Source organism: Tachyglossus aculeatus, chromosome 5 (assembly GCF_015852505.1).
Source record: "Tachyglossus aculeatus isolate mTacAcu1 chromosome 5, mTacAcu1.pri, whole genome shotgun sequence".
In the NCBI taxonomy this organism is placed as follows: domain Eukaryota; kingdom Metazoa; phylum Chordata; class Mammalia; order Monotremata; family Tachyglossidae; genus Tachyglossus; species Tachyglossus aculeatus.
In genome coordinates this window covers 1,980,758-2,124,936 of record NC_052070.1, presented here as the reverse complement: position 1 = coordinate 2,124,936, position 144,179 = coordinate 1,980,758, and the positions used below count along the sequence as shown (strand labels likewise).

Below are 144,179 nucleotides of genomic sequence, written 5' to 3'. Positions count from 1 at the left end.
CCCCTGACTCCAAAGCCCGTGCTCCTTCCACTGAGCCACGCTGCTTCTCTACCACTACAACTATTACTAATACTACTATTACTACTAGAGAAGCAGTGTGGCTCAGTGGAAAGAGCACTGGCTTTGGTGTCAGAGGTCATGGGTTCATAGCCGAGCTTCAACACTTAGCTGCGTGACTTTGGGAAAGTTACTTAACTTCTCTGTGCCTCAGTTACCTCATATGTAAAATGGGGATTAAGACTGTGAGCCCACCGTGGGACAACCTGATCACCTTGTAACCTCCCCAGAGCTTAGAACGGTGCTTTGCACATGGTAAGTGCTTAATAAATGTCATTATTATTATTATTGCTAAGCCCCCATTTTCCTCTGCTCCTCCTCCCCTCCCCATCTCCCTGACTCACTCCCTTTGCTCTACCCTCCTCCCCGCCCCACAGCACTGGTGTATATGTACATATTTATAATAATAATTATCTTTATTTTTATTAATGATGTGCATATATCTATAATTCTATTTATATATAATGATGCTACTGATGCCTGTTTACCTGCTTTGATGTCTGTCTCCCCCTCTTCTAGACTTTTAGCCGTTGTGGGCAGGGATTGCCTCACCTGTCCCACCGTCGACCCGGCCAAGGTCCTTCCTCTGAAAAAGACCTACTGAAAGCTCATCTCTTCCAGGAGGCCTTCCCAGACTGAGCCCGCCTTTGCTTCTGCTCCTCCTCCCCATAAATTTCATTTATTTTTATTGATGCTACTGATGTCTGTCTACTTGTTTTGCTTTGTTTTCGTGTCTGTCTCCCCTCTTCTAGACTGTGAGCCCATTGTTGGGTAGAGATTGTCTCTATTCATTGCCAAATTGTACTTTCCAAGCACTTAATACAGTGCTCTGCACACAGTAAGCACTCAATAAATACAATTGAATGAATGAATACTACTACCACTACCAAGACTATGACTCCTGCTACTACTACTATGACTACTACTACTGATTATCATATTACTACTACTACTACTACTACTACTATTGATTATAATATTACTACTACCACCACTACAAAGAATATGACTGTGGCTACTATTACTACTACTGTTTACTGTTTACTACTATTATTACTACTATTACTACTACTACTATCGGTACTATTCATGCAGTATATTACTGCATGTTTACTGTTTACTACTACTATTACTACTACTACTATCAGTACTATTCAATCAATCAATTGTATTTATTCAATGCTTACTGCATGCAGAGCACTATACTAAGTGCTTGGGAAATTACAATATGAGAGTTGGTAGACAAGTTCCCTCCCATAACAAGCTTACAGTCTAGAGGGGAACTGTTCTACATATCCTACTGCTACTACTGTTATTACTAATAATAATGATGGCATTTGTTAAGCACTTAATCTGTGCCAAACACTGTTCTAAGCACTGGAGTAGATACAAGGTATTCAGGTTGTCCCACATGGGGTTCACAGTCTTAATCCCCATTTTACAGATGAGGTAACAGGCACAGAGAAGTTAACTGGCTTGCCCAAGGTCACACAGCAGACAAGTAGTGGAGCAGGGATTCGAACCCACAACTTCTGACTCCCAAGCCCGGACTCTTTCCGCTAAGCCCTGCTGCTACTATTAATACTACTACTGTTACTACTGCTACTACTACTACTACTATTTCTTCTGCTACTACTACACCAGCATGGCTTAGTGGAAAGAGCATGGGTTCAGGAGTCAGAGGATGTATGCTCTAATCCCGGCTCCACCACTTACCTGCTGAGTGACCTTGGGCAAGCCACTTAACTTCTCCATGCCTCAGTTATCTCATCTGTAAAATAGGGATTAAAACTGTGAGCCCCACATGGGACGAGCTGATTACCTTGTACTGACTCCAGTGCTTAGAACAGTGCTTGGCACATAGTAAGTGCTTAACAAAAATTATATTAATAAAAACAATACATCTGCTAGTACTACTACTACTACTGCTACTACTCCTACTGCTACTGCTACAACTATTAATAAATAAATAATAATAATGATGGTGTTTGTTACTGCTATTACTGCTACTACCACTATTATAACTACTATTATTAATGCTACTACTATTCCTTCTGCTACTACATCTATTACAAGCCTAACATTCCCAGAAATGAGCCAACCCACCTTGGTCAAGGAGGATATTTCCATTCCATCAGCAGCTGATCAGACCAGGTGCAGTTGCTGCAGCAATTGTCCTCTCTGTCTGACACAGCCCTAAGGGGAACAGAGAATTTCAGGGGAAGAGAGAGAGTTTATTTGAGGGGGAGACTTTTGGCGTCCTAGGTTCACAGGGTGATTTAGTTGTATGGAATTATAAGAGAGAAAGGGATGCAGGAATATAGATAAGGAATAGCCTCTGCCCTCAGGGAACATACTGAATAAACAAGAGAAGTTAGAAAGTCAGCCTGGAAAGAAGGGAGAGTGTCAACACATGAAGTAATTCACTGAGCCTCCATCTGTTACTCATCAAATGGAAGTCACACAGCAAATGCACCAACATGGCTATCCCAAACAACCAATCAATCCATCAGTCAGTGGTATTTATCAGGTGTGTACTAGATGCAGCACACTGGACTTTTAGTGGTTGGGAGAATCCAGTACGCTCCAGCCCATGCTCGAAATGACCAATACAAAATGTCAAAGCTGCAGGGCAAACGGCTCTTCCTCTGGAGCCTGGAATCATGGGGAACGCCCAGCATTCTCATTCATCACCATTCCAATAAGTCAAATCCGATTCCTGCAGCTGTATCCTCTGGTCCAGAACTGGTGAAGGCCCTCTGATGCCTCGGCAGGAGCGAGGAAAGCTGCCTCCATTACCCTCTGCCATCATTTCTTCTGGAAGCAGGAGAGCTCCCACTTGAGCTGGGAGCACAAATAATAATAATAATAATAATAATAATAATAACAGTGGTATTTGTTAAACACTTACTATGTGCCAAGCACTGTTTTAAGTGCTGGGGTAGATACAAGGTAATCAGGTGTCCAACCTGGCGCTCACAGTCTTAATCCCCATTTTACAGATTCATTCATTCATTTGTTCAATTCAATCGTATTTCTTGAGCGTTTACTGTGTGCAGAGCACTGTACTAAGCGCTTGGGAAGTACAAGTACAGACACAACCTGGCCAAGTAATAGAGCCCAGGCTTGGGAGTCAGAAGGACCTGGGTTCTAATTTCAGCTCTGCCACGTGTCTGCTGTGTGATCTTGGGCAATAAATACAATTGAATGAATGAATAGATGGGTGAAGTCACTTCACTTCTCTGTGCCTCAGTTACCTTAACCATAAAACGGGGATGAAGACTGTGAGCCCCATGTGGGACAGGAACTCTATCCTACCCCATTTGCTTGTAATAATAATAATAATAATAATAGAGGTATTTATTAAGCACTTGCTATGTGCCAAACACTTTTCTAAGCACTGGGGTAAATATAAGGTAATCAGGGTGTCCCACGTGGGGCTCACAGTCTTCATCCCCATTATCCAGATAAGGTAACTGAGGCACAGAGAAGTCAAGTGACTTGCCCAAGGTCACACAGCTAAGTGGCGGAGCAAGGATTCGAACCCACCCCAGTATCCACCCCAGTGTTTAAAGCAGTGTCTGGCCATTCACCAGTAGTACAATCATTATTATTATTATTATTATTATTACTATTATTATCTTTTGGGCATGGGCCACTTGCTCTGTGGCCAACTCCGCCCTCTGCCCCAGGCCTCTGCCCGGCCCTTTACAAGATGGTGGGAAAGCAAGAAGGGCCCCATTGGGCCCTGTTGGCCTCCAAATCCCTGAAAGCTCCTGGACATCGCTCTGCCCAGAGTCAGCTGTGGCTCCAACAACACTATGACTTGTTGGGAAACAGTGCAGCCTTCTGGAAAGAGCCCAGGCCTGGGAGTAACAGGACTTCTATTCTAATCCTGACTTCACCATAATAATAATAATTATTATTATTTATTCTAATCCTGACTTCACCATAATAATAATTATTATTATTATTGTGGTACTTGTTAAGTGCTTGCTACGTGCCAGGCACTGAACTAAGAGCTGAGGCAGATACAAGCTAATCAGGTTGGACACAGTCCCTGTCCTTCATGGAGCTCACAATCTTAACTGCCATTTTACAGTTGAGGTAACTGAGGCCAGAGAAGTCAAGTGACTTGCCCAAGGTCACACAGCTGACAAGTGTCAGAGCTGGGATTCGAACCCACCCCATTATCCACCCCAGTGCTTAAAGAAGCAGCATGGCTTAGTGGAAAGAGCCCGGGCTTAGGAGTCAGAGGTCATGGGTTCGAATCCCAACTCTGCCACTTGTCTGCTGCGTGACCTTGGGCAAGTCACTTGACTTCTCTGTGACTCAGTTGCCTCATCTGTAAAATGGGGATGAAGACTGTGAGCCCTACATGGGACAACCTGATTACTTGTATCTACCCCAGCGCTTAGGACAGTGCTTGGAACATAGTAAGCACTTAAATACCAACATTATTAAAGCGACTTGTCCAAGGTCACACTACAGACAGGTGGTGGAGCTGGGATTAGAGTCCGTATCCTTTTGATTGCCAGGCTCCTACTCTATCCACTAGGCCACACTGCTTCTTTATGTCCCAACTGTGCCACATGCCGACTGTGTGACCTTGGGCAAGTCACTTAACTTCTTTGTACCTCAGTTACCTCAAATGTACAATGGGGATACGATACCTGTTCTCCATGCCACTCACACTGTGAGGCCCATATGGGACAGGGACTATACCCAAACTGATTATCCTGTATATATCCCAGCACTTAATAGAGTGCTTAGTATGAAGTGAGTACTTCACACACACCACCATTATCATTATCCAACAGGGATGCTATGGGTTCTAATCTCATCTGCCACTTGTCTGCTGTGTAGCATTGAGCAAGTCATTTTGCTTCTCTGTGCCTTAGTAACTTCATCTGCAAAATGGGGATTTAGACTGTGAGCCCCATATGGAACAGGGACTGTGTTCGACCCGATTTGCTTGTATCCACCTCAGCGCTTAGGAAAATGCCTGAAACACAGAAAGTGCTTAGCAATACCACAAGTATTAGTCAAAGCTTCTTCTCCAGTGAAAAACTGGCTTCAAGGCTCTCCATCACCTACCTCACGTCCCTTCTCTCTTTCTACAGCCCAGCCCGCATCCTATGTTCCTCTGCTGCTAACCTCCTCACTGTACCTTGTTTTCTCCTGTCCGGCCATCAACCCTTGGCCCATCAACCCTGGCCTGAAATGTCCTCCCTCCACACCTATTTATTTTATTTTGTTAGTATGTTTGGTTTTGTTATCTGTCTCCCCATTTTAGACTGTGAGCCCACTGTTGGGTAGGGACTGTCTCTATATGTTGCCAACTTGTACTTCCCAAGTGCTTAGTACAGTGCTCTGCACACAGTAAGTGCTCAATAAATACGATTGATTGTTGATTTATTGATTGATCTGCCAAGCTAGCGCTGTTCCTCCCTTCAAAGCCCTACTGAGAGCTCACCTCCTCCAAGAGGCCTTCCCAGACTGAGCCCCCTTTTTCCTCTCCTCCTCCCCATCCCCCCCCCACCTCCTTCCCCTCCCCACAGCACCTATATATATGTTTGTACAGATTTATTACTCTATTTATTTTACTTGTACATATTTACTATTCTATTTATTTTATTAATGATGTGTATATAGCTATAATTATATTTATTCTGATGGAATTGACACCTACTTGTTTTTGTTTTGTTGTTTGTCTCCCTCTTCTACACTGTGAGCCCGTTGTTGCCTACTTTATGACTTTGGGTAAGTTAACTCACTTCTCTGTGCTTCAGTTACATCATCCATAAAATAAGAATTATGTCTGTGAGCCCCATGGGGGCTAGGACTGTGTCCAACCTGATTATTAATAATAATAATAATAATAACAATTGTGGTATTTATTAAGCACTTACTACGTGCCAAGCACTGTTCTAAGTGCCGGGGTAGATTCAAGGTAATCAGGTACTCCCACGTGGGGCTCACAGTCTTAATCCCCATTTTACAGACTTCTAGACTTCTAGACTTCACAGTCTTCTAGACTGTGAGCCCACTGTTGGGTAGGGACCGTCTCTATATGTTGCCAACTTGTACTTCCCAAGCACCTAGTACAGTGCCCTGTATACAGTAAGCATTCAATAAATACAATTGAATGAATGAATGAATGAATGAAATACAGTGGGACGATAGACACCTGCTCTCCCTCCAGCTGTCTCCCCTTCACTGGGAGAAGAATGAGTCCCATTAAAAATAATGATGGCATCTATTCTGAGGACTTAACTATGTCCAAGCCCCTACCACTGGGATAGGTAGACACAAGTCAAGCAGTTTTTACACAGTCCCTGCCCCAGCTGCAGCTCACAATCTAAGAGGGAAGGAGAGAAGGGAGATCTTATCCCCATTTTCCAGATGGGGAAACTAGAGCCCAGAGAGGTGAAGTGACTTGCCCAAGGCCACACGATCTGCCAGTGGCAGAGCCGGGACATAAATCCTGATATCCAGGCCCCGATATACAGGCCGCACTGCTGTAACTTAATCGTGCTTTTGGCAGCCAGCAAGAACAGATTATTATGGCATAGTGATTTGCTGGATTTCTGAGATGTTTTCTATCCTTTGGCATCTATTGAGTCACTTTGGTAATTTACGCTGTGGCTTGCATATCACTTTGCTTGCAATGATGCAGACACTTAAATAATTAAATGAATGCCCATAAAATAATGGACAATGCCTATTAACCAGCCACATTTTTAATTTGTAACTTCCCACTGCTGAAGACTCAATTCACATTTTACTAGAATTCTCTCTGCCTTGCTCTTTGAAAGTCTGGGGTTATTTGCAATGCTCTCTCAGAAGAAGCAAAAAAAAAAAAAGCTCATTTCATTTGCCCATCTAACAAGATGGGAACGGTGAAACGGGAACTCCATCGGACCAGAAAAAGAAGCACATTAATGAGCAGGAAGAGCGGTCTTGTTTTGATGGTTGAGTCCACTGGGATTGGGTTTCAACAAGAATGAAGGATGCATTTAGAGATTCCCCAAGCATTCCACCCTGTCTCATGGAATGAAGTGAACTGACATTCTCCACACGAACAAACAAGCTCCAGCTACCTTAACGACAAAAGGCCATGATTTCCAGCTGCTGGGTTTGATATTCCAGACTAGAGTTTACAGTTGGGCTGGCCAGTTCCAGGCCTAGTGACAAGAGCATGGGCTTTGGAGTCAGAGGACATGCGTTCTAATTCCGGCTCTGCCACTTGTCAGCTTGTGACCTTGGGCAAGACACTTTAACTTCTCCAAGCCTCAGGTACCTCGTCTGTAAAATAGGGTTTAAGACTTGTGAGCCCCATGTGGGACAAGGGCTGTGTCCAACCTGATTAACTTGTATCTAATTTGAAGGGCTTATTATCAAAAGTCAAGGAACAGAGCAAAAAGATGGGCCTATATTTGAATGTCAAGAAAACAAAGATCATGACAACTGGAAGTTTTAACACATCTGTAGTGGATGGAGAAAAGATTGAAATTGCTGACAATTTTTCTCTCCTGGGATCGATAATCAATAATAAAGGAACTAATAGCTAAGAAATGCGCTGAAGATTAATGTTAGGAAGACTTGCTATGAAGTGCCTGGAAAAAGTCATTAAATGTGCTGATGTAACAATTGCCAAAAAAATACAAATTGTCAACTCTGTGGTGTTACCAGTGACAATGTGTGGTTCCGAAAGCTAGACAGTGAAAAAACAGGATAGGAAGAACATAGATTCTTTTGAAATATGGTGCTGGAGAAGACTTTTATGAATACCATGGACTGCCTGAAAAACAAACAAATGGATTTTGGAGCAAATTAAACCAAGTGGTCTTTGGAAGGCCAAATGACTCAGCTTACCATATTTTGGACACATAATCAGGAGGACTAATCCTCTGGAGAAGACACTAGTGCTAGAAAAAGTCAAGGGAAAACAAGGAAGAGGAAGACTAGCAGCTAGAGGGGCATAGACCATAACAATGAAACGAAAGAACCATTAGAAAGGTTGTGGGTTATGGCAGAGGACAGGACGTTCAGGAGAAAGTATATCCATGGAGTTGCTATGAATCAGAAATGACTTGACGGCATTTAATAATAATAATAACCACAGCACTTAGAACAGTGCTTGGCACTTGAAAGCACTTAACAGGTACCATAATTATTATTACTTTGTGGTGGTATTACTTGCTACATAATAATTGCGGTATTCATTAAGCAGTGACTATATGCCAAACACTGTACTAAGCACTGAAGTAGATTAAGGATAATCAGATCCCGTCTGGCTCTCAGTCTATGTAAGAGGGAGAACAGGTGTTGAATCCCCATTTTGCAGATGAGGGAACGGAGATACAGAGAGGTTAAGTGACTTGCCCAAGGTCACACAGCAAATAAGAGAAGAGCAGGGATTAGAACCTAGGTCCTTTGGTTCCAGGTCCAGGTTTGTTCCACTATGCCACGCTGCTTCTACCTTCCAAGCAGTATGTATTAGTACGAGCAGGAAAAATGGCTATTTATCTGGTCCAATGATTCTGTATCCACCGTTATGGGTAGGGAATAAAATAATAATAATAATAATAATAATAGTGGCATTTGTTAAGTGCTTACTATGTGCCAAGTACTTTTCTAAGCACTGGGGTAGATACAAAGTAATCAGGTTTCTCCACATGGGGCTCACAGTAGTAATCTCCATTTTACAGATGAGGTAACTGAGGCACAGAGAAGTTAAGTGACTTACCCAAGGTCACACAGCAGACAAGTGGTGGAGCTAGAATTAGAACCCATGACCTCTGACTCCCAAGCCCTGGCTCTTTCCACTGTCATGTTGCTTCTGTTTATTGCCTGCTTATTGTTATATTGTACTCTCCGAAGTGCTTAGTACAGTGCTTTGCACACAGTAAGTACACAATAAATGTGATTGAATGAATGAATGAATGACCCCAGAGCTTAGCACTGAGCTTGACAGATGGTAAAAACTTAAAAAGTACCATCACTTTAATTATTATTATCATTACTATTATCGAGTGTCTACCAGGTGCAACACACTGTATTAAGTGCTTGGGAGACTACAATGGAAGTCAAAACCATGTTCCTTTCAACTAGGAGCTTCTACCCTAAGATTGGAGACAGACAGAAGCAAATTTATAGACGTGGGGGTTGTAGGACTAGGAAGTAGAATGGAAGCAGCATGGACTGGTGGAAAGAGCCCGGGCTTGGGAGTCAGAGGACGTGCGTTCTAATCCAGCCTCTGCCACGTGTCTGCTTTGTGACCTTGGGCAAGGCACTTAACTTCTCTGTGCCTCAGTTACCTCATCTGTAAAATGGGAATAAAGAAGGTGAGCCCAATGTGGGACAACGTAATTACCTTGTGTCTACCTGAGTGCTTAGAACAGTGCTTGGCAAATAGTAAGCGCTTAACAAATACTACCAGAATTATTATTATTATCAGAATAAATCCGAATGAGGCACTGGATTTACCCCTAACTAGATGATCTAAATGTCAGTAGAGGCAGAGGTACAGTAGAGGTGGCTGTACCTCAGTCCAGTACCTACTGTACCGTACCTACCTACAGCACTCTACTGTACCTCAGTAGAGGTACAGAAAATGTCATGAGGTGGGCAGTTGAATCGATATAATAATAATAATAATAATAATAATAACAATAATAATAATAATAGCATTTATTAAGCACTTACTTTGTGCAAAGCACTGTTCTAAGTGCTGGGGAGGTTGCAAGGTGGTCAAGTTGTTCCACGGGGGGCTCACGGTCAATCCCCATTTGACAGATGAGGTAACTGAGGCCCAGAGAAGTGAAGTGACTTGCCCAAAGTCACACAGCTGACAATTGGCAGAGCCGGGATTTGAACCCATGACCACTGACTCCAAAGCCTGGGTTCTTTCTACTGAGCCACACTGCTAGGTGTTAGGAAGCAATCAGGGAAGGCTCACTGGAAGAGGAGGGAATTTTAGGAGGGCTTTGAAGATAAAGTGAGTTGTGGTTAGACTGATATGGGGATGCAGGGAGGAATTTCAAGCCGGAGGAGGAATCAGCGTGAATGAAAGGACAGAGAAGCAGCATAACCTAGTGGAGAGGGTATGGGCTTCGGAGTCAGAAGAACTTGGGTTGTAATCTTGACTCCATCATTTGCCTACTTTGTGACTTTGGGTAAGTTAACTCACTTCTCTGTGCTTCAGTTACATCATCCATAAAATTAGGATTAAGTCTGTGAGCCCCATGGGGGCAAGGACTGTGTATAATAATAATAATAACAATTGTGGTATTTATTATGCACTTACTATGTGCCAAGCACTGTTCTAAGCGCCGGGGTAGATTCAAGGTAATCAGGTACTCCCACGTGGGGCTCACAGTCTTAATCCCCATTTTACAGGTGAGGGAACTGAGGTAAAGTTACAACACTGATTAGCTTATACCTACCCCAGGGCTTAGTACAGTGCCTGGCATATAGTAAGCAATTAGCAAATACCATAACAAAAAAGGTGGACCCAGAGCTAGGCATAGTTAGAAAGTGGGCTTGGGAAGAGAGAGAGCTGGGGTGGAATAGGTGAAGAGAGCTGATGTGTACCTCCTTCCCTTCCCTTCCCCACAGCACCTGTATATATGTTTGAACGTATTTATTACGCTATTTATTTATTTATTTTACTTGTACATATGTATTCTATTTATTTTATTTTGTTAATATGTTTTGTTTTGTTCTCTGTCTCCCCCTTCTAGACTGTGAGCCCACTGTTGGGTAGGGACTGTCTCTATATGTTGCCAACTTGTACTTCCTAAGTGCTTAGTACAGTGCTCTGCACACAGTAAGCGCTCAGTAAATACGAATGAATGAATGAATGAGAGGGCTAATGGAGGGTCTTGAAGTCAATGAAACGGAAGAGCATGGCCTAGTGGAAAAAGCACAGGCCTGGGGGTTCTAATTCTGTTCTAATTCTGGGTTCTAATTCTGGCTCTTCCACTTGGCTGCTGTGTGACATTGAGCAAGTCACTTAATTTCTCATTGCCTCAGTTTCCTCATCTCTCAAATGGGATTAAACCCCACTCCCTCTTACGTAGAACAGGGGACTCAGGTGTGACAGCAACTATGTCCAACCTGATTATCTTGCATTTATCCCAGGGCTTAGTACAGTGTTGGGCACATGGTAGGCACTTATCAAGTACTACTAGAAATATAATTATCTATAAAACATAACTATTATAAATCAGAAATTATTTATTTATACTAAAATCTCTCTCACCCTCTAGAACTGCAAATTTGCTGTGGACAGGGAAAGTATCTGTCAACTCTGTTGTATTGTACTCACCCTAGCATTAAGTACAGTCCTCCCAGACTGAGCCCCCTCCTTCCTCTCCCCCTCCTCCCCCTCCCTATCCCCACCCACCTTACCTCCTTCCCCTCCCCACAGCACCTGTATATATGTATATATGTATATATGTTTGTACATATTTATAAATAAATAAATAAATAAATATTTATTTATTTTATTTGTACATATTTATTCTATTCATTTTATTTTGTTAGTATGTTTTGTTTTGTTCTCTGTCTCCCCCTTCTAGTCTGTGAGCCCGCTGTTGGGTAGGGACCATCTCTATATGTTGCCAACTTGTACTTCCCAAGCGCTTAGTACAGTGCTCTGCACACAGTAAGCACTCAATAAATATGATTGAATGAATGAGTGAATGAATGCTCTGCACGTAGTAAATGCTCAAAAAATACCAAAAAAGAAAGAAAAGAAAATTATCAAAATTAGTAGTAATATTTATTTAGCTCCTATTGTGTGCAAAGTGCTGTACTAGGTACTGGGAATGGCTACATGGATGAAGATTATTAATAACAATAATTGTGGTGTTTGTTAAGCACTTACTATGTGCAAGGCACTGTACTAAACGCCGGGGTGGACACAAGCAAATGGGATTGGACAAGGTCACTGTCCCACATGGGGCTCTCAGTCTCACTCCCCATTTTCCAGATGAGGTAACTGAGGCCAAGAGAAGTGAAGTGACTTTCCCAAGCTCACACAGCAGACAAGTGTCTGAGCCAGGATTAGAACCCATGACCTTCTGACTCCAGGGATCAGGCTCTATCTAATGCACCGTGCTGCTTGGACAGGATCTGTGGCCCTCACAGGGCTCCCAAACTGACAAGGAGGAGAGAAGGGGACGGGCAACAGAGAAAATAAAGCAATAAAAACATAAAATGAAGATGAACGACAAAGGCAATGGGGTACCTACAAAATAAAATAAAAACTGTCGAGTGCTGTGACTTGAAGAACAGAGTTTCAGGATCCTCGCACCTCAGAGTCTAACAACCCCAGCCACAGCGAGCCGCCCCAGCTAGGTTCTAATCTTCTCGATTGTGATCTGATTCAAATTCACAGGATCCCAATTCTGAATGGATCTGAGAGAATTCTAGTCACGTAAATTCTCATGAGTCTTTCCGTTTCTTTGAGTAAATCTCAAGTCCTCTGTAGCAGTATCCTTGTAAGTTCACCAAGGTCGGGGGCCCTATCTTTTACTTCCGTTATATGATCCCTAGCATCCAATACAACTCAGTACTTTACAAGAGGTAGAAACCTTGCACCTGTTAGGCAATTAGTACAGTGCTCTGCATTTAGTAAGGGCCTGGTAAGTGCTCAGCAACCAGTAGGCACTCAATAAATGTTGATGAATTTGCACTTATGTCCATGAGTAATTAAAGGCTGAATTCCTCTTACTCATAACCTCCATACTGCCTGGAATACCCTCCCCCTTCATATCTGAAACACTACTGCTCCCTCCATTTTCAAAGCCCTACTAAAATCACATCTCCTCCGGGGAGTCTTCCCTGATTTCCCCATCCCTATTCCCTCCTCTGTTGCTATTTCAACATTTCCTAATTAGCTACGCTATTGAGTCCTCACATCCCAAGAACATAAGGTATTCACTCACCCACCCACCCCTACCTGTAATTCAGTTTAATACTTGTCTCCCCAGCTACATTGAAAACTACTTGGCAGAGATCTTCCTTACTGACACTATTGTACACTCTCGGGTTCTGCACAAAAGGAAGTGCTCAATAAACACTCGATTGATTGATTGGTTCTTCACTATGTCAGGCCAGGCTTGTACACGTGAGGCGATATGATGAACTGAGGTAATCCTATGGTGAATGAAGAATCACTCAATCAATTATCAGTATTTATTGAATGCTTACTGTGAGCAGAACTTGGAAAAACTAAGTGCTTGGGAGGATAGTCAGTCAATCGTATTCATAGAGTGCTTTCTGTGTGCAAAGCACTGTACTAAGGGCTTGGGAGAGTTCAATATAACAAACATATTCCCTGCCCACAGTGAGCTTACAGTCTAAATGAAATTACAGATATGTACATAAATGTACACTCCCCACAGCACTTGTATATATTTGTACAGATTTATTACTCTATTTATTTTACTTGTACATATTTACTATTCTATTTATTTTGTCAATGATGTGCACATAGCTATAATTCTATTTGTTCTGACGATTTTGACACCTGTCTACATGTTTTGTTTTGTTGTCTGTCTCCCCCTTCTAGACTGTGAGCCCGTTGTTGGGTAGGGACCATCTCTATATGTTTCCGACTTGTACTTCCCAAGCGCTTAGTACAGTGCTGTGCACACAGGAAGCACTCAATAAATATAATTAAATGAATGAATGATGAGAAGCAGCGTGACTTAGTGGAAAGAGCACAGGCTTGGGAGTCTGGGGATGTGGGTTCTAATCCTGGCTCTTCCACTTGACTTCTATGTGACCTTGGGCAAGCCACTTCACTTCTCTGGTCCTCAGTTACCTCATCTTTTAAAATGGCAATTAAAACTGTGAGCCACACTTGAGAAAACTTGATTACCCAGTACCTACCCCAGCACTTCGAACAATGCTTGGCACATAGTAAGCACTTAACAAATACCATTATAATAATATAATAACAAAAACAGGTGTAATAATAAATGCTGTGTAGCTGGGTGGGGATGAGTAAAGGGATCAAGTCAAGGTGATGCAAAAGGGAATAGAAGAAAATGAGAGGAGGGCTAAGTCACGGAAGACCTCTTGGAGGAGATGGGCTTTCAACTGAGCCCCCTCCTTCCTCTCCCCCTCCCCATCCCCCCCGCCCTACCTTCTTCCCCTCCCCAAAGCACTTGTATATATGTTTGTACAGATTTATTACTCTATTTATTTTACTTGTACATATTTACTATTCTATTTATTTTATTTTGTTAATATGTTTTGTTTTGTTGTCTGTCTCCCCATTCTAGACTGTGAGCCCGCTGTTGGGTAGGGACCGTCTCTCTATGTTGCCGACTTGTACTTCCCAAGTGCTTAGTACAGTGCTCTGCACAAAGTAAGCACTCAATAAATACAATTGAATGAATGAACGAAAGAATAAGGCTTTGAAAGTGGGAAAGGTAATTGTCTTTTGGTTATGAAGAAGGAGGGAGTTCCAGATCAGAAGTAGGATGTAGGCGAGAGGTCAGCAGCGAGATATATGAGCTCGAGGTCCAGTGAGAAGGTTGGCATTAGAGAAGCGAAGAGTACGGACTGGGATGGAGTAGAAGAATAGTGAGGTGACGTAGGAGGGGACAAGGAGATTGAGTGCTTTAATAGAGTTGGTAGACACAATCCCTTCAATCAAGGCACTTACAATCTAGTGAAGGAGACACACTAAACTAAATTACAGATAGGGAAACAGCAGGGAGTACATGGATACAGAAATGTCTATTGAGAAGTTTGGCTCAGGAGGAGCAAAGATGGTGAGTTCATTCATTCATTCAATTGTATTAATTGAGGGCTTACTGTGTGCAGAGTATTGTACTAAGTGCTTGGGAAAGTACAATACAACAATAAGCAGTGACATCCCCTTCACACCATGAGCTTACAGTCTAGAGTAGGGGAGACAGACATCAGTACAAATAAATAAAATTACAGATATGTACATAGGTGCTTTGGGGCTGGGACGGGGGAAAAGAAAAGGGATAAATAAAATTACAAATATAGACATATGTGCGGTAAGGTTGGGAGAGGGGGACAGAGCAAAGGGAGCAAATCAGGGCAATGCAGAAGGGAGTGAGAGATGAGGAGAAGTGGGGATTCATCTGGGAAGGCCTCTTGGAGGAGATATGCCTTCAAAAAGGCTTTGAAGCAGGGGAGAGTGGATGTCAGTTTAGAGGTGGGAGGGCATTCCATGCCAGAGGCCGGACGTGGGCCAGGGGTCGGCAGTGAGGCAGGCAAGATCAAGGCCCAGTGAGAAGGTCAGCAACACCAGAGGAACGAAGTGTGTGGGCCGGGTTGTAGAAGGAGAGAAGCGAGGTGATGTAGGAAAGGGCAAGGTGATGGAGGGCTTTAAGGCCAAAGGAGAGGAGTTTTTGTTTGATATGGAGGAGGATGGGCAACCACTGGAGTTGGGGAAGAGAGCAGATAGGTGAGGTGGACAATGCCAGGTGCCAGCCTGAAAGCGTTCCTGGGCCCTCACGGCTCAGGGCACACTGTCACAGCCAACCCAGTGGGAGTATGTCTGGCCCTAAAAACCCGACTTGCTCCACAAGGCACAGGGGCTGAAGAACATTTTCTCCTGGAAATTTCAGTTGCGAACTTCCAGCAGGTACAGGATATAGGTGCAAATGGCCTCATCGGATTGGATTATGGACATCCCTGGCTGTCCCTGGCTAATCTTCCTTCACTCAGGTGAAGGAGTTCATTTATGGCCCGGTTATGATCCATGTCCTCTGACTGGTTACTTCCTCAAACCCAGCCCTGTTGCCATGGCTGCGGGAGGGGTGGGAGCTGGATGGAGCTGCCCAGTCCTCAAGGAGTAGGGTCATGGAGGGAGACAGAGTGGAGTCGGGGGGCTCACCTTGAGCACACCTTGTCCCCACCTACTCACCTGGCTACTCTCCTACGACAACCCCAGCCCACACACTTCAATCCTTTATTGCCAACCTTCTCACTGTACCTCCATCCCATCTATCTCACCGTCAATGCCTTGCCATGACCTGCCTCTGGCCGGGAATGCCCTCCCTTCTCAAATCCAACACACAATGACTCTCCCCCACTTCAAAGTCTTATTGAAGGCACATAATAATAATGACATTTATTAAGCACTTACTATGTGCAAAGCACTGTTCTAAGCGCTGGGGAGGATACAAGGTGATCAGGTTGTCCCACGGGGGGCTCACAGTCTTAATCCCCATTTTACAGATGAGGTAACAGAGGCACAGAGAAGTGAAGTGACTTGGCCAAAGTCACATAGCTGACAATTGGCAGAGCCGGGATTAGAACCCATGACCTCTGACTCACAAGCCCGGGCTCTTTCCACTGAGCCACGCTGCTTCTTAGATTAGAGGCACATCTTCTTAGATGTTTCTTGTGCTTCTTAGAGGCACACCTCCTCCAAGAGGCCTTGCCTGACTAAGCCCTCCTTTCCTCTTCTCCAGCTCTCTTCTGCATTACTTTTCTTGCTCTATTCATTCACCATCCCCCAGCCCCGCAGCATTTATGTCCACATCTGTCATTTATTTATTTATATTAATGTCTGTCTCCCCCTCTAGACTGTAAGCTCATTGTGGGCAAGGAATGTGTTTGTTTATCATTGTAGTGTACTCCCCCAAGTGCTTAGTACTGCTCTGCGCACAGTAAGCACTCAGTAAATACAATTGACTGACTGACTGTCATCCACTCCCTCTGCCTAAAACAGTCCTCCTGACTGTTGTGAGCAAGGAAAGTGTCTACCAACTCTGTTACAGTGTACTCTTTCAAGCACTTAGTACAGCAGCCTACACACAGTATGCGCTCAATATATGCCATCAATTGATTGGTCGATTGATTAGCATCATAGTTCGAATTATGAGGTCAACCCGATCTTCCGGCCAGGCTGGGGAAGAGGTAGGTAGGGCTTTCTTTCCAGGTCCAGAGGAAGGGACCCAAGCTGACCACTGGTGTGTGGACCAGGTCCTCTCCATATCTGGAACGAGCTTTGCGGGTGAGGGGTGGACTGTCCATTGGGAAAACATATGCATTTAGAAGTAAATAATACTACTACTACTAATAATGATGATGGCATTTATTAAGCGCTTACTATGTGCAAAGCACTGTTCTAAGCGCTGGGGAGGTTACAAGGTGATGAGGTTGCCCCACGGGGGGCTCACAGTCTTAATCCCCATTTTACAGATGAGGGAACTGAGGCCCGAACTGAGGCCCAGAGAAGTTAAATGACTTGCCCAAAGTCAGACAGCTGACAATTGGTGGAGCTGGGATTTGAACCCATGACCTCTGACTCCAAAGCCCGTGCTCTTTCCACTGAGCCATGCTGTAAATGAAAAATAAATCCAGCTGCACTGGTGAGCCTGGCTTGTATTCATTCATTCATTCATTCAATTGTATTTATTGAGTACTTACTGAGTGCAGAGCACTGTACTAAGTACTTAGGAGAGTGCAATATAACCATAAAGAAGCAGCATGGTGTAGTGGCTAGAGAATGGGCCTTGGAGTCAGAAGGTCAGGGGTTCTAATCCCAGCTCTGCCGCTTGTCTGCTGTGTGACCTTGGGCAAGTCACTTCACTTCTCTGGGCTTCAGTTCCCTCATCTGTAAAATGGGGATTGAGACTGTGAGCCCCACACGGTACAGGGACTGTGTCCAACCCTATTTGCTTGTATCAACCCCAGTGCCTAGTACAGTGCCTGGCACATAGTTAAGTGCTTAACAAATACCATCATCATCATCATCATCATCATCTATTAAATGGGGATTGAGTCTCTGAGCCCCTGTGGGACAGGGACTATGTCCAACCAAATTTGCTTGTATCCACCCCAAGCGCTTAGTACAGTGCCTTGCACATAGTGCTTAACAAACACCATCATCATCATTAACAAACACCATCAACATAAACAGACACAACATTCAGGAGCTACTATAAACCACTAATTTACTGTACCATTTTGAAGGTTTTCATCTGATTCACATGTTGAAGCCTAACACACACCAATTCATCATGGAACTTGCCAAACCTCACCCAATGAGCCTGCAGAAAATTTAGGCTACCTTCAGAAGTCCTGAAAATAGTCACAGACTTTCATCAGTGCTTAGTGTAGTGCTCTGCACAGAGCAAGCGCTCAGTAAGCACTTTGGTTTGATTGAGTTGAAACACAGAAATGAATGCTGACAGTGACTTCTGTTATCTGGGCAGCATATGCTCCAACGAGGCCTGAATAGTCAGAAAAGTCCAAAAAGGAATCAAGAAAGTCATGGTGAAGCCTGATAAATCATTAGTGGGAGACGAATTATAGGAAGATACAAATAATTGAAAACTTAGTAATAGAAGCAGTTTCATTTCTCATTGATTAGTCAGATTTTCAAGAGTGCATTTAAATTAGCTCCCTAAACCATAGAAACTAATCCAGATAATGTTAATAAAATCCAATTTAATCTTGGACGAAAATGCCCTTGACAGGTATATTGAGTTATGTTTTAATAATGAAAATGTAAATCCCACCTCAGGGTTGAGAAAATGTGAACTCATATCTGGGTATGTAGCAATCCCTTTAAAGTGTATACCGTTTTAAACATCCTTCATTAAATGTTCCTCTCATTCAGCAAGATAAAAAGATCCTTGTCTCTCTCGAAAAATTGTCTGCTACAGGCAGTGGTGAATCCTGGCTCAAACCTTTGGTCTGGATGTTTCCAGCCCTTCCTCCTCCAACCCCTCTCCTTCTCTCTCCCTCTCTTCTCTCTCTCTCTCTCTCTCTTCTCTCTCTCTCTGTCTCTGTCTCTCTCTGTCTCCCTCCCTCCCTCTCTCTCTCCATAGCTGCCTCTATATATATCTTTCTCTCTCCGTCCGTTAATTTTTCCCCTTCTCTCTCCTCCATCTCCTTCTCTCTCTCCTCTTTGTTTCTCCCACTTCCTCTCCCCTTCTCTCTCCCCAGCTTCTCTCCTCCTCCTTATCCTTCTTCTCCTTCTCCTTCTTTTCCTCTTTCTCCTCCTTCTCTTTTTCCTTTCTCCTCCTCCTCCTCCTCCTCCTCCTCCTCTTTCTCCTCCTTCTCCTTCTCCTCCTTCTCCTCTTCCTCCTCCTTTTCTTCTTCTTCTTCTTCTTCTTCTTCTTCTTCTTCTTCTTCTTCTTCTTCTTCTTCTTCTTTCTTCTTCTCTGCCTCTCTCCCTCTCTCCTTCTCCCCCCCTTCTTCCCTCTCTCCTCCATTTCTCTTTCCTTGTCTCCTTCCCTCTTTCCCATCTCCAGATCACCACTATCCACTGAAGTCCAGGAGATCCTTATTAGGGGATCAGGCTCCAGCCCCAAGTTCTCGGTCTCCTAAATCATGCCCCCGCCCCCTGCCCCACTGTCCAGTGCCAAGTCCCAAACCTAACTTCTGTCTTTCAGACTCAAGTCCCCCCCCAACCCTCAAGTTCTAGAGCCTTTCCCCAGCCTCAGCCCCCAGCGCCCATTTCTCCCAACACCTTCCTTCTCTCCTTCACAACCCCCAGCCCCGCAGGGCAGCTTCTGGGTAAATGCAAGCATTTTCAGACAGTACTCCAGCCAGTATACACCAGTACTTCACCCAATAATTACAATTCTGGTATTTGTTAACTGCTTACTGCATGCCAGGCACTGTACTAAATGCTGGGGTGGATACAATTAATCAAGTCGGACACAGTTCCCGTCCCATATGGGGCTCATGGTCTTAATCCCAATTTTTACAGATGAGGAAACTGAAGCCCAAAGAAGGGAAGTGACTTGCCCAAGGTCACACAGCAGACAAGTGGCAGAGTCAGGATTAGAACCCACAACTTTATGATTCCCAGGCCCATGCTGTATCCACTGCACCATGTTGCTTCAGTGCTCTGTCCACTACATACCATTCATTCATTCAGTCATATTTATTGAGCACTTACTGTGTGCAGAGCACTGTACTAAGCGCTTGGGAAGTACAAGTTGGCTACCAGTGAATGAACTAATATCAATCAATGGTATTAATTGAGATCTCACTGTGTTCAGCATACTGAATTAAGTGCTTGAGAGAGTAGACACAATCCCTGCCCACAAGGAGCTTATAGACTAGCTGGGGAGGAAGGCACTAAAATACATTACAGATTGAAGGTGAGGATAGATACAAAATTATATGTACTTAAGTGCTACAGAGCCAGAGGTGTGCCCTCCAACTGCTTACTTAGGTGGTGTGGAAGGGCTGAATTGTCAGCGGGAGGGCAAAGAGGAAAGATTAATTAGGAAAAGCCTCCTAGAGGAGATGTGATTTCAGAGGAGCCTCGAGGATGGGGAAATCAATCAATCAATCAATCGTATTTATTGAGTGCTTACTGTGTGCAGAGCACTGTACTAAGCGCTTGGGAAGTACAAGTTGGCAACACATAGAGACGGTCCCTACCCAACAGTGGGCTCACAGTCTGGAAGGGGGAGACAGAGAACAAAACAAAATATATTAACAAAATAAAATAAATAGAATAGATATGTACAAGTAAAATAAATAAATAGAGTAATAAATACGTACAAACATGGGGAAAGATGTGATCTTGTGGCTACTAAGGGAAATGGAGTTACAGTAAGGGGAAGGACATGGGCAAGAGCTAGGCAGTGGGAAGTATGAGAACACCATGAATAAATAGGCTTGAGAGGAAAGCAGTGTGCAAACTGGGAGGAAGTGGAAAAAAAGAGTGGATAAATGGGAGGGAGAGAACTGATGTAGTGCTTTAAATCCAGTGATCAGAAGTTCCTTTTGGCTGTGCAGATGAATGAGCAACCATTAGAGGTTTTTGAGAAGAGGAACACATATACATTCATTCATTCATTCAATCGTATTTATTGAGCACTTACTGTGTGCAGAGCACTGTACTAAGCACTTGAGAAGTACAAGTTGCTAACATATAGAGACAGTCCCTACCCAACAGCGGGCTCACAGTCTAGAAGACGGTTTAGCAAAAATGATCAGGACAGCAAAGTGAAGCAGCATGACTCAGTGGAAAGAGCCCGGGCTTTGGAGTCAGAGGTCATGGCTTCAAATCCCGGCTCTGCCAATTGTCAGCTGTGTGACTTTGGGCAAGTCACTTAACTTCTCTGTGCCTCAGTTACCTCATCTGTAAAATGGGGATGAAAACTGTGAACCCTCCATGGGACAACCTGATCACCCTGTAACCTCCCCAGTGCTTAGAGCAGTGCTTTGCACCTAGTAAGCACTTAATAAATGCCATTATATAATAAAAAAGTATAGATGGGAGAGGGGAGAGGTAGGAGGCTGGGAGGTCAGGGAGGAGGATAATGCAATAGTCAAGGTGGGATGTGACAAGGGTCTGGAAAAGCCTGGAGGCTGTTTGGATGAAGAGGAAGGATGAACCCTGGAAATGCTGTGGAAGGAAAATAATAGGGTTTAAGAAAGAGGGAGGAATGAAAAATAATACCAAGCTTGTGGGTTCCAAGATGCAGAGTATAGTGGTGTTGTCCATTGTTATGGGAAAGCCAGGTAGAGGAAAGAATTTGGGAGACAAGATGAGGAGTTCAGTTTTGAACATATGAGCCAATCCAAATCATTCAGGCCTGGAAATTCAGGCTTTTCCCTCATTAGCAGGTTCTCGGTCCTAATAACAATAGTAACAATTCTTATTACTGTTTTTGTTGTTATTATTATTAATAATAATAATAATAATAATAGGATGCACAAAGTGTGTGGTCTGGTGGAAAGAGCACAGATCTGGGAGTAAGAGGACTTGGGTGATAATCCCAGCTTTGCCACTAGTCTGCTATGTGACCTTGGGCAAGTCACTTCACTCCTCTGTGCTTCAGTTACCTCATCTGTAAAATGGGGATTAAACGTGGCCACTAGGCCACGTTTCCACTTAGACTGTGGGCCCCATGTGGGACTGGGACTGTGTCCATTCTGATTGTCTTCTATCTACCCAAGTACTTACTTAGTAAGTGCTTAACAAGTACAATTTTAAAGAGGGAGAGCACTTATGTATTAAGCACCAGGGAAGATACAAAATAATCAGGTCAGACATGGTCCCCGTCCTACTTGGGGCTCCCAATCTGAGGGGGAGGAAGAACCCATGTTTAATCTGATTTTACAGATGAGGACACTGAGGTTTAGGGACGTTGTGTTCTGGACAAAGCCATGCAGCAAACAGTGACAGGGCGGGAACTAGAACCCAGGCCTCCTGACTCTCAGTCACGTGATCGTCCCATGAGACCCTAATTCATTACCGCATTAATTGCCTTAACTGTCCACCTCTCACTGTCAGTCTGGACACCATCTTCTGCCAAGCTTCTTGCCAGGAATGTGCTGTCCCAGGTTCCAGGAAGCTCCAAAAGGCCATTAGGAAGGTAAGCCCTGGACAGAGTCACTCTGCTGCTCCTCCAGGCTAGTGCTCGGACTCTAGTAGGGCTTCCACCACAGGACATTTGGAGGGAATCTAAGGCAGTGGCCCAGCCTGCCTTGCTTCCGCAAGCTCAACCTGTCTCTCTCTCTCTCTCTCTCTCTCTCTCTCTCTCTCTCTCTCTCTCTCTCTCTCTCTCTCTCTCTCTCTCTCTCTCTCTCTCTCCCTCTCTCTCTCCCTCTCTCTCTCTCTCTCTCTCTCCATAATTCCAAGCCTGGGGGGGAGTACTGGATGCTGCCTCCAATAATTGATAATTAATAATAATATAATAAATAATAATAAATAAATAATAGCTTTAATTCTATTTATTCTGACAACTTGACACCTGTCCACATGTTTTGTTTTGTTGTCTGTCTCCCCCTTCTAGACTGTGAGCGCGTTGTTGGGTAGGGACCGTCTCTATATGTCGCCAACTTGTACTTCCTAAGCGCTTAGTAGAGTGCTCTGCACACAGTAAGCGCTCAATAAATACAATTGAATGAATGAATGAATGAATGCCTCAACCGCTTCTCACCTACTGTAAATAGAGGATGTACGTCCTAAGAGAGTTGAATTCCACCCAAAGGTGTACTCAACATGGAAACCAATGACAATGGAACCCGTGAGGCCCTGCCCACCGTCTAGGCTATAAACTCCCCCACTAGGCTGTAGGTTCATTGTGGACAGGGAATGTGTCTTTCATATTGTTATAATGTACTCTCCCAAGCGCTTAGTACAGTGCTCTGCACATAGTAAGCACTCAATAAATACAATGGATTGACTGACTCTTAACCACTTTCTCTTTGCCAAGCATTGGGGTAGATGCAAAGTAATCATCTCAGACACAGTCTCTGTTCCACATGGCGTTTACAGTCTAAGAGAGAGGAAGAGCAGAAATCTCCTCATTTACAAATGATGAAATGGAGGCTCAGAGAGGTTAAGGGACTTGTCCAAGGTCACACAGCAAGGTAGGGGCAGAGCTGGGGTTAGAACCCAGGTCCACAGACATTGAGGAAGAAAAATCACATCTCTTCCAGGAGGTCTTCACTGATTAATCTATCATCTCATCTTATTTCACCACTAATTGACACATCAGCACTTCTATTTCTCCTGTGCACTTTCATTCATTCATTCATTCAATCGTATTTATTGAACGCTTACTGTGTGCAAAGCACTGTACTAAGCACTTGGGAAGTACAAGTTGGCAACATATAGAGACATTCCCCACCCAACAGCAGGCTCACAGTCTAGAAGGGGGAGACAGACAACAAAACAAAACATATTAACAAAATAGAATAAATAGAATAAATATGTACAAGTAAAATAAATAAATGGAGTAATAAATACGTACAAACATATATACATATATACAGGTGCTGTGGGGAGGGGAAGGAGGTAAAGCAGGGGGGAGGGGGAGGGGGAGGAGGGGGAGAGGAAAGAGGGGGCTCAGTCTGGGAAGGCCTCCTGGAGGAGGTGAGCTCTCAGTAGGACTCTGAAGGGAGGAAGAGAGCTAGCTTGGCAGATGTGCGGAGGGAGGACATTTCAGGCCAAGGGGAGGACGTGGGCCGGGGGTCGACAGCGGGACAGGCAAGAATGAGGCACAGTGAGGAGATTAGTGGCAGAGGAGTGGAGGGTGCAGGCTGGGCTGGAGAAGGAGAGAAAGGAGATGAGGTAGGAGGGAGCGAGGGGATGGACAGCCTTGAAGCTGAGGGTGAGGAGTTTTTGCCTGATGCATAGGTTGATTGGTAGCCACTGGAGATTTTTGAGGAGGGGAGTAACATGCCCTGAGGGTTTCTGCACAAAGATGATCCAGGCAGCGGTGTGGGTATTCACTCCCCTTGCCAGCCCCAAGGAGTACTGAAAGTTCATTTAACTTTACACCATGTCCTTTCCACCTACCTTGGCAAAGGACATGCTACAGGGAAACAGTGTGGTCTAGTGGAAAGAGTACTAGCCTGGGAGTCTGAGGACCTGGGTTCTAAACCCAGCTACACCTTTGGCCTGCTATGTGACCTTGGGCAAATCACTTAACTTTTATTTGCCTCAATTCCTTCATCTACAAAATGGGAATTCAATACCTGTTCTCCCTTCTACTTAAGACTGTGACCCCCGATGTGGGACCTGGTTATCTTGTACCTACCCCGGTGCTCAGTATAGTGCTTGGCACATAGTAAGTGCTTAACAAATAACACAATTGTTATTGTTACTTGCATTTTTAAAATGGTATTTGTTAAGCACTTGCTATGTGCCAGGCATTGTACTAAACACTGGGGCAGATACAAGATATTCAGGTTGGACACAGTCCCAGTTGGGATTCACAGTCTTAATCCCCATTTTACAATTTCATTTAGCGCTTGTTTCTCCCACCAAATGTAAACTCTCTGAGAACAGGGACCGTGTCTACTAGCCCTGTTGTACTCTCTCTAGTGCTTCGTACAGTATACTGCAGACAGTAGGCTCTCAGTAAATACTACTTCTAATAATAATGATGGTATTTGTTAGGTACTTACTATGCACCAAGCACTGTTCTAAGCCCTGGGGTGGATAACAGGTAATCAGGTTGTCCCACATGGGGCTCACAGTCTTAATCTCCATTTTACAGTTGAGGTAACTGAGGCACAGAGAATAATAATAATAATAACAATAATGGCATTTGTTAAGCGCTTACTATGTGCAAAGCACTGTTCTAAGCACTGGGGAGGTTACAAGGTGATCAGGTTGCCCCACGGGGGGCTCACAGTCTGAATCCCCATTTTACAGATGAGGTAACTGAGACACAGAGAAGTAAAGTGACATACCCAAGGTCACACAGCAGACAAGTGGCAGAACCAGGATTAGAACCCACGTCCTCTGACTCCTAAGCCCGTGCTGTTGCCACTAGGCCATGCTGCTTATCTTATTTACCTACTGAGTAGATACCGCCATGCTATATATAACTAATTTTATAATCACGATGTTCATTAAGTGCTCACTAAGTGCCAGGAATTGTACTAAAAGCTGTGGTAGAGACACAATAATCAGGGTAGACACAGTCCCTGCCCCAAATGCAGCTCATAAATCCAGGCACCTGCTCCAGTCTTTCCTAAGCCATCTGTGCTAAAAACCAGCGGGAACCCATTCCACCTAAGTCAATATGAGGAGAAGGGCTGGCATCGGCATGACACCCGTTAAATCTCCGATTGTTTATTAAGGAACAGTCCCTGCTCTGGGCTTCCAGGACTGATGTCCCAAGGCTTTTCCATCAATAGCCACGGTGGAATAATCCATCAGAAATCCAGTTTCTGTGCAGTTTCTGTGTTTATTCTATATCTGTCCTGAGAGTCTACTTTCTGTGTTTCTGCAGTTTTAGAGGGCATTCAGGTGAGCATTGATACTGCAAACAGGCCACTAGTCTGTAAGCTCATTGTGAGCGGGGAACGTGTCTACCAACTCTGTTTTATTGTGCTTTTCCAAGCGCTTAGTACAGGACTCTGCATACCATAAGTGCTCAATAAATACCACTGACTGGCTTGGAAAGCAAGGGATTCCAGGGTAGGAATCTCTACTTCATGCCCTCAACACCACCCTTTCTACTGAACTAAACTCACTTGCCCACCTGTCTCTTCACAGATCTTGTACCACTAACCCTTAGCCCTGGATTACCTCTGCAGGCCGCTTCCTCTGCTCCTGTGCTTGAGTCTCTAATCCATACTGATTTGCTTCAAACTCTAGACTTTCTTAGCCACCCCCAGTCATCCCTTTGGCCAAATCACTTAACTTCTCCGTGCCTCAGTTACCTAATCTGTAAAATGGGGATTAAGACTGTGAGCCCCATGTGGGACAACCTGATCACCTTGTATCCCCCCAGCACTTAGAACGGTGGTTTGCAAATAGTAAGCGCCTAACAAATGCCATTATTATTATTATTATTATTATGGCCCATTACTTTCTTCCAGAGGTTGCTAACTGCAAGGCAACAGCATAGCCTAGGGTCAAACTGTGGGGTTCTGGTGGAAAATGTCCAAGTCGAGTCAGAGGGCCCAGTCCAACTTCTGCCACTGACCAGGTGTGCGATCTTGAAAATTTGCTGAACCTCTCTGGATGTTGGGCTCTAGGTTTTTCACTAGCGCTCTCCACTTTAAATATGGCCTCTACTCCTCCACTGTTCCCCAGATCACACTCGCCACTCCCCACAAGCTCACCTTCTGAACGTACCTCACTCTCGTCTCTCCTGCTTCCGACCTTGTTCATGCTTTCCCTCATGGCTTGTAGTACCTGTCCCTTGAGTCTGCCTGACCTTCCTCACCTCTAAAACCTCCTAAAAAAACACCCCAGAGATGCAGAACAAATACAGAGAATGGCAACACGATGTCTACACAATTGTCATCATCATCATCGTCGTCGTCAAACGCCATCGAGTTGTTTCTGACTCACAGAGACTTTATGGATTTATCCATAGAGTTTTCTTGGTAAAAAATATGGAAGTGGTTTATCACTGCCTTCTTCCATGCAGTAAAAACTTGTCTCTTCCATTGTCTCTAATCAACATTTTGATCACTTGATCATCTGTCTTTGACTTCCCACAGCGCTGCTGCCCAACACAATTGTCATAAATCTTACAAAGGGGTTTGATACTATCAGTAGACTGCCAGATCCTCCAGTGCAGGGATAATAATAATAATAATAATAATAATAATAATAATAATAATAATAATAATAATAATAATGGCATTTATTGAGCTCTTACTATGTGCAAAGCACTGTTCTAAGCGCTGAGCACTGTTCTAAGTGCTGAGCACTGTTATAAGCACTGAGCACTGTTCTAAGCGCTGGGATCTCATCTACTAATTCCATCATCCTCTCCCAAGCACTCGGTAAAGTGCTCTGCACAAAGTACACATTCAGTAAATACCACTGAATGACTTGAATGATGGATCAGTAGATCTGGATTCTGGAAATTACTAGGCAAATTTGGCTGCTCTGACTTCATCAAGAGTCATCAAGATTCCTCAAGATGGAGGCTCTGCTGACCCAATGAGACCCGTGGATTCCCTGTCTGATCCGTTCTCCATCACTAGTGAAGTAATAATAATAATAATTGCGGTATTTGTTAAGTGCCTCCTATGTGCCAGACACTGTATTAAGCGCTGAGGTGGATACAAGCAAATTGTGTTGGACACAGTCCCTGTCCCACGTGGGGCTTATGGTCTCAATCCCCATTTCACAGATGAGGAAACAGAGACGCAGAGAAGTGAAGCGATTTGCCCAAGGTCACACAGCAGACAAGTGGTAGAGCTGGGATTAGAACCCATGACTTTCTGACTCCCAGTCCCGTGCTGTATCCACTATACAATGCTACTCTCTAAATCAGGGCCTGGTGGTATGGGCCCTGTCCTGTTCAACTTGCTCTATGCAGCCTCACTGGAGGATAAATCAATCGATCGTATTTATTGAGCACTTACTGTGTGCCAGGTACTGTACTAAGCACGTGGAAGAGTACAACAAAACAATATAACAGACACAGTCCCTGCCTGCAATGGGTTTAAGGTCTGGAGGTTGAACTTAAAGTCTAGAGGACGTAACAAGAGACCTGAATTGCTTCTGCACCTCTGGGAAACCCTTCCAATCAATCAATCAATCAATCAATCAATCGTATTTATTGAGCGCTTACTATGTGCAGAGCACTGTACTAAGCGCTTGGGAAGTACAAATTGGCAAAACATAGAGACAGTCCCTACCCAACAGTGGGCTCACAGTCTAAAAGGGGGAGACAGAGAACAGAACCAAACATACCAACAAATAAAATAAGTAGGATAGAAATGTACAAGTAAAATAAATAAATAAATAAATAGAGTAATAAATATGTACAACCATATATACATATATACAGGTGCTGTGGGGAAGGGAAGGAGGTAAGACGGGGGGATGGAGGGGGGACGAGGGGGAGAGGAAAGAAGTGGCTCAGTCTGGGAAGGCCTCCTGGAGGAGATGAGCTCTCAGCAGGGCCTTGAAGGGAGGAAGAGAGCTAGCTTGGCGGATGGGCAGAGGGAGGGCATTCCAGGCCCGGGGGATGACGTGGGCCGGGGGTTGATGGCGGGGCAGGCGAGAGCAAGGTACGGTGAGGAGATTAGTGGTGGAGGAGCGGAGGGTGCGGGCTGGGCTGGAGAAGGAGAGAAGGGAGGTGAGGTAGGAGGGGGCGAGGTGATGGAGAGCCTTGAAGCCCAGGGTGAGGAGTTTCTGCCTGATGCGCAGATTGATCGGTAGCCACTGGAGGTTTTTGAGGAGGGGAGTGATATGCCCAGAGAGTTTCTGGACAAAGATAATCCGGGCAGCAGCATGAAGTATGGATTGAAGTGGAGAGAGACACGAGGATGGGAGATCAGAGAGAAGGCTAGTGCAGTAGTCCAGACGGGATAGGATGAGAGCTTGAATTAGCAGGGTAGCGGTTTGGATGCAGTAGTCAGTTAATCGTATTTATTGATCACTTACTCTGTGCTGAGCACTGTACTGAGTGCTTTGGAGAGTACAATACAACAGACGCATTACCTGCCTAAAACGAACTTACAGGGTAGAGGGAGTGAATCATCCAAAGTCCTAGAAACCGTTATTCAAGAATCATTTTCTGCAGATGATTGTGAGCTAGAGGCCCACACCCAAATAGACAAGCACATGATTGTAAACCACTTCATGGAATCAGCGAGGCAATGAGGGCTGACGATAAATTTAAAGGAAACCAAATTGAAGCACCACCCTTTACCAGGGAAGCTATCGCCGCCACCCATAATCTATAATGGCAACAAAGACCCAAACGCTGGCCCAGAATCCCATTACCTGTTACTAAGAAGTGGGAAGGCTGACTAGAGACAGCACAAGACTAGCCAGTTGCATGACCTTGGAGAAGTCACTTAATTTCTGAGAAGCAGCGTGGCTCAGTGGAAGAAGCCCGGGCTTGGGAGTCAGAGGTCATGGGTTCTAATCCTGGCTCCACAACTTGTCAGCTGTGTGACTTTGGGCAAGTCACTTAACTTCTCTGTGCCTCAGTTCCCTCATCTGTAAAATGGGGATTAATATTGTGAGCCCCACATGGGAAACCTGATTACCTTGTATCCTCACCAGTGCTTAGAACAGTGCTTGGCACATAGTAAGTGCTTAACAAATATCATTATTATTTCTCTGTACCTCAGTTTCCTCATCTGCAGTGCTTGGCACATAGCAAGCACTTAACAAATACGATTATCATTATTATTATTTCTCTGTACCTCAGTTTCCTCATCTGCAAAATGGGAATTGAACAGTTCTACTTCTGTGAACCTCATGTGGGGCAGGGGTTTTTCCAATCTGATTAACTTTTATTTACCCACCAATTAGTACATTCTTTGTATGTAGTAAACACTTAATAAATCCCACAGTTTGTCATTATCAAGGAGTGCACTGACCTCATCTATCTCAACACCAACCTCTCACCCACATCCTGCCCCTGGCCTGAAACGCCCTCCCTCCTCATATCCGACAGGCAACGACTCTGCCCTCTTCAAAGCCTTATTGAAGACACATCTCCTCCAAGAGGCCTTCCCTGACTAAACCCTCATTTCTTTTTCTTCCACTCCTTTCTGTGTCTGTCATTCATTCAATCAATCATATTTATTGAGCACTTACTGTGTGCAGAGCACTGTACTAAGTGCTTGGAAAGTATAATACAGCAATAAAGAGAGACAATCCCTGCCCCCAACGGTGGGGCAGATGTCTGGTGGGGGAGACAGACATCGAAACAAGGCATTAATATAAATAAATAGAATTATAGATATATACATATATACATATGTATGTATATATATATATATATATATATATATATATATATATATATACACATATATACATAAGTGCTGTGGGGCAGGGAGGGGGGAAGAGCAAAAGGAGTGAGTAATAATATAATAATAATGGCATTTGTTAAGCGCTTACTATGTACAAAGCACTGTTCTAAGCGCTGGGGAGGATACAAGGTGATCAGATTGTCCCACGTGGAGCTCACAGTCTTCATCCCCATTTTACAGATGAGGTAACTGAGGCACAGAGAAGTGAAGTGACTTGCCCAAAGGCACACAGCTGACAGTTGGCAAAGCCGGGATTAGAACCCATGACCTCTGATTCCCAAGCCCATGCCCTTTCCATTGAGCCATGCTGCTTCTCTTAGCAGAGGTGACTTGGAAGGGAGGGGGAGCTGAGGAAAGGGGGCTTAGTCTTGGAAGGCCTCTTGGAGGAGGGGTGCCTTTGGTAGGGCTTTGAAGGGGGGAAGAGTTTGGTGGATTTGAGGAAGGAGGGTGTTCCAGGCCAGGGGTAGGATGTGGGTCAGGGGTCAGCCATGAGATAGATGAGATGGAAGCACAGTGAGAAAGTTAGAAGCACCAGAGGAGTGGAGTGTGCCGGCTGGGCTGTACAAGGAGAGAAGGGAGGTGAGGTAAGAAGGGGAAAGGTAATGGACAGCTTTAAAGCCAATAGTGAGGAGTTTTTGTTTGATATAGAAGTGGATAGGCAACCACTGGAGATTTTTGAGGAGGTGGTGACAAGCCCTGAACGTTTCTGCAGAAAGATAATCTGGGCAGTGGAGTGAAGTATGGACTGAAGTGAGGAGAGGCAGGAGGTTGGGAGTTCAGAAAGGAGGCTCATACTGTAATCTAGTCGGGATTGGATGAGTGACTGTACTAACGTGGTAGCAGTTTGGATGGAGAGGAAAGGGCGGATCTTGGAGTTGTTGTGAAGGTGAAAGTGACAAAATTAGGTGACGGATTGGATATGTAGCGTGAATGAGAGAGTGGACTCAAGGATGACACCAAAGTTGCAGGCTTGTGAAATGGGAAGGATGGCTTTGCCATCCAAAGGGGCAGGAAAGTTCGGGTGAGGACAGGGTTTGGGAGGGAAGATAAGGAACTCTGTCTTGGACATGATGAGTTTCAGGTGGTGGGATGACATCATAGTAGAGATGTCCTGAAGGCAGGAGGAGATGCGAGCCTGGAGGGAGGGAGAGAGAACAGGGAAGGAGATATAGATTTGGGCATCATCTGCATAGAGATGGCAGTTGAAGCCTTGGGAGCAAATGAGTTCTCCAAGGGAGTAGGTGTAAATGGAGAATAGAAGGGGACCAAGAACTGAAACTTGAGTGACCCCTACAGTTAGGGGATGGGTTGGGAGTGGGGGAGGAGCCCAAGAAGGAGACTGAGAATGAACAGCAAGAGAAATAAGAAGGGAATCAGGAGGGGACAGAGTCTGTGAAGCCAAAGCTGGATAATGTATTGAGGAGAAAGTGTTGGTCCAAAATGTCGAAGGCTGCTGAGAGGTCGAGAAGGATTAGGATCGAGTAGGAGCCATTAGATTTGGCAAGAAGGAGATCACTGGTGACCTTTGAGAGGGCCTTTTCAGTAGAATTAAGGGGATGGAATCCAGATTGGAGGGTGTTCAGGAGAGATTTGGAGGAGAGGAATTTGAGGCAGCGAGTGTAGACGACTCGCTCAAGCAGTTTGGAAAAGAAGGGTAGGAGGGAGATGGGGCGATAACTGGTGGGGGCTGTGGGGTCAAGGGAGGGTCTTTTTAGGTTGGGGGAGACATGGGCATATTTGAAAGCAGTGGGGAAGAGGTCATTAGAGAGTGAGCGGTTGAAGATGGCAGTCACCCTGACTTGTGCCCTTCATTCAGCCCCCATTCCAACCCCACATCACTTAGGTCCAGATCTGCAATTTATTTATCTATACTAATATCTATCTCCCCATCTAGGTTGCTTAGCTCATTTTGGGCAGGGAATTTGTTTTTTATATTGTTTTATTGTACTCTCCCAAGTGCTTAGTTCAGTGCTTATTGAAGGTACATTTCCTCCAAGAGGCCTTACCAGACTAAGCCCCTTCTGTCCTCTTCTCCCACTCCCCTCTACTTTGCCCTGCCTTGTTCCCTTGGTTCTTCCCCCCTCCCAGGCCCACAGCACTTATGTACATATCTGTAATTTACTTATTTGTATTGATGTCTGTCTCCCCCACTCTAGACTGTAAGCTCACTGTGTACAGGGAATGTGTCTGTTTATTGTTGTATTGTATGCGCCCATGCGCTTAGTACAGTGCTCTGCGTACAGTAAGTGGTCAATAAACATGATTGAATGAATGAATGAATGAATGAATGATTGTTAGAAGGAGACCCAAACAGCTGCTCTATGGAGGGCTTATGGGAGCGGCTCTTTTAGAGCAAAAATTTCAGAAATAACAAGAGAGAAGGATAGGGTAAAAACAGTGCCAGTCCCTGCGAACACCTCCGTAAGAAAATAAGAAGGGACCACCAGAGAGTGGGAAGGTCACTAGAGGTAGGCTGAGTGGAGGCTGAGCAGAGGCTCAGCACAGGCCCAGTGGGGACAAGTCCAGTAAAGCTAAAGAGAAGGAGGCAGGAAGTCCAAGGGGAAGGTCAGCCCTGGGTTAATCAAACAATCAGTCAATGGCATATATTAAGGGCTTACTGTGTGCAGAGCCCTCTACTAAACACTTGGGAGAGTACAGTAAAAGAGAATCAGTAGAAACACTCCCTGACTACATCAAGCTTACAGTCTAGAGGGTCAGCTTTTTCCAGTCAGCCTCTGACAATTGAATTAATTAATTCATTCATTCAATCGTATTTATTGAGTACTTACTGTGTGCAGAGCACTGTAATAATTATTATTATTATGGTATTTATTAAGCGCTTACTATATGCCAAGCACCGTTCAAAGCGCTGTGGTAGATACAAGGTAATCAGTTTGTCCCACGTGGGTCTCACAGTCTAAATCCCCATTTTACATGAGGTAACTGAGACATAGGGAAGTTAAGTGTCTTGCCCAAGGTCACAGAGCAGACAGGTGGTGGAGCCGGCATTAGAACCCATGTCCTCTGATTCCCAAGCCCATGCTTTTTCCACTAATCCATGCTATACTAAGCACTTGGGAGAAACAATATAACAACAAACAGACACATTCCTGCCCACAACAAGCTCACCGTCTAGAAGGGGAGACAGACATTAATATAAATAGATAGATGGGTGGATTGATGGATGGATAGATAGATAGATAGATAGATAGATAGATAGATAGATAGATGATAGATGAATAGATAGATAGATAGATGATAGATAGACAGACAGATAACCAATATACACAATTGGAAGGGGCTTGGGCCCCACATCCCTCTTTTTCGCAGATCTCCCTTAAACTAGCTTCCCACCCCCAGCCTTTAGCAGGAACCGCAATGACCCATTAGAAACTCAGGGGGAACACACAGGAGTCTCTTCTCCACCGACCCCTTTCTGGACCCTACTCAGGCTATGTCTGGGCCCTCCTGTTTGTTTTCTCAACTCTCTTTGAGCTGCTGGGGGTCAAGCCATTTGGTTGGATGGCTTCTTGTGGCTCAGTAGATGCACATTGAGTCAGGTAACTGACTGATTTATGGGAAGCTGCATGGAAAGAGCACGAGCTTAGGAGTCAGAGGACTGGGGTTCTAATGCTGGCTTTGCCACCTGCCTACTAGGTGACCTGAGGCAAGTTACTTAACTTCTCAGTGCCTCAGTTTCCTCATTGGTAAAATGGAGACTCAATACCTGTTCTCCCATCTCCTTAGACTATGAGCCCCATGTGGGACAGGGACTGAGTCTGACCTGATCATCTTATATCTACGCCAGCACTTGGTAGATGGCTTGGCTTCTAGACCATGAGCCCACTGTTGGGTAGGGACTGTCTCTATATGTTGCCAACTTGTACTTCCCAAGCGCTTAGTACAGTGCTCTGCACACAGTAAGCGCTCAATAAATGCGATTGATTGATTGATTGATTGATTGGCACAGAGTAAGCGATTATCAAATACTACAGTTATTATCTTTATCATTACTATCTGTAAGCTACCCTGACTAAATGCATGCATGACTACACTGCTGAGCTTTAATACTGACTTTCCTTTTGGATAATTGTCCCAACCAGACCCAATAGTGGGGATTAATTTGGTTCAGATTAAACCCCAAAAGATGGAATATGATGTTGATTATCATTATTATTATAATTATTATTACTCACTTGTTCAATGTCAACAGCAGACTGTGGGAAAATCCAAGGAAATTTTTGGTTTGCATCACAAATTCTTAGCTTGTTTCAAACTTTTCTTGGAAATCATTGTTTTGTTTATATGGGAAATTATCTGCGCTGCAAAGGAGCTGTGGTTTCTTAACTTTCCAAAGAGAAAGAAGGAAAACCACAAAAGTTATTCTTATGAATATGTTTTGAGAACTCCCTTCTCTTCATGCCAAGCATTCTGCTTTCCTATCATTGAATCAAATGAAGATCAGTCGCATTGCAGGCAGGAAATTCTTCCAATCATTTAATACAGTGTTCTGTGCATAGGTAAACCCTCAGGAAATAACCTCGATCGATAGATTAACTTGCACCAGTTCTCCACTTCATGATTCTCTGGAGAGTACCAATCCAAATCACCCTTTGAATTGTGGCACCCCTGTGTCCTCACTCACTGACTCTTGAACCTCAAACTGCAAAGGTAATAGTGCTTTGGAATTCCCCGAGCCTGTGAGTTGTCCTTTTTTGATCATTCATTCTTTCAATTGTATTTATTGAGGGCTTACTGTGGGCAGAGCACTGTATTAAGCACTTGGGAGAGTACAATTCAACAAAAAACAAACACATTCCCTGCCCACAATGAGCTTATAGTCTAGAGGAGGGGGAGACAGACATTAATATAAATAAATCAATTACAGATATGTACATAAGTGCTGTGGGGTGCAAAGAGCCTCCAAGAACAAGGTGAACCGCTAATAGGAGCTGGTCAGCCTGACTTTTGTTACTCTGTAGTCATATGGAGTTGGTTGCAACTTCCCTAACAGATTCTCAGTGGCTTTAAAGGAGAGGGACAATGAACTTGATTTAGTGGTGACAGGAAGTGAAAAGAAAACACTTTGGTAAAGCAGAAACTCTTTTTACTGCTGCTGACAGATGAGAAAGACAAGTCGATCAACTGACCCCCCAGGGCGTCACCAAACCCCCGGCACTGCACCTGCACAAAAGCTGACTGTCAAAAAAAGTGTGAGTGAGTGCAGAGGGCTTACAACACGGAGGATAGGGCCTGATGGCCTCCTTTCAAGAACACAAACCGGACTCAGAGGCAGAAGGGAAATTTTTTGGTATTTCTTAGACACTTATCACGTGCCAGCCACTGAACTAAGAACTGGGGTAAATACAAGATAATCGGGTTGGACGCAGTCCCTGTCCCACGCTGGGATCACTGTCTTAATCCCCATTTTACAGATGAGGTAAGTGAGGCACAGACAGGTGAATCAACTTGCCCAAGGTCACATAGCAGACAAATGACAGAGCAAGGATTAGGACCCAGGTCCATGTATTTACCCCAGCACTTGGTACAGTGCCTGACACAGAGTAAGCACTAAACAAATAGCACAATTATTATTAGTAGTAGTAGTAGCAGTAATAGTAGTGGTAATGGGGGTAGTAGTGGTGGTGGTAGTTACAGTGGTAGCACTGGTAGTAGTAGTAATTTCTGGGAAGCAGCGTGGCGTAGAGGATAGACCATGGGTCTGGAAATCAGAAGGTCAGACTGAGCTCCCTTTTTCCTCTCCTCCTCCCCATCCCCCCCACCCTACCTCCTCCCCCCCCCCCCCCAGCACCTGTATATATATTTGCACAGATTTATTACTCTATTTATTTTACGTGTACATATTTACTATTCTATTTATTTTGTTAATGATGTGCATTTAGCTTTAATTCTATTTGTTCTGATGACTTGACACCTGTCCACATGTTTTGTTTTGTTGTCTGTCTCCCCCTCCTAGACTGTGAGCCCGTTGTTGGGTAGGGACCGTTTCTATATGTTGCCGACTTGTACTTCCCAAGCGCTTAGTACGGTGCTGTGCACACAGTAAGCGCTCAATAAATACGATTGAATGAATGAATGAATGGGTTCTAATCTCAGCTCTGCCGCTTTGCTGTGAGACCTTGAGCAAGTCACTTCATTTCTCTGTGCCTCAGTTTCCTCATCAGTAAAATGGGGATTAAGACCATAACCCCCATGTGGGACAGGGACTGCATCCAACCCGATTTGCTTTTATCCACCCCAGCACTTAGTACAGTGCCTGGCACACAGTAAGCACTTAACAAATACCAGAATTATTATGAGTAGCATTTACTGAGCATCCATAAAGTGCAATTCCCTGTACAAAGTGCTTGGGAAAGTACAACAGAAGTAGAAGACATGTACCAATTCAGAAGTTCTTAAATCAGTTTTATCTTTATTTTTTACAGAGACGTGACCAGTGAACTCACCTGCCCCATGTTTGAAATCTCATCTCCCCTCCTTGGGAAATTGTCAAACAAGAACCTGGAAAGAGAGTCATGATTTAGAACTAGATGGGAAGCTCCTCGAGGACAGGGATCATATCCACCAGCTCCACATTACTCTCCGGAGCACTTAGCACATTGCACTTCATGCAGCAGGAGCTCCAAGGTAGACACAAGGAATTATTGGAATAGAGATGAGATAATCAGGTCAGACACAGTCCCTGTCACACATGGAGACTCACAGTCTAAGGGGAAGGGAGAACAAGTATTTAATCCCTATTTTACACAAGAGGAAACTGAGGTCCAGAGAAGTGAAGTGACTTGCCCAAGGTCACACACCAGGCAAGTGGCAGAGCCAGAATTAGAACCCAGGTCCCCTAGCCCCCGTTCCCCCCTGCCTCTGTGCTCTAGGGTCTTTGGCCCTTAAGAGAGTGAGTTAAAGGACCAGCCTTCTAGGTGGAGTTAGCATCAAATGCAATTCCCCATCGTTCAGAGCAGTCCACCCAACAACAAAAAATCTCTCATTAGTCTGGGTTTTGGGTGTTTTCTTTGTCTCCCAGCAGGCTGATTGACAGGTGGCATTTTTCCAAAGGCATGCTCTGGCAAGAGCTGTCTCTTTTCTTCCTCACAAAGGGCTTTCAACGAAAGTAATCCGGTAAGTAGTAATTGTCAGGTTATGGAGTGTGGGCCCTGCTGACGCCACGATCCTTATGGCTGAAACCAGTCACTTTCCCTCCTGTTCAATCAATCAATCATATTTATTGAGCGCTTACTGTGTGCAGAGCACTGTACTAAGCGCTTGGAAGTACAAGTTGGCAACATATAGAGACAGTCCCTACCCAACAGTGGGCTCACAGTCTCCTTCTGTGTCCTTGGGCTGGCTGAGTTCCCCTGTGTTTCTGTTAAGACTTGACTGTGGATTATCAGTGTTAGAATCCATCAGTGAAGCAAGAGTATTCACTGATCATCTACTGTGTGCTGAACGCTATACTCAGCCCTTGGGAGAGAACAGTACTGTTAGTAAACATAACACTTGCCCTCAAGGAGTTTACAGTTTATTGTATGCAGAGTGCTGTGAGCACAATAGCATTAATAGACATGGTTCCTGCTCTCAAGGAGCTTACAGTCTACTGTAGTAAGTACATAACAAATACCATATTTTTAAAAACTGAGTTCTGAGAGCTTAGGATAGCACAATAGAGTTAGTAGATGTGATCCCTGATCTGGAAGAGTTCACAATCTAGCAGAAGAGGCCGGCACTAAAATGAATTACTGATAGGCAGAAGGAGGCAAAGGGGATGTGAACCTGTGCTAAGCTCTTTAATAATATGGTTCAGGAGAAATGTACAAAAGTGGGAAGGGAGATTGAGGTACTGCAGCACTCAGGTAGCACCAAAGTGCCAAAGTGGCAGTTGGCCCGGGGGTGGGGTGGGGGGGGTGGCGGGGTTGAAATCAATCAGGGAAGGCCCCCTGGAGGAGGGGTAATTTCAGAAGAGCTTTGAAGATGGGGAGAGCTATGGTATGGTGGATTTGAAGGGCATAGTATTCATTCCTTCATTCAATCGTATTTATTGAGCACTTACTGTGTGCAGAGCACTATACTATAATATTCATTCATTCGTTCACTCAATCATATGTATTGAGTGCTTACTGTGTGCAGAGCATGAGAAGCAGCGTGGCTCATTGGAAAGAGCACGGGCTTTGGAGTCAGAGGTCATGGGTTCAAATTCCGACTCCACCACCTGTCAGATGTGTGACTTTGGGCAAGTCACTTAACTTCTCTGTGCCTCAGTTACCTCATCTATAAAATGAGGATTAAGACTGTGAGCCCCATGTGGGACAACCTGATCACTCTGTAACCTCCCCAGTGCTTAGAACAGTGCTTTGCACATAGTAAGCACTTAATAAATGCCATTATTATCATTATTATTATTTGTACTTATCTGTAATCTTATTTATTTGTATTTGTGTCTGACTCCCCACCCCTGGGCTGTAAGCTCATTGTGGGCAGGGAATTTGTCTGTTTATTGCTGTATTATACTCTCCCAAGTGCTTAGTACAGTGCTCTGTATACAGTAAGTGCTTAATAAATGGGATCAAATGAATGAATGAATGAATGAATTTAATATCATGCAGATCAATATTGTGGAAAGAGCATGGGCCTGGGGGCAAGAGAACCTGGCTTCTAACCCCAGGTTTGACCTTGCAGTGTAACCTTGGGCAAGTCACTTAACTTCTCTGTGCCTCAGTTACCTCATCTGTCAAATGGGGATTGATAATAATAATAATAATGGTAATTTTTAAACACTGTGTCAAGCACTGTTCTAAGCGCTTGGGTAGATACAAGGTAATCAAGTTGTCCCATGTGGCATTCACTGTCTTAATCCCCATAAATGCAGATGAGGTAACTGAAGCCCAGAGAAGTTAAGTGACTTGCCCAAAATCACACAGCTGACAAGTGGTGGAGCTGGGTTTAGAACCCATGACCTCTGACTCCCAATCTCATGCTCTTTCCACTAAGCTATGCTGCTTCAAGCAGCGTGATTAAAATTGGGGCCCCACATGGGAAATGGACTGTATTCAACCTGAATATCTTGTATCTACCACAGAATTTAATACCGTGCCTGGCACATAGTAAATGCTTAACAAATGCCATTAAAAAATAGATTATAACTTTTGGAGTACAGCTCCTTCCCTAGACTGTCAACTCACTGTGGGCAGGGAATGGGTTTGTTGCACTGTTCATCTCTCAAGCACTTAGTACAGTGCTCTCACACAGCAGGTGCTCAATAAATACAATTCATTGATTTTCCTTTCGTCTTGCCAGCAATCAGCATTTGTTTTCTAAAGCCTGTCCTAGGAGAGCACTTCTCAACATCCCTAAGGGCTTTAGAAATAGAAAGAAATCAGCAGTTTCCCATCCTCTGAACTTTCTAGTGGCACCAGTGCAGAGTTCTGAGAGTCTAGGCACAGAGTAGGGACTGGGTACTAAATCTGCAGAGGGAGGCGTGGGGCGGAAATCACCTATCTCCCTTTTGACCTCTGACAAATCCAACTGAGGGCTCAAATTTGGAAATGTGCCCTTCCGGGTTCTCGGGGGACAGAGCCATGAGGTCTGAACTTCATTGGCAGATTCCCTCAGTGGAGCTGATTGCCTTTTATCCAAAGAAAATAGGAGAGTTAGGGGAGAAGTGTGGGAAGCAGCGTGGACTAGTGGAAAGAGCATGGACCTTAGAGTCAGAGGACTTGGGTTCTAATCCTAGCTCTGCCATTTGTCTGATGTGTGATGTCAGGCAAGTCTTTTAGCTTCCTCTCTGTGTTTTAGTTGCCTCATCTGTAAAATGGGGATTAAGACTGTGAGCACCATGCAGGGCAGGGACTCTGTCCAACCCGATTATTTTACAGCCACCCCAGTACTTAGTGCCTGGCACATAGTAAGTGCTTAACAAATACCATAGTTTCGGGGGATTATTTTTTTTAAAGTGCTTCCTCTAGATTAAAACCATTTCTGAGAATTGACAGAATACACTGTCCTCTTAGAGAGTTGCAAATTCATACTCTTTTAGAGCTGGAGAGTTGCAAGAGAAGCCAAAGATGGAAATTAGTAGAACAGAAAGGGGCTAGTCAGCTATCTAAGCAGTGAGTTGATGAGGATTAAAGGGAGACAGATGAGTTGGCAACCATGCAGTAGTTGAAAAGAGAGCACTTTTTTGAAAAGAGAGAGGGACCCCAGAATAGAGAAAAACAAAATAGCTGTGAAATGTTTAAAAATTCAGTGGGCCTAGTAAACCTCCAAACCCATTTATTAAACTGCTGGCAGATGAATCTTATTAAATAAGGATTGAATGTGTCCATTTTATCTTCCTGGAAATACAATTTGGCTGTCATCATGTTTACTTATTTTATTGGATTCAATTCAATTTTATTGAATTTTACTTTTTTTAACGCTTGTTTGGAATTCCCCAAAATAATGAAGCAGTAGATGAATACAATATACTTCCCATTGATCCATTTCACTTTAATCTTTTCAAGATGTTAAAATTAGTCCACTCAATGTTTCTGTGCACTCACAACTCAGCCCTGAGGATGAAGAGGGACTTTGGATCAATATTTCAGGTCTTTTTCATCTATGCACACACACTCACACACACACACACACACATGCACACACTTATACACATCTATTTGTTTAAGGAAAGTGAAGCCTCTCCAATGCCCACCCCAATAGGAGTAGAAAGGAGGAAAGCCAGGACAACGTAGGCAGCTGTCCTGGGAGCCTGTGGGTCGGATCGGGGGAGCTGCCGGTGGCTGAGTAATAGGATAATGTGCCTCAGAGATTACAGTAGTGGCTGGCCTAAGCTGGGCAGGCCTGGGCCCTGCTCGATTTGATTCGTCTGGGCTCTGCTGGGTTCTGCCTGTTCCATCAGTGGCAGGGGGGCCCGGTGAAGTCACTCTCCAGGCCGGCAGGGACGTGGATGTCTCCGGGCTGGGAGTTATTGGGGTGGCTGTTTTTGTTGCTGTTCCCCAGAGAAGCAGACACTAAACCGGACACTTGGGTCCCCGGTGGATGGGTGGCTTACTGGTGGGAGGGCAAGGGAGATCTGGGGGTTAAACTAAGGGTCCCGTCCCTGACAGACTGGAGGAGGAGGATGAGAAGGAGGAAGAGGAGGAGAAGGAAGAGGAGGAGAAGGAGAAGGAGGAGAGGGTGGGGGAGAGAAGGAGAAAGAGTAGGAAGAAAAGGAAGAAGAAAAGCAAGAGGAGAAGGAAGAAGTAAAGGAAGAAGAGAAGGAAGAGGAGGAAAAGGGGAAGAGGAGGAGGAGGAGAAAGGGGAGGAGGAGGGAGAAAGGGAGGAAGAGGAGGAGGGAGAGAAGGAAGAGGAGGAGGAGGGGGAAGGAGGAAGAGGAGGAGGAGTAAGAGAAGAAGGAAGAGGAGGAGAGGGAGGAAGGACGGAGCTGGTTGATGTGCAGGAGGAGCGCTGCCTCCCAGTTGCGCTTCTGCTTTCTGGGCGATGCTAGTTGGAGGCCGGGCTCCAGGTGAATGCGGGGCTGCGGGGCTGCGGGACTGCGGGGCTGCGGGGCTGCGGGGCTGGGGGAGGGAGAGGGGCCGGCTTGTGAAGGACCAGTCCCTGTTTGATCCAGGAGCAATTCAGTCCCCATCTCCCTGTGTCCCGTCTTCCCCTGACCCTTCCCTCTCTGATTTTCTCTCTCTCTCCAGCCGCCAGGGTCTCCATCCTTGGGGGGGGAGGAGGGGGTCTCTGCCGCTGCCTCGTCCTCGCCCTCCGCCTCCTAGGGGTCTCTCCGACCCTCACTCTCCTTCTCCCCCACCCCCACCCCCGTGTCTCAGCCTCCCGCTGTCTCAGTCTCTCCCTCCCCTGCCTCTGTCCCTCTCCCCCTTCTTCTCTGTCTCTCCCTCCCGCTGTCTCTCCCTCTGGTCTCTCTCCCCCTTCTTCTCTATCATCTCTCCCACTCCTTCTCTATCTCTCCCTCCCGCTTTCTCTCTCCCCCTTCTCTGTCTCCCTCTCCCGCTGTCTCTCTTCCCCTCCTTCTCTGTCTCTCTCCCCCTTCTCTGTCTCTCCCTCCCACTACCTCTCCCTCTGTATCTCTCTCTCTCCCTCCTTCTCTGTCTCTCCCCATCTCTCTCTTCCCCTCCTGTCTCTCCCACTCCTTCTGTCTCTCCCTCTATCTCTCTCTCCCCCTCCTTCTTTGTCTCTACTACTCCTTCTCTGTCTCTCTCTTCCCTTCCTTCTCTGTCTTTCCCTCCCGCTGACTTTGTCTCTCTCCCCCTCCTTCTCTGTCTCCGCCTTTCTCTGTCTCTCCCTCCCCTGCCCCTGTCTCTCTCCCCCTTCTCTGTGACTCCCTCCCACGGTCTCTCCCTCTGTATCTCTCTCTCTCCCTTCTCTGTCTCCCCCTCTCTGTCTCCCCCTCCTTCTCTGCCTCTCCCTCTCCCCGTCCTCCTGTGTCCCTCCCGCCCCTGCCTCTGTCTCTCTCCCCCTTCTCTGTCTCCCCCCGACCCCCCGCCTTTCCTTGACTTTCCGTGAAGTTATTTCCTAGACAACAAGTGTTTTTTTTAACCCTATGGGATCCGGGAGACTTTTCCCCCTGGTCCCCCCGGTCGCCCCCGTCGCCCCCTCCCCCCCCCCTTTCTTTAGGAGGGGGCCGGACCAGCGGATGGGCCCGGGACAGTAAAAGCCCCCAGCTCCTGGCCCCCCGAGCCCGCCTCCCGTGCATGCCATCCCTGTGCATGCCCCGTGCTATGTTGTGACCGTAGCCCTCCAGGGCCCCTTGCCCACCTGGGCAAGTTGCGGGTGGGGCTCCGGCTCCGGCCCCCGGCTCCGGCCCCCGGCCCTGGGCCCCGGGCCCCGGGCACCTGAGCTCTGCAGTGCTCTGCACACAGTGCTCTGCACACAGTAAGCGCTCAATAAATACGATTGAATGAATTGAATGAATGAACGAATGCCCGCCGACCCAACACCCGAGGGCTCCGGGCCGAGGGGCCGAGGGGTCAGGGGTCAGGGGTCAGGGGCCACGAGCCCGAGGTTCGGGCCGGGCTGTGGGCTCTGGACTCTGAATCCGGGTTGGGGTTGGACTGTGGGCGCTGGACTCTGCCCTGGGTTGGGGTCTGCACTCTGGGCTCTGAATTGGTCTCTGCGCTCTGGGCTGGGGGCTGGAGGCTGGGCTATTCTATTTATTTTATTTTGTTAATATGTTTGGTTTTGTTCTCTGTCTCCCCGTTCTAGACTGTGAGCCCACTGTTGGGTAGGGACTGTCGCTATATGTTGCCAACTTGTACTTCCCAAGCGCTTAGTACAGTGCTCTGCACACAGTAAGCGCTCAATAAATACGATTGATTGATTGATTGATTGATTGATTGATCGATTGATCAGGACTCCTGGGGGCCGGGGGATCTGGACTCCCGGGGGCTGGGGGCTGGGGGCAGGGGGCTGAGGTCTCTGGGCTGGGGGCTGGGCTCTCCACGCTGGATTGTGCTGTGGGCTGGACTCTGGCATCCGATCTGGGCTCTAGAGTCTACGGTCTGGATCGGGCCCCGGCCTCTAGGCTGGCCCGAGGCTGGCCTGGGCTAGGCTGGGCCGGGCCAGGCCGGGCTGGGCTGAGCTGGCTGGGCTGGGCACGGCTGGGCTGGGCTGGGCTGACCAGGGCTGGGCACGGCTGGGCTGGGCTGATCAGGGCTGGGCCGGCCAGGGCTGGGCTGGGCTGGGCTGGGCACTACTGGGCTGGGCTGGGATGGGATGGGCTGGGCTGACCAGGGCTGGGCTTGGCAGAGCTGGGCTGTACATTTGGCTGCGGGTTAGGAAAAGGGACTCATGGGGCAGCACGGGGGAGGGGGACGGGAAGAGGAAGAGCCCGGGGGTCCTCTGTGGACGGGGGTGGTCCCCATAAAGCCCCCCGTTAGGTCGGTGGGTGACAAACTGTTCCCGAGATGATCTGGTGTTATAGCGCCTACCCGGGAAAACTGTGCACGGGGCAGGGCAGGGGCAGGGGCAGAGGCAGGGCAGGGGCAGGGGCAGAGCAGGGCAGGGGCAGGGGCAGGGGCAGAGCAGGGCAGGGGCAGGGGCAGAGCAGGGCAGGGGCAGGGGCAGGGGCAGAGGCAGGGCAGGGGCAGGGGCAGAGCAGGGCAGGGGCAGGGGCAGAGCAGGGCAGGGCAGGGCAGGGCAGGGGCAGGAGCTTTCTGTTAGAGGTGAGAGGATTATAAGAATGATGATAGCATTTATTAAGCGCTTTCTATGTGCATAGCACTGTTCTAAGCGCTAGGGAGGTTACAAGGTGATCAGGTTGTCCCACGGGGGGCTCACAGTCTTCATCCCCATTTTACAGATGAGGTGACCGAGGCCCAGAGAAGTGAAGTGACTTGCCCAAAGTCACACAGCTGACAGGTGGTGGAGCCGGGATTTGAACCCATGCCCTCTGACTCCAAAGGCCGGGCTCTTTCCACTGAGCCACGCTGATAATAATAATAATAATAATGATGGTATTTGTTAAGCGCTTACTATGTGCAGAGCACTGTTCTAAGCGCTGGGGAGGTTACAAGGTGATCAGGTTGTCCCCCGGGGGGCTCACGGGTTTAATCCCCATTTTACAGATGAGGGAACTGAGGCACGGAGAAGTGAAGTGACTTGCCCAAAGTCACACAGCTGACAGTTGGCGGAGCCGGGATTTGAACCCATGACTTCTGACTCCAAAGCCCGTGCTCTTTACACTGAGCCACGCTGCTTGATAAAGGAGCAGCAGCAGGGGGAGTGGGAACCCCTTCCTCCCGTCCCTCCTGTCCCTCCATCTCCTCCGCGGTCCTCCCCGAACTCCCGGGCCCCCCGGACCCCCCGCAGCCCTGACAGTCTGCTCCCGCGCCTTCTCTCCCGCAGCCCCCGCGCCCCGGACCGCACCGCACCGCACCGCACCGGACCCCGCCAGGACCCGCCGACGCCCCGGCGGACGCCCCCTGAGCTCCGACTCCAACCGACCCCAACTGACGCCCCCCGCGCCCACACCTTCTCTCCCTGACCCCCGGTCCTGCCCCCCGACCCTGCCACTGACCCCCGGTCCTTCCCCCCGTCCCTGCCACTGACCCCCGGTCCTGCCCCCGGTCCTTGCCACCCGGTCCTGCCCCCCGGGATGGAGCCACTGGCGGGGACACGCTTCGGAGGAGGATGCGGAGAGTCCGGCCTGACCCCAAGGACGATTCTTTCCTAGAGAGCCGGTCCCGCCCCCACACCCCCCGGGACCCCCCAGGACCCCGCCGCATGCCAGCCCCGGGGTCTCCCCTTGTGCCCGCCCGGGGCCCTGCCCGGCTTAGGCGTCGGCAGATGGCCCTCCCCTAAGGACCTCCGGGGGCCCGACCCGGGGGGAGCCGAAGGGGGAGGGGAGGGCAGACACAGAAACCCCCCCCCCCATCCCCAACCTGCTCACTGCCCCCATCTGTGGACCGGTGGGGGGGGGGCCTGCCCCCACCCCGCACACCCGGGGATGCCCCCTCTCTGACTTTCCTCCCCCCTCCCCCCTCTCCCGGGGCACTCCAGGGCACACTCCGGGAAGACCCGGCCTCCGACTCTCTCCCCCGTCCCCATCCCGGCCCCCCGACCCCGGGCCGCCCCGGGAAGGATGGAGCTGATGCTCAGGAACGCCTCCGAGTGCTCCAACTGCACCCACGCCCTGGGGGCCGCACCCTTGCCCCCCTTGAGCGTCCCGAAGGCCGTCCTCCTGGGCGTGATCCTGGGGGGCCTGATCCTCTTCGGGGTCCTGGGGAACATCCTGGTGATCCTGTCGGTGGCCTGCCACCGGCACCTGCAGAGCGTCACCCACTACTACATCGCCAACCTGGCCGTGGCAGACCTGCTTCTCACGTCCACTGTGCTGCCCTTCTCGGCCATCTTCGAGATCCTGGGCTACTGGGCCTTTGGGCGCGTCTTCTGCACCATCTGGGCGGCGGTAGATGTGCTCTGCTGCACCGCCTCCATCATGGGCCTGTGCGTCATCTCCGTGGACCGCTACATCGGGGTGAGCTACCCGCTGCGCTACCCGACCATCGTGACGGAGCGGCGGGGCCTGCTGGCGCTGCTCAGCGTCTGGGCCCTGGCCCTGGTCATCTCCATCTGCCCGCTGTTCGGCTGGAGGCAGCCGGCCCCCAAGGATGAGACCATCTGCCAGATCAACGAGGACCCGGGCTATGTGCTCTTCTCGGCCCTGGGCTCCTTCTACGTGCCGCTGGCCATCATCCTGGCCATGTACTGCCGTGTCTACGTGGTAGCCAGGAGGGAGAGCAGGGGCCTCCGTGCCGGCCTGAAGACGGACAAATCCGACTCGGAGCAGGTCACCCTCCGGATCCACCGCAGAAACGCGCCTGAGGCCCAGGGCCCCGGCTCCAAGGGCAAGGCCCACTTCTCCCTGCGCCTCCTCAAGTTCTCCCGTGAGAAGAAAGCGGCCAAGACCCTGGGCATAGTCGTGGGCTGCTTCGTCCTCTGCTGGCTCCCCTTCTTCTTGGTGATGCCCATCGGTGAGTGTGCCCTCTGCTATCGCCGATTCCCCCAGGGGGGATGGAAACAGAGGGAAGGGGTGTGCGCCTTCAGCTTAGGGCCTGGTTTGACCCACCCCCGATTGGGCTGGGAGGCCGGTCAGAGCCAAAGCTCTCTCCATCCATCTGCCCATCGAGAGTTGCAACCGGGTACCTGCAGACTGCGAGCTCCTTGAGGGCAGGGATCTTATCCACCGATCTATTGTGCTGTACTCTCCCGAGTGCTTAGGACAGTGCTCTATTCCCAGGAAGCACTCATTGATTGAACGGGTGAGTTAGGGAGAGGAGCACCGTACCCAGCGCTTGGGAGGGAGCGGGGCATAGAGGGTTGTGAGTGCTCTGCACACAGTTAGCGCTCAATAAATATGATTGAATGAATGAATGAATGCCCAAGAGCTTAGGTGGTGCCAAAGTGTTGAAGTGGTGGTCGGGGTGGGGTGGGGATAAAAAGTGGGCATAGGTGAGAGGGGGCAGAGAGCACTACTGCCCAGGCACCCCCTGGAGAAGGAGCCCAAAGACCTTCTGAGGTCGCATTTCATATGAATTTCCACTCCCTTCCATGGAAGCCTGGCCCTTAGGGGGGCTCCTAGCCCATCTTCCTGCCTGCCTGCCCATTAGACAAGGCAGAGACCCTCTGTAGCCTTAGCAGTGGTCTCCCTGTAACTCAGCCCTCCTCTTTCCTCTTCTCCCCTGGAAGGCTGAAGATCTTTGAGCCACACTTGAGATTTTTATCTGAATCGGTAAACGGCTGTTCGAATTGCCTAGAAAAATGCTTTTTATCTGGGCAGGTGGGTGTGTGGTATTATATGCTGATTACGGCCAACGAAGAAGTACAATCGGATTCTTCTCGCTTGTGCTCTTTCTGTTTACTGGAATCTGGGAGGGTATGGGAAGGATTGCAAACTCTTAGCAGGGAGAAGAATGATGAATCCAATCCTGCCCAAACTTTGAAAGACCCTTAGATTTAGACATTTCAGTAATGTTATGCTTACTCCTTTTCGATGACGATGTAAGAAGTGTGGAATTTGTTAAGCGCTTACTCGCTGCCAAGCACTGTAGTAATGTGTTAAGACTAACCCTGTCGGTGTCTTCACTAGTGTCCTGTCGACGTTCCTTATTTCTTTCTATCTGGGAGTAGCCGTTGGAATTGATAAATGCTCGAGGGTTGACAAGACCAATTTTTCCAGATGCTAAATGAGTTTCTGTCCAAACTAATCACGATCGTCAGAAAATGGGTTCATTTAGGGGAGTCCAGGCACATCCCAAAACCTGGAAAAAGATCCCAAAATAGTGGGTCTTCTGTCCTTTACTGACTCAAATCTATGGATGCTTGCTCCCCTGCCAGCAGCTGCAAGCGGTCTGGATGGGGAAGGGAGCCGTTGGAAGCCGATATTTCCAACATCTGGGGTCAGATTTTAGCTGCCTAATCGTGGGTTGTGTACAGCGTCTCCTTGGCCAGCTCTCAGAACTACTTGTACTGCCGGTATTATTGACAGAACTGCCAGAGATCTCGCCCTTGCCTCCTCATCCATCCATCAGTCAATAGGATTTTAATGAGTGCTTACTGTGTGCAGAGCATCGAACAAAGCACTTGGGAGAGTACCCTGCACACAGTAAAGGCTCAGTAAATATGACTGACTGATTAACTGATTGATCACAATATAGCAGAGTTGGTAGACAGATTCCCTGCCCACAACGAGCTTACTGTCCAGAGGATTTTCCCTCCAGGATCACTTACAATTTTGGGAAGGCTTCAACACAGCCTCAACTCTCTTGGCCACCATCTGCTTACCCGTCTCCACTCTTCCTCCCTGGAAGGAGGGCTAGGAAGTACCGGAATTCGGGGGACTCTTTAGAGAGGGAACTCTTGACTCTGGAACAAGCGACCAGCTACGAGGGCTCAGTTCCACTCTTCTCCCCTATAGAGCAGTGACTCTGGTGTAGGTATGGACTTAGGCTAAGGAAGGAAGGGTCCCCTACACTGAATGAGGTAATATGGTGTTTGTTAAGTGCTTACTATGTGCCAGGCACTGTTCAAAGCGCTGGGGTGGATACAAACTAATCAGGTTGGACACAATCCCTGTCCCACGTGGGGCTCACAGTCAGGGAAGCAGCTTTGCCTATTGGTTAGAGACCGGGCCTGGGAGTCAGAGGGACCAGGTTTCTGATTCCAGCTCCACCACTTGTTTGCTGTGTGACCTTGGGCAAGTCACTTCACTTCTCTGGGCCTCAGTTACCTCATCTTTAAAATGGGGATTAAGACTGTGAGCCCCACATGGGACAGGAACTTTGTCCAACCTGCTTAGCTTATATCTACCGCAGTGCTTCGAACAGTGTTTGACACATAATAAGCGCCTAACAAATACCATCATTATTATTATTATTATCCCTCCCCATTTTACAGATGAGGTAACTGAGACACAAAGAAGTGACTTGCCTATGGTCACACAGAAGCTATGTGGCAGAGCTGGAATTAGAACCCAGGTCTTTCTTACTCCCAAGCCCATGCTTTATCCACTAGGCCAAGGTGGGTACCTACCCAGGAGAGCACCCTCCCTATCTAAAAACCTCTCCTTTGGAAGACAGGGAGCCTAATGGGGACTTTCTGGATTCTGTCAAAAAAGTGCTGACCCATGGAAGGGGGAGGGAGCGTCTAGGGAAACGTAATGAGATTTGTCATTATCAGCCAATAGAATGTATTGAGTGTCTACTGTGTGCAGAGCACAGTGTCTTTATAACTGTTATCATTGAGATATTTCAGCTTTCTCCTCACCTCCCCCATCCGTCTTACTGCCCACGCCGCCTTGCCTGCCGTGCAGGACTGGCAGCTATGGATTTCCAAGTGTTTTGGAGGTGATGGCCTGGAGGTGAGGGAACAAGACGTGGATGCAGCAATTAGCAGCATGGCTTTGTGGATAGAGCCCAGGCCTAGAAGTCATAATAATAATGATAATGGCATTTATTAAGCACTTACTACATGCAAAGTACTGTTCTAAGTGCTGGGGAGGTTACAAAGTGATCAGGTTGTCCCACGGGGGGCTCACAGTCTTCATCCCCATTTTCCAGATGAGGTAACTGAGGCCCAGAGAAGTGAAGTGACTTGCCCAAAGTCACACAGCTGACAATTGGTAGAGCCAGGATTTGAACCCATGACCTCTGACTCCAAAGCCTGTGCTCTTTCCCCTGAGCCAAGCTGTTTCTCATAAGGAGGACTTGGGATCTAATCCTGGCTCCACCACTTGTCTGCCGTGTAACCTTGGGCAAGTCACTTCACTTCTCTCAGTTCTTTCATCTGGAAAATGGGGATTAAGAATGTGACACCCTTGTGGGACAGGGGCTGTGTCCTACCTGATTTGTTTGTTTTCACCCCAGTGCTTAGTACAGTGCCTGGCACATAGTAAGCATTTATTCTTATTGCTCTTATTGTTATTACAATTCATCCTTCATGGGGCTGCAGCTGGTCCCTCTCACCCCGCTGGGAAGTAATAATAATAATAATAATAATAATAATAATAGTAATAATAATGGTATTCGTTAAATGCTTACTGTGTGCCAGGCACTTTATTAAACACTGGGTTGGATACAAGAAAATCGGGTTGGACTCAGTCTCTGTCCCATGTTGGGCTCACGGTCTTGATCCCCATTTTACAGATAAGGTAACGGAGGCACAGAGAAGTGAAGTGACTTGCCCAAGATCACACAGTAGACAAGTGGCAGAGCTGGGATTAGAACCCCTGACCTTCCGACTCCCGTGCCCAAGCCCCATCCACTGGTTGCCCCACCTATTGTGGGAATATTTAGGCTTCTGAAGTTTGCCGGTCCTTCTTATACTAGGCAGGAGAGGGTGGTGGGACGGTGGGAAGGAAGAAGGGAGAGGAGAAGGATTTAGGGAGGGAGGGAGCGCTGTGGGGGTGGGAGGGAGGAGTGGAGAGATGACGGGGAGAGAGGGCTGTTGCAGGGTTCCCAGGCACATCTGTCTGCCCTCAGGAGGACACTGAGCCAGCCTGCTCCCTTGGCCCCTGGGGTGGAAGAGAGCTTAATAGAAAAAACAAATACAACGACAACGGGCAATGAAACGGTCCAGTCATGTACTCCTAATGTGCAGAACTGGCACATTCATAAATGTGAACATTTCTCTCAGGTCTTTGGTCTTCTGTACGTCTTCCTGACGTCACTCTGCTTGGTGCGGCCTCCCCATCAAGCCCAGGCCTTAAATCAAGTGGTGCGGTGGGGTGGAGGTGGGGGTGGGGGGTGGGGGAAGAGGAGAGGCGGAAACCCACTGACCAGGTCGCCCGGTGGTGGGCACGAAGCCGAGGGGTGCCAGTGATGTGGGCTTCTGGCCTCCGGCGGGCCCAGACGCTAAAGACCGTGGGCCAGGGATCCCCAAAGAGACGGGTTTGAATTTGAAAAGGGGAAAGGGGAAGGCTTCCCCTCAGCGTCTTGGCCGGAATGCTAAGTGAAAGAGATGTCAGCAGCCCATGCCCATAAAGGGTTTGGGACAGAACAGCGCACACATTTTTCTTGAGCTTCCCACATTTAGCCGATCGCCAGACCGCGCGGTGACCATTTAGAAACCTGCCCGTTTCGGAGCCGACCATGTGACGAAGATCCCTTTTAAGGGAAACTTTGTCCTCCAGCCGGCCCTGCCGATGTGGGGGCTAGCTTTACGTGGGACAGGGCTGCCCACTTCCCCCACCGAGGCCCCCCCAGGCCCTCGCTCTGTTTCCCAGAGAGACGATCGGAAGGCCATAACCTTCTGGAAAGCGATGGGGGTGAACCAGTGACCTATGCAGAATAGGTCTTCTGGCCACTCGCAGTGGGCACAGCATTGCCAACTTGGGAGGGTCCAAGGAGCGAAGTGCTGGTGTTCGGATCCTAAAAATTCATCCCTATGTCCCTCCCTGCCCAAAAGTGAGATGCCAAGTTTGAGCCCCAAGGCACCAACTCAACATATCCTAGAGCTGTAGGTGGGTGGCCTCGAAGGCAGGGATAGTGTCTACTTCACTCACCCTGGCACTCAGTCCACTGCTCTGTACACTCCTCGAGGGCAAGGATCATGTATATTAACTCTATTGGACTTACCCAAATGCTCAGCACAGTGCTCTGCACACCGTAGATTGTGAACTCCTCCAGGACAGGAATCGTACTACTAACTCTATTGTACTCTCCCAATCAGTCAGTCATTCAACCAATGATATTTATTGAGTATTTACTCTATGCAGAGCACTGTACTAAGTGCTTGGAAGAGTACAAAAGATTAAGTTGGTACAATGGCTACCCTCAAGAAGCTTCCAAGAGAAATAATGTGGCCTAATGGAAAAAGTGTGGGCCTGGGGAGTCAGAGAACCTCAGTTCTAATCCTGCCTCTGCTACTTGCCTGTTATAATACTTTGGGCAAGACACTTAATTTTTCTAAGCTTCAGTTCCCTCACTTGTAAAATAGAGACCTGTTCTCCCCCCTGCTTAGACTGTGAGCCCTATGTGGGACCTGAAGAGCTTTTATCGGTGCTAAGTATTCTGCTTGGTACATAGTAAGTTCCTAACAAATACTAAAACTAGTGTGATTATTATTCCAGTCTGGTGGGGAAGACAGGTGTTCTAGCACAGTGCTGGGCACACGTTAAGTGCTCAGTCATTCCCACTGTATTTTTTGGCTGATGGGGAAGCAGAAAACACAGAATCCACCAGCAACACTCTCCATCCCAGGCTTGCTGATCCCTTTGTGCCTCCCAGAATCCTCACCTCGGGGCTGGTGGGCTAATTGGCTCCCATGAGTAATGGTGGGAAGGCCGCTGCTCCCAAAGAGGAGAGAGAGGCTTTGTCCCGGCCTGGGCTTGTTTCCACAGGTTCATGAGGGCCCATTCTCCTCTGCCTGCTGGGAGCACACAGGCAGTCTCTGCTTGGGGGGGCCTGAGGTACCTGGTGGGGTCTATTGTGAGCCCCCAAAAGGGAGTGTCACCCTGGGGCTGCCAGGACTGGGCTGGGCGAGTTCTCCCATGGCTCGTTTCCGCTCTTGGCCACCAAGCCAATGAGCCACAGGAAATTCCTAGAAAGGGGAGAGACATTAGGTGGTGCCATCTGCTTCCCTCTATCTTCTCAGCGTTTAGCGCAGTGCGTGGTGCAAAGTGCCTAATGCATTTATCTGCCACTTATGGTGCAAAGTGCCTAATGCATATATCTGCCACTGGTCTGCTGTGAGATCTTGGGCCAAGTCACTTAAGTTCTCTGGGCTTCAGTTACCTCAGTGGTAAAATTGGGAATTGAGATTGGGAGCCCCATGTGGGACAGGGACTATGTCCAACCTAATTTGCTTGTATCCACCCCAGTGCTTAGAACAGTGCCTGGCACATAGGAAGCACTTAACAAATAGCATTATTATTATTATTGTCATTATTATAATACATGCCAAGCAATTGGCCTATCATGTATTCATCACTTGCTGTGTACAGAGTACTATACTAAGCACTGGGAAAGTACAACACCCCATAAGGGCTTTCACCTTAACTGAACAATCAATTAACAGACAGTATTTATTGAACACCTGCTGTGTGCAGGACATTGTACAAAGTTCTCAAGAGAGGGCAATAGAATTAATAAACATGGTCCCTACCCTTAAAGAGTTTACCCTCAACTATGTGCAGAGCACTGTACTGAGCAGCTGGGAGAGTACAGTAGAGTCAGTGGACATGATCCCTGCCCTCAAGGAGCTTACAGTATATTGGGTGCAGAGCATTATCATCAATCGTATTTATTGAGTGCTTACTATGTGCAGAGCACTGTACTAAGCGCTTGGGAGAGGACAATAGAACTAGTGCTCCCTGCCCTCCAGGAGCTGATGGTTTAGCAGGTTTGTAGCCATTAGGGCAGAGGCGGGGACAACATCCTAGGCAGCTTGAGAAGAAAAAGGCGAGGGGGCAGCTGGAAGGTTTCCCCCCTCACCACCCTGGGTAGGTGTCTAGTTGGTGACCACTTGAGGAAGGAAGTGAGATGCCAGCTCCATCATGCTTTCTTCAGCTCAAGCCCAACTGGTCCACGATCATGCCCAGGGTTTCCAGCCAGCCAGCAGCTTACCCCCCAACCCCAGTCCTCTCCCACCCCCAGTGACTGAGGTGATCTTGAGGGGGAAGCACATGGTTATAGTTAGTATGGTTCCAATTTCTTGGCTGATGGGACTGGATAGAGGGGAGCAGAAGCTAACTACGGTGCACCTGAGGTCTGAGAAGAAGGCAGTGTGTGGCTCTCATCAGCATAGTCATTTAACTTCTCTGTGCCTCAGTGCCCTCATCTGCAAAATGGGGATTCGATACCTGTCTTCCCACCTACTTAGACTGTAGGGATTAGCTTGTATCTACCCCAGCCCTTACTGCAGTGCTCAGCACATAGTAAGCATTTAACAAATACCACAATTATTATTATCATTGTTGTTATTATTATTATCAACAACATCGTCATTATCACGACCACAGTCACCAGGCCCCAGGGCAGGGATTTGTCTGGTGATATTGTTCCTCCTGTAATCTCTCCCAAGAGCTGTGTGTGGGGTGACAGAAGAATTTGGGGACCTGACTGGTCCGTGACAGAGCCCGCTGAGCTGGGCTCACCCCAAAACCCCCAACAACAAGACAGCAGGAGACAGTGTCCCCAGCAGTGCTGAAGGGACTCCTGGCTCTCCATGTTTTGAGAGCAAAAATATTATTCCAGCAACTCTGGATGGCGTAAACCTGCTTATTGTAATGTTCCTGTTTTATCTTGGCAAAAGGAAAGTGATTGAAATCATTATCTTCACAGCCAAACACCAGAGAAAGATTTGATTCTTTTCTACCATTATTGCTGAAGGAAACAGTATGACTCAGTGGAAAGAGCACAGGCTTTGGAGTCAGAGGTCATGGGTTCAAATCCTAACTCGGCCAATTGCCAGCTGTGTGACTTTGGGCAGGTCACTTAACTTCTCAGTGCCTCAGTTACCTCATTTGTAAAATGAGGATTAAGACTGTGAGCACCCCGTGGGACAACCTGATCACCTGGTAACCTCCCCAGAGCTTAGAACAGTGCTTTGTACGTATTAAGTGCTTAATAAATGCTATAATTATCATTATTATTATTATTAAGATTGCTGGGTGACTGGGAAGTCGGCCCTGCTGCCGATCCTACCCCTGGTACAACCCCGCTATGCCCCACTGTGGGACCGGAGTCCTGGGCTCTGAGCCATCAATTAATCAATTAATCAGTCAATCATATTTATTACACACTCACTGTGTACAGATCAGTCTTCTCCCACTCCTTTCTACATCGCTCTTACACTTGGATTTGCAACCATTTATCCACCCCACACAGCCCACAGCGCTTATATACATTTGTGTACTTTATTTATATTACTGACCACTCCCCCTCTAGACTTTAAGCTCCTTGAGGGCAGGGAACATGTCTACCAACTCTTTTATATTGTACATACCTGAGTGCTTAGTACAGTGGTCTGCACAACAGTAAGCACTCAATAAATACAACAGATTGATGGATCATACTAAGCGCTTGGGAGAGTACAGTATGGCAGGGTCTGTAGACACGTTCCCTGTCCACAGGGAGTTTAGAGCCTAGAGGGATGTCGTCCTGGTGATGAAAGGAACGATGGAGCCTGGACCTGGGAATCAGAAGAACCTGGGTTCTAATCCCAACTCCTTCATTTGTCGGCTATGTGACCTTGGGCAATATCCTTCACCTCTGTGTGCCTCAGTTCCCTCATCTGTAAAATGAGGATTAAGATTGTAAACCCCATATTGGACAGGGACTGTGACCGACCTGATTATTTGGTATCTACCCCAGCACTTAGAAGAGTGCCTGGAACATAGTAAGTGCTTAACGAATGCCATTAAAAAAAAAAAATTCCCATCCATCCCCCTTCCTCCCCTGCAAGCTCTCCCCCAGCCCCCAGGGCTAGCACGTATTGACATACAGGCTTCCTGGAGCATTTCTTCTCTTTCTTTCTTCAGCTTCTCACCTGCTGGTTCGACGACCTACCATATTGTATCGTACTCTTCCAAGCACTTAGTACAGTGCTTTGCACACAGTAAGCGCTCAATAAAGATGACTGAATGAATGAATCCCAAGATGGCTTGAATCAGCCCTGCCCTCTCTGGTTGTGCAGGTTCGGAGGTCTCTGATCCCGATCAGCCCCTGGGTCTGGGAGAAGCTACTTCCACGTTCCCCAAAACACCAGTGGAAAATTATTCCTGTTGTCGACTCAAAGCTCGGAGCAGGGAGTTATCCAGGGACTCCGAGGTCTAGTGACAAGAGGAGTCTGGACAGGTTGTATGTGGGGACCCCATGTGGTCTAAAAATGATAATTAATAACTGTGCTAATTTACTATGCACCAAGACCTACACTAATTGTTGGGAGACGCAATGCAAACAGCTCAGCTAGAGTCCCTGTCCGACAAGGGGCTCACGTTCTAAGACTGAGGGAGAACGGGGATTGAATACCCATTTTGCAGAGGAGAAAATCGGGTCCCAACAATGTGAAATGAATTGTCCAAGGCCACATGACAGGAAAAGGGCAGAGGCAGGATTAGAACTGAAGTCTCCTAACTGCCAGTCCTGCTTCTCACACTGATGCTGTAGTGGTCGGAAGAGTCTGGACAGAGGGTTAGGTCTCTGGACCATGAGATTAAGGGACCGGAAGAGTCTGGACTGAGGACTGTAGGTCTGGGAACTGAGGAGTCTAGTGGCTGGAGGAGTCTGGACTGAGAACTGTGGGCCTGGGTACTGTGGGGTCTATTGCCCAAAGGAGTCATCTTGCCTGCTCCCACCTTACCTCTCTACTCTCCTACTACAACCAGGCCACAGACTTCACTCCTCTAATGCCAACCTACTCACTGTACCTCGATCTCATCTATCTTGATGCCGACCTCTTGCCTCTGGCCTGGAACACCCTCCCTCCTTGAATCCTACAGACAATTACTCTTTCCTCCTTTAAATCCTTATTGAAATCGCATCTCCTCCAAGAGGTCTTCCCTGACTAAGCCCCCTTTCCTCTTCTCCCTCTCCCTTCTGTGTCACCCTGACTTAATCCCTATATTCATCCCCCATCCCAGCCCCACAGCAATAATGTACACATCTGTTATTTATTTATATTATCGTGTGACTCTCCCCTAGGCTGTAAGCTCATTGTAGGCAGGGAATGTGTCTGTTTATTGTAATATTCTGCTCTCCCAAGCACCTAGTACAGGGCTCTGCACCCAGTAAGTGCTCTATAATTGAATGAATAAATGAATGAATGAATGAGCCTGGATGGAGGGTCAGGCCTGGGAACCAAGGGGTCAAGACTGAGGATTGTGGCCTAGGGACCAGGGAGTCTAATGGCGGGAGGAATCTGGAATGAAGATATTGGGTCCGGGGACCATGAGGTCTAGTGGCCAGAGGAATCTGGACAGAGGTTCGGACCACTCTTCACACCCTCAAAGTCCTCCTAATCATCTCTCCTCCAAGAGGTCTTTCCTGACTAAGCCCACATTTCCCCTACTCCCTCTCCCTATTGTTTTGCCTATGCACTTGGATCCGTACCCCTTAAGTATTTGATAGTCATCCCACAGCACTTATGCACATTTCCTTACCCTCTGCCATTTCTCCCATTTCCAAATTATTTTAATAACTCTCTCCCCTGTAGACTGACAGCACCTTGTGTGTATCTAACAACTCTTCTGTGGTGCACATTTCCAAGCACGTAGTGTTTCAGGTAGCCTCTTCATGCTTGCTAGGTTGTCACCAACTAGCTAGTGCAGACGCTCAGATGCAGAGGACACTATAGTAAGTGCCTACAGTGTGCCAAGCACTATACTAAGAGCTAGGCTGGATGCAAGTAAATAGGGTGGGATGCAGTCCCTGTCCGACATGGGGCTCACAGTCTCAATCCCCATTTTACAAATGAGGGAACCGAGGCCCAGAGAAGGAAATAATGATAATATAATAATAATAATGAAGGCATTTGTTAAGCACTTACTATGTGCCAAGCACTGTTCTAAGCACTGGGGTAGATATGAGACAATCAGGTTGTCCCATATGGAGCGCACAGTCTTAATCCCCATTTTACAGATGAAGTAACTGAGGCACAGAGATGTTAAGTGATTTGCCCAAAATCACACCGCTGATAAGCCCATTTTTGAGTAGGGACCGTCTCTATATGTTGCCAATTTGTACTTCCCAAGTACTTCCCGATTTGTACTTCATTCAATTGTATTTAGTGAGCGCTTACTGTGTGCAGAGCACTGTACTAATACGATTGAATGAATGAATGAATGAATGAATGAATGAAGTGGCCAAGATGGGACCAGAACCCAGGTCCTCCTGTCTCCCAGGCCCCTGCTCTATCCGCTAGGCCCTGCTGCTTCTCAGTTATAAACAAGAAGAAAGCAGAGTCACTGTGTGTGTGTGTGTGTGTGTGTGTGTGTGTGTGTGTGTGTGTGCGTGTGTCCAGAGCAATGCTTGACAGACCAAGCCCAGCGTTCTGGCCCCGGCATGCAGCCCTCAGAGCTGGAGCTATGACCGATGTCAAAGCCATTGACCCAAAAGGGGAGATGCCAATGGCGTGACCCTGGGACTTCTTTCCAAAGCCAGGAGCTTCTGCGGGGGCCTCGGGTCCAGGAGTAGAACAGCTCCTTTTCCCTAACATAGAGCACCCAGGGACCGCCAGAACATGTCTGGACATGGCCGGGCAGACTACATCCTGTTCATGGCACCAGGAGTAGCCCAGGCCGTAGGAAAGGGAGACACAGGGCAAGACACCGCTTCTCTGAAGAACGCCGATGGGGGGTTAATTGTCCATCTGGGGACGATCCTCGGCAGCAAGTGAGTCACATGGGCACACGCCCATTAGCTGCGGTGCAAGCGCTGCACAGACAATGGGAAAATGAGCATTCAGAACGTGGAAACGCATGGAAAGAGATCAGCTGGGTTGCCCCGAAGACAGAAGACAGAGCCCCCTCCTTCCTCTCCCCTACTCCCCCTCCCCATCCCCCTGCCTTACCTCCTTCCCCACCCCATAGCACCTGTATATATGTATATATGTTTGTACATATTTATTACTCTATTTATTTATTTATTTTACTTGTACATATTTATTCTATTTATTTTATTTTGTTAATATGTTTTGTTTTGTTGTCTGTCTCCCCCTTCTAGATTGTAAGCCCGCTGTTGGGTAGGGACCGTCTCTATATATTGCCAACTTGTACTTCCCAAGCACTTAGTACAGTGCTCTGCACATAGTAAGCGCTCAATAAATAATGATTGAATGAATGAATGAATGAATGAATGAATGAATGAGAAGGCACTACACCCTAGACGCCAGGCCGGTTGGTCACCATTCCTTTGCCCTTTGTTGGTTTTCATCCAACTTCTTGAACCCTGAGATACAAGTCATAATTATGGGGTTTCTTAAGCATTTAATAAGTGCCAAGGACAGTACTAAGTGCTGACAGATGCTGCTCTCTTCCCCAGCTTCTCTAAGCTTGCTCCCTTTCCTTTTCATTTTTTTCTCTTTTTCATGGTTTTTGTAAGTGCTTACTTTGTGCCAGGCACTGTTCTAGGTGCTGGACTAATAATAACAATAATAATGATGATGGTATTTATTAAGCACTTACCATATGCCGAGCGTTGTTCTAGGTGCTGGGATAGATACAAGGTTATCATATTGTCCCACATGGGGCTTTTGGTCTTAATCCCCATTTTACAGATGAGGTAACTGAGGCCCAGATAAGTTAAGCGACGTGCCCAAGGTCACACAGCTGACAAATGGTGGAGCTGGGAACTCACAACCTCTGACCCCCAAGCCCGGGCTCTTTCCACTAAGCCATGCTGCTTGTCAAGGTAGATACAAGATAATCAGGTTGGGCACAGTCCTTGTCAGACATGGGGCTCACAGCTTTAATCCCCATTTTACAGACGAGGTAACTGAGGCACAGAGAAGTGAATTGCCCAATATCATACAAGTGGCAGAGCCAGGATTAGAACCAAGATCCTTATGCCTCCCAGGTCTGTTCTGTATCCTCTACGTCATGCTGGTTCCTTCAAGCCCCCACTGTGGGCTCAGGCCTTGCTCACTTGACTGAGAGCTCAGCATCCCACTATCATGACCCAAAAATAGCCTCCACAGGGCCCTTCCTCCCTTGCCTCCCAACCGGCGGCCAGAACCCATGGTCTGCCTGGGCCTCAGCGGGCCTCAGAGAGGAGCCGAAGAGTCTTGCCGATCAATAGTATCATGGGGCATATGCACAGGTTACAGTATTTGAGGCAGCCTAACAGTTTTTCCATTTCAGGTTTTACCATTTTCATGTCACATTGCATCCAAAGCCCCGGCCTGCAACTTACAGAGTCAAAGTGAGCACAAAGGGGCAGGAGGGCAAGGACAACGGCAAGCGGGAGGCCAATCTTTTAGACTGTGAGCCCACTGTTGGGTAGGGACTGTCTCTATATGTTGACAATTTGTACTTCCCAAGCACTTAGTACAATGCTCTGCACATAGTAAGCGCTCAATAAATACGATTGATGATGATTCCCGTGGGTTGGGACCGCACTGAAACAATCTGGAGACAGTAGGCCAAAAACCTTCCCTTTCCCCCATGGCAGAGTTCGGGGTCCTTCATATCACAGAATCCAAGGACCTGAAAGGTCAAAGGTCATGTTGTCTATTTCCCTGCTTTCAGGCAGGACTTATCTCAAACCATCCCTGGCGAGAGCCAAGATTTCTCCAGCTGTCCTCAGCTTCTCAGTCACTGGCCAGAAATCATTTCTCCATCCTGCCTCCCCTCCCTCTTTCCCTCTCTTTCCCTCTCTCCTTCCCTCAAGCTGCCGTTCAAGCTGATTTCCTCTTGTCAGGTCCCCTGGGTGAAGATGCTAACCAGCTGTTCAGAGGCCTCTGGTGTCAGCTCTTCCCATCCCTGCAGTGTTTTCTCCTGCAGGCTTTGACCTTCCCTCATGGGTCTTCTCCTTTTCTTCCTCCTCCTCATCCACCACTTCATCCTCCTTCCTCCTCCCCTACAATGTTGCTTTTTCACTGTGATTTACTGAGAGCCGACTGCATGCAGAGCCCTGGACCGATACTTGGTTCACACTTGATTTAGAAGACTCAATATGCCCACTATCTTTGTGGCTTTCCTCTGTGGTTGATGAGCTGGTGAAATATTTACTTTCTGTTTCTTGCAGTTTTGGCCCCACGGTGTGTGGGAGGGAACTGTGGCTCCTTGGCTGAATGAGCTCCAAAATTGGGCTTCATTGGCAGTGGTCCATGCATCTGAGAAGCTGGATTCTCCCTGCTGGTCGGGGCTAATGATGAGGGCTCATTTGTTCCGCCTTGGGGATGCTCTGGGCAAACAAGCAGGTAGTGGACTGCTGCTCTGGGCTGACTTGTCCAGCGATGGTGGCCCCCAAGGTCTGCTCTGGGCTGAAATGACCAGTGATGGAGGCCTCCAGGGCCTGCTCTGGGCAGACATGGCCAGCCATGGTGGCCCCCATAACCTACTGTGCTACAGTACTACTACTACTATAATTGCAATAGTAATCAATCAATCAATCAATCGTATTTATTGAGCGCTTACTATGTGCAGAGCACTGTACTAAGCGCTTGGGAAGTACAAATTGGCATCACATAGAGACAGTCCCTACCCAACAGTGGGCTCACAGTCTAAAAGGGGGAGACAGAGAACAGAACCAAACATACCAACAAAATAAAATAAGTAGGATAGAAATGTACAAGTAAAATAAATAAATAAATAGATAAATAGAGTAATAAATATGTACAACCATATATACAGGTGCTGTGGGGAAGGGAAGGAGGTAAGACGGGAGGATGGAGAGGGGGACGAGGGGGAGAGGAAAGAAGGGGCTCAGTCTGGGAAGGCCTCCTGGAGGAGGTGAGCTCTCAGCAGGGCCTTGAAGGGAGGAAGAGAGCTAGCTTGGCGGATGGGCAGAGGGAGGGCATTCCAGGCCCGGGGGATGACGTGGGCCGGGGGTCGATGGCGGGACAGGCGAGAGCGAGGTACAGTGAGGAGATTAGTGGTGGAGGAGCGGAGGGTGCGGGCTGGGCAGTAGAAGGAGAGAAGGGAGGTAAGGTAGGAGGGGGCGAGGTGATGGAGAGCCTTGAAGCCCAGGGTGAGGAGTTTCTGCTTGATGCGCAGATTGATCGGTAGCCATTGGAGGTTTTTGAGGAGGGGAGTAATATGTCCAGAGCGTTTCTGGACAAAGATAATCCGGGCAGCAGCATGAAGTATGGATTGAAGTGGAGAGAGACACGAGGATGGGAGATCAGAGAGAAGGCTAGTGCAGTAGTCCAGACGGGATAGGATGAGAGCTTGAATTAGCAGGGTAGCGGTTTGGATGGAGAGGAAAGGGCGGATCTTGGCAATGTTGCGGAGCTGAGACCGGCAGGTTTTGGTGACGGCTTGGATGTGAGGGGTGAACGAGAGAGCGGAGTTGAGGATGACACCAAGGTTGCGGGCTTGTGAGACGGGAAGGATGGTAGTAATGATAGTAGTAGTAGTAGTAATAGCAATGGAAGTAAGATTATTCATTCAATTCAATCAGAATTATTGAGTGCTTACTGTGAGCAGAACATTGTACTAAGCACTTGGGAGAGTACAATATAACAATAAACAGAAACATTCCCTACCCACGATGAGCTTAAAGTCTATACTGGAGGAGACAGACATTAATATAAATAAATAAATTGCAGATATGTCCATAATTGTAGTAGCAGTAATAATAAGAATAATGATGGTATTTGTTAAGCGCTTACTATCAATCAATCAATCAATCGTATTTATTGAGAGCTTACTGTGTGCAGAGCACTGTACTAAGCGCTTGGGAAGTACAAGCTGACAACACATAGAGACAGTCCCTACCCAACAGTGGGCAAGCATTGTTCTAAGCGCTGGGGGGATACAAGGTGAGCAGGTTGTCCCACGTGGGGATCACAGTCTTAATCCCCATTTTCCAGATGAGGGAACCGAGGCACAGAGAAGTAAAGTGACTTGCCCAAAGTCACACAGCTGACAATTGGCGGATCCAGGATTTGAACCCATGACCTCTGACACCAAAGCCTGTGCTCTTTCCACTGAGCCATGCTGCTTCTCCTAGTAGTAGTAGTAGCAGCAGTGGTAAAAGTGGTGTTTGCTGCCACCTCCCTAAGTAGTCCAACTCACTATGACCTCCTCCAGGAGGCCTTCCCAGACTGAGCCCCTTCCTTCCTCTCCCCCTCGTCCCCCTCTCCATCCCCCTCATCTTACCTCCTTCCCTTCCCCACAGCACCTGTATATGTGTATATATGTTTGTACATATTTATTACTCTATTTATTTATTTATTTATTTTACTTGTAAATATCTATCCTATTTATTTTATTTTGTTAGTATGTTTGGTTTTGTTCTCTGTCTCCCCCTTTTAGATTGTGAGCCCACTGTTGGGTAGGGACTGTCTCTATATGTTGCCAACTTGTACTTTCCAAGTGCTTAGTACAGTGCTCTGCACACAGTAAGCACTCAATAAATCCAATTGATTGATTGATTGATTGACCCCATGATGGCAGAGAAAGACTCGTTCTTGTCCAGCCTGTGGGTCTCAGGAGGTAATTTACACTTAGTAGTGACCCTCCTACCCCTCCCACCCACCTAAGCCCTAGCTCAACTGCATCCTGGCAGCCAGCCTGGGACTGCTTCCTAGAGGGAGGGGGTACCCAGCACCCTCCTAGTCTGGTACTGTCATCGGGCTGACCATTCCAAGCTGAAAGGGGGTCATCGGGAGGAGGGCTTCCTACCAGCTGCCTCCTCGGTCAGTCAGTCAATCACAATCAGTGATATTTACTCAGCCCTACAGTGTGCAGACTTTAGGTGGTAGAGTACTATCCAGTTTGTAGACACCATCCCTGCTCTCAAGAAACTTACAGTCTACTGCACACAGAGCACTATGCTAAGCACTCGGGACAGTGCGATAGCCCATAGGCATCATCCTTTGTCCTCTGGGAGCTTACAATCTACTGTGTGCACAGCACTGTACTAAGCACTTGGGAGAGTAAAATAAAGCCAACAGACACGATCCCTGCCCTCCAGGAGCTTGCAGTCTACTGTGTGCAGAACACTGTCCTCAGCACTTGAGAGAGTATAATAGAGTCAGTTGTCACAATCCCTGCCCTCCAGACTCTTACAGTCTACTGTGTGCAGAGTGCTGTCCTAAGAGCTTGGGAGAGTACAATAAAGTCAAATAGCCACGACCCCTGCCCTCAAAGGGCTTTCAGTCTATTGTGTGCAGAGCACTTGGGAAAGCATAATGAGGGAGTGAGTAGCCCTGATTCCTGCCCTCCAGAAGCTTCCAGCTGACCTCCACACCCCCGCTGCCAGTCCCCAGGGTTGCTGGGGAAAGGCCGTTATTGAGTAGGGACCATCCCTATATGTTGCCAACTTGTACTTCCCAAGCGCTTAGTACAGTGCTCTGCACACAGTAAGCCTTCAATAAATATGATTGAATGGATGAATGAATGAAAGGCAGGAGAGGTTCTCCATCAGCCTGAGCGCATTTGTTTCTGAGGCCATCAACTCTCAAACAATCAATTGATCTGATGTATTGATCACTGACTGTGTACAGGACACTGTCCTAAGTGCTTGGGAGAGTCCAACATAACCATACAACAGACACATCTCCAACAGACACAACGAGTTTACAGTCTAGTCTCAACCCTCCCCCAGCCCTAAAGGATCCGGCCCGATAAGCTCGGATGACCACACCAACCGCAAGTGTTCCATTCTGTCGGAGAGCACCCATCCCTGTCCCTATCCCGGTCCTTCCCTGGGCCAGGGCCCACAGCTACCCCACCGTAAATCCCATGCATCAGTTGATGGTACGATGCTTTGGCCAGGCTACAGACCGTGGCCAGGTCAGTGGCAGAGAGAGGTCACAGGGCCACATTGGAGTCTCTTAGAGTGGCGACTGTGTGTCCAGCCGGCTGACGGGCTCCCGCAGAACCCGCGTCTTGGCCCTTGAGGAAGGGCAGCAGGTCGACCTGGGACCCAGGAAGCACTCCGTAAATATCAGTGGTCGATTGATTGATGGCTTGATTGTGGAAAGACCATTGGCCCAGGATTCAGAAGGACATGGGTTCTAATCCGGGCTCCTCCCCTCGTCTGCTGGGTAACCTTGGACAAGTCACTTCACTCTCTATGCCTTATTTCCTTCATCTGTAAGAATGGAGTTGAAGACTGTGAGCCCATTGGACTTTGTCCAACCTGATTAATAATAATAATAATTTTGGTATTTGTTAAGTGCTTACTGTGTGCCAAGCAATGTTCTAAGGCCTGGGGGAGATACAAAGTAATCAGGTTGTCCCATAAGGGGCTCGCAGTCTTAATCCCCATTTTCCAGATGAGGTAACTGAGGCACAGAGAAGTTAAAGTGACTTGCCCAAAGTCACACAGCAGATAAGTGGCAGAGTCAGGATTAGAACGCATGACCTCTGACTCCCAAATCCACGCTCTTTCCACTGAGCCACGCTGCTTCTCTGATTAGCCTGTAACTACCCCAACTCTGATAGTACGGTGCCCAGCATATAATAAGTGCTTAACAAATGTAATAATAATAACAATAATGACAATAATAACGATGATAGTAATTGATCCAAGCCAGGTGTGCTTCCTGCCCCTGAGCTGGAGCCTACCTGCTTTGGTTCTCACTTACGAGGACTGCTGGGAGGCTGTGCTCTTTGTGCCCTGACTCTCTGCCCAGGTGCAGCCATGGCAGCGTCTTCAGGGGCTCAGAGGCACCCCCCCACTCCTCCGCCCCCTGGCAGCAGCCGGATCCAGAATAGGTCTGTCCTCGTGCCAGCTCACTAGCCTGACCAGTCATTCTCAACTTCTCCTGCGGCTCCAACAGACCCACTGACCAGGTCTGTAGGTAGGCCCCGGGGGCCGGCAAGATGCCATGTCTGCTTCCACCACTCCGAGAAGCCTGGTGACTGTTCTGACCGAGAACCACACCGGGCTCCCATTCAGCTCCCGACTCCCCTCCTCCCTCCAAAGGTCAATGTGAATTACTAGCTCCTGGGGTCACTTCAGGACTTTTGGTTTCCACGTGACCTATTTTTCTTTCTGGTTCCGGGGGTAGGGAGTCAGGCGGTCCGCCGCGCTGCCCCTACCACTTTTCCGTTTGTGTGAACGGAGGTGGAGGTCTGTGCCTGCTATGTCTTCTTCCTGGAGAATTTTATCCATTTCCCATCCCTTTTCCTCTCTACTCCTGCACGCGCTTTCAACCGCTGCTGAAAATGGTCAGTTTCTGTTGCCTCCCTTCCCCATGAGACTGAAAGTTCTCCGAGGGGCAGGGATCACATCTCCTTCTGTTCAGTACCGGGACAGTGCTCTTCAGTGTGGCCTGTGGTCTACCTGAATAGAGACACTGGGAGTCTGACTCCCAGTGTGGCCTGGGAGTCAGACAGACCTGAGTTCTAATTTCAGCTCCGCCACGTGTCTGCTGTGTGACCTTGGGCCAGTCCCTTCACTTCTCTGAGCCTCAGTGACCTCACCTGTAAAATGGAGATTAATACTGTGAGCCTCTTGTGGGACAGGGACTGAGTTCAACCTGATTAACTTGTATCTACCCCAGTGTACCTAGTAAGCACATAACAAGTACCATAATAATAATAATGATTATGCTCACAGGACAGCCAAGGTCAGTGCTCTGCTCATAGGACAGCCTAGAAGAAGCAGTGTGGCTCAGTGGAAAGAGCCTGGGCTTTGGAGTCAGAGGTAATGGATTCAAATCCTGGCTCCGCCAATTGTCAGCTGTGTGGCTTTGGGCAAGTCACTTAACTTCTCTGTGCCTCAGTTACCTCACTTGCAAAAGGGGGATTAAGACTGTGAGCCCCACGTGGGACAACCTGATCACCTTGTATCCCCCCAGTGCTTAGAACAGTGCTTTGCAAAGAGTAAGTGCTTAACAAATACCATCATTAGAACAGTTCTCTGCTCAGAGGAGATGCTCAGTAAGCTCTGTAGTTATTGATCCTGATACTTAAGAAACCTGTCAGCAGAGAAGCCAGTTACACTGCCTAGGTTTTCAGTTTGTCTTGATATTTGTAGTTTCCTGATCTCAAAAGCCAAATTTACCACTTCTAAAAAAAAGAAGGCTTTATCTCTAGATACTATTTCCAATTTGGTCAAAAATAGGAGGGTCCCGGGTTTCCCAAGGGAACATACCAGTCTGGGATGTGAAGTACAACCTACCCTCCATCTGCTGAAGCACACCAACACACCAACATACCGACGCACCAACACACTAGCACACCAGCATACCAACACACCGGCAGACCAATGCACCAATGCACCAGCACATCAACACACCAGCACACAAAATACACCAGCAGGCCAGCAAACCAACACACCAATCCACCAGCACACTGTTCATTCATTCATTCAATCATATTTATTAAATGCTTACTGTGTGCAGAGCACTGTACTAAAAAAAAAATAATAATAATGGTATTTGTTAAGTGCTTACTATGCACAAAGCACTGTTCTGAGCACTGGGGGGATACAAGGTGATCAGGTTGTCCCACGTGGTGCTCACAATCTTAATCCCCATTTTACAGATGAGGTAACTGAGGCACAGAGAAGTTAAGTGACTTGCCCAAGGTCACACAGCAGACATGTGGCGGAGCCAGGATAAGAACCCTTGACCTCTGACTCCCAAGCCCGTGCTCTTGCCACTGAGCCATGCTGCTTCTCATGTGCTTGGGATATACAAAACAACAAAAAAGAGTGACAATCCCTGCCCACAACAAGCTGGGGAGACAGACATTAATACAAATAAACAGACAATACAAACAAATACAATTACAGATATATACATAAGTGCTGTGGGGCTGGGAGAGGCAGGAAGAGCAAAGGGAGCAAGTCAGGGCAATGTGGGAAAGGAGTGGGAGATGAGGAAAAGTGAGGCTTAGTCTGGGAAGGCCTCTTGAAGGAGGTGGGCCTTCAGTAATGCTTTGAAGTGGGGGAGTAATTGTGTTGTGGATTTGAGGAGGGAAGGCATTCGGGCCAGAAGTAGGATGTGGGCCAGGGGTCAGTGGGGAGACAGGTGAGGTGGAAGCACAGTGAGAATGTTAGCAACAGAGGAGTGAAGTATGCAGATTGTTTTGTAGAAGGAGAGAAGAGAGGTTAGGTAGGAGGGGGCAAGGGGGCAAGGTGATGGACTGTGTTAAAGCCAATGGTGAGGAGTTTTTGCTTGACAGCACAACAATGCAGTAGCCCAGCAGCACGGTAGGTCAGTTGGCCAGCCAAGGTCTGTTCAGCATGGGACAGGTACAGAGAAGTGGGAGCAGAACTGAGGATGGTGGCAGTGATCAGAGAGTATTTCTCGGAGAACTACTGAGCAATATGAATTAATCATTATCATCCTCATCATCATCCTCATCATTATTTGTCCAGCACCTTTACTATGTTCCAAGCACTGGGATAAGCACTCGGGTAGACACAAGTTAATCAGGCATAGTCTCTGCCCTGCATGGGGCTTACAGACTCAGAAGGAAGGGGAGTAGAAATCTTATCCCTGTTATACAGATGACAAGACTGAGTACCAGAAAATTTAAGTGAGTTGCCCAAGGTCACCCAGCAGGCCAGTGTCAGAGCTCAGGCTCAAGCCCAGATCTCCAGGGTTCTGGTTCCATCCACTATACCTCCCTGCCTCTCAACCAGCCTTTCAAGGGGGCAAGTTGGCATCTCCTGCGGTTTCTTTAGTCCCACTGTACAAGCTCCCATTTTCACGGGGCCGGGGGTGAGGCGTCTTCAGGAGGAATCAGCTCAAAAAGCTTGCCTTGCATGGCCCTAAGCAGTGGAAAGGAGCCCTGTTCTGGTGAGCTTGGTATAAATATTTTGAATTTTGTGAACATTTCAGCATCCCCCTCCTCCTCCTCCTCCTCCTCCTCCTTAGATCGGTCCCAACAGGTTAGTCCCCCGCTGCTCCAGTAAGCGTCTCCGGGGTCTGGTCCAGAGTAGGATCCCTGAAGAAGCCTGGAAGGAAAGACTCCGTTGTCAAGTCACATCAGCACAAACCCATGAGCGTTTGATAATAATAGCAGCATTAATTACAATAATTGTTACTACTATCATGGGATCTATTCAGCGCTTCCCACGTGCCAAAGTGCTGTGCTAAGCACAGGAGTAGATACTGATGTAGCTCAGATTGCTCACAGACCTTGTCCCACATCAGTTTTATGAAAGAGGAAATTGAGGCTCAGAAAGGTTAAGTGACTGGCCCAAAGTTATACAGGAGGTCAGGGGTAAAATCAGGATTAGAATCTGGATTTCCAAATTCCAGTCCCCTGCTGTTTTTTTTTTTTAGTGGTATTTGTTAAGCACTTAATATATGCCAAGCACTGAACTAAGCACTGGGGTTGATACAAGATAATCAGATCAGACACAGTCCCTGTCCTGCAGGAGGCTCACAGTCTAAATTGGAAGGAGAACAGATATTGAAACTCCATTTTTCTGTTGAGAAAACTGAGGCCCAGAGAAGTTAAGTGATTTGGCCACGGGCACCCAGCAGACAAGTGGCGGAGCCAGAATTGGAACCCAGGTTCTGTGACTCCCAAGTTTGTGCTCTTTCCATTTTCCCTGGTCTCACTGGCCTTCCTCCTCCTCCTTTTTTTTCTGGTATTTGTTAAGCACTTACTATGTGTCAGACACTGTACTAAGTGCTGGAGTAGATACAAGCTAGTCAGATTGGACACAGTCCATGTCCCACATGGAGTGTGCAGTCTTAATCCCCATTTTACAATCAATTACCCAATCAATCAATCATATTTATTGAGCGCTTACTATGTGCAGAGCACTGTACTAAGCGTTTGGGAAGTACAAATTGGCAACATATAGAGACAGTCCCTAGCCAACAGTGGGCTCACAGTCTAAAAGGGGGAGACAGAGAACAAAACCAAACATACTAACAAAATAAAATAAATAGAATAGATGTGTACAAGTAAAATAAATAAATAGAGTAATAAATATGTACAAACATATATACATATATATAGGTGCTGTGGGGAAGAGAAGGAGGTAAGATGAGGGGGATGGAGAGGGGGACGAGGGGGAGAGGAAGGAAGGGGCTCAGTCTGGGAAGGCCTCCTGGAGGAGGTGAGCTCTCAGCAGGGCTCTCCTGATAATCAGTCTGATCTGATTATCTTGTATCAACCCCAGTGCTTAGTTCAGTGCTTGGCATATATTATGTGCTTAACAAATACCACTAAAAAAAAAACAGAGCAGGGGACTGGAATTTGAAAATCCAGATTCTAATCCTGATTTTACCCCTGACCTCCTGTATAACTTTTACAGATGAGGTAACTGAGGCCCAGAGAAGTGAAGTCATGTACCCAAGGTCACACAACAGGAAAGTGGTGAAGCCAGGATTAGAAACCATGTCCTTCTGACTCTTTGGCCCATGCTCTATCCACTAAACCGCACTGCTTCTCATTCATTCAGTCATTCATTCAGTCATATGTATTGAGCTCTTGCTGTGTGCAGAGCACTGTACTAAGCACTCAGAAAGTACAATCAAGTAATAGAGACAATCCCTGCCCACAACAGGCTCACTGTCTAGAGGGAGGGAGTCAGGCATCAAATAAATAAATAGAATTATAGATATATACATACATCCAGCGCTTAGAACAGTGCTTTGCACATAGTAAGCACTTAATAAATGTCATCATTATTATTATACATAAGTGCTGTGGGGCAGAGAGAGGGAGGGAGAGAAAAGCCCCACTGAGAGCTCACCTCCTCCAGGAGGCCTTCCCAGACTGAGCCCCCCCTTCCTCTTCCCCTCCCCATCCCCCCCCGCCCTATCTGATTCCCCTCCCTGCAGCACCTGTATATATGTTTGTACAGATTTATTACTCTATTTATTTTACTTTCATTCAATCATATGTATTGAGCGCTTACTGTGTGCAGAGCACTGCACTAAACGCTTGGACATATTTGTACATATTTACCATTCTATTTTATTTTGTTAATATGTTTTGTTTCGTTGTCTGTCTCCCCATTCTAGACTGTGAGCCCACTGTTGGGTAGGGACCGTCTCTATATGTTGCCAACTTGTACTTCCCAAGTGCTTAGTACAGTGCTCTGCACACAGTAAGCACTCAATAAATATGATTGAATGAATGAATGAATGAATGAATGAGTGAGTTAAGGTGACGTGGAAGAGAGTGGGAGCTAAGGAAAAGTGGGGCTTAGTCTGGGAAGGCCTCCTGGAGGAGGTGCACCTTCAGTAGGGCTTTGAAGGGGAGAAGAGTAATTATCTAGAGGATTTGAGGAGGGAGGGCATTCCAGGCCAGAAGTAAGACGATGGCCAGGGGGTCGACATCTGGACAGGCAAGAATGAGGCACAGTGAGAAGGTTAGAGGCACCAGAGGAGTGGAGTGTGTGGGCTGGGCTTTAAAAGGAGAGAAGGGAGGTGAGGTAACAGGGGGCAAGGTGATGGACAGTTTTGAACCCAATAGTGAAGAGTTTTTGTTTAATAAGTGAGGAATTTAAGTTTGATAAATATTTCATGCCTGCATTCTTCTGGGCTGGGATTGTCATCTTCTACTTCTCCTTCTCCACCTTCCTCTTCTTCCTCTTTTGCACTGTCCCCCAAGCTCAGCTCTGTGTTTTGCACATAGTAGGCACTCAAGTCGTTACTACTGGCTAATTATTTTGACTGACTGATGGGCCTTCCCCCACTAAGCCTTCATTTTCTCATCTCTCACTCCCTTCTGTGTCACCCTGGAACCTGGATTTGCCTCCTTTATTAACCCCTCCTTCAGCCCCACAGCACTTCAATGTATATCCGTTATTTATTTATTTATATTAATGTCTGTCTGCCCCTCTAGATGGTCAGCTCATTGTGGTCAGGGAACGAGTCTACCAACTCTGTTGTAGTCTCCCAGTGCTCTGCACCCAGTAAGTGCTCAATAAATGTGATTGATTGATTGACTCATTAGGCAATCTGGGCCCTCTTTGTGTTGGCTGGCAGAGATCTAGGGCAATGCCCAGAGCTGGCACTATGCCCAGAGACCCTGTCTCTCACTTTTGCCTCCAGGTGTCTACTTGGGGGAGCTCCTGGGCCTGCCATTTCCCAGCTGCAGGAGATAATAATAATAATAACAACAATAATAATAGTTATTATTTGGTATTTCTTAAACATTGCTATGTGCCAATCATTGTCCTAAGCGTTTGGTTAGGTACAAGATAATCAAGTCAGACACAGGTCCTGTCCCACATAGGGCTCACACTCTAAAAGGTAGAATAGGTATTGAATATAATAATAATGGCATTTATTAAGCGCTTACTATATGCAAAGCACTGTTCTAAGCGCTAGGGGGATACAACAACAACAATAATAATAATGGCATTTATTAAGTGCTTACTATGTGCAAAGCACTGTTCTAAGTGCTGGGGAGGTTACAAGGTGATCAGGTTGTCCCACACGAGACTCACAGTTTTAATCCTCATTTTACAGACGAGGTAACTGAGGCACAGAGAAGTTAAGTGACTTGCCCAAAGTCACGAAGCTGACAGTTGGTGGAGCCGGGATTTAAACCCATGACCTCTGACTCCAAAGCCTGTGCTCTTTCCACTGAGCCACGCTGCTTCCACATACAAGTTAATCAGGTTGTCCCACATGGGGTTCACAGCCTTAATCCCCATTTTACAGATGAGGAAACTGAGCTACTGAGAAGTGAAGTGACTTGCCCAAAGTCACACAGCTGACAAGTGGCAGAGCCGTGATTCGAGCCCATGACCTCTGACTCCAAAGCCCGGGCTCTTTCCACTGAGCCACGCTGAATGTCTACCAATAAATCAATCAATCATATTTATTGAGTGCTTACTATGCACAGAACACTGTACTAAGCACTTGGGAGAGCACAGTACAACAGAATTAGCAGGCACTTTCCCTGCCCACTCAAGCTTAAAGTCTAGAGAGAGAGAGACAGATATTAATAAGAATGAAAGGTGTTAATATGACTAATTCATCATTTGCCAGATGAGGAAACTGAGGCCTGGAGAAGTAAAGTGACTTGCCCAAGGTCCTACAGCAGGCAAGTGGCAGAGCTGGAATTAAACCTAAGTCCCTCACACTCCCAAGCCTTGGCTCTTTCTACTAAACCAGGCTGCTTCTATGGGAACAGGCCTCTGCTGCACACAGTAAGCGCTCAATAAATACGATTGAATGAATGAATGAATGCTGTGCCAGTCATTTGCAATTGACCCAACTGCAGGCAGGGGAGCCAACTGCAGGGGTGCCAGCTGCAGGTAGCTGAGCTTGCAGCAGGGGTGGTGGTCAGCTACAGAGAAGCCAAGTCAGCTGCCAGGGAGCATGGTGAAGTCTTACCGTGTTGTAGGAAAGCTGGTTTGTCCTCTGACAGAGAGAGGTTTCCAAACCGGATCCTGGGCATCATCTCAGATTGATTTGTACTGTGTGCCACAGTGAGCTTTGGACACATCGCTGCTTTCTGCCAGCCGAGCATTCACGCAGCAACTTACCGCCTCACACCCCTTCGCCTCTGCTCCAAGCGAGCGGTTCGAGCTGCTCCTTTTGCTAGTCCTCCTGGCTTCTGGGGGAGAGTGGAGAAAGCCAAATAGTCCCCTCCACCTCCTCCAAGGAGCCAACTGCAGTAGCCCCATGAGCTCCAGGGGTCTGGACAGGCTCTGACTGAGCCCTGCTCCGATTGTCACTTCACATCTCTGGGTCTCAGTTACCTCATCTGTAAAATGGGGATTAAGACTGTGAGTCCTATACCGGACAGGGATTGTTTCCAACCTGATTTGCTTACATCCATCCCGTGCTTAGTACAGTGCCTGGCACATAGTAAGTGCTTAACAAATACCACTATTATTATTACACAGGGATTTGGCCCCTGTTCTGAAGTTTGCCTTTAGTGTGGAGACAGTGTCCAGGACCCATTGTTCCCAGGATCTCTGCTTCTGGAGGAGTTGAAAGTCTAGTTTCTTTGCAGGTGCATTAACTCTCTCAGGGTGCTGACTAATGGAGTGAACACTTCCCTAGTGGTGGCAAGGAAGGCTAGTGGGGTCTAGTAGAGAGCTTGGGGTTCTGGTCCCAGCTCTGACTCAGGCCTGTTGCCATGATCGTCTCACTCTGCCTCGCTCTTGCCTATCTCACTTTTGACCCCTGGCCCACATCCTGCCTCTAGCCTGGAAAGCCCTCCCTCCTCAAATCCCACAGACAATACTCTCCCCACATTCAAAGCCTTATTGAAGGCACATCTCCTCCAAGAAGCCTACCCGGACTAGGACCCCCTTTCTTCTTCTCCCACTCCCTTCCGCATCACCCTGACTTGCTCCCTTTGCTCTTCCCCCGATCCCAGTCCCACAGCACTTATGAACATATCTGTCGTTTATTTATTTGCATTCATGTTGGTCTCCCCTCTCTAGACTGTAAGCTCATTATGAGCAGGGAATGTGTCTGTTTATTGTTGTATTTTACTTTCACAAGCGCTTAGTACAGTGCTTTGCACATGGTAAGTGCTCTGCACACGGTAAGTGGTCAATAAATATTACTGGATGAATGAATGAAAGAATGAAGTGACTGTGGACTCTTGGGGCCTTGGTTTCTTCTTCTCCAAAATGGGGCTAATATGACTCAGCTTCTCCCCATGAAGCATGGTTCAGTGGAAAGAGCACGGGCTTTGGAGTCAGAGGTCATGGGTTCAAATCCTGGCTCCGCCACTTGTCAGCTGTGTGACTTTGGGCAAGTCACAACTTCTCTGAGCCTCAGTTACCTCATCTGCAAAATGGAGATTAAGATTGTGAGCCCCACGTGGGACAACCTGATCACCTTGTATCCCCCCAGCGCTTAGAATAGTGCTTTGCACATAGTAAGTGCTTAACAAATACTATTATTATTATTATTATTATTATTATTATTATTATCATTATTCTGGTCCTGGTGAGGACAAAGAGAGAGCATTGATGTGCCTCCATATGCAACAGCAGGGCAGTTTTGTCTTTCTCAAACGCAGCCCCACCTTTGCAACTGGCTGGTCTTCTAGACTGGGAGCTCGTTGTGAGCAGGGAACATGTCTCCAAACCCTGCTCCATTGGACTCTCCCAAGTGCTTAGTACAGGGCTCTGCACACAGTAAAGGCTGAATAAATACCACTGATGGATTGCTTGAGGGCAGGGAGAGCCATTTCCCTGGCTGGTCAACATCAGCTCAGCGCAGGAAGGAATAGGGCACGGAGGGTGGGGGTTTGAAGGCCGTGGGGAGCACTCTGCTGGGGGAGGGTTCAGGAGGAAGCTGGACTCCATCTGAGGTCAGCTGGTGGATCTGTTAGCCCCCTGGCCCCTACGGCATCTTTCCCAAAAGGAACCAGGTCTTAGTACAGGGCCTGGCACATAGTCAGCGCTCAACAAATACCATAATTATAATTATTATTATTACCTGAACTGACCCAGAGGCGAAAAGCATTAAAGAATGTGTTCATCTGCAATCAGGTGAGAAGCTGTGTGGCTTAATGGTGAGAGCATGGGCCTGGGATTCAGAAGGACATGGATTCTAAACCCGACTCTGCCAATTGTCTACTGTTTGACTTAGGGCAAGTCACATCGCTTCTCGGTGTCTCAGTTACCTCATCTGTAAAATGGGGATTAAGATTGTGAGCCCTGGGGGAAATAGGACTAGGTCCAACCTGATCAATTTTTATCTACTCTAGAGTTTAGCACAGTGCATGTTCCTCTGCCAAGCTATGATGTGATCAATGAAGTGCCACTCTTTGAATTGGAGATACATCAGTCCATCAACTTGTACTTCCCAAGCGCTTAGTACAGTGCTCTGCACACAGTAAGTGCTCAATAAATACGATTGAATGAATCAATCAATCAGTCAATGGTACTTATTGATTGTGTGCAGACCACTGTACTAAGCACTTGCGAGAGTACAACAGATTTGGTAGACCCAACCCCTGCCCATCAGAAGCTTACATCCTAGAGTGGGAGGCAGACATTACGATAATAATAATAATAATGATTAATAATTATTATTATTATTTGTTAAGCACCTACTATGTGCAAAGTACTGTTCTAAGTGCTAGGGAGGATACAAGGTGATCAGGTTGTCCCACGGGGGGCTCACATTCTTAATCCCCATTTTACAGAAGAGGTAACTGAGGCACAGAAAAACTAAGTGACTTGTCCAAGGTCACACAGCTGACAGTTGGCAGAGCTGGGATTTGAACCCGTGACCTCTGACTCCCAAGCCCGTGCTCTTTCCATTGAGCCACGTGCCACGGGGCTGAGCGTCAGGTGAATATCAAGTGCTTAGATGAGGCAGAGGGGAAAGGGAAGAGGGAAAATGAATCAGGGTGACCTAGTGGAAAGTGCACAGGCCTGGGAGTCAGAGGACCTGGGTTCTAATCCTGACTGCCACTTCTCTGCTGGGTGACCTTGGGCAAATTCATTCAATCATATGTACTGAGCACTTACGTTGTGCAGAGCAAATCACTTTACTTCTCTGAGCCTCAGTTACCTCATCTGTAAAATAGGGATTAAGGCAGTGAGCCCCATGTAGGACAGGGACTGTGCCCAACCTGATTATCATAATATAATGCTCTGCACATAGTGATTAATTTAACAAATACCATTAAAAAAACAGTGAGGATTTAATCAGGGAAGTCCTCTTGGAAATGTGATTTTAATAAGGCTTAGAAGATGGGGAGAGTGGTGATCTGTCAGATACTTCATATCTGGGGGAGGGAATTCCAGGCCAGAGGGAGAAAATGGGAAAGGGGTTGGCAGTGAGATAAATGACATCGAGTCAGTAATGAGTAGGTTGGTGTTGGAGGAGCAAAGCGTGGACAGACAACCACCAGGGAAAGACAACCACTGGAGTTTCTTGAGGAGTGGAGAAACATGAACAGAATGTTTTTTTTTCAGCAAAATAATCTGAGAAGCACAGTAAAGTATGGACTGGAGTGGGGAGAGACAGGAGGGAGGGAGGTCAGCGAGGAGGCTGATGCAGTAATCAAGGTGGGGTAGGATAAGTGCTTGGATCAACATGGTAGCAGTTTGGATGGTGAGGCAAGGGCAGATTTTAGCGATGTTGTGAAGGTAGAACCTACAGGACTTGGTGACAGATTGAATATGTGGGTGGAATGAGAGAGATGAATCCGGGATGATGCCAATGTTACAGAATTTGAGTCAGGGAGGATGGGGATGCTGTCTACCATGACAGGAAAGTCACTGGGAGGACGAGGTTTGGGTGGAAGATGAGGAGTTCAGTTTTGAATACATTAATTTTGATGTGATGTCGGAACATCCAAAAATTGATGTTCTAAAGTCAGAAGAATATGCAATACTGTAGAGAAGGAGAGAGATCAGGACTGGAGAGGCAAGTTTTGAGAATCATCCAAGTAGAGATGGTAGTTGAAGTTGTGGGAGCAAATGAGTTCGTACATTGAGGACGCGGCTGACGAAAGATGGTGTCTGTAATTATTAGGTGCAGTTTGGCTCGTTCACTCAGCAAAAGTGTCCCTGCCCCGTGCTGAGCAGCAGACTGTGCCGTGCCCTCCTCTGGTTTGTACTGCTTTCTCAGTCAATCAGGCAGTCAGTCGGATTTATTGAGTGCTTATTGTGTGTAGAGCACTGTACTAAGTGCTGAGGAGAGTACAATATAACACTAAACAGACACAATCTTTGCTCACAGTGAGCTTATAGTCTAGAAGTGATGGGGAGGTTCTCAAGTGAGACCCTCTCATCCTCTGGACCAATTTCTGGGGCCTGTCAGTTTTTCTTAGAAATCCAGATGGGTCATATGGCCTTGGAACAGAAAATCTCAGCCCTGCCTCAACCTATTGGCAAGAAATAGATACAGAATCTGTGGGAGTTTAACTTTTTTATTGGGAAGGTCTTCAATGGGAAAGAGTGACATAACTGGCGTCCTTTCACGTGTCCCAAGCCAAAGAAATTAAAAAAAAAAAAACATGTAAGCTCATTGTGGGCAGGGAATGTGTCTGTTTATTGCTGAGAAGAATGCTGAGAAGAACGTGGCTTAGTGGCTGGGGCATGGGCCTGGGAGTCAAAAGGACCTGGGTTCTAATTCCGGCTCCGCCACGTCTACTGTGTGACCTTGGACAAGTCACTTAACATCTCTGGGCCTCAGTTATCTCATCTGTAAAATGGAGATTCAGAGTGTGAGCCCCATGTGTGACAGGGACTATTTCCAACCTGATTAACTTGTATCTACCCCCACACTTAGAACAGTGCTTGGCACATAGTAAGCATTTAATAAGTATTATAATTATTGTTTAGCAGCATGGTGTAGTGCATAGAGCACAAGCCTGGGACTCAGATGGTCATGGGTTCTAATTCCAGCTCTGCCACTTGTCTGCTGCGTGACCTTGGGCAAGTCACTTCACTTCTCTGGGTCTCACTTACCTCATCTGTAAAATGGGGCTTGAGATTGTGAGCCTCACGTGGGACAGGGACTGTGTCCAGTCCGATTTGCTTGCATCCACCCCAGCGCTCAATACAATGCTGGGTACATAGTAAGCACTTAACAAATACCACAATTCTCTCTAGACTATAAGCTCATTTTGGGCAGAGAATGTGTCTGTTTATTGTTATTATGTACTCTCACAAGTGCGTACTACAGTGCTCTGCACACAGTAAATATGTATAACTGAATGAAAGAACTCTCTGGTCCCACTCACCCACCTTCCTCTCCCCCACCTCCAGCAGACCGACCCTACTCCACCAAAGACATTCAGACACTGACCATAAAAAAGGGCCGACTGTCAGCTTAAACTCCATCTACAAACTTTACTCTTCTGCAGTGCTCGCAATGAGTGGCAGTCAAAGCATGTCAATAGATTGATTGAGCAGATTCTATAGGTCCTCTCATCATTAGCTGCCAAAGGAGTGGGGGCAAAGCTGGGGCTCTACCCAGATACCCCTGTCTTTAATAATAATAATGATGATGGTATTTGTTAAGTGCTTACTATGTGCAAAGCACTGTTCTAAGCTCTGGGGGGATACAAGGTGATCAGGTTGTCCCACTTGAGGCTCACAATCTTAATCCCCATTTTACAGATGAGGGAACTGAGGCACAGAGAAGTGAAGTGACTTGCCCGAAGTCACACAGCTGACAATTGGCAGAGCCGGGATTTGAACCTCTGACCTCTGACTCCAAAGCCCGGGCTCTTTCCACTGAGTCTTAGGGGTCCGCCCCAGGAAGGCTCCTGGGCCTGCCAGTTCCCAGATGCAAGGGATAATAATGATAATAATAATATAATAATAATAGTAATTGAGATACTTCTGAAATGCTTATGACGTGCCATGCACTGAACTGGGTTTGAGAAGCAGCATGGTGTAGTGGATAGTGCATGGGCCTGGGATTGAAGAGGTCATGTGTGCATTCATTCATTCACTCATTCATTCATTCAATCGTATTTATTGAGTGCTTACTGTGTGCAGAGCACTGTACTAAGCGCTTGGGAAGTACAAGTTGGCAACATATAGAGACGGTCTCTACCCAACAGAGGGTTCACAGTGTAGAAGGGGGAGACAGACAACAAAACAAAACATATTAACAAAATAAAATAAAAAGAATAAATATGTACAAGTAAAATAAATAGAGTAATAAATATGTACAAACATATATACATATATAGAGGTGCTGTGGGGAGGGGAAGGAGGTAAGGCTGGGGGGATGGGGAGGGGGAGGAGGGGGAGAGGAAGGAGGGGACTCAGTCTGGGAAGGCCTCCTGGAGGAGGTGAGCTTTCAGTAGGGCTTTGAAGGGAGGAAGAGAGCTAGCTTGGCAGATGTGCAGAGGGAGGGCATTCCAGGCCAGGGGGAGGACGTGAGTGAGGGGTCGAAGGCGGGACAGGCGAGAACGAGGCACGGTGAGGAGGTTTGCAGCGGCAGAGGAGCGGAGTGTGCAGGATGGGCTGGAGAAGGAGACAAGGGATGTGAGGTAGGAGGGGGCGAGGGGATGGACAGCTTTGAAGCCAATAATGAGGAGTTTTTTCTTGATTCGAAGGTTGATAGGCAACCACTGGAGATTTTTGAGGAGGAGAGTGACATGCCCAGAACGTTTCTATAGAAAGATAATCCGGGCAGTAGAGTGAAGTATAGACTGAAGTGGGGAGAGACAGGAGGTTGGGAGATCTGAACCACAAATGCTGGGTTTTACTGGGAGAGAGGGGATGACCCCTCCCCACTTTGCTGGGAACAGCCTGGGTGGTGATAGAATCAAAGAGTCATTTAAGGAAGCCAGCATGTTCACCATTTAAAGCCCAGGTCTTACATGTGCTGTTCGAGGAGTTGAAGAATCGGTTATTTGCTTTTGTGAGGAAATGCAAACTGTACAGTTCTCAATTCAAGGAAATGAAAGTGTTCTCCTGGTTATTTTTCAGAAAATGTCCTGATAAGGGCTCATTCCTTGTCCCCCCCCCCACCCCGCCCCGTTCATTCCCTACTCACTCTGTGCTTCCCCCTGCTCATTCCCTGCTCTCTCCTGGTCTCCCCTGATTCCCCCCTCTGGGGACATGATCCAGGAAAGAACATGGAGGCCGGCGGGCCCAGGCATCAGGGTTGTTAGCCTGGATTTGGCCAGTAAACGTTTCAGGTTGCTGTGGGAAAAGAGAGGCAGCAGAAGGAAGCAGCCCCTAGGGGAGCAGCCCCAGTCTGAGAGTAGAGGCTGGGGCGGGAGGGGAGAGGGGGTCTGGAGGGGGTGAGGGGGATTGATTAATTGATTGATTGATTGGTCACCCTCTGTCTCCACCACATGACCAAATAAGACACTCCTGAAATAGCCCATTTGGAACCTGCCAATCAATCAGTCGACAGCATTTATTGAGCACCCACTGTGTATGGAACACTATACTGAGAACTCATGAGAGAATAATATTATTTCTACTACTACTGTTATTTCAGTCCCGCCAAAGCAACTCAGAACTGTAGCCAACCTGAGCACTTATAAATCTTATAGAGTCTATTTTTTTTCTTCTCAGTAATGTATTTTAGTGTCTGACTGCCCTGATAGATTAGGAGATTCTTGAAGCACAGGTAATACTCATAATAATAATGATGGTATTTGTTAAGCACTTACTATGTGCCAAGCATGGTTCTAAGTGCTGGAATAATTACAACATTATCAGGTTGTCCCACATGGGACTCACAGTCTTAATCCCCATTTTACAGATGAGGTAACTGAGGCCAGAGAAATTAAGTGACTTGCCCAAAGTCACACAGCTGACAAGTGGCAGAGCCGGGATTAGAACCCATGACCTCTGACTCCCAAGCCCGAGCTCTTTCCACTTAGCCACGCTGCTTCCCTCATAGCTCGAAGATCATAGCTACTATTTTTTTATGGTATTTTTAAGTGCTTATTATGTGCTTGCACTGTTTTAAGTGCAGGGGAAGATACAAGCTAATCAGATTGGACAGAGTCCTTGTCCCACCTGGGGTTCACAGTCTTAATCCCCATTTTACAGATGAGGTAACTGAGACACGGAGAAGTGAAGTGACTTGCCCAAGGTCACACAGCTAAGTGGTGGAGCCATCTATCTCTATTGTTCGATACTATTTCAATCATTCAATACTATTACTAATGTTTTCTCCCAGGTGTTCATTAGAGTGTTCTGCACTAAGTAGACTGTAAATCAATTAATCAAATTGCAGTATTTGAGCACTTAACAGTGTGCAGAGCACTGTGCTAAGTACTTGGGAGAGTCCAATATAACAGAGTTGGTAGACACATTTCCTGCCTACATTCCCTACCTGTAAGCTCCCCAAAGGCAGTAATCATGTATACATAAGCTATTGCATGTACTATCCACAAGTATTTAGTAGCTTCTTATGGCAAGACATTGTGTCTATTAGCTGTCTTATTCTTGACCACTTAGTACAGTGCTCTGCACAAAGACTGTAATCTCCCTGAGGGCAAGGACTGTGTTCACTCATTCTATTTTAGTCTCCCAATCACTGTCAACAAATGATATTTATTAAGTGCTTATTATATGCATAGCCCTGCACTAAACACTTAGTAGAGTACAATGGAATAAGTAGTCATGATCCCTGCCCTCAAGGACCTAATAATAATAATGATGGCATTTGTTAAGCACTTACTATGTGCCAGTCAGTGTTCTGATAGGAGGCAAGTGCTTAGTACAGTGTTGTGCATATGATAAGTACTCAATACCACTAGTTTTTTGGGGTGATGAGAAAGCAGAAAACATAGAATCTGCCTGTCCTATGTTTACTGAACACTTTCTGCCTCCCTAATCAATCAATCAATCAATAGTATTTATTGAGTGCTTACTGTGTGCAGAGCACTGTATTAAGCACTTGGGAAGTACAAGTTGGCAACATATAGAGACAGTCCCTACCCAACAGTGGGCTCACAGTCACTCCCTGGTGCGTAATACAATGCCTGGCAAGTAGTAAGTACTTAATAAATACCATTTTAAAATGCCTTTGTGAACTTAAATAAGGGATGGCTGTGATGGAGACAACAATAAAGGTGTATTTATCTCTTTATGGTATTTGGTAAGTGCTAACTATGTGCCAAGCACTGTGTTGAGCGCTAGGGTAGATACAAGCTAATCAGGTTGGATGTAATCCATGTCAATCCCCATTTTACAGTTGAAGTAACAGAGGCACAGAGAAATTAAGTGACTTACCCAAGGTCACCCAGCAGGCAAGTGGCAGAGGCAGAATTAGAACCTACATCCTTCGGACTCCGAGGCCCATGCTCTATCCACTTTGAAAGTCATTTGTCTGTTGGTTAAAATCATGTTTACTAGGTATGAAACCTTCTTTTTGAAATGTCATATCTTCTTAGGGCTAGTGTTTCAGTCCTTTGCCACCAGAATGGGTACTGGTTGTGGAATATTTTGAAAGTGAAGTGGGATCATTGTAATTCATATTCAAAAAAGCCGCCACTGATGGTGAAGTTCAACCTATGAGAGACAGAGACAGAGACAGAGTGTGTGTGTGTGTGTGTGTGTGTGTGTGCACGCATATGTGTGTGTAGTTGAAAAAGCAAAGGTGAGACCCACAGTCCTGGCCACATCGGCCACACAAGACTGTCCCTTATTGTATTGTCTTGATTAATATTTGCAGTACCTGGCATTGTTTCTCTTTTGCTTCCTTGTCTGTCCTTCTTTATTTAGTTTTGTTTGACAAGAACCCCACCTTTCTTGATGGTGGGGTGCCATACTTGTCTGTCCTCAGCCACTGACCCAATTTTCAGATAGGACGCAGCATTGTCTGAGGTGTTGTTTTACCGTGTCTTTAAAATACTTGTCCTACCCTGCTTTCTTCAGTTTCCCAATTCCAGCTCTTCATAGAGCAGCTGTGTGGGTCTCCTGCTAGATAGCTCATTCTCCTCTCATGTCCCACCCAACACAGTTGAATTAAGGCAAGCACAGGTCCGTTACTCTGACACTGACAGCATTCCAGGACTTCACTGTTGGTTATTTTGTTTTCCCACATGATCTTGAGTCCTGGAGGAACTGCTCAAGGAGCTGGATTGGTATCAATGTGGGTCTTACCTCCATAGAGCATGTTGGACAGCAGTATGTCTCTGTAGATTTTTAGTTTGTTCTGGAACCAGATATCAAGTTGCTGTTTGACCATCTCCCAAAGAATGTGCCAGCTTTCTTGATTCAGTTTTCTTCTTCCTTGTCTAGCTTAGGGTCATTCACCACTGCACAGCCTAAGTAGCAGAATTCCTTGACAACTTTTAGAACTGTGCTGATGATGTAAATTTTGGTTCCATAATTGGCTGATACATCATTTGGTTTTCTTTAGAATTTTCATCAGGCTGAAGCACCTGACATTCAATGACGCGGTTTATCATAATTTCCTTGTCTTCTTCATCATGGCCATTCAGGATGCAATCATCTGTGTACATTAATTCTTGAAAGACCATTTCTGGAACTTTGGATGGTGCTTTAAGTCCATGAAGTTGGAAGGGTTTCCCAGGGGTGCAAAACCTTTCTTAACCCCTAAATCCAGGCCTCTTATTGCCTCCTGTAGACCATAAGCTTGTTGTGTACAGGGGATGTGTCATGCAGTTCTCTTGTACTGTGCTCTCCCAAGTGCTTAGTACAGTGCTGTACACACAATAAACACTCAGTAAATAACATTGATTGATTGATCCTCCAGCAAGGCTGCAGAGAGCAGGTTGAGCAGGCCCTGGCCCATGTCCCACCGGGCCCTGTTCTACTGCACCTGAGATGGGCAATGGCTCAGAATGGCTATCCAGTCATCCAGACAGGAAATAGTCTTGGGATCTCAAACTTTTCAGGGCAGCCAAATTTGCTTAGCAATTTCCAGAGCCCAGCTCTGCTAATGGTGTCAAATGTTTCTGTAAGTTCCATGAAAACTGTGGAGTGTTCTTGGCCCTTTTCCCATAGCTGGCACACAGCAGCAAAGATCCCATCCATTGAGCTGTGCTGTTCTCTGAAGCCACATCGTGATTCTGGGAGTGTCCGATCCTTGATATTCTTTAGTACCCAATCCAGGGGGACTCGATAATGCTCAATAATGGCCACGATCTGATCTTTAGCCTGCCTGCTTGGAGATGGAGTCACAGAGCACTGTACTAAGCACGTGGGGGAGTACAATATAACAATAAATGGACACATCCCTATCCACAGTGAGCTTACAGTCTAGAGGGGGAGACAGACATTAATCTAAATAAATGAATAACAGATGTGGACATAAGTTCTGTGAAGCTGGGAGGCGGGGGATGAATGAAGGGAGCAACTCAGGGCAACACTGACCATATTCCAGATAAGAACAGGCCAGCCCAACTGTGGACAAACAGGCCTGGCTGTGGACAGGCTAACAGAGCTAGGAAGCAGTGTGGCTCAATGGAAAGAGCATGGGCTTTGGAGTCAGAGGTCATGGGTTCAAATCCTGACTCCACCAATTGTTAGCTGTGTGGCTTTGGGCAAGTCACTTAACTTCTCTGTGCCTCAGTTACCTCCTCTGTAAAGTGAGGATTAAGACTGTGAGCCCCCCGTGGGACAACCTGATCATCTTGTAACCTCCCCAGTGCTTAGAACGGTGCTTTGCATGTAATAAGCACTTAATAAATGCCATTATTATTATTATTATTATTATTAACAGATCAGCCTGGCTGAGGACAAGATACCCCAGCTAAGGACAGGCTAGCCAAACTGAGAATAAGCTGGCCTAGTTGAGGACAAGCTAGCCCAGCTGTTGACAGGTTATTCTGGCTCTGCACTGGCTTGTATGGCTGTAGACTGGGTAGCCCAGCTATGGACAGGTTAGCCCAGCTAAGGATAGGATAGCCCAGATGCAGGTAGGCAAACCCAGATGGGGACAGGATAGCCCAGCTTCCGATTGGATGGCCCAGCTGTGGACTGGCTAGCCCAGCTATTAATACTGTGAGCTTCATGTGGGACCTGTGCTTCATGCAGGAGAAGCAGCGTGGCTCAATGGAAAGAGCCCGGGCTTGGGAGTCAGAGGTCATGCGTTCTAATCCCGGCTCCACCGCTTGTCTGCTGTGTGACTTTGGGCAAGTCACTTCACTTCTCTGAGCCTCAGTTACCTCATCCGTAAAATGGGGATGAAGACTGTGAGCCCTCTGTGGGACAACCTGATCACCTTGTATTTTCCCCCAGCGCTTAGAACAGTGCTTTGCACATAGTAAGCACTTAACAAATGCCGTTATTATCATTATTATTATTATTACCTGAACTGTGTCCAACCTGATTAAGCTTGGCTCTTTCACAGCATTTAGTACAGTGCCTGACACCTAGTAAGTCCTTAGCAAATAACATAAGATTAAAAAAAAAAAAGAACAACCAAGAGCAACAGGTTAACCCAGTAGTAAATGGGCTAGTTCAGCTGTGGACAGGCTAGCCCAGCAATGATCAGGCTAGTTGAGCTGTGAGCAGGCTAGCCCACCATGATCAGTTAGGCAAGCTGTGGACATTCTAGTCCAGCTGAGATCCGAATAGGTTCACCCTAGACAGGCTTGTTCAACCATGGACAGCTGGGGCCAGCAGTGGGAAGATGGATCAGTCCGGCACTGACAGCAGCACCCGGGAGCAGGATGACCTTCAAAGAGCAGGACGGTCCAAAGAACCCGTCGTGAAAAAGGCAGCAGGCCAAGGCCGGGAAAGCCAACCAGAAGAGGAGGAGGAGGAGGAGGAGAAAGGAGGAGGAGGAGGAGGAGAAGGAGGAGAATTGTCGCAGCCCGGCCAGGCGCCTGCTCACACGTCGATCCCATCAGCCACACTCATGCACACTGATAAAATCTCACCACCCAGACCGTCATCTCCAAATCTCCAGGGACGGCTATGTTTAGACCATCCTGAGCTTGTTTTTTTTCCAATTTGTGGATAACTCTTCATGGGCCGGATGTGGTGAAATTGGACATGGGTTACGAAGGACCAGACCCTTGCAGATGCAATGAAATCTCGCCCCCGCCCCCCGCCGGACTTCCTCATTTCCCTAAGTTGGAGTGGGAATGCCAAAGCCTTGGATATGCTAAAAACTGCTAGTTCATTGATTGATTCATTCATTCATTGTATTTATTGAGTGCTTACAGTGTGCAGAACACCATACTAAACACTTGCTAGACTGTGAGCCCATTTTTGGGTAGGGACCATCTCTATGTGTTGCCAACTTGTACTTCCCAAGTGCTTAGTGCAGTGCAGTGCACACAGTAAGTGCTCAATAAATATGACTGAATGAATGAAATTATAGAGCACACAATAACAATAAACAGACACATTCCCTGCCCATATCAAGCTTACACTCTAGAGTGGGAAACAGACATTAATATACATAAATAAAATTACAGATATGTACATAAGTGCTATGGGGCTGGGAGTGGGAATGAATAAAGGGAGCAAGTCAGTGACACAGAAGGGGGTGGGAAAAGAGGAAGGAAGTCTTTAGTCGGGGAAGGCTTTTAGGAGGAAATGTGCCTTTAAAAGGCTTTGAAGAGTGGGAGAGTAATTGTCTGTTAGAATTGAAGAGGGAAGCATTCCAAGCCATAGGTAGGATGGAGTGTGGGTAGGTGGCATGGAGATATCTGAAAGCAGCCTCAACCAATCAATCAATCAATCAATGGTATTTATTAAGCCCTCAATGAGTGCAGAGCACTGCACTATTCTAAGCCTTAGGAGAATGCAATTCCTGCTCTCGAGAATTTTATAAACCATTGTGTGCAAAATACTGGGCTAAGCACATAGGAAAGGTTGTGATATTCTGACAAACAATTACTCTCTCCTCCTTCAAAGCCTTATTGAAGGCATATCTCCTCCAAGAGGCCTTCCCTACCCTATCAATCAATCAATCAATCAACGATATTTATTGAGCGCTTACTGTGTGCAGAGCACTGTTTCCTCTTCTCCCCTCCTTCAAAGCCTTATTGAAGGCATATCTCCTCCAAGAGGCCTTCCCTACCCTATCAATCAATCAATCAATCAACGATATTTATTGAGCGCTTACTGTGTGCAGAGCACTGTTTCCTCTTCTCCCACTCTCTTGTTCATTGCCGTTGCACTTGGATTTGCTCCTTTTATTCACCCCTCCCTCACTCCATAGCATTTATGTATAAAGCCATAATTTATTTATATTACTGTCTGTCTCCTCCTCCAGACTATCAGCTCATTGTGGGCAGGGAACATGTCTACCCACTCTGTTATACTGTACTCTCCCAAACACTTGGTACAGTGTTCTGCATACAGTAAGCCTCAATAAATGTGACTGATTAATTGATTGATTGGAAAATACAACAGTGTTCGTAGACACAATCCTTGTCTTCAAGGAGCTTACAATCTAGCAGAGGAGTTAGAGACTGAAATAATTTTCAATATGAGGAAGAATAAAAAGTGCAGATATATAGATTAATCAATTAATCAATCAATCAAAGGCCAAAGCAGGATGCCAATGGAGAACTGCAGTCTGGTGACGGTACCATTCCTCATCCTAGAGGAGAGAAGTCCTGCTGGAAGCTGGAAACATGATCTGATGGAAAATTGAGCCAGGCCACATAACAATAATGTTGCTTTGAGTAGTTCCATCAAGGTAATATAAAAATAATCACAACAATAATAATAATTGTTAAGCACCTACTACATGCCAAGCACTGTACTAAGCACTGGGAGAGATAGCAAATATTGAATCTCCATTTTGTAGATGAGGGAACTGAGGGATAAAATGTGACTTTGGGCAAGTCACTTAACTTCTCTGTGCCTCAGTTACCTCAACTGTAAAATGGGGATTAAGACTTTGAGCCCCCCGTGAGACAACCTGATCACCTTGTAACCTCCCCCGCACTTAGAACAGTGCTTTGCACACAGTAAGTGCTTAATAAATTCATCATTATTATTATTATTATAAAGAAGTCAGATCTTGTTTGCCCAAAGTCAGGCAGCAGATAAGTAGCAGAGCCAGGATTAGAAGCCAGGTCTTCTGACTTCATTCATTCAGTCATATTTATTGAAAGCTTACTGTGTGCCAAGCACTGTACTAAGCGCTTGGGAGAGTACACTATAACAACAAATGGATACAGTCCTTCCCCACCACGAGCTCACAGTCTAGAGACCAGCTTAAGGTCTGACTCCCAGCACCAAGATTTTTCCAATAGGCCATGCTGCTTCCCATTTACAGGCCACTCTCAGTATCAAACAGCAAGACAGAATCACCCCAACAAAGTTCTAGGACAAAGTCTCCTAATAATTATAATGATTAATAATTATGGTATTTGTTAAGTGCTTACTATGTGCCAGGCACTGTATTAAGCTCTGGACTAGACACAAGCTAATCAGGTTGGACAAAGTCCATGCCCCACATGGGGTGCACAGTAGTAATCCCCATTTTAAAGAAGAAGCAACTTGAGGCATAGAAAAGTGAAGTGACTTGCCGAAGGTCACACAGCAGACAAGTGGTGGAGCTGGGATTAGAACTCATGTCCTCCTGACTTCAGGCCTGTGCACTATCCACTAGGCCACACTGATTCTCCTAGCATTAAGTCATGCTCAGTCATTTAACTTCTCTGGGCCTCAGTTTCCTCTTCTGTCTAATGGGGATTTTGTGAGTTCCACGTGGAACAGGGACTATGTCCAACCTGATCAGCTTGTATCTACCCCAGCACTTAGTACAGTACAGTGCTTGGCACATAGTAAGCACTTAACAAATGCCACAATTATTATTGTTTTTATTGCACAAGGTAGGACATGTGAGGAGAGTAAGCTACAGCAGAAGATCTAAAGGTTGCTCTAGGGGGAGCTGAATGTGGGAAGCTGAAAGCAAAGAGGACAAAGGATGTGGTTTAAGAATGTAGTTAGATGAAGCTTCAGAAAATCTTGCATCCCGGCTACAAGGTGGAAGTCAGTCGCCAAAGATAGTCCAGCATGGTGCACTGCCACCCAGAAAGAAGTGGGTTTTTTAGGGAAAAAAACTGCACAAAGCATGAGAGAAAAGGAGGTGAAAGAAAAAAACATCTCCAGGCACAGCAAATGGTAAGCATAACAACACTTCAAGGGATGACCTTTTTGTGTATCTAACGTGGCCCGGACTGCGGGTCCTGCATTGACCTTTTCAGTCTCAAATCACTCACAGGAGAACGTCATCCTAGGAGGTGCTTCTCTGAGAGGGAAGGATAACTGCATATAACATTGCCAAAATCAGCTGACAGCACTAGGCTCTTCAGCCGCTGATGGATTCTGTTGGTGGGCATTGTCGGGGAAGGGCAAAGATAGCCCACGTTCATGCCAGATCGGCTTGGATACTTTCTCCCTGGTGAAACGCCACCACCGCTGCTGACTTTTTGAACCCGCTGCAGTGGTAGTCAACAATTCTTAGAAGAGAAAAACAAGCTGAGTTCTATGTTCAATAGGAACTGCAGGGGGAACTAGGAAATGCAAGATGTAACTACCCAAATTGGAATTTGGCTACAATGCCAGAGCTGACATGTCTCTTCTTGTGAAAACTGTCTTGGCATCAACCATGACCACACTTGGTCAGGACTTCAGCTTGAACATCTTACCCCGCGGGTTTGAAAAACTGTTATTGAAGAAATGAGAACCACAAGCCAATACAATCCTGTTTGGAAGCAGGGCGGGACAGGGTGGTTGGGGTGGGGCACCTGGAGGGCCGGCAGGCAGGCCCAAAGCAGGGTCTTCAGGGTCCAAGCCAGTTTCCACGGACAGCAGGCCACGTCGCCCCAGGACTAGATGCCCGGGTGGAGCACTCCCAACAGGCTCTGCCACTTGTCTACTGTGTGACCTTGGGTACGTTACTTCACTTCTCTTTGCCTCAGTTACCTCATCTGTACAATGGGAATTAGAAGACTGTGCGCCCAATGTGGGGCAGGGACTGTGTCCAGCCTGATTTGCTTGTATTCGAGAAGCAGCATGACTCAGTGGAAAGAGCCCGGGCTTTGGAGTCAGAGGTCATGGGTTTGAATCCCGGCTCCGCCACGTGTCTGCTGTGTGACCTTGGGCAAGTCACTTAACTTCTCAGAGCCTCAGTTACCTCATCTGTAAAATGGGGATGATGACTGTGAGCCCCACGTGGGACAACCTGATCACCTTGTATCCCCCCCAGTGCTTAGAACAGTGCTTTGCACATAGCAAGCACTTAACAAATGCTATCATTATTATTATTATTATTATCATCATTCCCCCTCAGCACTTAGTACAGTGCTTGGCACATGGTAAGTGCTTAACAAATACCATGATTATTATTATTATTATAATTATTATTAGGAAAAGTGATTATGTTTCAGGTAGGATGTTACCCCATGTCCCCATCCCCAATGAGGGAAAAGAAGTGGTTTTGCCCAGAATGCAGGGCAGGCTGGAAGTTGGCTATCCCTTTGTCGTCAAGAATTCCCCACTTCCCCAAAGCACAGTTTGAAGATCAAAGGATCCAACACCCAGGGCTGCAGTGTGGCCTAAGTGGCTAGAGCCCGGGCCTGGGAGCCAGAAGGACCTGGGTCCTAATTCCCGCTCTGACACTTGGCTGCTGTGTGACCTTGGGTAAATCATCATCATCATCAATCATATTTATTGAGCGCTTACTGTGTGCAGAGCACTGTACTAAGCGCTTGGGAAATACAAGTTGGCAACGTATAGAGACAGTCCCTACCCAACAGTGGGCTCACAGTCTAAAAGGGGGAGACAGAGAACAAAATCAAACATATTAACAAAATAAAATAAATAGAATAGATATGTACAAGTAAAATAAATAAATAAGTAGAGTAATAAATATGTACAAACATATATACATATATACAGGTGCTGTGGGGAAGGGAAGGAGGTAAGATGGGGGGGATGGAGAGGGGGACGAGGAGAAGAGGAAGGAAGGGGCTCAGTCTGAGAAGGCCTCCTGGAGGAGGTGAGCTCTCAGTAGGGCCTTGAAGGGAGGAAGAGTGCTAGCTTGGCGGATGGACAGAGGGAGGGCATTCCAGGCCCGGGGGATGACGTGGGCCGGGGGTCGATGGTGGGACAGGAGAGAACGAGGTACGGTGAGGAGATTAGCGGCAGAGGAGCGGAGGGTGCGGGGTGGGCTGGAGAAGGAGAGAAGGGAGGTGAGGTAGGAGGGGGCGAGGGGATGGACAGCCTTGAAGCCCAGGGTGAGGAGCTTCTGCCTGATGCGCAGATTGATTGGTAGCCACTGGAGATTTTTGAGGAGGGGAGTAACATGCCCAGAGCATTTCTGGACAAAGACAATCTGGGCAGCAGCATGAAGTATGGATTGAAGTCGGGAGAGACACGAGGATGGGAGATCAGAGAGAAGGATGATGCAGTAGTCCAGATGGGATAGGATGAGAGCTTGAACGAGCAGGGTAGCGGTTTGGATGGAGAGGAAAGGGCGGATCTTGGCAATGTTGCGGAGCTGAGACTGGCAGGTTTTGGTGACGGCTTGGATGTGAGGGGTGAATGAGAGAGCGGAGTCGAGGATGACAGCAAGTTTGCGGGCTTGTGAGACGGCAAGGATGGTAGTGCCGTCAACAGAGATGGGAAAGTCAGGGAGAGGGCAGGGTTTGGGAGGGAAGACAAGGAGTTCAGTCTTGGACATGTTGAGTTTTAGGTGCGGGCAGACATCCAGATTGAGATGTCCTGAAGGCAGGAGGAGATGTGAGCCTGGAGAGAGGGGGAGAGAGCAGGGGCAGAGATGTAGATCTAGGTGTCATCAGCGTAGAGATGATAGTTGAAGCCGTGGGAGCGAATGAGTTCACCAAGGGAGTGCGTGTAGATCGTGCATGTAAATCACTCCGTCACATCACTTCTCTGTGCCTCATTTACCTCATCTGTAAAATGGAGACTGGAACTGGGAGTCCTATATAGGACAAGGACTGCGTCCAACCTGATTATCTTGTAACTACCTCAGTGCTTAGTACAGTGCCTGGAACATAGTAAGTGCTTAACAAATACCACAGTTATTATTATTGGGAGCCCTGTGTAGGAAAAGGACTGTGTCCAACCTGATTATCTTGTATCTGCCTCAGTGCTTAGTACTGTACTTGGAACGTAGTAAGCACTTAACAAATACAACAGTTATTATTATTGTTATTACTATTACTAGGGCACATTTGCCATTGGACGAAGTGCCCGTGGAGATGTGAGAAGAAGAAATGGGAGGGCAATTAAGACTCCACCTGGTTGGCTTCTGAGAGCAAACCAAGGGAATTCTGATGACCAGTTGATGGGGGTCAGGGCATCTGGTTAAAGAACCTTCACATTCCACTCAATCAATCAATCAATCAATCAATCGTATTTATTGAGCACTTACTATGTGCAGAGCACTGTACTAAGCGCTTGGGAAGTACAAATTGGCAACACATAGAGACAGTCCCTACCCAACAGTGGGCTCACAGTCTAAAAGGGGGAGACAGAGAACAGAACCAAACATACCAAAAAAATAAAATAAATAGATAGAAATGTACAAGTAAAATAAATAAATAAATAAATAAATAGAGCAATAAATATGTACAACCATATATACATATATACAGGTGCTGTGGGGAAGGGAAGGAGGTAAGATGGGGGGATGGAGAGGGGGACGAGGGGGAGAGGAGGGAAGGGGCTCAGTCTGGGAAGGCCTCCTGGAGGAGGTGGGCTCTCAGCAGGGCCTTGAAGGGAGGAAGAGAGCTAGCTTGGCGGAGGGGCAGAGGGAGGGCATTCCAGGCCTGGGGGATGACGCGGGCCGGGGGTCGACGGCGGGACAGGCGAGAACGAGGTACAGTGAGGAGATTAGCGGTGGAGGAGCGGAGGTTGCGGGCTGGGCAGTAGAAGGAGAGAAGGGAGGTGAGGTAGGAGGGGGCGAGGTGATGGAGAGCCTTGAAGCTCAGGGTGAGGAGTTTCTGCCTGATGCGCAGATTGATTGGTAGCCACTGGAGATTTTTGAGGAGGGGAGTACTATGCCCAGAGCGTTTCTGGACAAAGATAATCCGGGCAGCAGCATGAAGTATGGATTGAAGTGGAGAGAGACACGAGGATGGGAGATCAGAGAGAAGGCTGGTGCAGTAGTCGAGACGGGATAGGATGAGAGCTTGAATGAGCAGGGTAGCAGTTTGGATGGAGAGGAAAGGGCGGATCTTGGCAATGTTGCGGAGCTGAGACCAGCAGGTTTTGGTGACGGCTTGAATGTGAGGGGTGAATGAGAGAGCGGAGTCAAGGATGACACCAAGGTTGCAGGCTTGTGAGACGGGAAGGATGGTAGTGCCGTCAACAGAGATGGGAAAGTCAGGGAGAGGACAAGGTTTGGGAGGGAAGACAAGGAGCTCAGTCTTCGACATGTTGAGCTTTAGGTGGCGGGCAGACATCCAGATGGAGATGTCCTGAAGGCAGGAGGAGATGCGAGCCTGGAGGGAGGGGGAGAGAGCAGGGGCAGAGATGTAGATCTGGGTGTCATCAGCGTAGAGATGATAGTTGAAGCCGTGGGAGCGAATGAGGTCACCAAGGGAGTGAGTGTAGATTGAGAACAGAAGGGGACCAAGCACTGAACCTTGGGGAACCCCCACAGTAAGAGGATGGGAGGGGGAGGAGGAGCCTGCAAAAGAGACTGAGAAAGAACGACCGGAGAGATAAGAGGAGAACCAGGAGAGGACGGAGTCTGTGAAGCCAAGGTCAGATAGCGTGAGCTATCTTCTAGACTGTGAGCCCATTGTTGGGTAGGGACTGTCTCTATATGTTGCTGATATGTACTTCCCAAACACTTAGTATAGGGCTCTGCACACTGTAAACGCTCAATAAATGATTGAATGAATGAATTAATAAAATAAATAGAATAATAAATATGTACATATAGACACAATCAATCAATCGTATTTATTGAGCGCTTACTGTGTGCAGAGCACTGTACTAAGGGTGCGGGGGTAGAGAAGAGGGAGGGAGTTGGGGCGATAAGGATGGAAGGAGGAATAGAGGGAATGGGGCTCAGTCTGGGAAGGCCTCTTGGAAGAGGTGAGCTTTCAGTAGGGCTTTGGTGGGGGGAAGTGTGCTAGTTTGGTGGATGTGAGGAGGGAGGGCATTCCAGGCCACAGGTAGGACATAGGCTAGGGGTCCGACGGCAGGACAGGCGAGAACGAGGCACAGTGAGGAAGTTGGCACCAGAGGAGCGGAGTGTGTGGGCTGGGCTACAGAAGGAGAGGAGGGAGGTAAGGTAGGAGGGGACAAGGTGATAAAAGGCTTTGAAGCCAGTAGTGAGGAGTTGGCTCACTAGGCAACACTGCTTCTGTGGCAATCAGATCAGAGCCCATCCCTGTTCCACATGGTGCTCACAGCCTAGGTGGGAGGAAGGAGAGGGAGGGAGAGCAGAGATGTTATCTTTAATGTCCATTTTAAAGATGAGGAAACTGAGTCTCAGAGAAGTTAAATGATTGGCCCCACGTTAAATGACAGGGTCACCCCACAGTGGAGTGGAGGCACTTGTCCTCCCCGTCGGGGGCCCGAGGGGGGCCTGAGGGGAGCGTTGCCTTGGGGTATTTGGGAGCCGTGAGGCTCAGGTCCAGCCTGGGGTCCCTCAGTCCACCCCCTGGAAGCCCCTCAGAGTGGTAGTGGCAGATGGAAGCAGGACCTCCCTCCCCCCACTGACCTCGATCTACAGCTGGGAAAGCTGCTTCTCAGAGCAGTCCAGCCAAGGGGCGCCCTGAGCTCAGAGCCCAGCCAGCTGGGGCACCACCTCGGCCACCCGAGCAGGCGGGGCCGGCCCGGCCTGGGGCTAATTCTCTTCTGGCCCCAGTCGGGGTCTGGGCTGTGGACTGTAGGAAGTCAAGGTTGAGGTGCCAATGGCTGGACATCATTGCCAGTGGTCGCTCAGTCAGTCAATCATATTAATTGAGCACTTACTGTGTGCAGAGCACAATACCAAGTGATTGGGAGAGTACAATAGAAAAATATAACTGACATATTCCCTGCCTACTTACAGTCTCTAGGAGGGTAGACAGACATTAATATAAATAAATAAATTACAGATATGTTCATAAGCGCTGTGTGGCTGGGGGGCAGGGGTGAATAAAAGGAGTAAGTCAGGGAGACACAGAAAGTTGCTGAAGAAAAGGAAAGGAGAGCTTAGTCTGGGAAGGCCTCTTGGAAGAGCTGTGCCTTCAATAACGCTTTGAAGTGGGGGAGAGTCATTGTCTGTCGGATTTAAGGAGGGAGGGCGTTCCAGGCCACAGGCAGGATGTGGGTCAGGGGTCGGCAGTGAGACGACAAGGTGGAGGCCCAGGGTGAAAGTTAGCAACAGAGGAACAAAGTGTGCTGTCTGGGTTGTAAAGGAGAGTTGCGAGGTGAGGTAGGAGGGGCAAGGTGATGGACTGCTTTAGAGCCAATGTTGAGGAGTTTTTGTTTGATGCAGAGGTGGATGGGCAACCGCTGGAGTTTTTTGAGGAGCACGGTGACATGTCCTGAATATTTTTGTAGGAAAATGATCTGGGCAGCAGAGTGAAGCATGGACTGGAGTGAGGAAAGCCAGGAGGTCAGCAAGGAGGGTGATGCATTAATCCAGGCAGGGTAGGATGAGTGACTGTTTTAGCGAGGTAGCAGTTTGGATGGAGAGGAAGAGGTGAATTGGAGCGATTTTGTGAAGATGGGACCGACAGGCTTTAGTGATGGATTGAATATGTGAGTTGAATGAAAGAGAGGAGTCAAGGATAAGATCCAACCTGATTCCTCCAGAAGACATTTACAATCAAAGAAAGGGTTAAACTTGCCGCGTTTACAGATGCAAAGGGCGGTTTGGGTCTGCCCTGGAAACTACCACTAGCCCTTCCATTGACAGCATGGGACTGAGACAGGAAATCTCTGCACTTATTAATGGCAGTCTCTCTCTTGGATGACTTATTACGTGGGCTCCCATAGACCATCTGGAGACAAGACTCGACACTGGATAGTTTCTATTTTTAACGGGTTTTGGCAGGGTGCTTGCATTCCATTTAGAGTGAGGCAAAAGTCCCAGTCCGCTTGAATTATTGTTTTTTTTCACCTATCGGCTTGATAAGGCTCTGTTCTTTGCTCCCGGTGATCGATTAGGAGCCATAAGCGGGGAAATCGGAAGTCACACTTGAACTGGAAATCTTTCATCTCGGTTGCAATTCTTCTGCAAGGGGAGAAGCTGAAGGCTGGTGGATCTGCCCTCTGGGATGGATGGATCACCAAACGGGAGCCCCAGTGGGATTTCTAGAGCAATGACCTGGAAGTCAGAAGATCGTATTTGTACTTCCCAAGCGCTTAGTACAGTGCTCTGCACATAGTAAGCGCTCAATAAATACGATTGATGATGATGATCGTGGGTTCTAATGTGGATCCGCCACCTGTCTGTGGTGTGACCCTGGCAAAGTGTCTTAACCTCTCTGTGCTTCAGTTACCTCATCTGTAAATGGGGATCAAGACTGTGAGCCCGATGTGAGACAAGGACTGTGTCCAACTCGATTTGCTCATATCCATCCCTGCGCTTAGTACAGTGTCTGACACATAGTAAGCGCTTCACAAACACCATAATCATCACTATATTTATCATTCTCATTATTATTATTTCTCCCTTTGTTAGGGGTGGCAGATGTAGGGAACGTCCTCATTGGGCACTGTGGAGAAGACCGAGGCCCGGAGTGGCAAGTATTTTAGCCAGGTGAATCTCTGAATGAGCCAACCCCCTGGGCTAGGCCTGACCATTGGGCCTCTCTGTAGACTCCAGCTTCATCTCATTCAGTCCTGGGAGCCTCAGTTTCCTCTGGGGTGGAGAGTAGGGTTCGGGTAAGGGTCTTCCTCACCTTCCCCATCCTGGGGCCCCAAGAGACAAGGGTGACTGTGGGTCACTTCAGAGTTGGACTGCTGTGGATTCAGGCCTCCTGGGCAAGTCGGGAATCCTGAGCTCATAGCTAGTTCTTGCCACTCTCGGGTAACCTGTGCCACCACAAGGAAGGGACTGCCTCACACAGTGGAGCTTGGGAAAAGCTAGGGCAAGCAAGGAGAAGCAGCCTGGTCTAGCAGAAAGAACATGGACCTGGGAATCAGAGGACCTGAATTCTAATCCCAGCTCCACCACTTGTCTGCTGGATGACCTTGAGCAAATTACTTGCTTCTCTATGCTTCAGTTACCTCATCTGTAAAATGGGGATTAAGACTGTGAGCCCCATGTGGGACATGGACTGTGGCCAATCTGATTAGCTTGTAAATACTCCAGCACTTAGTGCAGTTCCTGGCACATAGTAAGAGTTTAACAAGTACCATTAAAAAAAAGAGAGAAAGAGAAGCAAAACAAACATCATCTCCATCATGATCAGCCTGATGAGCATTTACTGAACATTGCACTGCTCTTGAGGCATTCTATACAGTCCATCCCTGGCCCCTTAAAGAGATTTCATTCTAAAAGCCCATCTCCTCCAAGAAGTTTTCTCTAAGCCCTCCTTTCCCCTTCTCTCTCTCCTTTCTGTGTCATCTACGGATCTGTAATAATAATAATTGTGGTATTTGTTAGGCACTATTGTGTGCCAGGCACTGTATTAAGCACTGGGGTGGATACACGAGAAGCAGCATAGCTTAGTGGAAAGAGCATGGTTTTCAGAGTCAGAGATCTTGGGTTCTAATCCCAGCTCCGCCATTTGCCAGCTGTGTGACTTTGGGCCAGTCACTTAACTTCTCTGTGCCTCAGTTACCTCATCTGTAAAATGGGAATTGCCTTGTATCTATTTTGAATTGTTGTCTGTCTCCCCCTTCTAGACTGTGAGCCCGTTGTTGTGTAGGGACCATCTCTATATGTTGCCGACTTGTACTTCCCAAGTGCATAGTACAGTGCTCTGCACACAGTAAGCACTCAATAAATATGATTGATTTAATTAATTAATTAATCTAACCCCAGCATTTAGAACAGTGCTTGGCACATAGTAAGTACTTAACAGATGCTTACAGTCCCTAGACTGTGAGCGCATTGTTGGGTAGGGACTGTCCCTATATTTTGCCAAATTGTACTTTCCAAGATCTTAGTACAGTGCTCTGCACATAGTAAGCACTCAATAAATACGATTGAATGAATGAACAAATACCATAATTATTATTATCATTATCATTATTATTATAAGCAAATTGGGTTGGACACAGTCCCTGTCTCATGTGGGGCTCACAGTCTTAAGTCCCATTTGAGAGATGAGGGAACTGAGGCCCAGAGAAGTAAACCGACTCGCCCAAGGTCACACAGCAGACAAGGGCTGTACCCTTTAAGCACTTGATATTCACCCATCCTCAGATGAACAGCACTTATACCATAAAAAAATCCGTAATTAATATTAACATCTGTCTCTCCCTCTAGACTGTAAGCTCTTCGAGGGCAGGGAACATGCCTACCAACTGTGTTGTATTGTACTCTCCAATGATCTTAGCACAGTGCTCTGCACACAGTAAGCTTTCAATAAGTATCATTTATTGATTAAAATAAGCCAGTTGATGACATATAGATGGATTCCTTTGGAACCATTTGACTAAATGAGTATTGACATAACATACCAGTGGATGGGGAAGGAGACATCTCAGAGGCCAAGTGAATATACCCATGCCCAGAAGGAAGCCAGTCAATCAATCAGTGGTATTTATTGAGCAGTTACTATGTGCAAACCTCTGTACTAAGCTCTTGGGTGAGTCCAGTATAACAGAGTTAGTAGACATGTTCCCTGGGCAAAGCATGTTTGCATTCATTAGGCCAGTTTATGGTCATCCGCAATATATATCCAGGAAATATCCAGACAGAGTAGGACAGTGCACTTGAGGTTGAAAAAGAATCAGAACACGGGGGAGAGAAAGTGCCTGCCCTCAGTCTAGCTTCCAAACAATTTCAAAAGAAACAGAAAATTGGAAAAATAAAGGCATTCCGTGTCAGTAAATAAACACTATGGAGCCATGCTGGCTAAAGGACAGGTCCACTGAGCCGGGAACTATTACTGCTGCTGTTGCTACTGCTGATGGCTGGAATAACAATTAGAACTGTGGTATTCATTAAGCGCTTACAATATGTCAAGCACTGTGCTTCGTACAGGGGGTAGATAAAAGATCATCAGATCCCACAGTCTAAGTAGGAGGGAGAACAGGTAGTGAATCCCCATTTTTGAAGATGAGAGAACTGAGGTACAAAGAAGAGAGGTTTCTTGGTTGTTTCTATTTTTTGTTTTTTACGGTATTTGTTAAGCACTTTCTACGTGTCAGGCACTGTACTAAGCACTGGGGTAGACATGTGCTAATCGGATTGGACACAGTTCATGTCAATGAGTCAGTCAGTCATATTCATTGAGCAATTACTGTATGCAGAGCACTGTACTAAGCTCTTGGGACAGTACAATACACAAATGAATGGTGACATTTCCTGGCCACAAAGAGCTTACACTCTATAGGGGGAGATAGTCATTGACATAACTAAATGAATTATGGATATGTACATTAGTTCTGTGGGGCTTTGGAGTGGGGATGAACAAAGGCCGCAAGTCAGGGAGATGCAGCAGGGAATGGGAGAAGAAGAAAGGAGGGCTTAGACAGGGAGACCTCTGGAAGGAGATGTGTCTTCAATAAACCTTTGAGCGGGGGGAGAATAATTGTCTGTCTGATTTTAGGAGGAAGAGTATTCCAGGCCAGAGGCAGGACATGGGTGAGGGGTTGTTGGCAAAATAGATGATATCGAGGTACAGTGAGAAGATTAATTATAATAATAATAATGATGGTATTTGCTAAGCACTTACTATGTGCCAAGCACTGTTCTAAGTGCTAGGGGAGATACAAGATTATCAGGTTGTCCCAGGTGGGGCTCACAGTCTTAATCCTCATTTTAGACTGTAAGCCTACTGTTGGGTAGGGACTGTCTCTATATGTTGCCAACTTGTACTTCCCAAATGCTTAGTACAGTGCTCTGCACACAGTAAGCGCTCAATAAACACAATTGACTGATTGGTTGATTTTACAGATGAGGTAACTGAGGCGCCGAGAAGTTAAGTGACTTGCCTAAAGTCACAGAGCAAAGTGGCAGAGCCAGGATTAGATCGCACAACCTCTGACTCCCAAGCCTGTGCTCTTTCCACTAAGCCACACAGCTTCTCTAGCATTGGTACTAGGATTAGCATTAGAGGAGCAAAGTGTGTGTGGGGGCTGGGTTGAGACAGAAGAGTAGCGAGCTGAGGTAGAAAGAGGCAAAGTGATAGAGGGCAGTAGAGCCATTGGTGAGGAGTTTTTGTTTGATGCGGAGGTGGATGGGCAACCACTGGACTTTCTGTGGGGAAACATAGTCTGAACATTTTTGTAAAAAAATGATTCTGGCAGCAGAGAGAAGTATTGACTGTACTGGGGAGAGGCAGGAGGCTGGGAGGTCAGCAAGGAGGCTGATACAGTAATCAAGGTGGGGTAGGATAAGGGATGGCATTAGCATGGAGGCAGTTTGGACGGAGAGGAGAAGGCAGATTTTAGCACTGCTGTGAAGGTTGATCTGACAGGATTTAGTAATGGACTGAATATGTTGGTTAAATGAGAGAAAGGAGTCAAGGACAACACCAAGATTACGGACTTGTGAGACAGGATGGATGATGGTGCTGTCTACAGTGATGGGAAAATCACAGGTAGGACGGGGTTTGGGAGGGAAGAAAAGGAGTTCTGTTTTGTACGTGTTAAGCTCGAGGTGACAGAAGGTTATCCAAGTAGAGATGTCTTTAAGGCAGGAGAAAATATCAGACTGCAGAGAGGGAAAAAGAACAGGGCTGGAGATGTAGATTTGGGTATCATCCACATAGACATGGTAGATGAAGCCATAATAATGGTGGTATTTGTTATGTGCTTACTATGTGCGAAGCACTGTTCTAAGCGCTGGGGGGATACAAGGTGATCAGGTTGTCCCACGTGGGGCTCACAGTCTTAATCCCCATTTTACAGATGAGGTAACTGAGGCACAGAGAAGTTAGGTGACTTGTCCAAGGTCACACAGCCAACAAGTGGCTGAGCTGGGATTCAAACCCATGACCTCTGACTCCCAAGCCCGGGCTCTTTCCACTGAGCCACGTGAGTGAATGAGTTCTCTATGGGAGTGGGTGTAGATGGAGAAGGGAACGGGATCCAGAACTGAACCTTAAATAGCCCCCACAGTTAGAGAGTTGGATGCAGAGGAGGAACCCATGAAAGAACTTGAGAATAAGCGGCCAGAGAGGTAGGAGGAGAACCAGGAGAGGACAGTGTCAATAAAGTCGAGGTCGGATAATGCTTCCCGGAGAAGGGGCGGTTCGACAGTATTGAAGGCAGCTGAAAGGTCGAGGAGGATTAGGATGGAGTACCACAATCATTATTATTATTATTGTAGAATAGTCCTTTGTGTTAATTCTGGCATACTAGTTACCAGGTTGTTTCAATGACTTGTAAATGAGACATCTCCTGGAATTATGGTCCTGTTCTCTGAAGAGTTTGATTCTGAGGCTCTGGCAGGAAGTGGCCAGGACAGAATTTACCATTCCATCTATAAACCATGGTCCTCAGGCACAACATAGAAGCTATGGCACTGATCCTTCCATTCATTCTCCTTTCTACGTTGCCTTTTCACTTGGATCTGTTCTGCTTAAGAATTTGATAATCCACCCCAGACCTACAGCCCTGAAGGCTGATCCCATTCTCCCATCAGTAATTTATTTCAATGTCTGCCTCTCCCTCTAAACTGTAAGCTCCTTGTGGGCAGAGTCTATATCTCCCAACTCTATTGTTTCCTCCTCCCTTGGTGCCTCATGAATTACTTGGCACACAGTTAGCATCAGTAAATACCTTTGGTTATTTGATCTTCCATACAGGCACAAAGATCCTCAGACGTCTGCAGACCTACACACACCTGCACACATTCATTCATTCATTCAATCATATTTATTGAGTGCTTACTGTGGGCAGAGCACTGTACTAAGCACTTGGAAAGTACAATTTGGCAACAGATTGAGACAATCCCTACCCAACAACGGGCTCACAGTCTAGAAGGGGGAGACAGACAACAAAACAAAGCAAGTAGACAGGCATTAGTAGCATCAAAACAGATAAATAGAATTATAGATATGCACATAATTAATAAAATTAATAGAATAATAAATATGTACAAATATACACAAGTGTTGTGGGGCGGGGAAGGGGTTAGAACAGAGGGAGAGAGTAGGGGCGATGGGGAGGGGACGAAGAGCAGATGAAATGGGGCCCTCAGTCTGGGAAGTCCTTTTGGAGGGGGTGAGCTTTCTGTAGGGCTTTGAAGGGAGGAAGAGAGCTACTTTTGAAGATGTGAGGAGGGAGGGCATTCCAGGACAGAGGTAGGATGTGAACGAGGGGTCATTGGTGGGACAGGCGAAACCAAGGTCCAGTGAGGACGCTAGTGGTGGCAGAGGAGCGGTGTGTGTGGGCTGGGCTGGAGAAGGAGACAAGGGAGGTGAGGTAGGAGGGGGCAAGGGGATGGAGAGCTTTGAAGCCAATAATGAGGAGTTTTTTCTTCATATGAAGGTTGATAGGCAACCACTGGAAATTTTTGAGGAGGGGGGTGACATGCCCAGAGTGTTTCTGTAGAAAGATAATCCGGGCAGCAGAGTGGAGTATTGTCTGAAGTGGGGAGAGACAGGAGGTTGGGAGGTTAGAAAGGAGGCTGATGCAGTAATCCAGTTGGGATAGGATGAGAGATTGTACCAATAAGGTTGCTGTTTGGGTGGAGAGGAAAGGGCAGATCTTGGTGATGTTGTGAAGACATGCTTCAATATGTGCAGACATACACCTAGGTTCTTTGCAGGGTCTAAGATGACCATGCTGAATTCGAATAATAATAATTATTATTATCATTATCATAAGAATAGTATCTGTTAAGCTCTTACTAGGTACTAGGTACCTAGGTACCTGGCATTGCACTAAGTGCTGGGTACCTAGGTACCTGGCATTGTACTAAGTGCTGGGATGAATACAAGCAAATCAGGTTGGACACATTCCCCATCCCACATAGGGGTCACATTCTCAATCCCCAGCCCAGCAGCGTGGCTCAGTGGAAAGAGCCCGGGCTTGGGAGTCAGAGGTCATGGGTTCAAATCCAGGCTCCGCCAACTGTCAGCTGTGTGACTTTGGGCAAGTCACTTAACTTCTCTGTGCCTCAGTTACCGCATCTGTAAAATGGGGATGAAGACTGTGAGCGCCCCCATGGGACAACCTGATCACCTTGTATCCTCCCCAGCGCTTAGAACAGTGCTTTGCACATAGTAAGCACTTAATAAATGCCATTATTATTATTATTATTATTATTATTATTTTACAGATAAGGTAATTGAGGTCCAGAGAAGTAAAGTGACTTGTACCAGGTCACACAGCAGACAAGGGGTAGAGCCAGGATTAGAACCCAGGTCCTTTGGACTCTCAGGCCCATGCTCTACTGGGCCATTCTGCTTCAACTGAGCCTGGGGATGGGACTGAGCCAAAGGCCACCTAGGCCCCAGGTGGACAGCAAAATAGCTGGCTCATGTGGGTAGCAAGGAGCAAAGCGGTTGCTGAGGCAACCACCTGCAAGCTCATGATACTATTCATTCATTCATTCATTCAATCATATTTATTGAGCGCTTACTGTGTGCAGAGCACTGTACTAAGCGCTTGGGAAGTACAAGTTGCTATGGCACAGCATCAGCACATCAAACAATCAGTCAATCAAATTTATTTAGCACTTACTGGGTGCAGAGCATTGTACCAATTGCTTGGGAGAGGACAATATAAAAGAGCCAGTAGACAAGTTCCCTGCCCACAGTAGCTATTTCCAGATATAGTCATCCTACATTTTCAAAGTCATCACTAAGCACAATATAGTATTTATTAAGCACTAACCATGTGCAGAACATTGTACTGAGCACTGGGAAAGGGTGGAAATTAGATACAGTCCTATGAGCGTGTGTATGTGGTTGAGCAGGACAAAGCCTAGAGCAGTGCTTTGCACATAGTAAGTGTTTAATAAATGCCGTTAAAAAAAGAAAGCGGGACACACTGCCCCAGTCACATTGCACATAAGATGACTGTCCCTTGTCTAGCTTAATGTTGGCTGTGCTGGGATTTCTCTTTTACTTTGATTGTTCGAATTTCAACCAGTGGTATTTACTGGGTGTTTTCTGTGTGCAGAGTGCTGTATTAAGCACTTGGAAGAGGACAGTATAATCAGTAGAGATGTCTCTACCTCCCTTTCTCACGTTCCTTACAAAACTTTGGCTCAAAGAGAGATGCTCCCTTCTGGATAGCACTGCACCATACTGGGCCAGCCTCAGCTACTCACCCAGTTTTCAGCTGGGATAGGCAGCATTGTCTGAGGCTTGGTTTGACCATGTCCTCGAAACACTTCCCCAGCCCAACTTGCTGTCCATTTCCTGGGTTCAGTCTCTATAGAGTAACTGTGAATGAATGAGCTGTCATTCATTCTCTTCACATGTCCCATACAACATAACTCTGTTAAGGTGTGCATAGCTTCGATGCTCAGAGACGGACTGCGTTGCATTCCATCTGGATGTCTGCCCGCTATCTAAAACTCAACATGTCCAAGACTGAACTCGTTATCTTCCCTCCCAAACCCTGCCCTCTCCCTGACTTTCCCATCACTGTTGACGACACTACCATCCTTCCCGTCTTACAAGCCCGCAAACTTGGTGTCATCCTTGACTCCGCTCTCTCGTTCACCCCTCACATCCAATCCGTCACCAAAACCTGCTGGTCTCACCTCCGCAACATTGCCAACACCTGCCCTTTCCTCTCCATCCAAACTGCTACCCTGCTGGTTCCATCTCTCATCCTATCCCGACCGGATTACTGCATCAGCCTCCTCTCCGATCTCCCATCCTCCTGTCTCTCCCCAATTCAAACACTCTGGGCATGTTACTCCCCTCCTCAAAAATCTCCTGTGGCTACCAATCAACCTAAGCATCAGGCAAAAATTCCTCACCCTCGGCTTCAAGGCTGTCCATCACCTCTCCCCCTCCTACCTCACCTCCCTTCTCTCCTTCTACAGCCCAGACCGCACCCTCCACTTCCCTGCCGCTAATCTCCTCACCATGCCTCATTCTCGCCTGTCCTGCCGTCGACCTCCAGCCCACGTCATCCCCCTGGCCTGGAATGCCCTCCCTCTGCACATCCGCCAAGCTAGCTCTCTTCCTCCCTTCAAAGCCCTACTGAGAGCTCACCTCCTCTAGGAGGCCTTCTCAGACTGAGCCGCCTCCTTCCTCTCCCCCTCTTCCCCCTCTCCATCCCCCCCCCGCCTTACCTCCTTCCCCTCCCCACAGCACCTGTATATATGTATATATGTTTGTACGTATTTATTACTCTACTTATTTATTTATTTTACTTGTACATATTTATTCTATTTATATTATCATCATCATCAATCGTATTTATTGAGCGCTTACTATGTGCAGAGCACTGTACTAAGCGCTTGGGAAGTACAAATTGGCAACATATAGAGACAGTCCCTACACAACAGTGGGCTCACAGTCTAAAAGGGGGAGACAGAGAACAAAACCAAACATACTAACAAAATAAAATAAATAGAATAGATATGTACAAATAAATTAAATAAATAAATAAATAGAGTAAAAAAATATGTACAAACATATATACAAATATACAGGTGCTGTGGGGAAGGGAGGGAGGTAAGATGGGGGGTTGGAGAGGGGGACGAGGGGGAGAGGAAGGAAGGGGCTCAGTCTGGGAAGGCCTCCTGGTGGAGGTGAGCCCTCAGCAGGGCCTTGAAGGGAGGAAGAGAGCTAGCTTGGCGGATGGGCAGAGGGAGGGCATTCCAGGCCCGGGGGATGACGTGGGCTGGGGGTCGATGGCGGGACAGGCAAGAGCGAGGTACGGTGAGGAGATCAGCGGTGGAGGAGCGGAGGGTGCGGACTGGGCTGTAGAAGGAGAGAAGGGAGGTGAGGTAGGAGGGGGTGAGGTGATGGACAGCCTTGAAGCCGAGGGTGAGGAGTTTCTGCCTGATGCGCAGATTGACTGGTAGCCACTGGAGAGTTTTGAGGAGGGGAGTGATATGCCCAGAGCATTTCTGGACAAAGATAATCCGGGCAGCAGCATGTAGTATGGACTGAAATGGAGAGAGACACGAGGATGGGAGATCAGAGAGAGGGCTGATGCAGTAGTCCAGACGGGATAGGATGAGAGCTTGAATGAGCAGGGTAGCAGTTGGGATGGAGAAGAAAGGGCGGATCTTGGCAATGTTGTGGAGCTGAGACCGGCAGGTTTTGGTCACGGCTTGGATGTAAGGGGTGAATGAGAGAGCGGAGTTGAGGATGACACCAAGGTTGCGGGCTTGTGAGACGGGAAGGATGGTAGTGCCGTCAACAGAGATGGGAAAGTCAGGGAGAGGGCAAGGTTTGGGAGGGAAGACAAGGAGTTCAGTCTTTGACATGTTGAGCTTTAGGTGGTGGGCAGACATCCAAATGGAGATGTCCTGAAGGCAGGAGGGGATGTGAGCCTGGAGAGAGGGGGAGAGAGCAGGGGCAGAGATGGAGATCTGGGTGTCATCAGCGTAGAGATGATAGTTGAAGCCGTGGGAGCGAATGAGGTCACCAAAGGAGTGCGTGTAGATCGAGAACAGAAGGGGACCAAACACTGAACCTTGGGGAACCCCCACAGTGAGAGAATGGGAGGGGGAGGAGGAGCCTGCAAAAGAAACTGAGAAAGAACGACCGGAGAGGTAAGAGGAGAACCAGGAGAGGACGGAGTCTGTGAAGCCAAGGTCAGATAGCGTGTTGAGAAGAAGGGGGTGGTCCACAGTGTCAAAGGCAGCTGAGAGGTCGAGGAAGATTAGGACAGAGTAGGAGCCGTTGGATTTGGCAAGCAGGAGGTCATTGGTGACCTTTGAGAGGGCAGTTTCCGTGGAATGTAGGGGACGGAAGCCAGACTGGAGGGGGTCGAGGAGAGAGTTGTTATTGAGGAATTCTAGGCAGCGAGTGTAGACAACTCGTTCAAGGAGTTTGGAAAAGAATGGTAGGAGGGATATGGGACGATAACTAGAAGGTGAGGTGGGGTCAAGAGAGGGTTTTTTTAGGATGGGAGAGACATGGGCATGTTTGAAGACAGAGGGGAAGGAACCAGTGGAGAGTGAGCGGTTGAAGATGGAAGTTAAGGAGGGGAGAAGGGATGGAGCGAGAGATTTCATGAGATGAGAGGGAATGGGGTCAGAAGCACAGGTGGCCGGAGTAGCACTTGAGAGGAGGGAGGAGAGTTCCTCTGAGGATACCGCTGGGAAGGATGGGAGAGTAGCAGAGAGTGTTGAGAGCCGGGGGGGATGGAGAAAGGGGGGAAGAGACTTTGGGGAGGTCGGACCTGATGGATTTAATTTTGTTAATGAAGTAGGAGGCCAGATCGTTGGGGGTGAGGGAAGGAGGAGGGGGAGGAACCGGGGGCCTGAGAAGGGAGTTGAGTGTACGGAAGAGCTGGCGGGGGTGATGGGCATGGGTGTCAATAACACAATATATTACTGTGTTAATATGTTTTGTTTTGTTTTCTGTCTCCTCCTTCTAGACTGTGAGCCTGCTGTTGGGTAGGGACCGTCTCTATATGTTGCCAACTTGTACTTCCCAAGCGCTTAGTACAGTGCTCTGCACACAGTAAGCGCTCAATAAATACGATTGAATGAATGAATGAATGAATGACTTCATTGTTTGTGATCCCCAGCCTTGACATTTGATATTGAGTCTGGGCCCTAAGCGACACTGATGGAAGTGTTTGGGAAGCTGGATTTGGAGCCTGTGTGGGGTCCAAGTCTCAGGGCCATAGAAAAGTTTAGACAACACTACAGCTCTGTAGACCTTTAGTTTGATCTGGAGTCTGATGCCACCCTACCACCGTAATCCAAAATGTTGATCTCCAAAACATTGTACTAGCTTTCTTGATTTGGTTTTCTACTTCCTTGTTTTTCATTCATTCATTCATGCAGTCACATTTAGTGAATGCTTACTGTAAAGAGCACTGTACTATGCACTTGGGAGAGTACTACACAGCAATAAACAGTCGCACTCCCTGCCTACCAAGGGCTTACGGTCTAGAGTGGGGGAGACTGACTTCATTACAAATAAATAATATTACAGATATGCACAAAACTGCTGTGGGGCTAGGAGAGGGGAAGAGCAAAGGGATCAGGTCAGGGTGATACAGAAGGGAGTGGGAGATGAGGAAAAGTGGGGCTTAGTCTGGAAAGTCCTTTTGGTGGAAATGGGCCTTCAGTAAGGCTTTGAAGTGGGAGAGAGTAATTGTCTGTCGGATCTGGGGAGGGAGGGCATTCCAGGCCAGAGGCAGGACATGGGCTAGGGTTGGTGGCAAGACAGGCAAGATAAAGGAAGAGTGAGAAGATTAGCACTAGAGGAGTGAAGTGTAGGGACTGGGTTGTAGAAGGAGAGCAGTGAGGTAAGGTAAGAGGGGACACAACAATGTGGTGAAATGCTTTAAAGCCAATGGTGAGTTGTTGTTTTTTGATGTGGAGGTGGGTGGGCAACAGCTGCCCTGTTCTCTCTCCATTCCTTCAGGTTCACATCTCCTCCTGTCTTCAGGACATCTCTACTTGGAGATCCTCCCACCACCTAAAACTCAGCACGTCCAAGACAAAGCTCCTTATCTTTCCTCCCAAACCCTGTCTGCTCCCCGACTTTCCCATCACTGTGGGCAGCACTACCATCCTTCCCGATCACAAGCCTGCAACCTTGGTGTGATCCTTGACTCCGCACTCTCATTCACCCCACACATCCAATCCGTCACCAAAACCTGCCGGTCTCACCTTCACAACATCACCAAGATCTGCCCTTTCCTCTCTATCCAAACCGCTACCACATTAGTGCAATCACTCATCCTATCCCGACTGGATTACTGCATCAGCCTCCTCTCTGATCTCCCAACCTCCTGTCTCTCCCCACTTCAGTCAATACTTCACTCTGCTGCACGGATTATCTTTCTACAGAAAAGCTCTGGGCATGTCACCCACCTCCTCAAAAATCTCCAGTGGCTGCCTATCAACCTTTGAATCAAGTAAAAACTCCTCACTATTGGCTTCAAAGTTCTCTATCACCTTGCCCACTCCTACCTCACCTCGTTTTTCTCCTTCTACATCCCAGCCCACACACTCCGCTCCTCTGGTGCTGACCTTCTCACGGTGTCTCATTCTCACCCGTCCAGCCTTCGAACCCCGGCCCACATCCTACCTCTGGCCAGGAACACCCTCCCTCCTCAAATCCGCTAAACAATCCCACTTACCCTCTTCAAAGCCCTCCCAAAGGCTCACCTCCTCCAAGAGGCCTTCCCAGACTAAGCCCCTCCTTTCCTCAGCTCCCCCTCCCCTCCCCATTGCCCCAACTTGCTCCCTTTGCTCTACCCCACTCCCTGCCCCACAGCATTTGTGTACATATGCCTGTTTACTTGTTTTGATGTGTATATATCTATAATTATAGTTATTTATATTGATGCTATTGATGCCTGTTTACTTGTTTTGATGTCTTCTCCCCCCTTCTAGACTGTGAGCCCATTGTGGGTAGGAATGGTCTCTCTTTATTGCTGAATTACAATTTCCAGCTTTCCAAGCATTTAGTACAATGCTCTGCACACAGTAAGCACTCAATAAATGTGATTGAATGAATGAATGAATGAACCACTGGAGTTTTTTGAGGAGCGAGGTGACATGTCCTGATCGACTTTGTAGAAAAATGATCCAGGCAGCAGAGTGCAGTATGGACTGGAGTGGGAGGAGACAGGAAGTTGGGAGGTCAGCAAGGAGGCTGATGCAGTAATCCAGGTGGAATAGGTTGAGTGATTCTATTAACATGGTATCGGTTTGATGGAGAGGAAAGGGTGGATTTTGGCTATGTTCTGAAGGTGGAACCAACAGGTTGGTTGATAGTGATGGATTAAATATGTAGGTTGAATGACAGAGAGGACTCAAGGATAACTCCAAAGTCACGGGCTTGTGAGACAGGAAGGATGGTGGTGCCATCTACAAAGATGGGAAAGTCGGGGGAGGACAGGGTTTGAGTGGGAAGATAAGGAGTTCTGATTTGGACATGTTAAGTTTTAGGTGGTAAGAAGACGTCCAAGTAGAGATGTTTTGAAGGCAGGAGTAGATGCGAGACTGGAGAGAGGGCGAGAGATCTGGGCTGGAGATCTAGATTTGGGGATCATCCACATAGAGGTAGTAGTAGAAGCCATGGGAGCAAATGAATTCTTCAAGGGAGTGGGTGTAGATGAAGAATAGATGGAGGCCCAGAACTGAACCTTGAGGGATCCCCATATTTAGGGCATGGGATGCAGATTAAGAGCTTGTTAGGTGGTGCCCTGCCTAGGTAGCAGAAGTATGCCATTGTTTTTAGGTCTTTGTTCTCAATATGAATTTTTGGTGTTGGCAATAATAATAATAATGATGATGGTATTTGTTAAGCACTTACTATGTGCCAGTCACTGTTCTAAGCACTGGAGCAGATGCAAGCTAATCAGGTTGATCACAGTCCCTGTCCCATATAGGGCTCACAGCCTTAATTCCCATTTTACAGATAACTGAGGTGCAAAGAAGTGAAATGACTTGTCCAAGGTCTCACAACAGACAAGTGGCAAAGCCAGGATTAAAACCCAGGTCCTTCTGGCTCCCAGCCCCATGGTCTATTCATTCATTCAATCGTATTTATTGAGTGCTTACTGTGTGCAGAGCACTGTACTAAGTGCTTGGGAAGTACAAACTGGCAACATATAGAGATGGTCCCTACCCAACAGTGGGCTCACAGTCTAGAAATGCACTAGGCCATGATACATGGCCCAGCGCTTAGAACAGTGCCAGCGCTTAGAACAGTGCTTTGCACATAGTAAGTGCTTAATAAATGCCATCATTATTATTATACATCACCAGAGTTTTCTTCAGACATACGGCCAACCCATGGCTCCTGGCCCATTGAGTGAAGCAGTTACAATTGTTTGCTTGTTTTCTTGGCTGTGGGGCCTGAGGACACAGTCATCTCTTGTAGTAACTCTTGAATTGCTGTTTCTAGAATTTGGGATGATACTCAACATCTGTGGCATTGGAAAAGTTTCCCAGAGGTGCATGGGAACTCTTTCTAACCTCATCTAACCCCTGCATCCAGGCCTCTTGTTGTACCCTCCGGTGAGACCGCACAGTGTAGGTTGACCAGGACAGACCCACTGCCCACCGAGCCTTGCTCTACTCCATTAGTGATGGGGAACGTGTCAGAGAGAGAGACCTCAACTCTGCCCCAGCTCACCAGCCCTGCCGTCAGCAAATAGGTCGAGATTTGTAATTCATTCATTCAATCGTATTTATTGAGTACTTACTGTGTGCAGATCACTGTACTAAGCGCTTGGGAAGTACAAGTTGGCAACATATAGATGTGGTCCCTACCCAACAACGAGCTCACAGTCTAGAAGGGGGAGACAGACAGCAAAATAAAACATGTAGACAGATATCATCAGAATAAATAGAAGTAAAGCTAGATGTACATCTTTAATAATATAAATAGAATAGTAAATATGTACAAGTAAAATAAATAGAGTAATAAATCTGTACAAACATATATACAGGTGCTGCGGAGGGGAAGGAGGTAGGGTGGGGGATGGGGTGGGGAAGGGGAAAAAGGGGGCTCAATTTGGGAAGGCCGCCTGGAGGAGGTGAGCTCTCAGTAGGGCTTTGAAGGGAGGAAGAGAGTTAGCTTGTTGGATGTGGGGAGGGAGGGCATTCCAGGCCAGGGGGAGGACGTGGGCCGGGGGTCGACGGCAGGACAGGTGACAAGGAGGTACAGTAAGGAGGTTAGGAGCAGAAGAGCGGAGAGTGTGGGCTGGGCTGTAGAAGGAGAGAAGGAAGGTGAGGTAGGAGGGGGCGAGGTGATGGAGAATCTTGAAGCCAAGAGTGAGGAGTTTTTGCTTGATGCGTAGGTTGACTGGTAATGAATTTTTCAAGGAAGCCAACTTTGCTTAGTTGTTTCCAGAGCCCAGATCTGATGATAGAATCAAATGATTTCACATAAATTATTGAGAAGCAGCGTGGCTCAGTGGAAAGAGCACGGCTTTGGAGTCAGAGGTCATGGGTTCAAATCCCGGCTCCACTAATTGTCAGCTGAGTGACTTTGGGCAAGTCACTTCACTTTTCTGTGCCTCAGTTACCTCATCTGTAAAATGGGGATTAAGACTGTGAGCCCCCCGTGGGACAACCTGATCACCTTGTAACCTCCCCAGCACTTAGAACAGTGCTTTGCACATAGTAAGCACTTAATAAATGTCATTATTATTATTATTATATAAGGTCTGAAGAAACTGTGTAGAGATCCCGGTGCTGTTTTCCCCCCTTCTTCTGTACCTGAAAGGCTACAAGTTCATGATAAAGAGGATGGTCTAGTGGATAGAGCCTGGGCCCAGGAGTCAGAAGGACCTGGTTTGTAATCCCGGCTCTGCCACTGGTGTGATCTTGGGCAAGTCACTTCACTTCTCTGGGCCACAGTTCCCTCATCTGTAAAATGGGGATTAAGGTTATGAGTCCCATGTGGGACATGGATTGTGACCAGCCTGACTACCTTGTATCTACCCCAGCATCTACAACAGTGCCTGGCACACAGTAATCACTTAACAAATACCAGTAAAAAAATACTGTCTGCTGTGCTACACTGCGGAGGGGGGCCCGGTCCATTATATCCTTTAGTAACCAACCCAGCAGGACTCCTGGTAGGATCCTGCAGCGTGGCTCAGTGGAAAGAGCACGGGCTTGGGAGCCAGAGGTTGTGGGTTCTAATCCCGGCTCCGCCACTTGTCAGCTGTGGGACTCTGGACAAGTCACTTCACTCCTCTGAGCCTGTTACCTCATCTGTAAAATGGGGATTAAGACTGTGAGCCCCATGTGGGACAACCTGATCACCTTGTATCCCCCCAGCGCTTAGAACAGTGCTTCACACATAGTAAGTGCTTAACAAATGGCATGGTTATTATTATTACTATCTTGCCAGCAAAGATAGCCGTGAGATATCTCCATAACTGCTGCAACCTAATCTAACTCCTTTCTCCTTGAAGACGATGATCACCTATCAATCAATGGTATTTATTGAACACTTGCTATATGCAGAGCACTCTACTAAGTGCTTGGGAGAGTACAGTACAACAGAATTAGCAGAAATGTTCCCTGCCCATAACGAGCTTGCAGTCTAAAAGGGGAGACAGGCTTAATATAATAATCATGATGGCATCTTTTAAGTCCTGCAGCATTTTCTTAGTGGTCTCTATGATGTGAAAGAATCTGGGCAATTGCTAAAGCAGGGTGCCTGTCCCCTGCTGCATGTTTGAAGATGATGATGAAGATGATGGCATTTATTAAGCACTTACTACATGCAAAGCACTGTTCTAAGTGCTGGGGAGGTTACAAGGTGATCAAGTTGTCCCACATGGGGGGCTCCCAGTCTTAATCCCCATTTTACAGATGAGGGAACTGAGGCCCAGAGAAGTTAAATGACTTGCCCAAAGTCACACAGCTGACAATTGGCAGAGCTGGGATTTGAACCCACTACCTCTGACTCCAAAGCCCGGGCTCTTTTCCGCTGAGCCACACTGCTTCTCAGCATTAGGCATCAGCATTAAACTGTAGCCGCTTTGGCCCTAGGTAGGTCCTGCATATAAAATGCCTTCATGTAAAAATTGTGTATTTGTTAAGTGCTTACTTGTGCCAGGGACTTTTTTAAGCTCTGGGATGGGTACAAGCAAATCCGGTCAGACACAGTCCCTGTCCCATGGGGGTTCCCAATCTCAATCCCCATTTTACAGATGAGGTAACTGAGGCCCAGAGAAGTCAAGTGACTTGCCCGAGGTCACAAAGCAGACAAGTGCATTTTTCAGTGTGCTTCACCCCTCCCCACCTACTCATTTGTTGCACCCTGTGCCCCAGCGGGAACAATCAGTCAATCATATTTATTGAGCGCGTACTGTGTGCAGAGCACTGAACTGAGCACTTGGTAGATACAATATAACAATATAACAGATATATTCCCTGCCTACAGGCAGGGACAAGAGAGTGTGTGTGGCCCTGAGTAAGTCACTAACACTAGAATTAGCTCTTTCACGCAAGATCTCGGTCCAAAGTTTTTTCCGTGACTGGACCCAATTTGCTCCATCTTTGATGATGGGAGACCCCCATCACTGTCAATGACACAGATCAACTGAAGGAGAGTTAATGAAAGTACAAATAGCTCTGTCCTTTTTGACAGTAAATCTCCAATATTGTGTTTTTTATGTATTAGTTAAGCAGTTACTATGTGCCGGTTGCTGTTCTAAGCACTGGGGTAGATACAAGGTAATCAGGGTGGGCACAATGCATGTCCCGTGAGGGGCTCACATTCATAATCCTAATTTTACAGATGAGGTAACAGATGAAGTGACTTGCCCATGGTCACACAACAGGCAAGTGGTGGAGCCGGGACTAGAACCCAGGTCCTTCTGACTCCTGGGCCTGTGCTCTATCCAATAGACCATGCTGCTAAGGTCCACTCCTCTGTGAAATTTGAAGAAGCTGATGGTCAAGTACTTCTGCCTGATGTGAAGATAACTGCGCAAATTTGTGCTCAGTCAGCTACTGGCCAGCATGGCCTGGACTGGCCCTTTCGGGCACCCTTTGGACATTTCATCCCAGATCCTCTGCTGCCAGTGGCCCCAGCTCAATTTCATTCATTCAATCGTATGTATTGAGCGCCTACTGTGTGCAGAGCACTGTACTAAGCGCTTGGGAAGTACTGTTCGTGTAAACAGGTGCCATGTGTGCTACACACACATGTTCCAGGCTCCCAGCCAGGTAAACAGCAACCATGAGAGCTTGAAAAGAGATTCCTACTATCCAAGTTTTCGACCCATCCCCCTTCCTCTTCCACCTCAGCAATTGTCCTTTGATTAGAGTGAGACCTGTAGAGCTCTAAATCCGCTTTGAGGAAAAAACGTATAGAAGATGTTGTGGAGACTGTAAGCTCCCCTCTAGACTGTAAGCTCCTTGTGGGCAGGGAACATGTCTACCAATTCTGTTGTATTGTACTCTCTCAAGCGCTTAGTACAGTGCACTACACACAGTAAGTGCTCAGTAAATACAATGGATGTATTGGTTGAGGGAAGATAGATCCAGGATAGAGAAACAGCGTGGCTCAGTAGAAAGAGCACAGGCTTTGGAGTCAGAGGTCATGGGTTCAAATCCCAGCTCTGCCAATTGTCAGCTGGGTGACTTTGGGCAAGTCACTTAACTTCTCTGTGCCTCAGTTCCCTTATCTGTAAAATGGGGATTAAGACTGTGAGTCCCCCGTGGGACAACCTGATCACTTTGTAACCTCCCTAGCACTTAGAACAGTGCTTTGCACATAGTAAGTGCTTAATAAATGCCATTATTATTATTATTATTATCCAGGGCATCTCAAGAATGTATGTTTCCTCCCTTTGCCAGCAGCTGGCAAGCTGAACTACTGACCCTCTCACCCAGCTGCAGCCATGATAATAATAAAATAAAAATGATGGCATTTGTTAAGTGCTTACTATGTGCCAAGCACTGTTCTAAGCACTGGGGTAGACACAAGGTAATCAGATTGCTCCACTTGGGACTCACAGTCTTAAGCCCCATTTTACAGATGTGGTGACTGAGGCTCAGAGAAATTAAGTGACTTGCCCAAGGTCACACAGCAGACAAGTGGCAGAGCCAGGATTAGACCCCATGTCCTTGTACTTGTACTTGTACTTGAACTTGTACTTCCCAAGCACTTAGTACAGTGCTCTGCACACAGTAAACACTCAATAAATACAATTGAATGAATGTCCTCTGACTCCAAAGCCTGTGCTCTGTCCACTAACCCACACTGCTTCTCACGCCGTTGGTTCCCCAGGATTTCACCTTTCTATTCCCCTGATGCGCCGGTAGTTCGAAGTTGTTTTCATCCAGTGTTAGTCCCTGACCTGTTCCTGCCTCCAGTTTTCATGAGCGGGCAGGGCATCTGCCTAAACCTTTAGTCATAAGAGTTGGCAGAGAGAAGGGGAGAAACACGAAGACCTGGGTTCTAATCTCAGCTCCGCCACTTACCTGCTGTATGACCTTAAGCAAGTCACTTAACTTCCCTAGTGGCAAGAGCATGGGCTTGGGCATAAGAGGACGTGGGTTCTAACCCTGGCTTTGCCACTTGTCTGCTGTGTGATGTTGGGCAAGTCACTTAACTTCCCTTTGACTCAGTTTCCTCATTTGTAAAATGGGGAATAAGACTGTGAGCCCCATGTGGGACAGGGACTGTGTCCAACCTGATTACCTTGCATGTACCCCAGAGCTTAGAACAGTGCTTGGCACATAGTAAACGCTTAACAAATATTATTATTATTAGCATTATTATTCAATGGTATTTATTGAGTGCTTACTGTGTGCAGAGCACTGTACTAAGCGCTTGGGAAGTACAAGTTGGCAATATATAGAGATGGTCCCTACCCAACAACGGGCTCACAGTCTAGAAGGGGGAGACAGACAACAAAACAAAACAAAACATGTGAACAGGTGTCAAGTCATCAGAATAAATAGAAGTAAAGCTAGATGCACATCATTAACAAAATAAAATAAGTAGAATAGTAAATATGTACAAGTAAAATAAACAGAATAATAAATCTGTTCAAACATAGGTACTGGTGCTGTGGGGAGGGGAAGGAGGTAGGGCGGGGGGACGGGGATGGGGAGAGGAAGGAGGGGGCTCAATCTGAGACTGAGTCTGAGCCCCCTCCTTCCTCTCCCCCTCCTCCCCCTCCCCATCCCCCCCGCCTTACCTCCTTCCCCTCCCCACAGCACCTGTATATATGTTTATATGTTCGTACATATTTATTACTCTATTTTATTTGTACATATTTATTCTATTTATTTTATTTTGTTAATATGTTTTGTTTTGTTCTCTGTCTCCCCCTTCTAGACTGTGAGCCCGCTGTTGGGTAGGGACCGTCTCTATATGTTGCCAACTTGTACTTCCCAAGCGCTTAGTACAGTGCTCTGCACACAGTAAGTGCTCAATAAATACGATTGAATGAATGAAAGTCCTCCTGGAGGAGGTGAGCTCTCAGTAGGGCTTTGAAGGGAGGAGGAGAGCTAGCTTGGCGGATGTGCAGAGGAAGGGCATTCCAGGCCTTTATTACTTGACTTCTCTGTGCTTCAGTTCCCTAATCTGCAAAATGGGGATTCAATACCTATGTTCCCTCCTACTTAGAATGTGAGCTGCATGTGGGATCTGATTATCTTGTATAATAATTATAATAATGGTATTTATTAAGCGCTTACTATGTGCAAAGCACTGTTCTAAGCGCTGGGGAGGTTACAAGGTGATCAGGTTGCCCCACATGGGGCTCACAGTCTTCATCCCCATTTTATAGATGAGGTAAATGAGGCCCAGAGAAGTTAAGTGATTTGCCCAAAGTCACCCAGTGGACAAGTGGCGGAGCCGGGATTAGAACCCACGACCTCTGACTCCAAAACCTGTGCTCTTTCCACTGAGCCACGCTGCTTCTGTATTAGCTTGTATCTACCCCAGCGCTTTAGTACGGTGTTTTGGTATACAGTAAGTGCATAACAAATACCACAATTATTATTATCATTAATAATAATAATATCATGAGGAGCAGGGTGACCACAAAGGTAACATGGAGGCACCTTCCATTTCAGCACCCATGTTGGCTTCCAACACAAAAGTCACACGATGGCACCAGCCCAGGAGAAGGCTACTATCCTAGTAATAGCCCTGCATGAAGCAGTATGGACTAGTGGAGAGAGCCTGGGCCTGGGAGAGGACCTGGGTTCTAATCCCACTCTGCCAATTGCCTGCTATGTGACTTTAGGCAAGTCACTTGACTTCTCTGTGCCTCCTTGTCCTCAACTGCAAAAGAGGCATTCAATCCTACACCCTCCTACTTAGGCTGTGAGCACCAAAAGCCTCAATTACCTCATCTGTAAAATGGAGATTAAAACTGTGATCCCATATGGTACCTGGACTGTGTCCAACCTGATTAGCTTGTATCTACTCCAGCACTTAGTACAGCGCCTGACACATAGTCAGTGCTTAACAAGTACCTTAAAAAAAGTGGGACAGGGATTGTGTTCAATATGATTAACTTGCATCTAATCCCAGCATTTAGAAAAACATTTGACATGTAGTAAGTGCTTAGCAAATATTATAATGATGATGATGATGAATGATGATGACAATAATAATCCCTGGGAATCAAGTCTGGTGAGGTAGGAGGGAAAAGGTTCAGTGAAAGAGCTAAGTAGTTTCCCAGTAGACACTTCACCAAGCAGCTCCACATCTCCAGACACGTTTTTGCAAACAACACCAATTTGCTTGGGGTGGATTCAACCTACAGCTTCCCTGTCAGTTACATCAAAGGCAAAGACCAACTTTATTGAGGGCTCTGCTAATCTCTTGGGAGAGAATAATGCTGACAAGTTGATAGACATATTCCCTGCCCAGAAGGAGCTCGCAGTCTTGAGGTGTAGACACAAATCATAATCATTTACTGATGAAGGGAGTGGAAGAGTATAGGGATCTGTACGTAAGTGCTGTTGGGCTGAGGACAGAGAGAATATCAAGTACAGACTGAGCTATGTAATATGTACTGAGCCCGCTCCTTCCCAGACTGAGCCCCCTCCTTCCTCTCCCCCACTCCCCCCTCCCCATCCCCCCGCCCTACCTCCTTCCCCATCCCACGGCACCTGTATATATGTATATATGTTTGTATGTATTTATTACTCTATTTTATTTGTACATATTTATTCTATTTATTTTATTTTGTTAATATGTTTTGTTTTGTTCTCTGTCTCCCCCTTCTAGACTGTGAGCCCGCTGTTGGGTGGGGACCGTCTCTATATGTTGCCAACTTGTACTTCCCAAGTGCTTAGTACAGTGCTGTGCACACAGTAAGCACTCAATAAATATGATTGATTGAATGAATGAATGAATGAATGAAAGTAAAGATCCAACTGCCTGGGCAAGGTCGAAGAGAGGGTGAATGGGAGAAATGAGGGCATAGCCAGGGCAGGCCTCTTGGAGGAGGTGTGATCTCAGTAGAGTTTGAAAATGGGGAGAGTGGTGGTCTGTTGTAGATGAAGTGGGGAGGGAGTTCCAGGTCAAAGGCAGGAGGATATAACCCAGAGTCAGTAGGGAGAGAGGTGAGATCTAGGTAATAATAATAATAATAATGGCATTTATTAAGCGCTTACTATGTACAAAGCACTGTTCTAAGCGCTGGGGAGGTTACAAGGTGATCAGGTTGTCCCATGGGGGGCTCACAGTCTTAATCCTCATTTTACAGATGAGGTAACTGAGGCACAGAGAAGTTAAGTGGTTTGCCCAAAGTCACACAGCTGACAATTGGCGGAGCCGGGATTTGAACCCCTAACCTCTGACTCCAAAGCCCGGGCTCTTTCCACTGAGCCACGCTGTTTCTAGGTTGGTGTTAGAGGAGTGAAGTGTGCAGTCTGGGTTGTAGTGCTGGGCTGGGAAGCAGCAGGCCTATTGGAAAGAGCCTGGGCCTGGGACTCAAAGGATCTGGGTTCTAACCCCGGCTCTGCCAGTCACCTGCTGTGTGACCTTGGGCAATGGTGTAGTGGCTAGAGCACGGATGAGGGAGTCAGAAGGTCATGGGTTCTAATCCTGGCTCTACCATATGTCTACTGTGTGACCTTGGGCAAGTCGCTTCACTTCTCTGGGCCTCTGTTACCTCATCTATAAAATGGGGATTGAGACTGTGAGCTCTATGTGGGACAAAGACTTTGTCCAAACTGATTTTCTTATATCCACCCCAGTGCTTAGTACAGTGCCTGGCACATAGTAAGCACTTAAAAATACCATAATTATTTAGCTTTTCTGTGCCTCAGTTTCCTCAACTGTAAAATGGGGATTCAAAATCTGTTCTCCCTCCTACTTGGACTGTGAGCTCCATGTGGGACAGGGACTGTGTCCTACCTAATTAACCTGTACCTACCCCAGCACTTAGAACAGCACCTGACACACAGTAAGCACTTAACAAATACCATGATGATAATAATAATAGCAATAATAGTAATTGTGGTACTCCTTAAGCACTTACTATATGCCAAGCACTGTACTATACCCTGGCCTAGATACAACATAATCAGATCCCACATAGTAATAATAATAATAATAATAATAATAATAATAATAATAATAACACTTGTGGTATTTGTTAAATGTGAGCCCGATGTTGGGTAGGAATCGTCTCTATATGTTGCCAACTTGTACTTCCCAAGCACTTAGTACAGTGCTCTGCACACAGTAAGTGCTCAATAAATACGATTGAATGAATGAATGAATGAAGTGTTTACTATGTACCAGGCACCATACTAAGTGCTGAAGTAGATACAGCAGCGTGGCTCAGTGGAAAGAGCATGGGCTTTGGAGTCAGAGGTCATGGGTTCAAATCCCGGCTCTGCCACTTGTCAGCTGTGTGACTTTGGGCAAGTCACTTCACTTCTCTGGGCCTTAGTTACCTCATCTGTAAAATGGGGATTAAGACTGTGAGCACCACATGGGACAACCTGATCACCTTGTTACCTCCCCAGTGCTTAGAACAGTGCTTTGCACATAGTAAGCACTTTATAAATGCCATCATTATTATTATTATGCAAGGTAATCATGTTGGGCGCAGTCTGTGTCCCACATGGGGCTCACAGTCTCAATCCCCATTTTTCCAGATGAGGTCACTGAAGCCCCAAGAAGTGAAATGACTTGCCCAAAGTCACAAAGCAGGCAGGTGGCAGAGCTGGGAATGGAACCCCGGTCCTTCTGACTCCCAGGCCTGTGCTCCCCGTCCCCTCCGTGTCGCCTCAACTCGCTCCCTTTGCTCTACCCCGCTCCCCACCCCACAGCACTTATGTATAAATGTATATATCTGTAATTCTATTTATTTCTATTGATGCCTGTTTACTTGTTTGATGTCTGTCTCCCCCCTTCTAGACTGTAAGTCTGTGTGTACAGGAATTGTCTCTCTTTATTGTTGAATTGTACTTTCCAAGCGCTTAGTACAGTACTCTGCACCCAGTAAGCGCTCAATAAATACAACTGAATAAATGAATGTATGAATGCTCTATCCACTAGGCCAGGCTGCATCTCTACTATGAATAAACAACAGTGCAGCTGAGTAAGCATCAAACCAAAATGTTAATGCTCAGTGGCAAGAGCACTGGCTTTGGAGTCAGAGGCCATGGGTTCAAATCATGGATCTGCCAATTGTCAGCTGTGTTACTTTGGGCAAGACACTTAACTTCCCTTTGCCTCAGTTCCCTCATCTATAAAATGGGGATTAAGATTGTGAGCCCTACGTGGGACAACCTGATCACCTTGTATCCCCCTAGCACTTAGAACAATGCTTTGCATATAGTAAGCACTTAACAAATACCATCATTAATATTATTATTATTATTATTAAGAAAATGGTTTCTGGTGGGATGGTGAAGGAGGGGAAGAGGCCCAGTGTTATGCCGCCTTGAGGGCTGGGCTCCGCATAAGGGTGCTGAGGTGATGGGTTAAGGAAGGCTGGCACAGGGCCTCCTGTCGCTGACAGCACTGACTGGCATCTGGTTGGGCCCATGACTGGTTCCTGGGGTGTGGTGCCAGACGTCCTGACCAGGCCATGTGTGTTTGTGGCCTGGCTTTCTGGATCCTCCGCCTCTTCCCTGCCTCTCACTGCCACGTGCCGAGCCGGCTCTATTTCCCCTACCCTGTCCAGCACTTTTGAACCAAGAAGCCTTCCCTGACTAAGCCCTCCTCTCCTCTTCTCCCACTCCCTCTTGTGTCACCCTGACTTGCTCCCTTTGTTCATCCTCCCTCGACACTTATGTATATAACTGTCATTTATTTATTCATTTATCCATTCATTCATGTCTATTAATGTCCGTCTCCCCCTCTAGACTGTAAGCTTCCTGTGGGCAGGGAATTTTTTGTTATTGTATTGTACTCTCCCAAGCGCTTAGTACAGTGCTTTGCACACAATAAGTGTTCAATAAATATAATTGAATGAATGAATGTAACCAATCACCCACTACCCAACATTCCATCAATCAATCGTAGTTATTGAGCACTTACTTTTCATTCATTCATTCATTCAATCGTATTTATTGAGTGTTTACTGTGTGCAGAGCAGTGGACTAAGCGCTTGGGAAGTACAAGTTGGTAACATATAGAGACGGTCCCTACCCAAAAGCAGGCTCGCAGTCTAGAAGGGGGAGACAGACAACAAAACAAAACATATTAACAAAATAAAATAAATAGAATAAATATGTACAAGTAAAATAAATACATAGAGTAATAAATACGTACAAACATATATACATATATACAGGTGCTGTGGGGAGGGGAAGGAGGTAAGTAAGGTGTGAGGGTGGGAAGGGGGAGAGGAAGGAGGGGGCTCAGTCTGGGAAGGCCTCCTGGAGGAGGTGAGCTCTCAGTAGGGCTTTGAAGGGAGGAAGAGAGCTAGCTTGGCGGAGGTGCGGAGGGAGGGCATTCCAGGCCAGGGGGAGGACGTGGGCCGGGGGTCGATGGCGGGACAGGCGAGAACGAGGCCTAACGGTGAGGAGATTAGTGGTGGAGGAGCGGAGGGTGCGGGCTGGGCTGGAGAAGGAGAGAAGGGAGGTGAGCTAGGAGCAGGCGAGGTGATGGACAGGCTTGAAGCCAAGGGTGCAAAGCACTGTACTAAATTCTTAGAAGAGTACAGTACAACAGAGTTGGTCGACATGTTCCCTGCCCACCGAAAACTTACAGATTAGGGGGAGAGACAGGCATTGGGTAAATTAGGTATGTGCATAAGTGGTGTGGGGCTGCAGGTAGGATGAATATCAAGTGTTTCAAGGGTGCAGAACCAAGTACATAGGCAACGCAGAAGAGAGAAGGAGTAGAGAAGCAGCGTGGCTCAGTGGAAAGAGCACGGGCTTTGGAGTCAGAGGTCATGGGTTCAAATTCTGGCTCCGCCAACTGTCAGCTGTGTGACTCTGGGCAAGTCACTTAGTCAATCAATCGTATTTATTGAGCACTTACTGTGTGCAGAGCACTGTACTAAGCGCTTGGGAAGTACAAGTTGGCAACATATAGAGATGGTCCCTACCCAACAGTGGGCTCACAGTCTAGACTTCTCTGTGTCTCAGTTACCTCATCTGTAAAATGGGGACTAAAACTGTGAGTCCCCTGTGGGACAACCTGATCTCCTTGTAACCTCCCCAGTGCTTAGAACAGTGTTTTGCACATCGTAAGTGCTTAACAAATACCATCATTAGAGAAAATGAGAGCTCAGTCAGGAAAGGCCTCTCAGAGGAGATGGGATTTTAATAAGGCTTGAAGGTGGGGAGAGCGGTGGTCTGTCAGATAACAATAATAATGATGATGGTATTTGTTAAGCTCATATTATGTGCCAAGCACTATTCACTCATTCATTCATTCATTCAATCATATTTATTGAGCTCATACTGTGTGCAGAGCACTGTACTAAGGGCTTGGAAAGTATAATTCGGCAACAGAGATAATCCCTTCCCAACAATGGGTTCACAGTCTAGGAGTGGGGACACAGACAACAAAACAAAATGAATAGACAGGCATCAATATTATCAATATAAATAAATAGAATTATACGTATAAACACATCATTAATAAAATTAATAGAATAATTAATATGTACATATAATAATAATAATAAAATGGCATTTATTAAGCGCTTACTATGTGCAAAGCACTGTTCAAAGCACTGGGGAGATTACAAGGCGATCAGGTTGTCCCACGGGGGGCTCACAGTCTTCATCCCCATTTTACAGATGAGGTAACTGAGGCACAGAGAAGTTAAGTGACTTGCCCAAAGTCACACAGCTGACAACTGGCAGAGCCGGAATTTGAACGCATGACCTCTGACTCCAAAGCCCGGGCTCTTTCCACTGAGCTATGGTGCGCTGTAGAGTGGGAAGGGGGGTAGAGCAGAAGGAGTGAGTCGGGGTGATGGGGAGTGGAGGAGGAGGAGAGGAAAAGGGGGGGCTCAGTCTGGAAAGGACTCCTGGAGGAGGTGAGCTTTCAGGAGGGCTTTGAAGGGGGAAGTGTGCTATTTTGGCTGATGTGTGGAGGGAGGGCATTCCAGGCCAGAGGTAGAATGTGGACCAGGGGTCAACAGCGGGACAGGCGAGAACGAGTGTGTGGGCTGGGATGGAGAAAGAAAGAGGGGAGGTGAGGTAGGAGGAGGCAATGGGATGGACAGCTTTGAAGCCAATAGTGAGGAGTTTTTGCTTGATGTGCTAGGGGAGATACAAAGTTATCAGGTTGTCCCAGATGGGGCTCACAGTCTTAATCCCCATTTTACAGATGAGGTCACTGAGGCATAGAGAAGTTAAGTGACTTGCCCAAAGTCACACAGCTGACAAGTGGCAGAGGGGGAGGAAGTTCCAGGCCAGAGGTGAGTGACCAGATAGATGAGATCAAGGTACACTGAATACGTTGATGTTGGAGGAGCAAAGTGTGCAGGCTGGGCTGCAATAGAAAATCAGCAAGGTAAGGAAGGATAGGCCTTGGCAGGCAGGGAGGATGGGGTGTTGTCTACAGTGATGGGAAAAACATGGGGAGGACATGGTTTGGGTGGGCAGACAAGGAATTCAGTTTTGAACAAGTTTAGTTAGAGGTGTTGGCGGGACATCCAAGTAGAGATGACCTGTGACAGGAGGAAACGTGAGACTGCAGAGAAGGAGAGAGGTCAGGGCTGGAGATGAAGATTTGGGAATCATCCACAAAGAGGTGGTAGATGAAGCCATTTCTGAATGAGTTCTCCAAGAGAGTGGGTGTCAGTGGAGGCTAGAAGGGGACCAGAACTGAGCCATGATGGACTCCCACAGTGAGAGTTTGGGAGGCTGAGAAGGAGCCCAGGAAAAGGACCGAGTGACCGGACAGAGAGATCAGAGAAGAGGAAAGGACAATGCCAGGTTAGACACTTACCTTTGGGTCTGTATACTCACGATTGGATCTGTGTACTCACCACCAGATTGGTATACTCACCAATGGGTTTGTGTACTCGCTATTGGGTTTGTCTATTCACTGTTGGGTTTATGTGCTCATCATCGGGTTTGTATATATCACCACTGGATTTGCAGCTTCACCCTTGGTATGTACACGCGCCAGCGGGTTTGACACTCACCATTTGGATTCAATAATGATGATAATAATTATGGTATCTGTTAAGCCTTCAGTACATGTCAAGCACTGGGATAAGTAAAAGACAATCAGGTTGCATGGGTCTCACAGTCTGAAAAAGAGGGAGAACGGGCACCTTATCTTCATTTTGCAGGTGATGAAAAAGTTGCAGAGAAGTTAACTGACTTGCCCAAGGTCTCACAATCAATCAATCAATCAATCAATCGTATTTAGTGAGCGCTTACTGTGTGCAGAGCACTGTACTAAGCTCTCACAGCAGACAAGTGGTGGAGCCGGGGTTAGAACTCAATTTCTCTGACCCCCAGGCCCATGTTCTTTCCACTAAGCTATGATACTTCCCTGTTTATGTACTCACCATTGTATTTGAATATACATCATTTGGTTTATTATTATTCAGAATAATAATAGAGAAGCAGCGTGGCTTAGTGGAAAGAGCACAGGCTTGGGAGTCAGAGGTCATGGGTTCTAATCCCAGCTCCACCACTTGTCAGCTGTGTGACTTTGGGGAAGTCACTTCACTTCTCTATGCCTCAGTTACCGCATCTGTAAAATAGGAATTGAGATTGTGAACACCAAATGGGACAATCTGATAACCTTGTATCTCCCCCAGCACTTAGAGCAGTGCTTGGCACATAATAATCACTTCACAAATACCATCATCATTAATAATAATAATAACAATAATAATAATAATTTTGGTATTTGTTAAACACTTACTAGGTACCAACCACTGTACTAACCACTGGGGTGGATGCAAGTAAATCACGTTGGACACAGCCTCTATCCCACATGGGGCTCCCAGTTTTAATCCCTATTTTATAGATGAGGGAACTGACACACAGAGAAGTTAAGTGACTTGACCAAGGTCACAAGACAGAAAAGTGGCAGAGCAAGGATTAGAACCCAGATCCTTCTGTCTCCCAGGCCCGTGCTCTACCCACTGAACCATGCTGCTTCTCTATTTATAGACTCATTGTTGGGTTTGAATAATAATAAATAATAAAGGATATTAAAGGAGCTAGCATAATAATAATTGAATAACAAAGGAACTAGTAGCCAAGAAACAGGCCAAAGATTACTGTAATGAAGAGCCTGGAAAAAGTTATGAAATGGGCTGATGTAACAAAATACAAAATATAATTTGTCAACTCTATGGTGCTTCCAGTGACACCATACGGATCCGAAAGCTGGACAGTGAAAGAACAGGATAGAAAAACATCTATTATTTTGAAATGTGGTTTGGAAGAAGGCTTTTGCGAATACAATGGTCTGCCCGAAAACCAAACTAATGGATTTTAGAGCAAATTAAACCAAAGTGGTCTTTGGAAGGCCAAATAACTAGGCTTAGATTAGCATATTTTGTACAAATAATTAGGAGGACTAATTCTCTGGAGAAGACACTAATGCTAGAAAAAGTCCAGGGAAACCGTGGGAGAGGCAGACCAGCAGTTAGATGGATAGAGACCATAACAATGATAATGAAAGAACCGTTAGAAAGGTTGAAGATTACGGCAGAGGACGGGTTGTTCTGTTGAAAGTGTATCCTGGAGTTACTATGAATCAGAAACAAGTGACGGCACTTAATAATAATAACAATAATAATAATAATTGGATTTGACACTCACCACTGGGTTTGATACACCACTAGGTTTGATGGGAAGCATCATGACATAGTGGATAAAGCACGGGCCTAGGAATCAGAAGGTCATGTGTTCTAATTCTAGCTCCACCGCATGTCTGCTGTGTGACCTTGGGCAAATCACTTCACTTCTCTGTACCTCAGGTACCTCAGCTGTTAATTGGGAATTGAGACCGTGAGCCCCATGTGGGGCAGAGACTGTATCCAATCCAATTTGCTGGTGTCCACCCCAATGCTTAGTACAGTACCTGTCACACAGTAAGCTCTTAACAAATGCCACAATTATTATTATTATCATTATTATACTCACCATTGAGTTTGTGTACTCACCATGGGGTCTGTACACACACCATTGGGTTTGTATACTCACCATTACTTTTATAGCATGGCACGGTGGATAGTGTACGGGCCTGGTCGTCAGCAGGTCATGGATTCTGACAGGGACTGTGTCCAACCTGATTTGCTTGTATCCACCTCAGCACTTAGTACACTGCCTGGCACAGAGTAAGTGCTTAACAAATGCCACAATTATTATAGACTTACCGTTCAGTTTGTACACCTGTTATTGGTTTATATACATGCCTTCGCGTATATAGACTTAGTATTGGGTTTGAACCGCCATTAGGTTCTCTTCACCACTGGGTTTGTATGTACACCATTGGATTTATAGACTCACTACGGGGTCAGACACTCACCACTGGATTTGCTACACCATTAGTTTGCTACTTGTATATATTAACCATCAGTTTTTTCCCTGGAGTGGCTCAGGGCAGAAAGTATATTCTCTTTGAAAAATTCACTCCCAAATTATCTTTCTTCAATTGCCGGCTCCTCTTCCCTTTTTCCTGTTGCTCTTTCCATAGGAAATGACTTGGAAGTAGCTCCAAGTGCCCAAAGTCAGTCATAATTCTGAAAGGGAAGCAGTTGGCAATCAAGAAAGGCATTGACAGAATAATTAGGGGTTATTTTCTCCTACAGTTAAATTACTCAAACTGCTCTTCAGATACACTTCTTTAAGAAGTGAGTATGATAGTGAGATAGCCCAGCTGTTGGACCAGCGGAAAGACCAAAGAGCTGCGAAGTGGGAGGCCAGGATTCTAATTCTGGTCTGCCGCTTGCCTTGGGCAAGTCACTTCCCTTTACTGTGCCACAATTTCCTCAGCTGTAAAATGGAGACCCAATACTTGCTCTCCCTCCCCTTTAGGCTATGAACCCATGTAGTAAAGAGACTGTATCCGACCCGGTTCATTTGCATCTACCCCAATGCTTTAGAAGAGCGCTCGACACATAGTAAGACCTTAACAAATACCATTTCTTAAAAATCCAGTCCAAGGCTTAGACAGCACTTGACACAGAGTAAGTGCTTAATAAATTTATTCATTCAATCGTATTTATTGAGCGCTTACTGTGTGCAGAGCACTGTACTAAGCACTTGGGAAGTACAAGTTGGCAACATATAGAGATGGTCCCTACCCAACAGCGGGTTCACAGTTTAGAAGGGGGAGACAGACAACAAAGCAAAACATATTAACAAAATAAAATAAATAGAATAAATATGTACAAGTAAAATAAATAAATAAATAAATAGAGTAATAAATATGTACAAACATATACACATACATATACATATATACAGATGCTGTGGGGAGGGGAAGGAGGTGTGGCGCGGGGGATGGGGATGGGGAGGAGGGGGAGAGGAAGGAGGGGGCTCAGTCTGGGAAGGCCTCCTGGAGGAGTGAGCTCTCAGTAGGGCTTTGAAGGGAGGAAGAGAGCTAGCTAGCCTTCTCCATGCCCACTCTGATCCTCGGAGACTTCAACATCCGCATGGATATCCCTGACGACTCCTCTGCCACCCGCCTTCTATCTCTCCTTGACGCTGCCAACCTCTTCCTCCACCCCACCTCACCCACTCACCAACTTGGTCATATCCTCGAACTCATCATCTCCTATCACTACACTCTGTCCACCCTCCCCAACTCTGATATCCCTCTCTCTGATCATAATCTTCTCACCTGCCTTCTCACTCACACTCCTTTCCCCTGTAAATTCATATTACTCCCTCACAGAGATCTCCGCTCTCTGGACCCCACCCATCTTTCAGAGCGCCTCACACCCCACCTCGCCTCCCTCTCCTCTCTATCCAGTCTCAATGATCAGATTACTGCTCTCAACTCTACCCTTTCTACTCAGCTAGACTCACTCGCTCCCCTTTCCCTTCGCTGCTCTTGTACCACTAACCCACAGCCCTGGATCACTGCCAATGTCTGCCTCCTTCGCTCTTATGCTCGAGCTGCCGAACGCTGTTGGCAAAAGTCGAAACACCATGCCAACCTCGTTCACTTCAAGTTTATCCTTTCCTGCCTTAACTCAGCCCTCTCTTCTGCCAGACAAAACTATTTCTCCTCCCTCATTGACACCCATGCCCATCACCCCCGCCAGCTGTTCCGTACACTCAACTCCCTTCTCAGGCCCCCGGTTCCTCCCCCTCCTCCTTCCCTCACCCCCAACGATCTGGCCTCCTACTTCATTAACAAAATTAAATCCATCAGGTCTGACCTCCCCAAAGTCTCTTCCCCCCTTTCTCCATCCCCCCGGCTCTCAACACTCTCTGCTACTCTCCCATCCTTCCCAGCAGTGTCCTCAGAGGAGCTCTCCTCCCTCCTCTCAAGTGCTACTCCAGCCACCTGTGCTTCTGACCCCATTCCCTCTCATCTCATTAAATCTCTCACTCCATCCCTTCTTCCCTCCTTAACTTCCATCTTCAACCGCTCACTCTCCACTGGTTCCTTCCCCTCTGCCTTCAAACATGCCCATGTTTCTCCCATCCTAAAAAAACCCTCTCTTGACCCCACCTCACCTTCTAGTTATCGTCCCATATCCCTCCTACCCTTCCTTTCCAAACTCCTTGAACGAGTTGTCTACACGCGCTGCCTAGAATTCCTCAACAACAACTCTCTCCTCGACCCCCTCCAGTCTGGCTTCCGTCCCCTTCATTCCACGGAAACTGCCCTCTCAAAGGTCACCAATGACCTCCTGCTTGCCAAATCCAACGGCTCCTACTCTGTCCTAATCCTCCTCGACCTCTCAGCTGCCTTTGACACTGTGGACCACCCCCTTCTTCTCAACACGCTATCTGACCTTGGCTTCACAGACTCCGTCCTCTCCTGGTTCTCCTCTTACCTCTCCGGTCGTTCTTTCTCAGTCTCTTTTGCAGGCTCCTCCTCCCCCTCCCATTCTCTCACTGTGGGGGTTCCCCAAGGTTCAGTGCTTGGTCCCCTTCTGTTCTCGATCTACACGCACTTCCTTGGTGACCGCTTTCGCTCCCACGGCTTCAACTATCATCTCTACGCTGATGACACCCAGATCTCCATCTCTGCCCCTGCTCTCTCCCCCTCTCTCCAGGCTCGCATCTCCTCCTGCCTTCAGGACATCTCCATTTGGATGTCTGCCCGCCACCTAAAGCTCAACATGTCAAAGACTGAACTCCTTGTGTTCCCTCCCAAACCTTGCCCTCTCCCTGACTTTCCCATCTCTGTTGACGGCACTACCATCCTTTCCGTCTCACAAGCCCGCAACCTTGGTGTCATCCTCGACTCCGCTCTCTCATTCACCCCTCACACCCAAGCCGTCACCAAAACCTGCCGGTTTCAGCTCCGCAACATTGCCAAGATCCGCCCTTTCCTCTCCATCCATACCGCTACCCTGCTCATTCAAGCTCTCATCCTATCCTGTCTGGACTATTGCATCAGCCTTCTCTCTGATCTCCCATCCTCGTGTCTCTCCCCACTTCAATCCATACTTCATGCTGCTGCCCGGATTATCTTTGTCCAGAAATGCTCTGGGCATATCACTCCCCTCCTCAAAACTCTCCAGTGGCTACCAATCAATCTGCGCATCAGGCAGAAACTCCTCACCCTGGGCTTCAAGGCTGTCCATCACCTCGCCTCCTCCTACATCACCTCCCTTCTCTCCTTCTTCAGCCCAGCCCACACCCTCTGCTCCTCTGCCACTAATCTCCTCACCGTACCTCATTCTCGCCTGTCCCACCATCGACCCCGGCCCACGTCATCCCCCGGGCCGGAAATGCCCTCCCGCTGCCCATCCGCCAAGCTAGCTCTCTTCCTCCCTTCAAGGCCCTACTGAGAGCTCACCTCCTCCAGGAGGCCTTCCCAGACTGAGCCCCTTCCTTCCTCTCCCCCTCGTCCCCCTCTCCATCCCCCCATCTTACCTCCTTCCCTTCCCCAAACCACCTGTATATATGTATATATGTTTGTACATATTTATTACTCTATTTATTTATTTATTTATTTTGCTTGTACATATCTATTCTATTTATTTTATTTTGTTAGTATGTTTGGTTTTGTTCTCTGTCTCCCCCTTTTAGACTGTGAGCCCACTGTTGGGTAGGGACTGTCTCTATGTGTTGCCAACTTGTACTTTCCAAGCACTTAGTACAGTGCTCTGCACACAGTAAGCGCTCAATAAATACGATTGATGATGATGATGATGATAGCTTGGCGGATGTGGGGAGGGAGGGCATTCCAGGCCAGGGGGAGGACGTGGGCCAGGGGTCAACGGCAGGACAGGCGAGAATGAGATACATTGAGGAGGTTAGCGGCAGAGGAGCAGAGGGTGCTTTATTATGGTTATTACTGTTATTACGTAAAGTAAACTAGTGTCATAGCCACCCCATGAGAATCACCATTACCTAGTGGATAGAACAAGGGCCTGGGTGTCAGAATTAGCTAGTTCTAATCCCAGCTCCACCACTTTTCTGCTGGGTGACCTTGGGCAAGTCACTTCACTTCTCTGTGCCTCAGTTACCTCATCTGTAAAATGGGGATTAAGACTGTTAGCCCTATGTGGGACAAGGACTGTGTCCAACCTGATTCATGTGTATCTTCCCCAGCACTTAGTACACTGCCTGGCACATAGTAACTGCTTAACAAATACCCACAAAAACCCCAAAAACATTAGGCCAGTAATTCAGAAGAGTAATAACTGTGGTATTTGTTAAGTACTACTACACACTGAATACTGTCTAAACATTATGGTGGAAACAGTGCAATCAATCAGATACAGCCACTGTCCCACAATAGGCTCACAGCCTAGGAATTGTTTTTGTGTTTTATTCCACATTCCAAGCTTAGGAGATCTTTCACAGTCTGTGAAAATGGAATTTCTTGGCCAGGTGCTGTCCCTGCTCATCTTTCTTGTCACTGGTCACAGGCTGAGTCAAGCTGAGTCGTGTCTGAGGATAACACAGGAAGATCTGTTATTAATATTATTGTTATTTCAGGAGAAAAATTGAGAGACCCAGAGATTTCGCATACTATTAAATGCACCCTGTAGCTAGCTAGTATTGAGACAAAACTACCAGCTCTATTGGCATTTGGCCACATTTTTCTTCTTCTTCCTAATTAACTTCACAAAAATCACCTTGGCTCTGTATCTCATTGCAAGAGTTGAATGACTGCTGGGCACTTCATTTGTGAAGGGAGGAAAAAGTGGGAAGTTTGGAGGGAGAGGAAACAGAAAAATAGAGGGAGAAATGAACCAGTCAAAACATGTTATTTTTTGAGTGCTTACTGTGGGGATTGTATGGAGAGCACTGAACTGAGCACTTGGGAGAGTACAGTACAAGAGAGTTGGTAGTTACTTTCCCTGCCCACAACGAGCTTACAGTCTAGAGATTCATTCAGTCAGTCAGTCGTATTTATTGAGCACTTACTGTGTGCAGAGCAATGTACTAAGTGCTTGGGAAGTACAAGTCAGCAATATATAGAGACAGTCCCTACCCAACAACGGGCTCACAGTCTAGAAGGGGGAGACAGACAACAAAACAAGTACACAGGAGTCAAAACCATCAGAATAAATAGAATTATAGCTATATGCACATCATTAATAAAATAGAGTAGTAGATATGTACAAGTAAAATAAATAGAGTAAGAAATACGTACAAATATATACAAGTGCTGTGGGGAGGGGAAAGGGGTAAGGGCAGAGGGAAGATGGGGAGGGAAGGAGGAGAGGAAAAAGGGGGCTCAGTTTGGGAATGCCTCCTGGAGGAGGTGAGCTCTCAGTAGGGCTTTGAAGGGGGGAAGAGGGCTAGTTTGGCAGATGTGAGGAGAGAGGTCATTCCAGGCCAGGGGAAGGATGTGGGCCGGGGTTCAACGGTGGGACAGGCGAGAACAAGGCTCAGTGAGAAGGTTAGCAGCAGCAGAGGAGCGGAGGGTGTGGTCTGGGCAGGAGAAAGAGAGAAGCGAGGTGAGGTAGGAGGAGGTGAAGGGATGGAGAGCCTTGAAGCCGAGAGTGAGGAGTTTTTACTTGATTCAAAGGTTGACAGGCAGCCACTGGAGACTTTTGAGGAGGGGAGTGACATGCCCAGAGTGTTTCTGCACAAAGATAATCCGGGCAGCAGAGTAAAGTACAGGCTGAAGCAGGGAGAGACAGGAGGAAGGGAGATCAGAAAGGAGGCTGATGCAATAATCCAGTCGGGATTCATTCAGTCGTATTTATTGAGCACTTACCATGTGCAGAGCACTGTACTAAGTGGGATAGGATGAGAGATTGAACCAGCAAGGTAGCGATGAGTTTACCATCAATCAATTGATCAATTATATTTTTTGAGCACTTACAGGTCTAGAGGAGAAAATGGAGGGAATGATTCTGCTTCCCACTGTGGTGTGGTTGGCCCGGTGGATAGAGCATGGACCTGGATTCTAATTCTGGCTCTGCTACTTGTCCGATGTGTGACCTTGGGCAAGTCACTTCACTTCTCTGGGCCTCAGTTCCCTCATTTGTAAAAATGGGGATTAAGATTGTTTTGTTGTCTGTCTCCCCCTTCTAGACTGTTAGCCCATTGTTGGGTAGGGATTGTCTCCATCTGTTATCGAACTGAACTTTCCAAGTGCTTAATACAGTGCTCTGCACATGGTAAGCATTCAATAAATATGAATGAATGAATGAATGAATGAATGAATGAATGAATGACTGTGAACCCCATCTGGGAGAGGGACTGTGTCCAACTTGATTAACTTGTATTTACCCCAGAGCTTAGAACAGTGCTTGGCACATAGTAAGCCCTTAACAAGTACCATAATTATTATCATTTTCCATTAAGTAATTAACATTTGCTAGATATTTTCAAATCCTTTTGCCCAAACAGAGACTGCAGGGAATCCTTTGGGGCATTTGCAGGCGAATTCACCTTTTCCATTTGACAGCTCCTCCCAGCTGGAACGGCTCCACTGCCTTTGCTATCCTGCTGGATTATTTTTTGGATCTGTCTTTAGCTCTGCTGAGCAGTTGGATGCATTAGACCATAAATGTTTCCTTGGTCGGCTCTTTTTTCTACTTCAGGTTCTGTGGAATTAAAGTGTTTAATCATCACTCTTTTGGGTGAAATAAATCACCTCCTGAGCCTTGAACCCCAAAGTCAGAGTCAAGGCTCCACTCAAAAAAGTGCTCTGGGGAGCAGGGAACCAGGGCCAATGAAGAGAGAGGAAATATCAGACAGAAAAGGAGGACAAGCTTATGTGATAGATTCATTCAATTGTATTTATTAAGTACTTACTGTGTGCAGAACACTGTACTGCTGCGGAAGTTGGCAGCAGAGGAAAATGAGAAGGGCTGGAGAAACTCAGTTCATTCATTCATTCATTCAGTTGTATTTATTGAGTACTCAGAGCATTGTACTAAGCACTTGAGAGAGTTTTTTTCAACAAAAAACAGACACATTCCCTGCCCACGGTGAGCTTACAGTCTAGAGGTGAGTAGACAGACATTAATAGAAGTAAAGTACAGATATGTACATTAGTGTCTTAGGGATGGGGAGGTGAACAAGGGAAGCAAGTCAGGGTGACACAGAAGGGAGTGAGAAAAGAGGAGAGAGGGGCTTAAACAGGAAGGCTTCTTGCAGAAGATGTGCCCTCAATAAGGCTTTGAAGAGAAGGAGAGTAATTGTCGGAGTAATTGTCAGTAGGAGGGGCAGGGCATTAATGGACAGGTGAAACCTCAATAGAAAGAGGGAGCAGGGAGAGAGACAGGGACAGAGACAGAGAGTCAGGGAGACAGAGAGACAGAGAGAGTGTTGTCCTCTCTGTTGGAAGAAGACTCCAATGACAGCAAAGTTCACCTCTGAGTGCATGTATGGCTGAAAAGACCAATGTAGGTGGGATCCAGTCCTGGCCACATTGGGTACACAAAAAGTTTGTGTTGTGATGGCTTCTAGACAAACCTCTTCCAACTGCAGAGAGCCACAGTCACCTCTGCAGCCTTGAAGTCTGAATGCTTCTCCCAGGCTCAGCACTATTTACTCATGTGTTCTTATTGTTATCAGCAAAAACACTTCTCCAAGTGGTCTTTCCCTACTCAGCCCTCATTTCCCCTCCTCCTTCTTCCTTCCGTGTCAGCCTTCCACTTGGATTTGAATCCTCTCTTCATCCTGGGACAAGGACTGTGTCCAACCCAATTTGCTTGTATTCACCCCGTGCTTAGTACAGTGCCTGGCACATAGTAAACACTTAACAAATACTATTATTATTATGATGATTATTATTATAATCCCACCCTGAGACCCAAAACACTGATGTACATTTCTGCAATTTATTTATTTATATTAATGTCTGTCTCCCCATCTTGGCTGTAACCTCATTGTGGGCAGGGAACATGCCTACTAACTCTGTTATATGGCACTTTCCCAAGTGCTTAGTACAGTGTTCTGCGCACAGTAAGTGCTCATTAAATATGATCGATTGATTGATGTCTTCTAATATGGACAACAGAGAAGCAACGTGGCTCAGTGAAAAGAGCCTGGGCTTGGGAGTCAGAAAGCGTGGGTTCTAATCCCGGCTCCGCCACTTAGCTGTGTGACTTTGGGCAAGTCACTTCACTTTTCTGTGCCTCAGTTACCTCATCTGTAAAATGGGGGTGAAGACTGTGAGCCCCACATGGGACAACCTGATTAACTGGTATCTACCCTAGCGCTTAGAACAGTGCTTGGCACATAGTTAGCACTTAACAAAATACCAGAATTATTATTATTAACTAACTAACCATAACTCAGCCTTCTAATATGAAGGACATCTAACCATAATTTGGTCAGTCAATCATATTTATTGAGTGTTCAGTGTGTGCAGAGCACTGAACTAAGCTCTTGGGGCAGTGCAATACAACAATAAAGAGACACATTCCCTGCCCACAATGAGTTTACAATCTGGAGGCAGAGTTCTTCTAGCATTAAAGACAACCAATTCACCATAAATTCTTACTCATGCCTTCTTCCAATAGGAAGGACAACTAACAACCTAACTACTAACTCGTGCCTTCTTCTATTATAAAGGACAACTAACTACCCATAAAGTCTTCTAATATGAAGGACAACTACCATCCTTAATGACTTACTCATGCCTTCTTCCAAAACAAAGGACAACTAACTAACCAAATCTACTCAGTCATATCATCTTCTAATACAAAGGGTAAACTAGCTACCTATAACTATTTACTCTTGTCTTTTGCTAATATGAAGGATAACTAACTAACCATAATGACTTACTCATGCCTTCTTCCAATACGAAGGACAACTAACTAACCATAACTAATGACTTATGTCTTCTTCTAATAGGAAGGACCACTAACCATAACAATTTAGTCATGCTTTCTTCCAATACTAAGGACAATTGAACTGACAATAACTATTTACTCATGTGTTCTAATGTGAAGGACAACTAACCATAACTACTTACTTCTGCCTTCTTCTAATATGAAGAACAACTAACTAGCCGTAACTACTGACTCATGTCTTTTCCCAGTATAAGGGACATCTACCTATAACTACATCTAACTACATCTACATCTAACTATATCTAACTGACTCATGTAGTTTATTGAGTACAGGGAGAGTATAGAAAAGCAGCGTGGCTCATAGAAAGAGCACAGGCTTTGGAGTCAGGGGTCATGGGTTTGAATCCCAGCTCTGCCAATTGTCAGCTGTGTGACTTTGGGCAAGTCACTTAACTTCTCTGTGCCACAGTTCCCTCATCTGTAAAATGGGGATGAAGACTGTGGGCCCCCCCTTGGGACAACCTGATCTCCTTGTAACCTCCCCAGCACTTAGAACAGTGCTTTGCACATAGTAAGCACTTAATAAATGCCGTCATTATTATTATTATTACAGGGGGTCCACTTTGTGCAACTGCGTGCCCTACACAAAAACACACATACCACAATCCTACAATATACCCACACCCGACAAATACATAAACACGCAACACACACAAATATCAACACACACAAGCATATCTCCCCCACATACATATACATAGACACAAACACCCCAATTCTGGCTTTTAGACTGTGAGCCCACTGTTGGGTAGGGACTGTCTCTATATGTTGCCAACTTGTACTTCCCAAGCGCTTAGTACAGTGCTCTGCACACAGTAAGTGCTCAATAAATACGATTGATTGATTGATTGGGTCCCCATTAACCCCTGGAAAATTCCACTTCTGTGCCTCAGGGGTGGCAGGGAAAGATGCCCTCCCTCTCCCAAAGGATGTGTCATGAGGGGGGAGGAGGGGAGGGAGGGAGAGGGAGAGGGAGAGGGAGAGGGAGAGGGAGAGGGAGAGGGAGAGGGAGGGAGGGAGGGAGGGAGGGAGAGAGAGAGAGAGAGAGAGAGAGAGAGAGAGAGAGAGAGAGAGAGAGAGAGAGAGAGAGAGAGAGAGTCTGTGGAAGAGGGGGGCGGGAAGCACCCAGGAGTGGGCAAAGAGAACTCAGCTGAGCTCAGAGAGCAACAGCAGCAGAGAAAGCCTCCTGGAACTTGGGTGTTTGGGGGGGCTTGGAAGGGCTCAAGAAAGACAGACCCCTAGAGGCCCATTAGTTCACTCTTTAGAGTGAAGTAGCCTCCAACAAGCTTTCTGAAAAAGCTTTCTTTTTCCTCCGTGTGCAGCTCAGACAGTTTGAGCAGCACCTCACTCTCCCAAGGCTCTCAATCCACTGTGCTCTGTACAGAAGACTTTCCCCAAGCTGAGGGAGCCCTTCCAAAGAGGAAGGGTGGGGGGCAGGCAGAAATCAGTCAATCCATGGTATTTATTGAGTGCTTACTTTGTACAGAGCACTGCACTAAGCACTTGGAAGGATCCAAAACAACAGAGTTGGTAGATGCCCTCCCTGCCCACAAGTGCTGACGGCCTAGAGGGGCAGACAGAACATTAAATAACTAAGTTATTTAGGATATGGACTAAAGCATAAGTGCGGCGAGGGTAAGGGTGGGGTGAATATCAAGTGGTAGAGGATCAGGGGCATGGGAGCCCCCAGCCCAAGCTGCAGAAACAAAATGATGAATATTAGGACTTATCTAAAGATCTCTTTCATTGAAAACAACCTCATTGTTAAACTGCTTTGAGGAGGAGAATGGTCATCTTGAAGTATATATGTTCAGTGATGATGATGATGATGATGGTATTTGTTAAGCTCTTACTATGTGTCAAGCACTGTTCTAAGCGCTGGGTTGGATACAATGTAATCAGGTTGGACACAGTCCCTGTCACACTTGGGGCTCACAGTCTTAACCCCAATTTTACAGATGAGGTAACTGAGGCAGAGAAGATAAATGACTTGCCCAAGGTCATACAGCAGACAAATGGCAGAGCCAGGATTAGAACCCGGGTCCTTCTGACTTCCAGGCCTGTGCTCTATCCACTAGGCCATGCTGCTTCACAGTGCTCTGCACACAGTAACTGATGGATTGATTTTAGATGAGGTAAGATACAGCGGCTGGTTCCCAACCAGGCATTTCCTAGATACTTCTCCGCAAGGACATCAAACCCTGCTTAGTCCCTTGAGACCCTACAGCTCCCCAGATGCCAAACCCGCATTTCCGAGCTTTGGAAATCACAGCAACAGGCTCCACCCCCAGGATTAAGGCTGCCATTGTCCGTGCTTGGTTCCCCTACTCCCTACGCCAATGCTTTTGAAAGACATTTTCTAGACTGTGAGCCTGTTGTTGGGTAGGGACTGTCTCTATATGTTGCCAACTTGTACTTCCCAAGCGCTTAGTACAGTGCTCTGCACACAGTAAGCACTCAATAAATATGATTGAATGAATGAATGAATGAACATTTCACGATATGTTACTGTCTTAACCACAGTTCAGGGAAGCAGCAGGCTCTAGTGCAAAGAACTCAGGCCTGGGATGCAGGGAACCTGGGTTTTTTTGGGGGGGGTGGGGGGAGTTTATGGTATTTGCTCATTCATTCATTCATTCATATTTATTAAGCGCTTATTGTGTGCAGAGCCCTGTACTAAGCGCTTGGGAAAGTAGATTGCAACAATAAAGAGTGACGAAACCTGCCCACAACAAGCTCACAGACTAGAGGTGGGGAGACAGACATCAATACAGATAAATAAAATTACAGATATATACTCAAGTGCTATGGGGCTAGGAGGGTGGGGGAAGAGCAAAAGGAGCACGTTGGGGAGATGCAGAAGGGCGTGGGAGATGAGGAAAAGCGAGGCTTAGTCTGGGAAGGCCTCTTGGAGGAGATGTGCCTTCAGTAAGACTTTGAAGGGGTGGAGAATAATTGTCTGGCTGATTCTTAAGCGCTCATTATGTGCCAGGCAACGTACTAAGTACTGGGGTAGAAAAAAGCTAATCAGGCGAGACACAGTCCATGATCCACATAGGGCTCAGAGTCTTAATCTCCATTTTACAGATAAGGTAATCAATCAATCAATCAATGGTATTTATTGAGTACTTACTATATATATGCAGAGCACTGTTCTAAGTCCTTGGGAGAGTACACTACAACAAAAATAGCAGACATGTTTCCTGCCCACAATGAGTTTACAACCTAATGGTAACTGAGCTGCAGGGAAGTTAGGTGACTTGCTCAAGGTCACACTGCAAACAAATGGCAGAGCCGGGATTAGAACCCAGGTTCTCTGACTCCTAGGCCTGTGCTTTAATCACGAGGCCATGTTGCTTTCCAGGCTGCTTCTTTGTTCTAATCCCAGCTCCACCATTTGCATACTCTGTCATCCCAGGCAAGTCACCATCACTTAGCTTCTCTGGGCCTCGGTTCCCTCAACTGTGAAATGGGGAAAACTGTTCTGCTGCTGACTTAGATTATGAGCCCCTTGTGGGGCAGGGAATGTGTCTGACCTGGTTATTTTGTATCTACCCCAGGGCCTAATGCCGTGCGCAGCACATAGTAAGCACGTTACAAATGCTTCTATTATGCTTATTGTCTTGAGATTGAGCTTTGCCCTCTTTGATTGCTGCAATCGTTCCATTAACAATTGTGTGTGTGTGTGTGTGTGTGTTTGTGTGTGTGTGTGTTTATTTGTATCTCAGGATCTTTCTTCCCCGACCACAAGCCCTCGGACACCGTTTTTAAAATAGCCTTTTGGCTGGGCTATTTAAACAGCTGCATCAACCCCATCATCTACCCGTGCTCCAGTCAAGAGTTCAAAAAAGCGTTTCAGAACGTGCTGAGAGCACAGTGCCTGCGGCGGAGGAAGTCCGGCAAGCAGGCGCTGGGCTACACGCTCACCCCACCCAACCGCCGTGCCGCGGACGAGAAGCAGAAGGACATGGTGCGCATCCCCGTGGGCTCGGGAGAGACCTTCTACGAGATCTCCAGGACCTCGGGGCCCTGCCAGTGGAAACTCTTCTCTCCGCTGCCCGCCCGCTCTGCCCGCAGGTCAGCCCGCAGGTCGGCCCAGTCGGCCCGCGGCGCCGGCTCGCAGGATGGGCCCGACTGCACAGTCGCCCGTGTGAGGAGTAAGAGCTTCCTACGGGCCTGCTGCTGCATTGGGCCCTCGGCCGGCCCCGGCCCGCCCACCCGCCAGCTGCCCGCACTCAAGATCCACACCATCTCCTTGGGCCAGAGCGGGGAGGAGGTGTAGCCTCCGGGGTGGCCCGACAGGCCTGACCACAGGCTGGACATCGGGCCCGATGTCAGGTCCACCTGGCCCTCCGCCCTCGACAACCGGCTGACTACGGCCTGCTGAGGCGGTGGGAGAGGGGGTGGTGACTGGCTGACACGGAGGCCAACGTCACTTCCTCAGCCCAGACAGAGCCCTCCGTGGCACTCCTCATTCTCCTCCTCCTCCTCCTCCTCCTCCTCAGGCCCCTCGTTTTCCCTGTTTGATCATTCCATCGAAAAATGCCATGGGAAACAAAATCCGTAGCCAGCCCAAAAGACTATAAATAAAGGCTCATGATTTCATTGGGAATATTTTCAGCACGCTCTCATTTGGGAGCTATTTCTTGATTGCTGATCTTACTGACAGGAGCATTTCAGATTCCATGGGAGGCGGGGGCAGGAAGGGAAGTCTATGGGGTGCACGGTGTCACCGGGCGGTTTCTGGGGGCCAGCTGTTTGGGCATGGGGCCTCCCCCTCCGGCCCCCGACCACAAGGTTCATCCACATGAAAGTGGCAGGGGACCCAGGTTGGCGGGGGGTGGGGCGGGGGGGTTTCGGTCACCCTGCGCTTTATTGCCCAGCACTTAGAGCAGTTCCTGGCGCATAGTAAGTGTTTAACCAATCATCATAATTATTATTTCCATGGGCAGCAGTGACCAAGCACAGCTTGGTGGCCCCCAGGGTCGGGGGGAAATCCCTTGTGTCTTCGAGTGGTCAAAGGCCAAACAATCCAACAGGTGCCTAAAAGCCTTCTGTCCTGCTTTCCCAGTGGACAGGCGAGGAGGACGGCCAGACTGGGCCTCCACTTCACAGCCCCATGAAGCGGATTCGAGATCTGTCACGGGAAGGATTATCTTGCAACACATGAAAAGAGGAATTGAGTTCCTAAGCTAATCACACACCAAATCCTGGGCTGCCAGAAACTGACACTGCCTCTTGGATTTGCCAAGAAGTAGAAGAGGCCTTTCTGGGCAAACCTCAGGGGATTTCAGGATCTCCTTTCTGAAAGCCTAAGACATACATGCCCCCTCCCCCGCCCCCGCCCCCAGGCCCTGACGTGTTCTCTGCACATCTACTTAACTGTTGCACGGTTTGCCGGGGCCCTGGCTTCCAATGCCACCTGTGGCAAGATGTGAAGGGCCCAGGGAGACCTCAGTGTGCCTGGGGAGGGGGAGGGCCATGCCGAGGCAGGAGGAGCAGTGTGAAGCTGCCAACAAGCGCTGAAACCTCCTTTTCCAAGAGCTTCAGGGTCCCTGAGCACTTTAGAAACCTTTTGCAACCTGCACAACACCCCAAATGTAGGCCCACCCTCTCTGTTCCAATCATTGCTCAAGCCTTTTTCTAGATTACTGTTCAGAGTATATCTTGGGGTCTTCCCTCACCCAACCCCCCGATGAAAGTTTCTGCAGGGACACCTGTCTTTTCTCCCTTTCCCTATCCATCGGCAGTATTTATTGAGCACTTACTGTATTCAGAGCACTGAGCTGAGCACTAGGAGAGCACTGTAGACATGAAAGGTCCAATTCCCGCACTCAAGCTGCTCGTCATCCAACCGAAGCATTGACCCTTCCGCCCAGACGTAGCCTGCCTCTCTCATGCCGGTTGGCCGTGGTCTGCTGAGAACCGCCACCCAGGAAAACACCAAGGTCAGTATCTCCCACAAGGCACTTGAGCGATTTGACCACCCGGCTTCAGGAATCGATTCCTTCCTGCACAGAAGCAGGCTAGCGGATGCACTTAACCCTTTGTATTGGGAGTTGGAACCAGAAACAGGACTCCTTCCATGGAAAGCCTCCTCCTGGAAGGAACGCTATTAATAGTTCCCCGCAAGAGACAGTACCTTTTAGAGGAGGATCTCAGAGCACTTTACACACCATTGTCTCCATTCTGGTTTACAGGCGGGATTCAGACTCAACCTTCGATGTTGAATCTGGACAAGATGCCATGTTTACTTGCTCAATCGCCTCCACCGTATGATTTTCTCCCCCTCCCCGAATGATTTTTCTGAGGAGGAAATAAATTATTTTTGTAAGCATTGATAGTGACAGGTCCGGAGGTTGGAAGAGGAAAAGCGTGTATGGTGGAGAGGTGTTACCGTAATTCATTGCACGCCTGCTGTAATATCGTTGTGGGCAGGGAATGTATCTGCATATTGTTCTATTGTATTCTCCCAGGCACTTAATACAGTGCTTTGCCCACAGTAAGTGCTCAATAAATACAATTGAATGATTGAATGAAAGAATGCAGCATTTGGGACAGTGCAATAGAAATATGGGCCCTCTTCCCTTTCTCCTCCTTCTCCCTTCTTTTCCTTCACCTTTTTGAGCTTCAACTCTTTTCTTCCCCGTGCCCCTTATTTCTAGGCTTAATTCCCTATGTAATAGCCTCTCCCTTTTTTTAGGGTGGCAAATATTTTGCCACAACATTTGACAACTATGTGAGTAAATATGGTAAATCTAAGACGCTGACATTTCTTAATGTTCTCAAGTACTGTCACTCCAGGAAGCCATTTCTCTTTTTTTTTCTTCTGGAGAAATAAAATGGAGGGCCAACCTTTTCCCAGAACCTGGAGTTGGTTACTGAGGGTCTCGCCTTTTATTTAGGGTCACCCCCCTGTCCCCAGCTCTGATAAAGAATCTATGGGCTGATTATTGGACTGCCTGTGTTGTAATCCCATGTTCTGCTTGTTTGTTTTAGGTTTGAGTCTTTTTGTATAAATCACCCAAATATCTGTAACTGTGTATGTGCCAGCCTGTCTAAAAATATTGTCACCGGTCTTCGTTGACCGCTGCACTGACCAAATGACTTGTCAGATGGGCCTATTCTCGTCTCCTGTTTTACTGCTTCTATTTTGGGTTTGAAGAATTTAGCCAGAGCCAGAGTGGTTGAAAAGTCTCCTCTGGTGCACTGAAGTGGTTACTTAGGCCTTGCCTAAACTCCCTGCAAATCAGCAGAGCACGAAGGAGCAGCCGAGGAGGAATCCAACTCACCATCAGAATAACACCTGTCTCCACCCAGGAATATCTCTCTCACCATCCAGGGATTTCTCCAGTCTCGAGGTCCATGAATGGTCTTGAAGAGCCGGCATTTTCTTGCAGCCCGCCATCA

The 144,179-nt window shown here is 47.1% G+C and overlaps 1 protein-coding gene across 1 annotated transcript; it reads left to right on the top strand.

The window, feature by feature from the left end:
* Positions 1 to 45,876: 45,876 nt before the first annotated feature.
* On the top strand, positions 45,877 to 141,357 carry ADRA1A (adrenoceptor alpha 1A). The gene is made up of 2 exons (XM_038746608.1): positions 45,877 to 46,790; positions 140,498 to 141,357. Exons 1-2 carry the CDS (start codon positions 45,899 to 45,901, stop codon positions 141,049 to 141,051), a joined length of 1,446 nt encoding a protein of 481 aa, XP_038602536.1. The 5' UTR covers positions 45,877 to 45,898; the 3' UTR covers positions 141,052 to 141,357.
* Positions 141,358 to 144,179: the final 2,822 nt, after the last annotated feature.

Coding starts and splice junctions, on each gene's coding strand:
- ADRA1A (XM_038746608.1), top strand. CDS start 45,899: ATGGAGCTGATGCTCAGGAACGCCTCCGAGTGCTCCAACTGCACCCAC. Junction 46,791..140,497: donor CTTCTTGGTGATGCCCATCG/GTGAGTGTGCCC, acceptor TTTGTATCTCAG/GATCTTTCTTCCCCGACCAC.